General features: G+C 41.1%; 2 protein-coding genes across 6 annotated transcripts; both read right to left on the minus strand.

Moving 5' to 3' along the window:
• Positions 1-40364: 40364 nt before the first annotated feature.
• On the minus strand, positions 40365-80911 carry LOC136002616 (chondroitin sulfate proteoglycan 4-like). Of its 3 annotated transcripts, XM_065657866.1 has the most exons (11): positions 80688-80910; positions 70054-70217; positions 68681-69392; positions 65823-67729; positions 64512-64982; positions 63810-63986; positions 58165-58363; positions 54517-54648; positions 49823-49995; positions 46333-46516; positions 40365-45897 (listed from the first exon to the last, which is right to left on the minus strand). In XM_065657866.1, exons 1-11 carry the CDS (start codon positions 80770-80772, stop codon positions 43844-43846), a joined length of 6258 nt encoding a protein of 2085 aa, XP_065513938.1. In that variant the 5' UTR covers positions 80773-80910; the 3' UTR covers positions 40365-43843. The 3 variants fall into 3 exon arrangements, with proteins under 3 accessions (XP_065513938.1, XP_065513936.1, XP_065513937.1); XM_065657864.1 differs by having other exon boundaries at positions 65823-69392; positions 80688-80911; XM_065657865.1 differs by lacking the exons at positions 70054-70217; positions 80688-80910 and having other exon boundaries at positions 65823-69193; positions 69276-69364.
• A 31475-nt stretch (positions 80912-112386) lies between these two features.
• ESM1 (endothelial cell specific molecule 1) lies at positions 112387-120727 on the minus strand. 3 transcript variants are annotated; one of them, XM_065656830.1, is made up of 4 exons: positions 120412-120576; positions 116345-116500; positions 114159-114232; positions 112387-112972 (listed from the first exon to the last, which is right to left on the minus strand). In XM_065656830.1, exons 1-4 carry the CDS (start codon positions 120497-120499, stop codon positions 112961-112963), a joined length of 330 nt encoding a protein of 109 aa, XP_065512902.1. In that variant the 5' UTR covers positions 120500-120576; the 3' UTR covers positions 112387-112960. The 3 variants fall into 3 exon arrangements, with proteins under 3 accessions (XP_065512902.1, XP_065512903.1, XP_065512901.1); XM_065656831.1 differs by having other exon boundaries at positions 112387-114232; positions 120412-120727; XM_065656829.1 differs by lacking the exon at positions 116345-116500 and having other exon boundaries at positions 112387-114232; positions 120412-120712.
• Positions 120728-130554: the final 9827 nt, after the last annotated feature.

Below are 130554 nucleotides of genomic sequence, written 5' to 3' on the forward strand. Positions count from 1 at the left end.
AACATTTTTATTTTATTTATAAATAACCCAAGCCTTTTCCAACTCACTTCCTGGTAAAAAGGCGGCATTCAAGCCACAGAAATCCTTTGTGTCATGTGCAGTGCCCATTATTCTGGGAAACTTTGACTGATGCCTATTGTATACTGAATGCTTTGTTTCAAGCTTGCAGAGGTCGTTCTGGGATGCTTCTCCACAATGTTACTGAGGCTGTGTTTAACAAGCACTTAAACCCCAGGGCATGTATTTGTAGCAAAAATGAGAACATGTGGCTGTATGTCAAGTACTATTGAAAACTGCAGCCTGTACCCATGCTGAGGGGAGGGAATTTCTGCAATTATCAGCAGGAAACTTCTGGAAGCCTGAAATAATAAGAGGAATAATAGCAATCTAAGTATGATTTAGGAATGTAAATACTTTTCCATTCCAGTATTGGGTACCTGTAAATTGTTCCATTTCAGAGATTTTTTACAAGTTCCAGAAAGAAGACTATATACATTTCAGTGCTGCTGGCAAGCAGTAGTCAAATACCACTTACTCTGGTGTGATGCAAAATTCTGCCTGTTTACATAAATTGCAAGGTTATTATTATGAAAACCAAGCCAGTTAGCTTAAGAAAATCCCTGTTAACACCCCTTGTGACATTAATTTTATGCCCCTTAAGAACAACAGGAAATGCAGTGGTGTTTTCTAGAGACTGAGTTTTATACAGACTCACTGTGTGCATCAGCCACTTCAGTACAGTCCATGAAAATTTCTGATCATTCTAACATTCACTCAGCAGTCAGCTTGGGGGTCGTTGAGCCCTGCGTATGTATTTTTGCTCTGTCTTCAGAAAATGAGCTCACTGCGATGCACTCTAAGCAAAAGTTTTAAGTATCCTTTCCTTTCCACAAGTGTCTAGGAATCTCATTGTATAATTTGCTGGCATGCCCCCTTATTAGGTTCGGAAGTAAATATCAGATGACTATGCATGATAATTACTGTGCCTGCTGCTTTTTATTGAATCATTTTAACAGCGGGAATTGCATCATTTGTAAAAATAAGTCACTTTTCTCCCCTCTCAGAATTCTCATTAAAAGTTCAATGATTTAGAGTCCACTACCTTCACTTTTGTAATTTCTACAAACCCTGAATTTCATAATATGTTGCACAGGGAAACTGTAGGACTGTTTCTAGGTTGGCAACGGAAGCATTCATTTGTCACAGAATAGCAGTGTGATGCTGACATTAATTTCCAATAGCCAAGGTTGGACCCTTTTCGAGATGAAACAGAGGAATGATTGTAGCTGTAACCCCAGGAACTTCCATTGTGAGACGTGAAGCATGAAACTATCCTGATTCTGGCCTCAATTTCTTGAATAAAGTTACGTCTGGTTTAAATGATTTGGGATCATCTGGCTCCTGGGGATTTCACATCATGGAAAAACTGACAGCAGACTAATTTCTGCAAATACCTTTTTTCTTCCCTCCTAATCAAGTGTTCTTACATACAGTACTGCAAAGGTAATATGCAACGAAGAGTGCTCTTTGCCTTCTAGATAAGTACAAGGTTGCCAATAGTTGGATTCAGACTCCACCATCCTTGCCTCCCATTCCTGTTGCACATAGTAGCACTTGAGGTAGACAGGACCATTTGGGGCAAAACAACTTGCAAGAAGAGTAGTCAAACAAAGCAAAGTTTACCAAATCCCCTCAGGTAGCATGAGGCTGTGTAGAAGGTGAGAGCATCTACTTCATTAAGATTAGCAAGTTAAGGTCCTTTTCAATGTGAACTTGGTAATACATAAAGCAGGAAGTGATAAACAGAGATACAAACCTGCGGGATGAGGAATAACAAAGATAATGCCAAAGACCAAAAGTCTCCAGTCACTAATTGATGGGCCATTGAGAAACTCTGGGCACAGCTTTGGAGAGGGCCAATCTGTAGTTCGCAATGAATGAGAAGGGGAAAATGAGGAGGAACATGAGGATTTGAGATATGTGAGATGGTCCCATGGGACTACGCAGAATTTATTAAGGGATGTTTAGGGGAAGGGGATGGGGGAAGAACGCATTCGGGACTGGGCAGAGCCGGGTACTAAGGGGCTGGTCATGGGTAAAACTGGGCTGCCATGCTGCTCCTTTGAGCCCTGCTCCTGATCCCCACAGCCTCCCCAGCCTTCCAATTTAACCCTTTCCTAACTCTCCCTCTGCACAGTCTCGCTCTCTGTCCCGTGTGTGTGTGTGAGGGCTGCAGGACCAGGTGCCAGCTGCAGGGAGGACCAGCAGGAGGGGGTTTGGTGCCAGTACGGGAGCCACGGCAGCGGTGCAGCTGCCCCCGGTGGCACCGGACGCCCAGCGAGTGAGGGTCCCAGCGCCAGCTGGAGGGTGCACGTGTGCTTTGAACCCAGAGAGCATCGTCTGTCTGTGTGTCTGTGTCTGTGTGACTGTGTGCAGCTGAATTTTCGCTGCCGATACTTGGCCCTGCACTGGAGCCCACCGCAGGGGTGTCACGGTCAGGTGTAAGGCCTGACTGAGGTCCTTACCCTCTGCATTTGGAAATCAATCTGGAGAGTCCAGTCACATCAGCTTTGGCAAACCATCCGCCTCAGCATCTTGCCAATATGTCCAAGCTACTTGAGCCTGATTTCGTTCCATCTTGCCCTGCTTCATTGCTGTGGTTTTTGCTTTTACAGAGAGGTTTATGCACTGATCAGAACATTCTGCAGTGCAATAAGTAGATGCTCACATTTCTTCTTCTCATGGTGGTGTGGCTATTTGAAATGAAAAGCACTGAATGTTTTCCAACATGTTTCTTTGCTATTTAAATTTCACGACTGCAGAAATTAATATAATTATATATATATAATTAATATAATATAATTAATATAAGACATTGTTACGAAGTCTTGTGCTTTCCAAAAAGCATTCTGCAAGGATAGAGTATTGGATAACAAGCTGCAGTAAATTTACGTGTAGGGTGTTTAGTTTCCTCCTGGATGAACTTTATAGTCACTGTGTATTTTGGAGCATTACTAAAACATGCCTTATAAAGAGAGACTGTCAGAATGTAGTTTGATCTATTGTATTTAACTGTGTATTTTTTGCTTCTAGAACAGAGTTGTCTGTTACTTCGTAAAAAACATATTTTGCTTTGCAAGATCTACCCTCACACTTCATACGATGTCATATTGACCATCTTTCTAGTAAAACTGTATTTTTACTGACTGAATTTTTGTACTGATAGAGTAAGAATGAGTTACTGTGTTGGTTAACTGCTATAATCAGAATGAAATAAATGGTGCAGAAATACTGGTTACTAACATAATGTGTAGCCACTGCTTGCGTCCTAACTTTCCTTTTAATGTCATCCCAGAATACAGCTTCAAATTCGGATGCACTTCAGTTACAGAATTAATAGTCTTATTCTCTCTGAAGAACTACAGATCTGCCTTTCCAAGAAAATGCTTAAGATCTCAGAGGAAAAGCTTTAAGATTATAATGGAGAGAAGGATTGACTTCAAAAGGATTTTGTACAAATGTAGGAAAAGAACATTACCCATCCTCACCAAAATTCTGTGTGTGTTTCGTGCTAACTGTAAAATTGTTTTCCTGCAGTTTAAAGATTAATAAAATTCCCGATGAAGTCAGTCAATAAGCACCAGTGTGTTGAATCCAAAGAAGCAAAACTAAGTATTATTTCTTCCTGTCCATGTCAGCATATTTTACTTTTAAGACAAGCTGCTTAGGACCTTCATATTTGTTCGTAAAATTCCCCAAGGAAAACCCTTCCAAGGACACTTTCAGCTATTTAATTCAGAGGGAAACATCATGCATAGCTTAGAGCTGACGCACATTTCCCTGCTGGTTTCCTGCAAGCCTCTCAGTGCCTTCAGGGAGCATTCCTGTTACAGCATATTCTATCACCGGTCCATTAATCACACAGATAATAAGGAAAAAATCTAAACATAGCTATATCTATTTGTATGTGAAACTATGTGAAATATCTATCTGAAATGTGAATATATTATCACAAATTCCAAACACTCATTGAAGTGTTTACTACCCAGCAAGGTGCTCAAGTATACATCCAGTGAAAAGATTTTGCTAAACTGTGATTAACTGTTCAACTGAGACCTGGAAGACCTTCCCTGAAAAGTTTGTGGTACCAGTACGTTTGGGTGCTAGATCTGGCTGCCTCTAAACAGGTGCCTGTCGTCACTTCCAGATTTTCTGCCTTTTAAACCGAATTATTAGTGCGCTGCCAGTGCACTGCAGCATGTCGTGGTTGGAAGGACTCCAGCACCAGTTTAGCTTTAAGCATAACAAAGGCAGGAAGCAGGGAAATATAGGCACCAAACACTCCTAAGCCTGACGAAGCATGCTTCCACAGATGTGCTAGTGAACAGTGGGGGATTATTGCCAAAAACGCTCATAAGTGACCTTCAAGGGGAAAGTTAGTGTTACCTGTAACAGGACTTAAACCCCTCTCTTTTAATATATAAATCATTACCATTAATTTGACCAGTTACTTTTGTAGATGTGTTTCAAGGCTGCATCTGTATTTTGCGTCCAATCACTGAATTATTTCCCCCTCTGCATGCCTGGTATGTAGATGGAATCTCTTTCACTGTTTTTGCTGATTAGATAACAAAAACAGACTGTCATATAAAGCTAAAGGCTATTTGCAAGAGCTAGTTGAATCTTTCCAATGACGATTTCAACAGGATTTCATCAAAGATCCACTTTCATAAAATATTCACAAGCAATGTAATTCTTCAAAGGGATCTATCACATAAATATCCTAGAAAAAAACCCCATTAAACATTAGGAAAAAAAGTCTAATCCTTTTTTTCTTCTTTCCAGCTCAATTTCCTTCCTATTCCTGATATAAAATGTTTTTAAAATGTGCAACAACACAACTGTTTATTATTAAAAGTAAAAAAGCACACAAAGCAGTGCCTGAATTGAATTTGACAAAAAATAGTGCAAACTGTTCTCCCATATAGTTTGTCTTCTTTTCTCACTTCTTCATCTCTCAAAGGGAAGAATTAAAATATTCACAAGGTTTTGAAGCAAAAGCCTTTCTTCCTGTTTCACAAGAAATTCACACACAGAAGAATGCATCCTTGATTTTGGCCACCTCTGCTGTTCATTGCAACTCCTGAGCTCCCTACAGCACACACTAGGCTTTACATGCGGGAAACCCATACTTTTCCAAGAAAACCTGTAACCATAAGGTTATACCCAAGCCTCTGCCTGGAACCTTGCCTCAGTCTATTGGCTGATATTGAGCAAGCAATGAAGTCACATTTAGGTTTAAATAAGCTAAAATGTGCTAGCCAAACCTAATGCAGGTGCAAGGAAATCTCTGAAAGTGCATACCCTTGATTACTCCCAGTGAGTTTTCTCAATTCTGAGAGATGTTTTAGGCAAGATGTTGCAGTTTGCACTTTAAGGATGGATTGTACAGTTGCATTTGAAACTATGGCACCATCAGTAACTGTGCTTCATTACGCCAGTGTCCTCAATGGAATGAAAAACTTGAGACACACAACTTTTTACTGTTTGTAAAACACACGCAGGGCAGTCTGTGCGCTGCTCATTAGACATATATGACTGTAATAATGTATGCTAGACCCTCCGTTTCTTGAATCTTTATATGCTGTATCAAAGATGTTACATACATAACTTTGCAACTGAATGATGGACAATTTAGAGGTTAGTGAAACAACTGGTTTTTGGCTTAGACTCCTTTGAAGAATACTTAAAAGAAAATATTCTGCAAAATATGAGTGTATCATCAGTGTTAGATCATGGATCCATGATCCTCCCTGTCACCACTCTTTCCTGGAATAAAGGGTGTCACTGTGAAATCATGGTGCAGGATTGGTGTGTAACAGGCTGCTTCTGGCCAAATGAAATGTGTAATCCTACATTAGTGCATGGCTGAGGTGTCTGGGAACTTTAAGTTCGTGGCTAAACTTGATTTTTGAGAACTGAAAAAACTAAACTAATGTTTCAACCATTATAAATACACAACACAAGCTGATGGGGGGGAGTCCCTCCACTGGCATATCTTAGAAATGCCCTGGGAAATATGGGCAACCAAGCAAACAGCAGAGTTTTTGTGGGGTTTTTTTTTGGTATGGTGATCTTTTATGTAAGAAAATCCCTAACTTTTATGGCACATCTGCAGACCTATGGTTTTAGGCTGCCACTAGGTAAGACTCACTTCTCACTGTTGAGCTACAGCTCACTGTTGTCTGCCTTGTCCTGTCTGTAGAGCTGAATTGTCTGACTGGGAGATCAGGCAAGTGCCAGAACTAGGACAAGGGAAGCGACAGAAGCAGCCACCAGCCACATCACAGAGGAGGGGAGAGGGATTTCCCTTTTGACAAGGATGAGATGTTAAATCTGCTCACCCCATCTTGTGAAACCAAACCCTCCATCTGCTCTTTAGCAAAGCATCCAAGTATGTGCTTCAGTGCTTAACCTAAACACCCTGAGCTTGGGGAGATGTATCTGGTGTCCTCAGTTACAGTTTTCAAGGTGGCACATTTCTAAAAGATCTGGCCTTTTTGTCACAAAATGCTGACAAGGTTTTGTCACTTTTTAAAAAGACCTGGCTCCCATATAGGAACTCTGACTGGGAACATATGTTGGAGTCAAGCAGCTGGACTTAGGTTGTTTATAGGAATGTTTCAACATTTAAAAGGGTGGGTTCTCAGTCATTACTCAAGAGAAAGAATGTGTGGATTTTAGGCATTGTGATAGCACTTAGTTTAGCTCTGCGCTCACCACTGCTCATACATTATCTGCTCACCAGTGTCATCAGCTATCCAATGGACACTGCAGGACCCGAAAATTAACATTGTTTCTTTAAGCCTGATCTCCCTGATCCTAAAGTTAAGCTAACCCTTAACACCTCACGCATGAGAAGCTGTCCCAGAATTAGGTGTAGCCTGTCAGCCCTTGTTGGTACTAAATCTTCTAGCTTCCTGGACATTGCAGCAGAGTCTAGAAAAAACTTGATGCCTTGCTGTCCTGCAACATAACCGTCATCCCAAACTAATGCTAGCCATGAACGGTCCCCGTCCATCAGATGGCAAAACGCTGAAAAGAGAGCTGTCACTTTGTTGTGTCAAATGCAGACATACACTCAAGTTAATATGTTCTTTTCCTAGTTATAACCAATAAACAAGTCAAAAGAATGTTTCAAGTCAAATGTCTTCCATTTAGTTTTTATTGAATGCTGAAGCTGACAGAAAAACTTGGGTTATTTGAAAGACTATTAAAGGATTTCAAGTAGGCACTTGGTTAAAAAAGAAAGAAACGAACAACAAAAAAGTAACACAGGACAATGTATTCTAGCGAAGTATTTTTGTACGCAGTCTTTGCTGTCCCTCTCTGAGCAATGGCTTCTTTCTTGCAATTGCCCATATTTCCACAGGGTGAACTGAATGCGTGAACACGATGTTAGCTGAGTGATGAGGAGCTGTATTGTAGCTCTCCATGTGTCTTCACATTCAGAAGATCTAAACACTACATCTAAGCAATGATCTTTAGAAATCAACACTGCACTTAATTCATCCCTTGTATAATTCCATGGACTTCAGTGGAGTTACAGTAAACAGAAGCCAGCCCATCATCTTCTCAAAGAGATTATATCATCTGCCTTTGTAACAGCTTTAAAGATGTTTCCATTGCTTGCAGGTAGTGTTATGATCTGACTCAAATTCTGTAATTTATCAGAATACACTGCAAGCACCATTCAAAGCATGTTATTTATGTTATTTAATTTACCAAAGTTAATGGGTAGTGCTTGATGCCAGGGTGTAAATGCATGCCAGAGTGCTGTGCGAGGTCATGCTGACCTGGAAGCCTCTCCTTTGTGTACTTTCTTGGTGACCCACTTGAAGTCAAGGCTCATGTATGGGTGTGGGACCTAATGATGCCAGCAGGCAGTGGAGTGGAGCATCTGATTTAGCTCCTTCTGAAGGAAATCTGATAAACACATAAACTGCTTGGCAAACAAAGCCTGTACATGGTAAACAGAGAAACAAAATATCTTCAAATCAAATTGCTAACACAGACACTGTCTGGAAGACGTGTAAAAATATTGGATACCACTGTCCCTTTTTTCTTCTGAATTTTATGAGCAGATGGTTTCCTTGGAAACTGCTACAGTTACATTTCTAAAAGGAAAACTATGCAGCTTTCTGAAGTCCAGCCAGAAATACACCTCTGCCATAAACCACATGTGTAGGAGAGTCCCATGCTTTGGTTAAAGACTTGCAAAAGCTTTAATGTAAGAGGTCTTGGAGCATGACAACTCCAACCCTTCCTTCCTTGTCCACAGAAACCAGTGCTGTGGCATTCTTGTGAATGGAATAACCAACCCATTAGTGTGTGAAGCTTAGGTCAGACATAAGGAAAACCTACTTATGTCACAAGCCTATTGTACCTCCTTGTAAGCAGTAGCTCAGGTGGTACAGAAGGAAATGAAGAGAGATTCCCTGGGACAACTCTACGGTTGTGTGTGGTTTGGGCAACACTAGACTAACTGCTGTTACTGAAGATGATTCCTTACAAATACATGTGAAAAAATATAACCCTTATCTTCCAAACAGAAGCAAGCCACCATCTCTCACGAAAGCCTTGCAGACACACCTAGCCATGGCTGCTCCATGTATCCCCAGATATGTAAGGTTCCATAAAATCTAAAATTACCTCAGTGCCTTGCAGACACTTTTGGAAGATGACAAGAAATCAATGCATTCAGATGCAGGTGCAAACAAACTGTAAAGAGTGGTTGTTGCTTGTTGCCAGGTGGTGAACTGCCAAGTTTGACAGGTCTCATACTTGGGAGACATCTACCTCAAATGTCGTGCCACAGACTGCTCTGTTAACTGTGTAAAACACTCAAATACCCAGTTGCATCACAAAATGAGAGCTTTCAAAGAGCATCGTATGATATCAATTCCTCTGTCTAGGATTATCTTTGTTATTATGTTGTAAATATATTCTGGCTATGATTAGCATGAACCTCTCTTGTTGTAGCCCCTGGTTGTGAACAAAATGTTTCCCTGTGCACCAGCTAAAGCACACAATATAGGCCAAGTGTTTCAGAAGCGTATTCATTATTTCATACTGGGAATTGCCACAGTAAAATATTAAATACAGTCAAACTGAAATAATAGCTACTTTAAGGGCTCCATTGTGTCATCAATCAAACGCAGATGGCCCAATTAATATTATGCAAACTCATTGTTTTGCCTGGAGAATTTCTAGCAGCTAGGGTCACAACTGAAAATGCCTCCCAGGAAATAAAGGATAATCAGGGTAAAAAGGCTCAAAATCTCCCAAGGAAAAATTATAAATGTCAATTTAAAAAAGCCTGGCAAAGACAGCTCAGTTTGTATGATGTGCAAAATAAAAAGGAGGTCCAACACATTATGAATTGTATGTCAACTACACAGTTTAAAAATTGTGTAATACATAAATCAGATTTTTTTCCAGAATCTAATAAAAACATAAAATGAGACCTCCATTATGATATCTTCCTTAGCTGTTACCAAATTCTGTACGTGCTGCCTAACAAGCTTAACTGTTATAAAAGCATGGCATGAAAAGCAAACTAACTTCCTCCAGGGCAAGTTAAACAATAAATGATCATCTTGCCTAACTTTTGATGCCTACAATGAATATATCTTCAGGTGAACAAATAACTCCAGGCTCCTTTCTAGCACTACTGAAGAGAAACACATTTTAGATGCAATTCACCTTGGCCATTTTAGGAAATAGGTAAATTAAATCCTAAACTTGCCTCTTTCTACTCTGTCAGGTATTGCTACAGTGACAGATAGAGTTGTTGGCTCAAACCATGCATAAGGTGGGATAATTTCCATCAGTTATGAATAAGCTGTTGTCACCAGATTTTGAAAAGAATTATACTAAACCTTGAAAAATCAGGTCTTAAAAGACAAAGCATTAAGTATTCAGTGATGGATTTGCCTTCTCTTCCTTTTACCTAAAAAATATTCCTTAGCCCTCTTGACTTGATATCAGCAGGTGCTTATTTGCTCTGCTAGCTCTGAGATGGAGGAATTGTAGCCACTGGATGATCAGAGAAACTTAGTTCTCAATTCACACTTCCTTTGGGAACTGGAAGAACCCACTGAAACCATCCACCTGGACTTTCTATTAGGGCTAATGGTACCAGAACCTTCAATGTCATTCTTTAGACAGCTCTGCATTTTCTACATCTTTTTTAAAGGCCATGAAATCAAATTTTGGACTAGTATATTCTTACAATCACAGAACCATAGAATGGTTTGGGCTGGAAGAGACCTTAAAGATAATCTAGTTCCAACACCCCTGCCATGGGCAGAGACACCTTCCACTAGGCCAGATCGCTCAAAGCCCTATCCAACCTGGCCTTGAATACTTCCAGGGATGGGGCATCTACAGCTTCTCAGAGCAACTTCTGGTGTCTCACCACCCTTCCAGTAAAGAATTTCTTCCTAGTATCTAACCTAAATCTATCCTCTTTCAGTTTAAAATGGTTACCCCTTGTCCTACCAATTGCTTGACAACAGTGCATATCAATAATCTTTCCATGAAGTAAAAATAAGAAATAAGCCACCTTCTTGAGTACAGCATTATAAATACCAACCAGATCTGGTAATATCAAAAGAAAGTATTAGCATATGCTCCAGTAACCAGAAGGAGAAACTTGTCCCAGAGCGGCTGCCAGACCGCTTGACCTACTCACCAGTGAGTCCTGCTTGAGACTGATTAGTGATCCCACCCTCGCTGGCATATGCCCACCTGCCCCAGTTGCTGGCCCCATGGACACACAGGCCCGATGACAACTGGTCTGACTCCAGTTGCGAGTGCTCAGAACTTCACACACATGCATGCACAGAGTGAACTGGAATGACACCATGTGACTTTGGTGCTGTCACAAGCAATCATAAATAGCAAAATTTTGCACAGACTACTCAAAACTAGACACTAAGATGTCTAACCTCATTATATTAGTGAAATAACTGCAAATGAAGAACAGGTGACTGAGATGACCTTTTGTATGTGTTTAATTCCTGGGCAGATAGAGTGTTAGATGCATAATAAGGTGAATTACTTAAAATGAATAATTATTTGACTAGCTGTAGCTACAGCCTAGTGAATTTAACATAGTTTATGATTATCTTTGGAACTGGGCAATACTGCGTGCTACTCTGCCAAATGAATTAGTTACTCAAGCCTGCCACAAGAGATGTAAGAAATGGGGCTGTGCTGTCAGACAGTGGCAGCACCACTGGGCTGGCTGGCTGCCCGGTCCCCGCCTTCACTGTAAATCCACATTCTTCTGCCGCTGCTCAGCATAACAATAAAGCAAATCTGTTCACAGACAGTAACAATCCCTTTTGAGATTTGCATGCACAGATGTGATAAAACTACTAGAGAAAGAAGAGTAAAACTGGCTCAGAAGTCCCTTAGTTGCCTTTTTTAAGCAGAGCCAATTTCACTAGTGTGCGTAGAGGAAATAGAAATCTTATCCTCTATGAAAATACCTCAATAAAGCAGTCTATTTGTTGTGCCTGCATCTTACCCTGCAGCACTGGAATGGAAAGATTTATGGATGTGTAGACCTCAGTATCCCAAACAGACAAGCAAAGAAGTGTGATGGCCTTGCCCTTCACTTCCCTCTTCTGCAGCAAACATTCCCCTAACAACACGACACAACTGTTTTAGCATGTGCTCAGCTGCAAGACTAAGTGGCCCCCTGGTAACAGTAATTAAAACACCCAGCAATGCATACTGCAAAAACTAAACCCAAGAAAGTTATTGCCGTAAGGTCAGGCTGATGCCGATGTGTTGGGCTGGGCTGTATCTTTCTTTTGGGGATTCACCATTTAGATTCCAAGGTCCAGCAGAAGAGATTCTAATAAAACGTTTTAGTCTCTTTTTCACTCAGTTTTATGAACTGCTTTCTTGAAGGGTTTTGAGGTTCAGATATTCATCTTGGCTATATGCCACAGTGGGTGGATTCCCAGCTAAACTCTTCAGAGCTATTTTGATTCACGCTATTCCAAATAACCATAATGCTGCTCTTTAATTTTGATCTGTTGTCACAGACTTGCTTTTTCTTTGTCAAGGCTTATAGTGCCCTAGTACCATTCTTCTAATAAGAATAATCCTCTTTTGTTGTCCTGTCTAGTACTTCTGGCATTAGTAATATGCAAATACTGAGCTGGAGATTATTATACTGTACTTTTGCTGGCTGTTTTCCTGAGAAATATATTCTATTTATGGCACATGTTGACACAGCTGGTTCCAATTTTCCTTCTCATGCATAGCAATTTGGGGAAGCCTGCCATAGTGCTGTATGTAAAAACAACCATGCCAGTCTTTTGTTTCAGAGAGCACCCCAGCCTATGGGTCCTTTCTGCTGCCTGGGGAGGCAATCCTTGTGTTCACTTGCCAGATTGTCTTCAGCTTCCTCAGCAGATGTGTAGACCCATCACTGGGGTCGTGGCCAAGGAGAATACTGAGAGTGAGACAATGCTTCTCCAGCCTAAGGCCTTGTTCTCCACCCACTATTCTGGAATAGGAGTGTCCACACATGGACTTAATCAGGGGTAAGTCCCTATGCAGACAAGCCCTCACACTAAACACACCACTCTGGAGGATGCTGAGGCCTCTGACCACATCCTGGGTACTAAATGTTCACCATAGATTCCCTCAGCACTGTGCCTTTATGCTGCAATCTAAACCTGAACCTTCAATCTTAGCAAAGATCAAAGAGCACATACCCAGAGCTCTGCTATTAACTTAAAAACCTTTAATAATTATTATTAATGTGATGGCTGTCATACTTCACCTGCACATTTAGAAACTAATTCATCTTCACAGTATTATTGTAAAGAAGGCTATCAAATGTCTCACACTGAAAATGTTTTGCACCTATGTTTAATTTCTGCATGTGTATGTCAGGCAAACCATGTTTTATCTTTCTCCTTCTAGATGAGCTGACAAAACACTGATGGTTTTGTGAGTTGCATTTTTTTTTTTGTGGGAAGGCATGGGGTTTTACTGGGAAAAGAATAAATGTGATGACCCTCTGAATTCCCATGGGACTCTATGTTGAAAGCATACTTTTTTCTACTTTCACATTTTTTGGACAAAATTAAAGGCAAAGTTCCAAGTTCAATTCCAAGTTACTGCTGTATAAAACCAGAGTAGCTCCACCAAACCCATGGGTATTATGCTCTGAGATCAGAATTTGGATGGCAGGCTTTGTGGTCAGTGCTTGACCATAAAACTTTTTGACTTGAGTTTCATATTCTTCTCTCTCAGAATTCTCTTCAGGTGCATTTCAGGAGGCACTTAAGACAATACTGCATTTTTTTTAAAAAAATCTGTACTTTGGTTAGCGAGCAAATGTAAATGTAATCTTACAAGTAAAAAGTAGAATTAAGCTAAGGAAAGGAACCTGCAAATCTGAGTTACTTTAATTTGCTCTTTCACTGATACCCGGGGGGGCAGCACCAGGCCAGTCAGTGACAAGCAACAGAATGGCATGCCAAAGCTCGAGGAGCTGCGTGGCAGTGATGAACTGATCGAATGAAGTTCAGTTCAAAAATGGATAAAGTGAATTTTCATGCTTGCTTGGCAGGTTTTGCACTGGACAGGCTTTGGGTGGGACCCAAAATTTGAGGGCCCTTGAGCTGCGTCATCCCTCATGCCCCACAGGTCTCTTTGGTGTCATCCAGCTCCTCCCAGCTGCAATGTGGTGTCCACAGGCTGCCTGTGCAGGTGATAGCCCCACCATGGGGTTCTGTTTCAGGCCCTCTTTCTAGCACCAACACGGTCTCTGTCTCCAGCCCAGTGAGAGGCATGCCTCTCACAGCAGGTGAAGAGCTGACTCGGTACTCATAGCAGCAATTTTTATGTCATAATTGTCAATACGTCAATTTATGTCAATACTGCCTATTAACACCAACTTCTGAGTATTGATTTGGGCACCGAAAAAAGAAGAAAAATGGAGACTATAAACAAACACTCAGGAGAACACCTCTCCACATCCCTTCTTAGTCCCAGCTTCCCCCATGTGTGCCTAGGGTTGAAATTAGACAGCCCCTGTTTCTTTGGTTAGGCAAAGGTCACACAAAAGTTTGAGTGTAAGAGGGGGTATAATGGCTTCTCCTAGACTGGCCGGAGGTCCAGCACCTGTTTAAAGCGACCAGAGTCGAGAACACCATGTACAACATCAGTAACTCCATCTACAGCCCTGGTACCAGCTGTAGGAAAAGCAACAATTGATGTTGTGTCAGGGATAATAAAACACTCAGCCATACCAGTGTGCATTAATCATCCACTCTCTAGTCACAAGGATGCGGAAACAATGTCTTGTTTGTCTGTTCTTAAGCATTTGTGACAGTGAGAGTTGTAATCAGTAGCATCCTGCTCCTCTCCCAGGTGCTGGGAGAGGCAATGTGGTATTGGCTAAGGCCAAAAGCATCGCAAGGGCTGCAGCCGAGCTGCTGGTGCTCTGTGCACAGTCCTTGCAAAGTGCTCCCTGGATGCAGTGTTTGCCTCAGGATGAGCGTTGTACAACGACTGACACAGTGGAATGACCTGGATGTGTTGTTATTGTTTCACTTTTTTTCGTGTTCGCATAGCATAGGATAACTTTGAAACCCACTTATTTTTTTTAAACCTCACAAACAGGAAGTCGCCTGTAGCTTGATTTCTGCTGCTTTGGGAAAATCAGCATTTGGTTTTTCTAAATATTTGAGCCTTCAACAGCAGTCTGGAGTTTATTTATACATTTCTTTCACTGTTGCCCTCTCTCTCTCACACACACACTCCACCCAGATCCTATGAGGCTATCTTTAGACTTGCAGGCAGTTTGGATAGTTACTGGAAATCACCAGCTACTTTCCTTCTAATTTCAAGTCTCAAAAAAAAGTAAATTGAAATTTAGATTATCACAAGCTATTTTTTATATATATTGGTGCAGTCTGGAGGGTTGTAAATTTTCATAAAAGCTTGAGCTCTTTAACATCTAAGCTTTTTCTGGAAGTTTCACTGCTACCCCAGTCAGTTCGCTTTAGTAACCTCCTACGCAATAACATGTTGCCAATGGATAGGACAGAAGTCAATGAATCATGAGAAAAATTGGAGAATATCACTGATAGGGAAAATGTGATAACTCTATTGGACTTGCACCACCAGGTCCACACTGATGGTCCGCATTTAGGAATGGAGGAGTGCAGGGAAAGGAGCAGAGGTATCACACCTGTTATGGAATGTCCTGTCTCCATTCAGCACTCGCTTCTACTGTTGGATAACAAACATTATCAAAGGCTCAGAGCAAAGCAGATATTGAGTTTTGCAACTAGCCTGAGCTTAGGTTAACTTTTGCATGTTCATATGATTTAAGTTAATTTGAATTAAGTCTTTTATTCATCATATTTTCTAGCATAGATACTATATTTTAGCCCCAACATAGGCCCTTCTATTCACACATTCAACTATTGACATATACTTGGTGTATTTTCAGGGTGACGTAGGACTTAACAATTACATTTTATTTGGCTGTGCTAAAAGTTTACCTTTTAAAGACCACAGAGCATCTTGTCATGTGGTGCAAGCTAAGCTTCACTGATGTCTTTTCTAAATTATGGATGTCGTCATAGATTCTTGCTGCACTACCAGGCTCTACCCAGCTCACATCTCCCCTCTGGAAATAGCTAGCTTCCACATGCATTTTAATATGAGGTGTTGCTGTATGACCACATAGTTTTGATTAGTTTGCTGTGAGCTCTGTTTCCTTTACCATTTCTTTCTTCTCCCTTGGGAAATCTGCATTCATATGCAACATGTCACCTATCTAATTCTTGGGAACGAAGGCTGATGTCGTTACCATTTCCATCCTCATATCAAGCTGCCAGTTAACCTGTCCATGTCTCTTGTCCACATCTTATTTTTCTTTCAAAGAGACTGATGTGTTCTGTACGTCACTGCAGGCAGTGGGGTAAATCTTTTCCCTACACCTAGCACAGCTACAGTTCATGCACTTCTCTCCCAGGAGTGTGCTGTCAGGACAGCTCCACAGAGAAGGCCATGGACCCAACAAGTATGAAGCGAACTGTACCTCCAGGTAAGGTAAATGTGAAGCATCCTATATAGGGTGGTTTATTCTTATTGCTGAGAACAGACTCAGAAGAAACTGGCTGGGTGGTAAAGCTTGAATAAAATTTTTGAAAAGAAAAAAAAAAAAAGATAGATAAGTCCATCAGCCACTGCAGTTTGACTTGCAAGGGGAAAGAAGCAGTTCAGACCCTCATTAAGATGCAGTTTTAAGTGTATGTGCTTGTTACAGAAGCAGATCTGCATGCTCCAAGGCATGCCCCTTCAGTTGAGCCTGAGCCAGCTCCTTTCACAAACTCTTGGATTTCCTTCATGCTTTCTCATTCCTCTCAAGAGAAATACAACTGCCTCTTAGATGTAAGCATTTAGATAGAATGATGATAAATGCTATGTAAAAGCTGAAGACATACAGAGTATACGTGATGGGAAAAAATTAGTCGCTTGGTGATTAAAAGTTTCATAGTACTTTTTCAAGATCATAAGGGTGTTCTCTCTCCTTCTCTGGCCAAATTTCAAATTAGACAGCATGCTGTCAACTTTTATTTTTACTTTTACATTTACTTTTACTTTTACTTTTACTGGAAATATTTCCTTTCACTTCCTCTTCTCCCAAGCTGAACACTTCCAATACTTGCTCAGTCCCAACCCAGAGGTGGCTGCATGATGATAACTGCTCACGCAGGTATAACTCACAACTGAGTTATTATTCCTGCAAATGGTAACACAACTTCAATATAAATCATACCTTCTGCCATATTAGCTCTTTATGTATCTTTGTACATATTGTCCACCTCTTACAAAACTTCCTGCCCCAGTGGTTATTAGAATATTTTTTCGTGGTTCTTCTTGCCATGTCCCAAACCCAAAGTCAGCGTAGCACACTCACAAATAAAGGAAATTGTGATGTTAGAGACAGGTCAGTAGAAGGTGAAATGACTGAGTGTGAGATGCTGCAAAGCCGCTTGCCAGGGCTGAGCTGGAAATGCCCCAGCTGAGGCAGAGTAAGATGACCTGGAAGAAAAGCACCACGTTCTCACACTCTTGAGATCTGATTTTCCTGCTGCCCCCTCCAATGTGGTTTCCTCAGTATATAGATGTTTGAGTGCGAAGTTTATTGTACTGAGTGCCCATCCTACCCGTTAATTACGGCAAGGCCTAAGATAGCAGCTTAACCTTCTCCTAGCTCTTAATAAATGGCACCCACATTCCCAGGAATGTCCCAAGGTTTCATCAGCAAGGCCTGAGTCTTGCAGACTTAGTGACTTCTTTGAATAGTCACTGAGGCGGGGATTGTGACTTGGTTTTGTTGTTCAGATAATGTTTCAGTCTGAGAGATGCTGACCCTGTCAAAAGCTAATTATAGTTCTCTGAATTATAAAAAGGAAATAGAGTCAAAAGAAAAAAATGGTGGTATGTAGATGTTACTGATGGAACAGAATTCATTTCCCTCTACTGTGATAACATGGATACAAAAGAATCACAGTTTGGCAGACATCAGCCACAACATGCTTCCATTACTGTCTCCAGTTTTCATGTTTTTGTGCTTTTGCTTCCAGATGCTCAGAAATTTCTCAACAGTGACCTTTATCCATTGCTTTTTTGGTGTTTGCCATCTTTCCTGACATTTTTCTGCTGGTATTATTCTTCCTGTTTTCTCTTGAGGTTTTCTCTTATCTACTCATGGCTTCATATTATTTCCTCCCTGATCACCCCATGCTTATTTTAGCTGCTTTTTCCTTCCTCTTACTTTTTCTACCAATATCCTATGTACTCATATGTCTTCCTTGTTTTCCTCCACACTTTAGCCAGTTGTCCACTCAGAAATCTCTAATATTTGGACATTCTGATGTGAATGTGATTCATCAAAAACATCTAGAAACCAGAACAGTTTCACCCTCATAAACAGTACCCTCATCTGATTATGACAACCACAACATTTGTTACTGCTTTCTACCATATTTTTTTCCTTAAGGTAGAAAATCAGTTCCCTGGCTGGGTAGAGCACAAAGTCATGAAAACCTCCATGCCAGCACCTGGGAAGAAGTGAGGCATGAGGATGGAAAATCCATCGGGAGGGGTGGCGGTACCTCTCCAACTAGCTCTGAGCCTGCAGGGACAACTTATGCCAGTCTAAACTGACGGTGAAGCCAAGGGTTTGCTCAAGGCAACCTCTTTGTGCCTTGTCATTGTCAGTAGATATGTGAGGAAACTGAGCTCGGGCCCGGGACTCCAATTCTGAACTAAAACCTATGAGTATTCAATACACTATTTCCACTTTTGTCCAAGCTCCAGTCAAGGCTTTCTCCTGCCTGGAGCTACAGAAATGAGCTTCTCCTTCCCTAGCAACAAATCACACCAAACTTGCAGTGACGTTGCTGTAGATAGGCTAACAGTATAATGCATGCATTATCGTCTCTGTAGTTTCTGCTTTTCTTTTTCCTCTACCTCTCTGCATTATCTTCTGCCTGTTTTCTATATTTTCTTATTTACTGGTTGTGCACATCAGAAGCATAGAGGGATCAGAACAAAATAGACAGAAGTATGTGAAGTACAAACAAAGCGAATCAGAACATTATTAACTACTCTAGCAAGGTCTCTTGCAGTTGGTATGATTACTGCAAGTCAACTCACACTGACAGTAAAAAGGTGCACCTGCATTCGAGTTAAACTGTTCCCTTTCCTGTAGTTTAATTTCGCCTTGCAGAATTTCAGTGTTTTATGGCTGCTGGCCCATTTTACTGAGACTGCAAAAAGAGAAACCTCCATTAATTTCCACAGATTTTCCAAAAATAAAACCAAAAACGAAAACCAAAAACTCAACCAACCAAACAACAAAAAAAACCCCACAAAACCCTATATGGGCTTACTGTTTGCCTTTGAAATGCAGTGTGCAAAACTTTCTTATAATGTATGGGTTGCTCCTGGATACCCTTGTAGTGCAACAGAAAAAACATACGTGGTTCATTTTGCACAGCAAGCGACAGTGTACTCTTTATCTCAGCTACATCCAATAGGATTCAGCACTTGTCAGTGGTCTGTGGAGGTTCTTGTAAAATCCTATGGAATTTTATAGGAGGAATATAAAGTTTTATCAGGAGTGTTAAAACAGCCTAGTTAAAAGGATGTCACTGTCTATAAAAATTGATGAGAAACCGCAGGTGTCCCTCTGTTGTCCTCTTTAATCCCTTGCAGCTCTGCACCTTGCAGCCACACAGAAGTAGCTGAAAGAGACTAAAAGAGTGGGAAAGGAAACAGAATATATTCCTGTAAGCCAAAATTGTAACATTCTTCATCCATGGCAAATATTTATAATGCAAATTTAGCAAACTTTATAGTATTTTGTAGCTACCGTAGGCTGTACAGGGGCCTGTGTGTAATAATAAATCAATTTATAAATAATAAATTAAAAATAACCAACAATAATCCCTAAACTGCAGTTGCATCTCAGTAGTTCATGGTGTGACATCCAAAGGAGCTTTAGACCACCCAAGAGACCAGCAGGATTGTTAGCTTGTTTCAGAAAGGAAAGCAAACCAGAATTATGCTCGCATATCCTCAGTATTCAGCAATCAACAATCCAAAGCAAGACAAGCTTGAAAAAAAGGATCATCCTTAATCCACTGCTTTGTTAATGCACCTTGCCAGAGACAGAGTTCTTCATCTTAGAAAAAAAAAGACACAAAATTTTCAACCAGGAATTTCTGGAGTGTGCATGTGCGTGTGGAAATGTGTGCGTGCTTCTCAGGGGTCTTGAAATGATGAGTGAGATAGCAAACCCATATATATTATACATATCTTTACATATATATGAAATTTCTAAGGGGTCTGTGTTCCTTTGGAAGTAAAGAATGTAAAGGTCTGTGTGTTGAAACAGGCTGAAATACAGGGACTGGCTGGCTTCCCATTAGGAGAAGGGTCATGAGCTGGACAGGATTTCAAGTGCAATCCAGTGTTCGCAGCCTTGCAGTGATGTAAAATTGCTGATCAGTAATTGGGATTGCAAGTGGAAAACTTCAATTCCTGATGGTTTAATTCTAACCCAGGCAAGTTCTGAGTGCAGGAAAGTGCTGTTGCGTGAAAGTGGGTGTCTTTTTGCTTTCCTGTGTTTTGTGGCGTGAATCCAAATCACCATCAGGAATTCATTTATTCTGCTATAACCACTGTAAGACGCATCGCCTTTTGACTCAGCTCAATACTGAACAGGTACAAAGAACAGCCTGTGAAATGATTGCACTAGATTAGGCCTCAACTATGTTTTAAAAAATATTCAAGACACCTCCTTGCCAAAGACTATTCTTTAGTTCTTCTTTTGGTATGTGTAAAACTTTGAACTCTAGCGGTGGCCTGTCACGTGTGCTACCTCTAATGGAGGAGGCATAGTTGGTCTGTGTTGTTTTAATGAATGGCTTAAAGGCAGAGTTCAAGTGTTTAACTTTCTGGTCTTTATTTGTTTAAGCTGAACCTTCTGTAGTATTTTAATCTGTATGGCACATCTTCATACTGTGCAGGTAGATCGAAAAAGCTTTGGCATGTTTTCAGACAAAGCACTATGAAACCACCCCTTCTCAGGTGTTATTCAGTGCTTTTTAAAAGTCACTTATTCCCCTTCCCCAAAACTTTGATTTGAAGACACATCCACACAATTGGATGAATCTTTACAGAATGTGTTTGATATATATCAAAGTCTCTTCTTTACAGAAACTTTGCTTCAGAAATCATGGGAGTGATACAAACAAGTCTGAAGATTTTTAAATGTTGATGTGATGTTTAGCCACTATTTAAGCAGCTCACAATGAGTTCAAAGGAAAAGAAAACAGCCTGTGTGAAGTATTGCAATGTGTCCACTTTCAGCTGGCACCTGCATGCAACACTAGTGTTTTTTAATATATAGCATTTCATTTCTTACAAAAAAGGGTCATGCAAAATCACAGCACTCTGAAATATTTCAAGTGGGAAAAAGGACTTTTCTTACCATTCAGGAAAAAAAAAAAGTGGGATTAAATGAACTACCAGATTCTAAAGACTTTTCGAGTCACCACCTAGAAGTCATTTTGATTTTTGTAGGCCAGGATTTCTCTTTTCTCCTTCAGCCCTTCTGCTGGCCTATTTTCCAGTGGCCAGTTATAAACCCAAGAGAATCCTCCTTCTCCTACCTGACTGCTGCCTGATACATTTTTTGAGTTGGGTGGGTTTTCTTTCAACTTGAGGACTCCCAATGTTCAACATCACACTGTTAGATTTCCATTATTTTATAAGGGTCACTATTTTTATGCCTCTTGTTGCTGTCATTGGAAATGAATGATGAATAAATGGCAAGTAATTAACCAAGATACTAACCAAAACAACCATGCCAAAAGTTTCAGTAATGTTATTACCTAAGCAAATTCAAACAGCAAACATTTCTATGGCAGGAAGCTAGAGCTAAATAAATGTGCATGATAAATGAGAAAGCTTTTTTTCTTTTAGCATTCTGTATGGTAAATGTCTGGAGGAAATTGTCAGGAACGGTGATCTAATCAAATGAAATGACGTGCCCTGTCGGTTCCCTGACTCAGTTTCCTCACAGTAAGACAGGAATACTCTTTGTCTACTTTCACATCCTACAGGATCTCCCAGATTGTCCTGAGCATGATGGCACACTTGCAGCCTCTGCCCATGTGGCAAGATATGGCCATAGGCGTCAGCTAGCATTGACTTCTTTGAAGGACAGAGCCACAACACTTGCAAAGCACACAGCATCCTGACCCTGCAACATTTCCCACATCAGTAAGAACCACAGATTCAGAGGTACAAGAGGACAAGTGACCATACCAGAGGAAAGGGATATCCTGGAAGGGTTCTCATGCAAAAACCACTGGCGGGGTTGGCAGCTGCTCAGATGGCTGGGTTGCAGCCTGGGGCAGAGCCAGGCTCTGCTGCACCGCACAGGGTGTGCTGCTGGACCGGTCGGTGCTGGCCCGACCACACCCCCAACCTCACTGCATCCCCAACCTCACCGCATCCCCAGGCTTGCTTCCTCACATTGGTGAGGACAGTGGCACGGCCTCATAGCTGGGCATTCAACTGAGCCCTGGGTGGGAATCCCACCTGAACTGCTTGAGAGCTGCCAATGGCTCAGGAGACAGCTGTAGACCTTCCTTGTTCCAGCAGAAGGGCTTCCTATATTAGCTGCTCAGTACTAGAAATAGAAATAAATGTTTTTTCTTACTACATTAAAAAATAGCAGATGCTGGGTTCATCGGGTCATAAATAGAGCAAAACCTGGGAAGATGCACAGCTTAATGTGCAACGTGAACCAGATTTCCTTTCGGATTGTATCTCCTTTCCGTGGTCTGGGCTTTTAAGGTCATCTCCATCTGGGGCACTGGATAATTCAATTAGAAGATCCATTTTGACTCAAGACCTCATTTATCTTTTGGAGTTAGCATAATAATTCACAGCTTTGTGAGCCACAGTACAAGACAGTTGCTCTGCCCTCCACCTTGCTCATTGATCAGGCTGACAACAGCACATCTGTCTGCAAGATCTGGAGTTGGTCTTTGTTCCCCTGGCAGTCTGGCTGCAGGAGTGTGAGCAAAAGCCAAGCAACTGAAGCAGAAATAACACCAAGTAGGAAACAAGCCATTCCCATGCAATTGGAAATGCATGTGCAGAGAGCGACCATGCGTAGCCTGTAATTGTGTTTGTGAATAAATATTTCCATTACTGTTCTTAGTCTGAGTTTACTGCTGGCAGTGGTCCTGTGCTGAACAGTGGTGTCATTGAAGCTGAGCTTAGTATTCAAACTCAGTTGAAAAACAACAGCAATGCATGTTTTCTGCCAATTTTAATATGAGCTTAGCAGCTGACGTGGCATTTCTACACACACTACATTTTGGGAGTGGAGGGATTGTTTTGCAGAGCAAGTGAGGGAAGCGGTATTAGCCAGCAAGGCATCTCTATCAGCAAGCACGTTTTGACTACAGGGACTCCCCAACAGACAAAACACTTGAATTTATGGATTTGTGAGTTGTTGTGTCTCCATTATCTTGCCACAGCCAAGACTGCCTGCTTTGAGGAAGACTCAGAATTCAACAAGCATTTAGATAAATATAGTGCTATCTAATAAATAAGATCCTGAATGGACTCAGATGACTGAAAATATCAAATTGTATAGACCAGGACCGGAAAGAGGCAAATCAGAAGAGATATTATAGACTTTGATAAGATCATGGATACCATGAAGAGATTTGAGATTAGATTTGTTTTCTTTTCCAATATCTGAACAAAGTAATTTTAAGTTATGGAGTCTCACACCATAGGTACATATGTATGCAAAAAAACTACATATGTTTAAAAAGTAACTAAATAAAATCATGTCAGAAAAAGCCACCATAGGGTATTAATTAAAAAACCCACTTATTTGATTCTGAAAATCCTCAGACTGGTGAATATTAGGAGTATATTAACAGATACGTATGCATCCTCTCTTGATTTATATTTGGGTAGGTATCCAATATTGGCCACTAGCGGACACAGGATAATGGGGTAGATGGACCTTTGCACCATTATGGTGCTTGTTACATATCTACCTTCTCAAATTGCTGCTGGAATTATCCTGCTTTTCACAGACAGGTATATCATATGCACACTCGGTGTGGAACACAGCATCTTAATAAATTGGTGATAATGTGGAAGAAATGGGCAATATTTTTATGCAATCAGTGGGAACTTCACACTCTGATGTCTTAAAACTGTCACCCAAGTGAGAATTTTTTAAAACTTGCAATGTCTCTGCCATGTACAACACATTTTTCTATAAATGAATCTGCCTACACAGAGGGAAATAGGTCTAAACTAAGAGAGACCTTGTGAATCTTAGCAATAACATGACTTCAGGGGAATACTTACATTTGAATGGCACACTCGGTTTTGTCAATTTGTGTAATGCTTGAAATCAATATGTCACTTTGTCTTATAAAGGCTAAGTGCAGATAATGGATTAATTGGATTATTGGGCTATAATAAAAATGGTCCCAGGAGAGCACAGATGCACAAAGATGCAAGCAAGATTTGGGACTGCCCAGCAACAACTGAAAATGCTTTTACTTTTGATATGCATATCATGATCTGACTTTTTAAATCAGTGATTCAACAGCATATGGTTTACAGTGGAGTTTTGGAGGGATAATCACTATTGGTCGGTTATTTTCTTGAATGTCAAGGAAGATATATAACTTTTCCCAGTATCATTCAGTGCATTAATATCTCAGCCTTCCTGGATTAGCATCTTAGCTTTACTGGTGACAGTTACGTCACAATGAGCATTTTTTTCCTCATTTTAAGTAATTCGGACATTGTATCCTGAAGATGAAATTACAGAAGTAATTTTAAAGCATTTTCCAATGCTGTTTCCTGGTTTACTGTTTTTAATTTATGATCTGTGGGCTATTTCTATGTGATTCACAAGCAGAAACAGAAAAGCAAGCCAATTGCCAGCAGGCTTAAATTCTGTCTAAATGAACTGAGTGTTCATGAATTGCAGTAGAAAAGACCAGTGAGATCTGCAAATTAAAAAAAAAAATCAAATAGGATCAATTTGTGCCACTTCAGATAGAATTTTTTAACACTTGCTCTTCTCCAAAAGCAGTCCCTGTTTTATAAAAGGGACTAAGGAAGTGATTTGTCAATTTATGTAACTGCAGAGAAGCAGGAAAGGGTGCACTGTGCTTCTGCTAACCATTGCTCAATATAGGCAATGCATGTAGAAATTGATGCCTTCCCTATGTTTTAGTTGTTAATGCATAAAACAGCACAAATGTTCATGACCTAATGTCTGGACAAAGAACTTCCATGCTCTCTGACTTCTTTCTTTCTGTTTGGAGCTCATGGGGTTTTTTTTTGTTCACACTACCTCGAAGTATCATAACAAAGAGAAGAAGGAAGTAAATTTAGGCAGCCAATGTAAAGTAGAAGTTCTTTTTTCACACCTTCTGACATGTCATATGTAATGTGTAAGACTTCTTAAATGTGAAGGCAGTTGAATAATAATTTTAATTTTTAAAAAAGTATGAATAATTTATACGCATAGAAATTTCTACGTTGGTCAGATGAATTACTCATAACAAATAATGCATTCAGCTCCATTAAATAATTTTAAAACATTGAAATCTCTATTCCAGGCTGCCCAGATATCTCTTCTAAGATCATGATCACTCTGCGCTGTTGTGACCGTCTGCACTATGAGTTCTGAATATGTAAAACAGACTTTTAAAATTCTGTCATTTTTTAAGGACAGAATAGGTTAGTGTGGAATCAGGAACTGCCTGTTTATAAATCAGGCTCCTTCCACTGAGGTGAAATAATCTGAATTCCCCAGGAAGTGAGTAACTGTCTTAGGTTCTTCATTTTTAAATGTGGGTCCTCATTCATATCACCAGAACTGCTAGATCCTACTATAGACATACTTCGTCTTTCAGTTCAGTGGTGTGCAGCTAAAAGATCAAGCTTTCCTTGTTTCTTTAGGGGATCACCCTATCTGTTCTCTTCTACATGAACAAAATTACCCTGGGAAAAGTATTTATACTCTGCCTGACAGGTTAAGGAGCACTTTGCTGAGAAACTGAATTCAGTGTAGACAGCGGCACTTGTGATATGTGGCAACTTGTCAGGCCTTTATTTTGTCAGGAGACCAACCCCCAAAATTACGATGTTTCATCTAAAAATATAACAGAACTAAGCCACTAGATTGGTAAATAGTTCCTGTTTGCTGGCAAATGAGCCTTTTCAAACTTACCCAGCATTTTGTGTCAGATGCTAAGTGTCTGTGGTCATAATCTCAAATTCCTGTTTATTTTCAGTGAGTCAGCTGTTTTTTCTCTTTTCTTTTGCCATAAAAACAAGTAATTTCACAGGACTCAGTTTCTCCAGACATTGTGCTTCTAATGAGTAACAGGGCATAAGTCACTTCTTGTCTTCCTTGATGCTGAGGTCATGAAAACCACTCTGATCACTCATTTCTCTCCTGTTCCCTTCACAGTGAATGCCCTTTAGAGCACATCTGACTATGAATGGCTTACTTCACAAATATAAAAAGCGAAAAAGCCATTCCCTTCTTGCCTTGCAGAAGAATTCAGTGTCAAGGAAATCAGGAGGACAGATAGTACATAGAAACACAGGTATTTTTGAAAGTTTGGCTAGTACAACTCATTGAAGTAAGCTTTATATGGCTGTGAAGCGACTGGGATTACACATTCTTCTATCATTCTCTGTTAGTTTAAGCATTCTCTCTCTGTCTTTTGCTGGTGTGAACAGTTTTTTCTCTTTTTTGACAATGGACAGAACCCCGGCTTGATTTCATATGAGGAAATCTCCCCGAGGACTTTGCAGACCCACAGAAGATTGGGGCTATTGTTTGCTGGGACATGACGATGCCAGAACAGTGGAATATACAACTGTGAGCACCACAGGGCACTGCTGCTCCTGTGTTGTAACCTCCTCCACTGGAGTCTTGCGGTGCACAGGGGAAAAATCTCTCTTTTCAAAGAGGCTTAAGATTTTGGATCTTATGTACTTACTCAAACATAGGGTCCAAGAACTCAAACATTGCCAGAAAATCTGTGTGAAGTGGTCCTGTCTCATGCTATACCAGCTGTGCACAGAGGTTAGCATACAGGTCATGCTGCGCAGACCAGTGCTAATGAGATAAATAGAGATGTGGGATGTGCCTAGGCACCCGCACTCGATGCTGTTAGATCGTTAGAATCATCCTCAGCAAGGTTTTGGTCCAAGACAACAAACTGACTCCCAAAATTTCCTAGGCATGGTAATTTCCAGTTGTGGCCATCATGTTTGGGAAGGCAAGTGGGGTCAATAGGCTGTGGGTTCTCCTGAGAGGATTTGCCTCTGTGCCAGAGCAACATCTCTGTTATGCTTAATTTACCAGCATAGATGTAATCACCAAGATGAGCTCTTATCTCAATGATTTCTGTAATAGTGATCTTCAGGTTTTATGAGTACAATAGCTGGTATCTACAAATGGTACCGTGCCCCCTAAATTTGCTCCAGAGGATGCACTACACAGGAGGTTAGAACCCATCACTGTTACACCTTGCTGTCTGCAAGTGTCCTGACTTAACACTGGGTTCAATCCCACTAGTCCATCTTCCTTCTGAGGTTGACACAAATGATATGAGACCTTCTCTCTCCACCTGCACCTTCGAGTGGAACATCAGAACTGATAACTGCAGAGGTGGGACTTGGGAGCCCCAGCACACAGCTTTCTGGACAGCTAACACAGGAAAATGGAACTTGCCTTTGGAAAAGAAAAAAATCAAAGCACTGACGAGTACTTGTGCTTTTGGAATGAAATCCAAAACTCATTTTTCCTGGATGGGAAGAGAGAAAAAATGCAGTCAACAGCAGCTCAATCCAAAAAAATCAATAGGAGTTTTCTCGTTTATATTTTTATGAGCAGACTGCATATATGAAATGAACAATTGTTTTGAAAATTGGATGGATGTTTGCTGTTTTTTCAGATTTTGCTCTTCAGATACAATTGTAGCAAACACATTTAACTGCCTGTGTTCCGTCAGAATACAGCAAAGGGGCACAAGTCTCAGAAAAAGCAAACAGCATGTAGGCAGTCATCTTTACTCATTGCATTATTCACTTAAAGCAATAAGGGTCCTATAGAAATAAATAATTAATAAAATAGAAAAGGACTACCTTATTCTTTGTGCACTTCAAGAGTGCCTTGTTATTTAAGCACTTGTGCAATGATTTTTCCCGATGTTTTCCACCCTTGTTTTTTCCCTCTGTGTTTCCCTTCCATTCCTTAACCCTATATCAGACCATGGAAAAATAAAATTGTAAAGGAGAGGTGCCTGTGGAACAAAAGGGAAAAGAAAACACTGGGGGTGTGGAGGACAGAGGAAATCTGCAACAGTGGATTCAGCTGCAATTTAAGTGGAGTTCGTAGCTTCATCTTTCCAGACTGCCCAGCAAGAGGCCACATTGCCCAATTGGTCATGTTTTGATGAAAGAGAAACCCATGACTATTGCAGTCAGGAAATGTTGACATAATGGAGTTACTAAGAAAACCTGAATGTTAGTTTTTCTCCACATTAGACACATTGCAGGCAAGATCATAGAAGTGTTATTCTTTTGTCTTGAGAGGGTCTATGACAAGCAGGTAAAACGCCTTTTTTTTTTTTTTTGTCAGTGCATGAAATGAAACAGCATTTTCCACACACACATTGAGAAGAAACCTATTGAGCCTGTAGTGTGGTTATATCCTGTGAATAGAGAACCGGTTTATTTCAAGGAAGAGGGCATTGTCGAGAATTGACAGAAGGACAGATTCAGACACATGCAGGTATCATTCTCCTCCAGTTGCCATCATTATTACTTTTCTAATGCCCATGAAGAGATGTTAATCCTATATTCAAGACTTCTCTCTTAACATTGAAAAATCTGGACAATGAACTGTCTGAGACTACACCACACTTGGAAACAGAAAGCGTCATTACAGGAGGCAGCAGTAGCTGGATATATGGAAGACTGAACCAGTAAATTCAATTAAAGAGAGTTACCATTGTAGGTGGCGTGAACCAAAGAGGAGAAAGGCAGAGTAAGCTGTACAATCTGACCAAGACGAACAAAGCAAGGAGAGGGATGGAAAAAGGCATGAGCTGGTGTGGGACCTCCTACAGCTGTGGTGGTGCAGGTGGTTTCCTGCCTGTGTGGTGGGAAAGGAGGGGGTTGCTGCCACGCGGGCCGTGAGACCATCTGCCTGCTGCACGCCGGGGTGGTTTGCAGGAGAGACAGTGAGAACGCGAGTTGCGAAAGCAGCACAGCCAATCCCATACACCTGCCTTTGCACCCCAGCCCACTGCTGAGACTCCTCAGGGACCTTCGCTTTCAGACCGGTTTTTGTTCTCACTCACATGTTCCCCTCTTAGCAGCAATTCACTTCGCACGATCTCCCACTTTCCCAATAGAGGAATATGGCTGAATTCCGTCGCTTCATTCAAAATAAAGAGCTGCAAAATCCTCATAAAAACATGAAGGCATAAATCTTTATGTCAGTTCAGTGAAGATGATTATTGCTCAAGAAGTTTGGGGCAAACAGAAGATAATGCATAGGCATTTATTATGCTGTTTTTCTTTGATACCTTCATTTTTAGGCCCTAAAGATATGTTCAAATGGTCCCCCCAGTAAGGCACTTCACATAAAGACATTGACCAAACCAGTGCCAGTTAGGATCAGAAGCCAGGACTTCTGAAGTCTTGATCTTACTATCTTACTATTTTCTTCTTTTTGGAGCAAGTGATCACAGAGGAACCACAGATCATAAATGATGCAAAAAATGTGAAAATATTTGGGGCTTATATTGAACTGATACGTGAGGACTGTATGAGCAGAATTTGAGTTGTTTCCATTAACATTCCTGCATGCTGTTAAGCTGGAATTGATTCTAGAATACAAAACATCCCTTTTGCTTAAAAAGGACATTAGTACATCAGCTTTAACTGAAATAAGCATGAATGAAACATAAGCTTATAGTTTCCTGTGAAAACAAGTGACCATTTTCGGGTAAGGAAACTGGTAGGTTTCGTGATGGGGAGATGTCAGGCAGAACTAACCACAAGTACGTGTCAACTGTTATTCACTGTGAAGCTGAGATGGTAAAGTTAGTCTGTCTTTCACGTTTGAAAACTAAAGGTCACGTTCAAAGTATTTTCAAGTCATCAGTAAAATGAAGGCTCTTGCCTCTGCTATAACCCTCTAAACATACAAATACTCTGCTTTGAATATGTATGTCTAAATATACAGTTCTTGCTGTCACCAATGCAAACCAAGCATTTCAGGGTCCTGAAAAACATCCCATTTGGATTTGGTTATATTTGTAACTGAACTGCAAACAGGTTTCTAAGGGGATGGTATTATCACCTAATGACTCTAAAAAGTACAAAACTACTGACTTAGTGAATCAAATTTAAATTCTACTCAGAGAACAGGAAAAAAATCCACTACAAATCTGTTCTTGCTAAAAAAAAAGAAAAAAAAAGTGGTTAATTTGTGATTTAAAAGTTGAAAGAATTTTCTCAAGCCTGATCTTTTGCTGACATATCATGCTACATAATCATAATGTAAGATACTGCATATTTTTATCCTGGGAATGACTCATCCTCTTTACTTCTTAGGCTGTGATCTAACAGTGTCCTTCCCCCATTACTTCCTTTATTGCAATAGTTTGCACTGTTTTCAACAGTTTAAGTATCACAACTCAGAATAGCATAATTTTTAAAAGGTATCAACTTGCCTTTATTTGTATTTTTCTCATTTAATTTGACATTTATTTCCAGACTAAGAATCTAAGGACAGGCATACCGCAATCATCATGTGGGGCTTAGTACTAGAAATACAGCAATACAGTCTCACAACACTTTTATGACGGGGGGAGGGAGAGAGTGTCAGACAGAAACAAAAAACCACTACCAAACCAACCAGAAACCTTCCACACTTTAATGGTCTAAAAAATTAAATTGAGTCCATTCATTATGGAAAGGTTACTTAGACTGTATATGCCCCCAGGATTCTGGCCTCTTTACTAATTACTCTGGTAATTTCCAGCAATATGGACACCTGTTCTCTGGATACTCAGTTCAGACTACCATCCTTGTTTCATCAAGGACACTAAATAGCAGCTGTTTATCATAAGCCTTTTTAGGAATTTGAAACCGAAAAGAGAAATAAAGTGTGCTTTTCTCCATCTGCTGACAGCACGAGCTGCTTACATACTGTGAAAATGCAGGACAAAGCAGCTATAACATTTTCCTCCAGTGTTGCAGACATTTCCTTGCCTTACTCTTTAAGGTGAGATAAGAAGTTCATTTAGGAAGAAATGCCAGTGTCATTTCCTTTTGAAAAGGAACACTAATTTCTTCTGTTCAGAAATGGGGAAGCACCTGAAGCGGGTCCACCTGGGGCAGCAGCAGGAGAGCTGCTGTGCTCTTGGGGCATAGCACTGCGAGGATTGCCCTTGCTGGGCTTTGTGCAGGCAAAGGTTACTTGGCTCTTCCAATGTAAGTATTAGCTAACAAAAGCCTAAGCAAGTGTAAGGCAACCCTTCCCACCCTGCTCTTTCCTTCCAGCCCTTCAGCTTCCATCCCAAACCAAAGCCTCACTAGGCTTTGAGAAAAACATCTGCAATGACGCTGGTGGAGTAGACTGGGGCTAACATTTAAAATGTAAGGCATCTTCAGTTAGACCGCAAAATGCCTAGCAGAATAAGTATATAGTAGCCAAAATCAAAGAGGTAAAGAGCATACTACAGCTCTTTTATTATTTTAGGAGAACTCCAGGCACCAACCTGCCTGTCAGAGCAAAGCGTGAGATAGGCAAGAGCTGAATGAAAGACCACACTTTGATCCCACCACCGCAGAAGTCTGTATTCAGGCAAGCAGTACATTCAACCCCTGGAGTCAGAGACCGGAGAGTGTTGGGATGGGAGAAAGTAGAGGCCAGGGAAGAGAGACTGTGTGTCCTGTGCCTGGAAGGATGTGCTTGGCATCCAGATAGGCCAGCCCGTTCATTCCCCTTCGCCAAATAGATGAGGTGAGCAGGATCCCTTTGCTTGGCTGCTGGCCATTCTTTTATTACCTCATGTTTTCATCAGTACACTTCTGCTTGACAAGGTTTGATTCAATCCTCGAGTTCCCAAATTTCCAGACTTTGAGCCTGTTTAAGCCTGTGATTGTCTTTGAGTTGCAATACATGTTTAAGAAAGACCTACAGGCTTGATTTGAAGACTTCCAAAGAAACCCCAAATGCACAATGACATTCCCAAGTATGTTTTTGGAAGAGTTAAGCTGTTCATTCAGAAATGCTTCCTGTTATTTCTGAATTTCTTCACAGTCAGCATCGAAGTTAACTTTGCCTTTTTTTGTTACCTGTGTTACTTGTTACCTGTTAACCTTCTAGGCCACAGTCAAGCCTGATCTTGGTCATTCTTTTGTAAAGCAAAATAATTGCAGCTTACTGTTCTTCTCATAAAAGGGAGGGCGTTGATTTCCTGAAATATTCCTCCTCACCAAGTCACTTAGTTTTAAGTTCCTTTCCTGCTTCCACTGCTTTTCCAAACATGGACATTGGCAATGAAAAATCTGCTCCTTTTTGCTTCCATCAATGCAGTACCGAGAAAATACTTCTTCTTTAAGCCACCAGAGCCAAGGGTCATCTTCTTTGATCTAAATCATTGGATTGATGATCAGGCTGAACTGATTTTCTACTGTCATCTGTAGTCATTTGTAGTTCCTGTTTAATGTCACTGCTTTTTAGGATGAGGCAAATTTCCTTTTGACTTACAGTCTTTTCCCTCAGATATAGTTGTGTGTGAATGTGGTTGGAGGTTTTTCTGAAGCCCAGTCTCCCATTACAACTGAAGCTCAGAAAATAAAAAAGGGGGTCAAAAAGAAAACAAAAAAGCCCAATATCTAAGAGTACCACAAGGAAGAGAAAGTGTAGCAGGGTTGTAATAACATTTATCCTTGACAATCCCAGAACATGTTTCAAACCCTAATCCCTCATTCTTCAGCTGTCCACGCTAACATCATTTTACCAGATTGCTTCCATGTAACCATTTACACATTTAAGTCTTTCAATGTATTTCTTTGGATTCTCTGAATTGTTCTTCTTTCTATCCTGGTTTTCTAAGGGAACAAGCCCTGTGCAACTATGCCACCTGCCTGCCTGCCTCCCAACTCCAGCTTGGGTGCAACAGCCAGCTTCAGCCAATTTTGAAAGAGGTGTGAAGGTCTCAAAGATGCTAAGTTCTTCTGAGTTCATTGAAAATTGGCAGTCAAAAAGAGGAAAGAAGCCCAATTTAGTATCTCATGGTGAGTGAAAGACAGGCCCGAGTCAGTACCTTCTCTATTTGAAGATGCAGTAGCCATCTGGCCAGAGTGTAGGCACATTTTGGCTGGTTTGTCAGGACATGTGTAGCTCTGAATGAGACACAGAACATACTGAAGCTTTTCTGTGGAGGATATGTGAGAAGGAGCTGAAGGTGAACCTGAGGAAGGGCAGGACTAGGGCCTATAAAGCACAAATCCAAGGGAAGCTAGACTACATGCATCTTGGTGCTCCTCATCTTCCTGTGAGTCCTTTTAAAGAAATTACCACCTCGTTAATAAGGACAAGGAAAGGAGGACCACTGGTAACTTTTGGGCTCAGTGTGACATCATCAGTGATTTTAGTTAGATATTTTACAACAATAAAGAGTGCCAGCACAGCTGAGACACTAAGAAACTCCATGAGATCCCACAAAACTCAATGAAGAGCTGACTGCATTATAGTAATACACCTTTTGTGCTATCTTGTTCCAATGCATAATCATCACGTCACACCATCCTTACCATATGTAAAAGATGGCTGTGGGCTGTGCAAACTGCATGAAATATTTGAGCTGATAAAATTTTATACCAGTTTCCTATTAAAGATGGTTCTCATTTATGCTTGAAGAGGGGCCTTTCTTTGGGCTCAGCAATATTGTCCCTAACCTATTTGTATCTTATACACTTGCAGCTGTATTATTTTCATATTAATCCAGAACTAGGTTTTGAAATGCCTGAAACCTGATGGCAAATCACAAGGGATTTTGAAGTTGAACCCTGCACTCTCATATTATTATTCCTGCACTCTCAAAAGCAGCATTTAAAACAAGTTCAGGCAGTGTTCTATGAAGGCTGTGTCTTGCATTTTTAAAAACAAGCCAAAATACCTTCTTGTAAAGTGGTTCCAAAATAGCATGGGTTATAAAAAAAGAGTGTGATTTTGTGTTGTACATATCTGAGAAAGAGACTCTGCTGTGGTAGATTCACAGCTGCTGCCATCAGAGGTCTTTTATCCGATGTTAGAATAACAGAAGCTGGAGCAGCAACAGTGAAAAAACTTGTCAAGACGGAGCAGACATGGATGAATGTAACTCATAAAACTTGAAAACAGAGTAAGCATTGTTGCAAAATCAATGGGAAAATGTGTCAGTCGGGTAACTGCTGTGCGACAGCAAAATGTCAGAAAAATTACTTTGTCTGAGACTGTAGAGAAATACATGATATGATTTCTATGGGACTGTTTATCTGAAAACAGAAAACAAAAAAATAAAAAGCTGTAATACAATGGGGGAAAAAAACATCTAAGGACATCTAAGGGCAGTTCTCTGGAGAAGAAAATTTATGCAATGTCTTTGTCCGAGAGGATTTTAATGCTTAGACAACACTACGCTGGGAGTCAGTGGCCTTATATTTAAAAAAAAAAAAAAAATTGAAAGGCAGTGAGTTAGACACACAAACTCATGCAGGCAGTACAAAGGAGCATTAGATATCTGAAAAAGGTTTTTGCAGTACCTGGTGAAATGTGCCTGGAGCTGCCTGACCCATCCAGAGGGAAGGAACAAGGTCTGGATCACAAAAAGGAGGTTGGTTCTCAGCTGAAGGCTGCAGGACAAGGGCAGTACCCCTCAGCACAGTCTCACACCGCTCCTCCGTCAGTGACTCCAGTAATGGCTAAACCAGCTGAAGCTGTTTTCCCCAAAAGCCCGGAAGGTTCCCCTGTAGTGGAACATACCCTTCCCTTGCTCTTTGCACACACTGGTGGAAAGGACAGAGCACTGTCCTGATTCACCATAGTCTTGACTCCCTGAAGAGTGCCTTAAATGTCACCTTGCTGATTTCATATTTTTGCAGAGTACCTATGGCTCACAGCTTTGGGCTCTCTCCAGGGAGGCAAAGGGGCACAGATGTTTCAGTCAGATGGGAAGAATGTTTAAACCTGGATTTCCCCAATATCATATGAACGCCCTGATCACCATTCCTACCTGCCACCACCAACTCTTTACCAGAGTGCGTGGGGTTTGCAAATATAGTGGCAAGGAAACATGTCTATTTCATTAACCCAGACAAGATGTAAGTTAGAGCAAGGTGCCAAGACTTTGTCTACTCTTCAGCAATTGTATATATATGCTCAGTGGCAGATACAGGAGTATTAACAGATTTTGGGACATAATACAGCTGTCTAGCTTAACTGTCGCAGCTGCACTGGGGATTACCTTTGGCAGAATGACGGAAACTTCAGATAATTTGCTCCTCTGAACTGCCAGTCCTGACCTCCCTACCCCATTACTGAGGAGGGGTAAGTCCAAGACAAGCCTGAAGAATAGCCAGTCTAATTTCAACCTCTCCCAGGCAAACCAGACACCACTGGGACTCCAGCTACTGGGAGCACTGAAGGTTTTGTGAGTGTTGATGTATGTCACCCTATGTATTGGGGGGTGACTAAGCAGGTGCAGTGATACCCAGGTCCTTGTTGTGGTTTACCTTGGAGTGAAAGAGCTCATTAGACGTTCTTCTTTTATCAGTTGTCAGGGCCAACACACTGGATTTCACAGGTGAGGAACACCTTGGTGCCAACAGCGTTTGCTCCCATTACACCCCTGTGAGAAAATCCCCTGATCTAGGTTTGAAGGAGAAAACTGGCACACAGAAGTGACTTCCAACCGGTCAGGCTACAGATTGGCTATGTAACTTTCTGCATTTCCAAGACTTCTGTTATTTTCAAAGGATGTAGGAGTCCTGTGTCTGCTCTGAAAGCATGAGAGGCCATGCTGTTTTCTCTGTCTGGGGAATCTTCAAAGGCAGACCACTGAGACTTCGAGTCAGGCATCTCCTTCTCTCCAAATCGCATGCTTGTGTGGCAGCTATTAGTTACTTCTGTCATCCATTCTACAACAGCATGGGACAAAAAGTTGAGCTCAGTGGAGTACTTTGTAAATACAGGTATCTCCTAGTAGTAAACAACAAATTCCGTTCCTCTGTGGAAACTGTAATCAAGAAAATAAAAGAGCTTCCTGAGATATTTGCTAGATCCACCTTCGGTATTCCTTCAGCACGTGCTGTCAGTGTGACCAGTTGAATGATTCCCCCACACAGCAGCATCCAAAACACATTTCCAGCTACAGCTGCTCTTCACTTGCTGGAGAAAGGCAGTTGTAGTCTCAGTGGACTCTGCACAGGCCACACAAACAACCGGCTTCATCGTTTTTGCTGTCTTTCATGTATGACATCAATAGCTAAGAAAGAAACAGATCTGTGTGTCACACCATCAGCAGGGTACAAAGAAGGCAGGGCAAAATAGATTTTGCTACTTTTCTACTGGAAAACAGTTACCCATATGTAGAAGGGTTGGTTTGTTTTTTCCCAAAGCAACAGAAGTTGGAGAAGTTGCCAACAGCAGCCATATCTTGAAATACACTCAACAGCTCCAAGAGCTCTGGAGTGATAGTTACAGAGACTTTCAACCATCTGAAGTGCTAGAAACTTTCTGTTCCAAAGTCTATGTACTGGAACAGCTTCTGATCAAACTTTCCCATAAACTAAAGAAACACATATTGGTGACTTGTGACCACTGAGTATTAAACCATGTAGCAATCCCAGAACAGAAACAAGTAAATCTCATAGGCAGTCAGAACTGTTTGAATAAAATGACAACATCCACAACTGACAACGATGTAAACTGTCACTGCTGTAACGTGCAAAGCTGGGTTCAGGTATGTACATCCATCCTATATACAAGGTAGCTCTAATGCCTGGGAGGTGATGCACTGTTTGCAAATAAACTATTACAATTACTCCTAGCAGGGGCTCTGATTTATGTATGTGATTATATAGTCTTGTTCTGGATCTGTGGTAGGCCTACCATGTAATGCAAACGAAAGAATTTTTTTTTAATTTTTGTTTTTGAAGAAGTTAAAACTCTAAAGCAGAACATGGGTCCATCGAGGTTCCTTAGCAAAGTGCTGTCCTCTGCTCAGAGCGGCCCGCCTGAGAATCTCCCAGCAAGGTGGAAGTGGGGAACTGGTGAAACCAGAACAGAGCTCCACTACCCAGTGGCTCCTGAGGGCACCTCCTTCTGCAGCTGCACCCCTCCAGATGCAGGAGAGGAGCTCTCCCTGACAGCTGAAGCAGTGCAGAGAGGCCGAGCACAGTGAAGGCTCTTGCCCTTTCTCTGCCAAACAGCCTGGCACGGTGTGAAAAGCCTGGTATGGCGTGAAACAGCCCACCAAATAACTGAGGTCTGCGAGGCACAGCGTGTGCTGCAGCTGCGCTGGGTATCGGGGGTACAGGCAGCTGCTTCCCAAGCTGTGGGATCACTGAGAGGGACATCACGCTTTAGAAACTTGGAGACTTTCTGGGGAGTTCATGAAATGAGAATGGAGTATACAAGCGTAACTTGTGCATTCAGATTAGAGTAGGCCACAACTCAAATCAGTGGCGACCAACAGTGACCAGCCTGCTGGCTACTGAGCGGCATGCACAGAACTACTGGGCTTCTGAGGGCAGACCCCATACTCAGGACCAAGGACCATCAAAGAAACATCTCAGAGTCCTGGGAATTAGCACAACAGGGAAGATTAAATGAAACTACGTCCTACAACCAGGAGCAAGGTGACTTAGGGAGGGAAAATGGGCAACTTGTCTCACTGATGGTTATACTGCATAAAGGACCTTGGACAGACAATCCAGATTGACTAAAAGATGGTAAAAAGTAGCAGCTGTTTGTTCTTCTAGCTGATTGGTACCACTTCTGCTTACTTCTAAGACTGGTCTCATCTTAGTCCTAGATCTGCTCTTCAACGGTATTTTGTGGAGCCATGTGTGAAGAACAGTCACCAAGCTACTGTCATTTCTTTCAAGGGCTAAACTCAGGTCCATCTTAATCTGCATTAGTTAGCTCCGTGCTCAAAATCCAGACCTCCATTGCCTTACTTACAAATACCTTTCAGTGGCTGCAGATAACTGGATCTACCATTAATCATTAATTGCAATTGCAACCATTCAAAACCTGGGGCAAGTTCACCCTGTTTGTTTCTGCACTTTGACCAAGACGCTAGAACATTGCAGCTCTATTTTTAAGGCAGTACTTATGCTAACAGGCTTTAACATCTGAGTTACACCCTAGGCGACTCAGCTCAGCAAGCCTGAGGGATGGTTACGTAAGATTTCAGCGATCTGATCAGATGAATCCCCACAACTGGACATCTTGACAGCCAGCCACCTTTGTAAGTCAGCATTCAGAATGTTCATGCCATAGGAGATCTACTTCTACCGCATCTCCTGCCAGCTGCAGAAGGAAGCAGAAGAAAAAGCAAGCTGAGCTTCTAACTCTTGCCAACTCCTCGAAGCACAACTCTCCCCTCTAATGGGAGGAAAACTTGTCACCTTGATTCTTGCTCTTCTCCCTCTCTGGCAGTGAGGTGAGCTCCCCAAGCTGCGTGGTGGATCATAGCCTGCTTCCCAGAGGCACAGCCCAGCACCACCTCTGCCTTTCAAATAAGCCCACGGGTCTGCTTCCAAATGACCTCCCCTTGTTTTGAAAACTCCGCCCATCCCCAGAGAACTTGTCTCTGAGCCATCCTCCCACCTTCCTCTGCCACCTTAACCAGCCTCTTCCTCAGCACCTCCTGCTACCAAAGCAGCTTCCCTGGTGGCTTTGCCATGTCTCAAACCAACTTCCTATGTACCTCTCTCTTATGGATCCAGTTTCATTTAAATGTACTTGAGTATGCGTTTGCATATGAAATATGAACTTTTGATTCCTTGAATTATTTTTATTCTCTCAAGAATTTCCTCATCAATGTGCTTTCGTGCACCTTATATAAAAGTTGCTATGTGAGATAAAGTGGTACAGTGTTTTAGCTGGAGAAAATCACTGTGATCAATCACACACTATAAATTGCATGTATTTATGCTCGTCTATTGCCTGCGTTGTTGCAGGAAATTCTCACACTCAGTATCATCCCATACCAGTGCTCAATCTCCTCAATCCTCATTTTTCCTCAAACAAATTTATCAGACCTGACGCCCCTCTTACTGTAATTCCATACAAAGGTTTTGCAGCTAAAACCTGTCTGCAAACAACTTCATGTCCAAGTAGTGATTACCAGCATGTATAAAGCATTAGCACAAAAATAACCAAGCAGCAAGACTGGAAATGAGGAAGCGATCACGTAAAGCAAGCATTTCACCACACAGAGTCTCCCTACAAACAGATGTGAAACTATAGTTTTCACCAGTGGCAATGAAAGAACATTTTGTTCTGGGACTGCATTTGGGATATGCAAGGTCTGGCAGGAATCATTTAGCTTGAAGTGAGTGAAGATACATTAATAGAGTTTCCACTGAAAATGCCAGGACAATTACTTTCAGCCTGTTTAAAAATATTCACAGAATGTACTTCAACGTAACAAGGACTGACTTGAAGAAAACGGCGCAAGCGCGATGCAGGCCTGTGGCTCAGGACACGTAAGCAGATTCACTCCTCAGTTTGGCCTTGCAGGCAGTAACAGGCTACTGCCGCCAAAGTTGGAGCTGGCCCTTACTAATATTTTAATAAAAGGAAAACCACAAAATGCGTCTGACCACTTCTGTCCTGTTTTCTTCCCAAACCAACATTTTCTGAGTCACGCAAAGGGGATGTGGCAGGGGGGGCCACGACCCCAAGAAGCAGCGCCGCTGACACAGATTTCTGCACTCTGGACGCTGAGTCACAGCGCAGGGCAAGCTGCTCCCCAGGCCATCAGTGCTTCTCACATCTCAAGAAAAAAGTTCCTCATCTCAAGTTGCAGGAACAACTACTAACCAGCTAAGTTCTGACTAACGAAAAATCAAAATCAGGTCAACCAATCCATTTGGTGTCAGGCTGGAGTGAGTGTGTATTTTTGACTGAGAATAAAAGATAATCTGACAAACTTTAGAGATTAAAAAAGAGGTTTTTAATGACAAAACAGTGCTAATGTATTAACACTTAAGGATTTTATATGTTAAAATCTTCTAAGCTCATGCAGTGAAATGACAGAAAAACCTACTGAAACAATCCCAGTGCAGTCCTGTTTCAGCAAGTTCAAGTCAATGCATTTATTTTGATGTTACATGCATGCAACCGCTGAACACAGCCAGGCAGAAGTGTGATGAGATGTCTCTCCATTTCCAGCCAAGTGCATTATGTTAGAGGCACAATGCTGGGCACAGCACCACAGAGATCTCAGCACACGTGCAGCTTAACAAATAAACATCAGAGAACTTGGAAAAACATTGTTACTGGCAATGGGATCCTGTTGTGTTTCTGCACTGACTGCAGTACTCTCCAGGTCTTCAAAAAAAGCACAAAAATGTTAAGCATGTGGATTATAAACAAAACAATTTATTGATTTTATGTATGTTTTCAAGGCACTTTCATGCTGCAGTTTAGAATTCCATTTGGTAAGAATGGCACTCCTTCATAAACCCCATCTTTGCTAAATAAAACACACAACTTCAAGGTTAAGTGAAACAACAACAAATTCAAAGTAGATTCTGACCATAAACTATGTACATTCGTGGAATCACAAAAAGAATCCATAAGTACAAAACGTTTTTCCTGAGGACTTTCTAGGTTGCTATTTAGGAAGCCCAGGATGAGATTCATCCTCGTCAGTTTTTACCACCTCAATATCAGTTACAATATTACCTCTGCATTTCATATGAAACCCAGTAATCACTGACACAATATACTTATATCCATATAAAGTTCTCATCAAAACATTCCAGGCATTTTGGCACACTTGTCTCACAGTAGCACCGAGGGAGAAAACTGAATGCTGGCACACTTCACTGATGAATTTGGCATTTAGGTTGTTTTTATTAAAACAAACCAACCAACCCCAAAACCCCGAGATGCTTTAAAAATGGAGCCAAATGCTCAAAATACCATTCCATAGTGCCTGATCTCCTTGAACTTCCGTTGTTAGCCAAAAGCATTTTCGAAACAGAGAACAATAGTTCAGCCCACTAAGCTGAAGCCAAAAAAGCCAGCATAAATTCTATCATCTTTTCTGTATTTTTCATGTATGATTTCTTGCTCAGAGCATGCACATGCTGAAACTCAAGAATTCCCATTCAGTTGTGGAGTTCTAATTGCATTGCTGTTTTTTTGACTCAGTCACAATCACGTCATGGTCTCATTTTTTACCATTGCCAGCACTACAGCAACCCTACGCTCCAACTCCACTGCACACTGAGCACTGCAGATTTGGGCTTACTTGTCTTTACAAAGATACATTTAGCAAAATCTCATTAAGCACACATTTCACTTCCGTATTTCTGTTCAGCCTGTCATGGGTCCATGGTGTGAACTTCAGTCACCAGATCCCAGCAGCTTTCACCACTGCAATATTTTGGTACCATGTAGAGGCACATCACTTGGTCTCCCAGAAGGTATTGGAGTATCACACCTCTTTTGCTGTTGACAAGATCTCGGTTGTAGGGAAATGCGAGATGGGCTCCTTTAAGTGTCAGGAAAAGTGTTGGATTATAACTCCTCCTTGGAGTGAGGTCTTGGAGGAGGTGTAAAGTGATCAGGTTCCTGCTACCAGCTAGAAGGTATTAGAGGCAGGCTGTAGCAAATGCTCTGCTGACAGCTGGGATCTGGAGGATGCTGCAGTCTGCTTGGTGCTAGAAGAGGTCTCAGGATCGGGGACGGCAAGATACGTACAGTTGCACCTCAATAAAGATGCTGGGTTGTCCCTGCGATGGCTGGCAGCACCACTTATCTGGCTGAGAGTTCCTAAAAGCGGTCTGGAAGATTCTCTTTGGGAAAGCAGAAAAGGTCTACAACACATTTCTGCAGCAGACCAGCTGGGACACCTGAACACCCCAGCATTTTACACGGACCACACTGCTTGAATTCAAACCTTCTCACGGTGACATCAGGCAAAAAATGGTAACGACAGAAAAAACAAAAAAATGTGTATCAGGGTTTTTAGTTTTTTCACGTTAGTTTGAGCACATAAAGGCTTCATAGCTTTAATCTCTAGTGCCCAACTAACTTGACCAGGTGAAGATGTGGCTTGCATATTTTTCACTGACAGACTTTTCTCCTTGAAGTGGGCTCTGAAAAACACATTGCTTCACAATGCAGAAGAATCATGGCCGACCACAGCAGAGGTGGTGAAGATAAGAAAGACGGCCCCCACTGCTCCTGTGTTTAGTTCCCAGAACACAGCAGCAAGCAGAAACTTAACCTGGCCCTCCTCTTGGGTGAAAATTTCACATTATTGAAATATACAAAAGACAGAAACACAGCTAACCATCAGCCACAACAAAAAAATCATCCAAAACAAAGCAGTGTGAAATTAATAGCACCAAGGATGTTGAGGTCCATATACCCATTCTATAAAAGCAAAAACTGCAGTACCTAGGATAAAAATAAAACATTTTTCCAGTGTTAACTGATTGCAGTGCTAAGATTGCCTCCTGACACTGAGCACAGTGTTTTAACAGAGAAGCTACCTGGAAGCTGTAACAATGCAAAAGTAAAAAAAATAGATGAGAAGCTCAGTGGTTAGTAAGAGACTGGTTATCATCACAGCACCATTCCCTTGAAGTCTTTTCATTCTCTGGAGTCAACAAGAATTTTGTTGTTGTCCTCAGTGGAAGAAAGACTGGACCTTTGTAAATCACTATTGAGCTCGAATTTCTAAAAATACAAAAATATTCCCTTTGCAGAGAAATTATTGCACATTTTACCACCAGAGCAAAATTAGAGTAGGCATTACTTGTCATAGTGTGTGAGGCACATGTGTTCAGTGTTCCAGGAGATGAAGAGTAAACTGTGAAACTCCAGAAGGGAATACATACTTCCTTGCACGATTGTTTCTGTCAGTAGCTCCACAGCACATGACAGTACGCAGCAGAGGACTTGATTCTATGTACTGTCATCTGCTTGAATGCCCAGACTCCAGAGACAGTTGTGTTTGCTTCACCAAAGGCAGAATTTAGGCCAAGGACCAGGAAATTTTGGTATGCACTTCCAGACATAACCTAAGCCTAAAGATAATTCACCAGACAGGCCGACTGGCAGATGCACAGTTTTTACCATGTGGATTAGAGGTTATGGATGCATTTTACCAGTCTGCAGACATTAAAGGCTAGAGATTGGTATCAAATGAGGAAAAAGAAAAAATGAAAGAACAACCAACAACTCACAGTAAGGGTATTTTATCAGAATCCTTACATGCTATCACTACTGGACTACTGTTGCTGAGTTGAATTCTAGATTTCCAGTTCAGCGACCCAGATGAACACCTGTCAAAACAATCACAGCTTTGTTTCTTTAGTAGTGGCCTCTGAACTGCCTTCAAGGTCAAAATGACATTATTGAGATTAGCACCTTGGCAATTACTTACACAAACAGTTGGAAGTTCTTCAAGTAGAAGTGGTGGTTCAGGAAAGAATACAAGACCTTTAGAGCAAACTTTGTTCTTCAAAAAAAGTAATTATATTGAAAATATATAATCCATGACAGAACATTCTATTTTATTTCTGCCATGGGAAACTAAAAAAATATTGCATACACAGGGTGCACTCAAAATCTAGGCGGCCAAATTCTGCACTGAATTAAGTGAGAATTTTGCTGAAGTACCAATTGGAAATCTTATTTTATGGCCACTGTAATCAGTAAGGTTTTTATTATTATTATTTCACAGGTATCTGGATTTCATCTAACAAACCATGCATCATTTGACCTATAACAAATAAATGTAATAAAGAACAAATTACATGTCAACCATGTATACTCTCTTTTCCATACCGCATCAATTAGCATGACCAAAACCGGCCACAACTACACCCAGTATTGATTGCGCTTCAAAGTTGGGTTTGTTTTTCGACAATACTGGATCATTTCAGGATCAAGGTTTAACCAGCTGTTTTGCAGAGAGTGTTCTACAGTTGGAGAAACTACTGTAGGAAGCGGCTGTTCACGTCTTGCTGCCATGAATGTTGAGGCTGCACTTTTCTCAACCCCCTTTGGGAGAGGAGTCACTGTAACACCAGGTACAGTCAAGCTCCGTTCCAGACATCGATCTGGACTACTTAGGACTGCATCCGTTTGACTTCTGACAAGTGGTTTTGTCTTCTCTTTCTTCTGACACATCAGCCAAATGCACACAGAAATAACAGCAACAATAAGTAGCACAAACGCCAAGACCAGCGGGATAACGATGTACCAAGGGTTGCTGCTTTCAGCTGCTTGTTCTCTGGGACTCCTGGCATTAAACTGGTTGGTGGTCTTAGTCCCCACAGATCCACTTGTTCCCATTGCCAGATTTAGCAATGGACCTTCCTCATGTACATTTCCCCAGTGATTCTGCCTTGGCCACAACGTTGGTCCAGGGTTCTGCAGTGCTACTGTGGGCTCTGCTTTCTGAGAAGAGGCTGGTGCCTCGCCCTTTGAGGTAGTGTGAATCTTTAAAGTCGTCGTGCTGGTTATGGAAGGCACTTCAGCTGTAAAACCCTGCACAAGTGGAGGACCGTAAGGCACAATGGAGTACTGGAAACAGCCGACAGCAGGCTGTACTGCATCTGCCCTGAGTATAAATGTGAATGAGTCATTTAACAGATCAATGCCTGTCATATTCGTATCTATGTCTAGAAGCACAATACCATCATCAATGTCAGCCTGGGTGAATGTCTGAGTATCTTCAAACACTGCATCATTCACAAACCTTTTCTTTACAATCCTTCCATGAGATGGAGGCACTATCACCTCAAATCTAGGATCACTGTTTGTCAAATTAGCTAGCTCAGAGGCATCCAGGTCACTGCTTCTGAATTTATAAGCTGCTTGATTTGAAATCTGCATGTTGGATACAACTTGGACTAAGGGCTTCACTGTAATGTTCAGCACTTGTCCTGTTAGATTGCTTTCTGCAGTGAAAAGCATGAACTCCAGTACTTCTTTGGATGCAGTGAGATTTGTCAGGTGGTAAGATAGCTTTCCTGAGTACAAATCTGCCTGCTCAAATTTAGTAACCTGCTCATTTCCAATCATCAGTTGCCCATATTTGAGTGGCTGAGTTATTTCATACATTATGTTAGTGCTTCTTCCATTTGTGACAGCTGAAAGCTGCATGTTAGTAATAGTGACAGATGTCTGGCCCTGTGGAAGTTCAACATCAGTAAGATTGACCAGAACAAGAACAATTGGTATGACTTCAAGACTGAATAGTTTGTATAAAGGGCGATGTTTACCATCAGTCACGCTGAAATAAAACACCCCAGAAGATGAACTTCCATCCTGTACAAACCAAACTTTACCACTGTTGACATCAGCTTGTGTGAAATCCTTTACAGAGACACTGAGATTGCTTTTCATTGCTAAATAACCATTATTGGGGTTGCTAACAATGGTGTATTTGAGCTCAGCTGGGGCATTATCTAGGTCTTCAACTTTCAGATTCTCTGGCCCCAGCACTGACATATGTCCCTGCAGGACTTTCAGGTGCAGACTTTTAGTCTTCAGTTCTGGAGCTTGGTCATTCACTGGAACAACAGTGATATTAAACATCTCCTCTAAAACTTCACTATGGGGCTTTGTTGCAGACTTGCTCTTTAGGTTTAACCAAACAGCAAAAGTGAAATTGTCATTAAGTGATTCAGAATTATCATGTACATACACAATTCCAAATTTGTTCAGTATGTACTGGGAGAAGTTAGGTTTTTCTTTGGTAATGTTTCTTTCTCCAACAACAATCATGCCATGTTGGGGTAAAGATACAACTTGATACCAGACTTCATACATGGAGCGCTGTACCTCAGGTAGCTTAATCAATAGATTTGAAGCATCTAGATTTGTTTTACTGATTAATACTCTACCTCCTTCCTGGACTGTGGCACCTAGCAGAAAGGAAAAGATAATCTTAGAAACTGACTATTTTGTAGTTGCAATATTTCAGAAATTAGATATCAAACATCGATGATGCTCAGAAAAGTTTCTCCTTCATGTTATCCTTGATTTCCATATGATTACCACTGTTTTTAAAATACAATCACATATAAGAGACAAGATTTTATATTGATGCACACATTAGAATTAAAGAAATATCAATATTTCAAAGCTTCTGACAGTGTTTTCACCTGCCATTATAGCAAAATGGATAATACCCACTACAGCAGTAGGAAGGATCAAACATAAATAGTAAATTTCATTTTTAAAGATTCAGTGATGCAGATTTCCAGGCTACTATCTACACTACACTCTGTGACAAAAATATTCTGGTCATTTGTTACTCAGAGATCCAAAACAATTTGGAGCCCAAACGATACCTTTACCTGTATTTGCCAAAAGACGACTATTCTGATCATGCCTGGAAATTTCATAGGAAATGACAACATGGAACACCTGGAGGTCTAGAGCTGATGGTGGAGAGGAGACAGTAAATGTAAAGAAATCTTCTGCACTCCAGTCAGCTGACTCAGCATGTAGGTGCTCATACATGATCACACCTTCATCCACCTGTTTCAGGTAAAGAAAAGCCATAAGTATAAGGGGATAATAATTTTAAACACAAAAGTGTAAGGAGACAAAAGAAAATCTTAAGAACATTATTCAAGAGAGGCCTTTGTACCTCAGTCCATACACAGTGTATATGTAACTTGCATTGAAATTATCTTGCATTTCTCTTAAGATGGATTTTCTGTTGCCAGACAGGCTTACTTGAAGGTAGCTGAAATGCTACTAGGCACAAATGCTCAGTAAAGGCCTTATGTGAAGAACAGAGATACAAAACGTTGAGAAACTCATCTCAAACTAGCAATGGTAATGGTGAACAAGAGCTTGGCTGGACTGTATCTTTAGTGAATTGGACTATCATAGGTCTAGGATTTTTTCTTGATAAGGATACCAGCAGGGCTGGACTCATTGTCCTGAAAGAGTGTATTAAAGACTGAGGGCTTGAGAGGGACCTTGATGAGATGTTTTTTGGTGAATAGCAAAAGATACTTGGTAAGAGATTATGGAAACCAGAAGGAGGTGCAGTGACCACTGAATTATACTCTCGTTTATAACCAAAGAGCTGATGGGGTTGCATGGTGGAAAATTTCTACATCCCACCAAGAAGGGGATTCCTAAGAGACAGGAAGGAACCTGGCTTGTCCTACACCTGGCTTCACTGACCTTGCAGATCATCATACCCAAGAGAATCCTATCAGTCCCACTATGAGGATTTAAGCTTCAAAGTACTGCAAAATACTTAGGTAAATCTTCAGATGAACACATATTTTTACAATCACTTATCTCTTTAGGCCCCACAGCAAAAACCAGTATTTTCAGAGTAGGACTCTCATCAGGTGGAACTACACCTGAGCTTTAAGATCAATACAATGAAACTACAATAGGATTCCTAATAACCACAAGACTAGAACACTTACTAAATCTCATCTAGCAGGTTCAGCATCTGGTCTGCTTGATAATTTGCTGATTGACCTCAAGAGAAGACAGCTTTACCTACTAAATCCTTGGCAACTTCCCAGGCAACTACAGACCTGGTTTGCATGTCTTAGTTTATAACTGCAGGAGAGATCCCTATCTGAGATCATCCCAGTTCTAAGTTTACTATTTGTTACATACTCTACATAGTTTACAAACACCCCGGAAGAACTAATTAGCACATGTTCCCATCACACATGCTTCAAAGCTGTGAAAAAAGAAAACCAAAAAAAACCCCAGCTGCTATGATGGATTAAGCACTTTAGCACTACGGAATCTGAGCTGTGACTACAGAGAGCAATAATGTTGAATCTACTGCAACAGCTCCCACTGAGATTACTAGGGAAACTGGGCTTGCAGGGTCAGTTTTCTCAGCAGCCTCAAAACCATCCCATCTTATTGTATAAAAAATTCAGACTGATGTGATAAAATCCTATTAATACAGGCCCATGTCCAGGTTTATGCTTTGCCTATACTGATTTAATTGTTCATGGCTATTACAGTACAAAACAAACAAAATTTATAATAAAAGGATATATTGGTTCAGGATAACTTTCCAAAGGATTCCACTAGGACTTCAAGCTAGAGAAAGCAATTTCTTGTAACAAGAACAGGCACAATGTGTGTTCTTTAAATTCAATGGCATTTAGTATCAATCTTACTAGGGCTATCTTTCTTTTTTAAATTGCAAGCCCACGCTCCTATCTGGGCTAAGAAGATAATGGAATTGGTGAGGATTTCTGTGTTTACCTCTGTAACAACTTATAAATATAATGAAGAAATTGTGGCTTGCTGCAAGACGAAAATACAATGTTTGTTAATATCAATGTCATTTTCTCACTGATATTTAACTTCATGTGGCTACAACATGCTAGACGGTGAAAGTTTATTTAGGATCTCTTTTCTCTTGGTTGGAATGGTATCCTAACTGTTCTTGACCAGAATAAATAGCAAGTTGCTTAGGATACCTTATTCTACCTGCAATAAGTGACTTAGCTCTGCTTGTCTGAAGTGAAAATGGCCAATACAAATACCTCTGACTGAGAAGAAAAGCACAGACACTATTACAGTTCAAATTCTTACACAAGTTCAAATGAAAGTTAGCTATACATTAGTAAGAACTAAAGCTACAGAGAATAAGTGGCATGTTCTGACATGGTACTGTCTGATAAACACATGTAAAGATCATATCCATAGGCAAAAAGGGTAAAAAAACCAACCAACCAAACAAACTTCAAAACCTTAGCTGAAAGATTTTCCATCTGACATGCTTAACTGTTTCTAATGCTCATAAAAATCACACATTTTAGGAACAGAAGGGAACAGTGTCATTATCCAGTTCATCTCCCTCATAATGAAAGACAAAACTCAGCAACTATTGCAACATGACCAAAACATAATGGAACTTGAACACAGTTTTACGAGAAGCATTCTGTGTTCATCTTGATATATAAAGTTCAAGTGGAGATTCATTCCACCACATAACCTGACTAGGTTGTTTCAAAGCTGATGATAACTAATAAAAATGTCAACCTTTTTCCAGGTTTTATTGGTCAAGTTTCAATTCCTGGCCAATAGATTTTTTTGTTCCCTCATATATTAAATCAAACAGCCACTTTTAAAATCTGTAAATGTAGATTAAGACCAAATTATTTCTTCAATTTTTCCTCCGGCAAAGTCAGGAGATTGAGCTCCTTTTATCTTGCCCATTTAATTTTTCTGAGAACAACTTACTGCATGCAGAGCACACAGCTGTATTCAAATTCTGCACACAGACACAAGTCATTTCTTTTCAGTTGCAAAGGAATGTTTTCCATTAAGTTACATGAGCTGCCACATTTTAGTCATTCAAGTATGAGGCCCTGTATCACAGTTAAGATTCTTTAAACACTTAATATCACAGCCAATCAAGTCAATAAAAGTCCACTTGGGGACACTCATGAGGACTGCATACAGCTGAAATGAATCTGATACTTGGACTTTTCATAGAGCAAAAGGCTACTCCTTCTGCCAAAAACTAAAGGCTTCCAACCTTGGACTGCTGGTTAATGGCACCAGATCAGCTCTTCTTGAAAAATACTGTTACAAGCAAAACAGTGGAAACTGCCAAGACCCTGCTAGTATCCAAGCAGAGGGGAACAAAGGCTCCTCTTGCATTTATTACTAGATGCCAGATATTTAATGACACAGCAAACCTAGGTGACTGCACTGACAGGTCACATATGCCTGGTTACTTAACAGATATAAAGTTGATCAGACGACAAAAAAGCAACTGAGATGCCCTTTGAAGTAACAATCTACCTCTGAACTAGTTATTATAAAGTAAATGCTTACCATAGACTGTGTAAAACTGAGGATTTCCTGAGTAGTATTATCAGAATTTACTCTGATCAGCCTTCCAAGTTTTGGGGAAGTTACAATCACAAAAATTATAGTTCTGTTTCCTGTATTGGTCACATCATTGGTTACAGCTTTCAGATCATGTAGTGAAATAGGTTTCCTGGAACCTAAAAAATGTCAATTGTAAGCACCATAGATTTGCAACAGCAATTTTTCCCAAAAGGTATGTTTTGTTTGCACAACTCACCTTCTTATCTAGGTATTCTACTTAGAATTTTAATCACATTTTGTAAGTTCAGCAGGCTTACCCTTTTTCTAGTTACCTTCTTGTTACAACTCTTCCACAGCTTTTTCTATCAAAAATTCCATTAGTATGACGTACCTTTGTTTTACAGAAATGAAAAAAATGCAGTTCTCTTCAGCACATGTATTTGCTGAAGACTAGCTTCTTCTAAAACAACACAAAGTAGCGAGCAGAGCATGTATAAGAAGCCCCTGTCTAGAACTGAATTCAAACTCCAGCTGAAGACACCATTGTTAATGTTTTTGGAAATCACAGTTGCCCAGAGAAGGCAGGGTGATTTGGAGGGGAGAAGCCCTAACACAGCAAAGCTTCTAGTGAACACACAAACCAAACGTGATTATTACCAGAAGCTTGAACCACTCTTTGCTGATATGAAAGATGATTTTTGTTAAATGAAGAACATCACATGACAGAAATAAAGGCCTGAACTGAAATAATGTATTATTAAGATGGATGGAGACTGAGGAGCAACAAAATCCTTTTAATACATAGCACCACACCAACCAGTACCTTGTGGCTTAAATACTATAAAGATTATAATGAGCATTCTGGCATTTAGGCAAACCAAGACAATTTTTGACATAGCTGTAACAAAACCAAACCTAGTAATTTCCTAAAAGAGAAATGAAGTTTTATTTGGCTTCTTTTTGATCCACTGTTTCATGGTACACACTCAGCAAACTAAATCTCATGTTTAATGATACTTTTGGAGGAGCAATAGATTCCCATAATCCTATTCGCTCTGCCCCCACTTCTGCCTTCATTTTTACATTTTGTTCTTTCTTGAGCAATAAGCTTTTATAAGTATTAATACGTAACTTCAGATACTAGTAGTATATATCCTTGAAGTCTGAATTATCAATCATCTTCAATAACAGATAACATTTATACAGCAATAAAACAAAATAACATCTTCCTGCTATAACATTCAGAAGAAAAAATCTGGTAAGCAAACTGAAGAATGGGGATGTTTTGCAAGCCATTATTAACATCAGGATGCTGCCTGTTGACATGTAGTTCTGCCCTGGTTCAAACCACATCTACTTTGAAACAGAGTTGTTATAATGAAATGAGATCTTCCGGCTCTGTCTGTTTTCCCCTTTTTACTTTTCCATGCCTCTCTGCATCAATACAGCTACAAAAAGCAAAGCAGATCCTGACATCTACAAAAATTCTCCCACACTATATCTAATCAAGAAGTCTTCCTCTTCTTCCTCTCTTTTATTTTGCCTTTTTTCATGACAAGGAGACAGGGAAGCACAACCTTGTGTTGTGTGTACAGCAGACGTGGTCAGGAACGCACAACTGAGAGCATTAGTTAATCAGACCACATTTATCTGCACACATAGTTATTTCTTAATAACCTTCTACTCATGCAAATCAAGCCTCATTGCCTTAACAGAGTAGACAGAGTAGCTCAAACATGGTCACACTGTAGTGATGGAAGCTACCGCTCCAATTTTTCATAGCCATAGCAGGTTATTGCACCACCACCATCACAGTGCAGGGAGATGGGGACAGAAGATGCATGCCACAGGGCCCCTGTTTGTTGCTAATAGACACGATCTCACTCACTGCACAGCACAGGCTGAAATACAGCCTAGGGCCACAGACAATAAAGTCTCTCACGATTTCCTGTAAAATGGGATCCTCTTCTGAACATAACCTTCTCCTTCACCCACTTCCGTCCTGAGACCCAAGAACCTTTCCCAGCACCTGCAGTAGTTCTGCTTTGCTCTGATACCTCACCAGAGAGAGGAAGGTTAATTGCCAGTCAGCAGACTGGGTGAAGGTAACAGGAGGGAGAACACTGTCTGCTTGTTCCCAAACACGGGAGCACAGAGATTGCAAAACCAACCCCATCCAACACAGGGGAAAGGAACAGAGATGGGGAGGAAGACACATGGTGAAGCACTGGAACAGGCTCCCCAGGGAGGTGGTCACAGCCCCAAGCCTGACGGTGTTCAAGAAGAGACTGGACAACAGGGACAGGAGTGGGACTCAATGATCCTCGTGGGTCCCTTCCAACTCAGGACATTCTATGATTCTATGACAAAGATGGGTGATGAAGATTAGGGCCACGCTAATCTACACGAGTAGAACGCAACAGCATAAGGACATTATTTGTACTTAATAATTTTGGCATCCATTTTTACTTCCTGCCTTTAAGATTTGGAAAGTGATTTGGCATGAGCATTCCGCATATAATTGCTGAACAGTTACGTATCATCACATCTACTGGCGGCTTAGACAGATCTGCTTCCGAATACCTACAAGTCAGGCTGCCTCTCCTTCCCAAAGCACAACCAGCTCATTCCTTCTCTGAGCAATTGCTTCCCTGAAGAGAGCAAATGCTCATAATCTAGATATCTAGCACAGGTAAGAAAAAACTCATATCTAGTAGCCAAATTACTGAGCATGATGAATAAAACTAACTTCTGTTGAAGAGAAAAAAAACCCCATAAATTGTATAAACAAACCTGGTATATCCAACACAAAAGAAGACAGCAGTACTTGCTCTTATAAAATTGCAAAACGATACGCTTGAGAGAATAGTTTACACCCAGTCATGAAGATATGGCAAATTCTTCACAATATATTCAATTTTTATTTCCCTAGACAGATGATTCTTCAAGTTGTCTCAAAATTAACTTTTCCTGCTGTGCTATAACAGGACACTGGCCACTGGTTTTATGTGTATTAACCATTTGGCACCATCATTGTTGTAACAGTCATTTCATGATGAGCAAGTACAGCTGAAATCCATACAGCTCCAGAAAGTCTTTAAAAAGTATCACAAAGATAATAGGTGAAAAAGCTAGTAATACTTTTTAACACCAGAAAGGAATTTCACTAACCCAAAGTAAGTGAGAATTGAGGAAAAACTGTAGCTTTAGATGAGTACAGATTGCAGTGCTAAAAGAAATACTGTGTTTTGCAAACTGCAGAACCGACGGAGAGTCTAGAGCAAGGGTGTCAAACTCATTTTCACCAGCGGCCACATCAGCCTTGCGGTTGCCTTCAAAGGGCTGAATGTAATTTTAGACTCCATAAATGAAACTACTACATTTCCTGAGTGGTATTATCAGAATTTACTCTGATCAGCCTTCCAAGTTTTGGGGAAGTTACAGTCACAAAAATTATAGTCGTAACTACTCCTACATTTATACAGTCCTAAAATCACATTCGGCCTTTTGAAGGCAACTGTGAGGCTGATGTGGCTCCTGGTGAAAATCAGTTTGACACCCCTGGTCCAGAGACTTTGCCTTCTATGGAAGTATCAGACATACTTTTCTTTAAATTATCTTTGGTTTAAGATGAATTCCTGTAAATCCTTGTGCCTGAGGCAACCTTACACACCAAAATCGCATATTCATAAGCTTTGTAAGTGGATTTATCTGAATCCCATTTAAATCAATTGAATTAGAACATCATGCAGCTACAATCTCATTTTTTGTTGCCTGTGTTTACATGGCTTTTGTTGCAAGCCTTTGTTTACACAGCTTATATTCAGGAAGTTTAAGAAACTAAAGTGCTCCTCTTCCGTATCAACTTAACAAATCAAGGTACAGATTAATACCTATAGTGCTTTACCAATTCTCAATCTCTCTCTGACTTTACAGATCACGTTCAGAGCAAAAAGAATGTAGCACAAACAGAAGTGTGATGCAAGACATTGCTGAGAGAAGAATAACCTTCATTTCTCCTTTAATCCTGCAATTAATGTTAGATTACTAAATCAATAAGGGATTACTCTTGCCAATGCAAAGTGGTACATGGCTCTGGTCAGACCCTCTTAACACATGAACTGCTGCAGGAGCAGGATTTCATTAAAAAAAAATACTCAGCTGCTGATCCAACTACTTCCAAATGCACAATATGAATCAAAGTTTTTCAGTCTTTCTGATTCACCAGTGAGTCTGTGCTGTTCTCTGTAACTCAACTCAAACAAGAAAGAGAACTAGCTATCTGGCCAGCCTACACATGCTATTCAGTGTCCCATGGGCACAAGCTTCACTCTACTTCTACCAGGCAAAATCACAACCAGCTAAGACACCTCTAAATACAATATAATATCGAGCTGTTAAACAAATCTGAATGGAGAATGTTCAGCATCTAGGCAGGCAGTATTATTGTCACACTGTGGTTATATCTTTCACTGCCAAATTCCATTAGTCCAAGCACAGGCACATATTAAAAAGTTAAAGGCTACAAAACAATAAAGCAACATGTTGTTTGAGAAAACATAATAATTCTTTTAAAAATCAGATGGATCAATGTTCCCAGGAACAGTTATCTACAGTTTAGCCAGCTAGCTATCTGACAAATAACCGTACATTCTGCTTTCAAGTGGATGAAATCATGATAACCTTTAAAAACAGACCTGGAAAGACTCGAAGTCCTTTGTTCACTTCAAGGCTAATGACTAGCGTCTGAGCTGTGATGCTAAAAATCTGTCGAGGTGCAAAGTTCAAACCATCTGTTACCTGAAAGTTGAATCCTCCAGACATTGCTCCTGTAGAAAATTAAAATGTAAATTTATTCTTGTATTATTCTATTTGTCATCCAAAACATACAAACACACATCAGGCACTTTTTGCTCTTGGCTGCAGTGAAATATATCCAAAATCATTCTGAAGTGTTTTTTGATCAGTACCTTTGTATCTTAATTAAATAAATTAATAATGCAGAGAACACCTTTACAGTGAAGAGCTACTGGTTGTTGCTTACAATGAAGGCCAGACATCCCTTAGAGGCAAATTAGCAGAGTGCCCCCTTCCCTTCTTTATTCACTGACCCCAGCAGAGCTGAAACCAAGTTAAACTTAAGGATGCAATGACTCCCAGATTTCCTAATCCTTTTATATCTTAGGAGCGACTGAAGCACTTAAGCAGTCACGTTTTGACAAAGAGGAATTTGGGGAGAAAAACAACGAGAACATTCTCTTTCATTTTGATTTATTTAAAGAATTGAATCAACTCTCAGGTTTCCTTTGTCTCTTCGCTTTGTTTCAGCTTTGCTGAAGAGCCTATGTTGTCACAGCTTAAACTATTTCAAAGGTTATGTGTACTCATAATAAATGCACGTTTTTTTCTTTAATCTTAGGACCTGTATGTACTTTGGCACAAGTGATAGCAAAATGCTTCCAGGAGTCTGAGTGGATTCCTGTAAAAATACATCTCTTGGAACTGACTTATTGAGGTGTACGGAGCTTCCCAAATCTTGTTTTAAGGAAAGGCACACCAGATTGTTTAATTAGGTAGAAAGAATGAAAAATTGAAAACATTAACTGCTACAAATAGTTTCCATTGCTCTTCTACTTGCTTTGCCCAATTTAGCCATGAGATTTTGCTACATGAATTTATATCCTGAAAGTGCCATGTACTTTCACTTGAAGATCAACACTCCTTCCCGACTATAAATTAACATCAGAAGAATCAAAAGTGGGTTCTGAGATTATAGTTATCAACTACCCAAGGCAATGCTCTTATATCCAGCCAGGCACTGAAGCAGCTCGTGAAGATCAAGTCATATTGTTTTTATTTTAAAAGCTTTTATTCTCTGATGTTTTCTCTTGATAAAAAAGCAGAAGCAGTTGTGCATTTTAAAAAGGCATCAAGGCATCTGGTATTTGCCTCAGCTTGGGAAAAAAAGGCTTACTAAGCCTCACTTGCTTTTTTAGCTAATGCAGGTCAACTGCCCAATTGACACAGACATTTGTCAGTATCAGAGTCAAGAACAGAACTAAATCCTGAAGTGCTGTTTGGGTGGAGAGAGTATTATTTCATCACAATTCATTTTTAAAGGCACATTTGATCAGAGGTGACAAAAAGGACACCAGAAAGAAGATTGTAAAAACGACACTGAAAAGACACAGAACTGTTGGTTCAATTCGATACTGCCCTAAGGAAAACAGTGGCAGGGTTTAAGGGCAGACCCTGTACTGCTGAAGCAGGATGGGAGCACCATGGAGTGAAGAGAGGGTGGAACAGGGAAGGAATTCTCACACGTGAAGAGAAGCACAGAAAAGGAAAGGTATGTTCTGGTTCTGTGTTCCTGCTAGTGACAGAACAATTGGGGATTACAGAGGAAACAAACATAAAATTTAAGGGGAAAACATGAGAACAAAGAGGGAGATTTGCAACTCACAGCACAGAACAAGCAGCATAATGGAATTCACAAGTATGAGCAAAGATGAAGAGAAAATTGTATGAAGTCTAAGGTTAGAGGCATAAAAGCAAAGTAATGGTAGTACTTCATTTGGCAGTACAAAATACTCCGAGGATGGAGAGTCACTGCCATGTTAGAGATGTAAAATATCTGTGGTGCCATGAGGAGTAGCCAGGGAATGAAGAGCTGCCTCAGCCAAGAAGATGCTCCTCTTCCCCTTGGAAAGGGTTAGAGTGAACAGGAGTAGTAGATGCCAGGCTGTGGAGAAGATGAAGCGGGGGTACTTCCTAACAGGAGTCAAAGAAGCCAGCACACATTAGAAGATGGAAGAGGAGCAACAGAGCAGCTGAAGACGAAAGGGGTAAAAAGCTGAATGACAGCTACCAGGTAAGAAAAGGCCCCAGAACGAGGCTGGGAGAGAAGATGAGAGTAACAAGTACACTCCTAACAGTCCAAGATGAAGGAGGAAAGAAAAACATAGACTGAGAAAGGAGAAGCAGCAAAATGTCCAAAGTACTTTCTGAAACACTGGAGGCCATGAGGCTGAGTAGATGGCAGAGCCAGAGCAGCTGCAAGAGTTGACACATGACCGGGGCGATTTTACATTTCAAATTTATGATGCAACCCACACTCCTGCTCATTGGAAAATGGAATTTGCTGTTCTTTTTACTTTTAAATAATAAAGATTCACTTCCTAAGGCCACAGATGTGCATTTGCCCTTTCTGGAACACAGACTGGATTCATTTCCTCACACTGAGACTACCAACATCCTACCACCATAGGGGTTTTTACATGTCAAAGTCTCCCTTGGAACAAGTTAAACAGCTTGGCTCACTTTTGCCATGCTCTTGACCTTTAACTTCCTGACCAAATTATTTGAGCAGGATGCTTACAGTTCACCAGCAGCTGCTTGTAGAGCAATTTCAGCAACACATGCACATTTCAGCGCTCTGCACGACAGTGCATCGGAGTCAGAGCATTCAGTCTGCACCAAGCCTCATAAAGACACAGCACAGCTCTGGAGTGACTGCTGCACCCAAGGGAGCGCTGGAAGTAATTCCAGGCTGCCTCGAGGCTGCCAAGAGAGTGCTATACCTCTTCCATTTCCTTCCCTAAAACTGGTGTATGCCTTCTTTAGCACCCCCTTTCTTCTTTCAGCTGAGGTAACGTGATAGTAGAGCTGAAGAAGGAGAAAAGCAGCTATCACCCCATAAAAGTCTCACCTCGTCTGCTGGCTGGAACCCCACTGGGATCTTCATTCCTGCGGTTTCCCAGCACTGCCATTCAAGGATGAATGAAGCTGCCCTAACTTCTTTTTTTTATTGCCCACACATTCTCTCTGTAGCATCAGCACAAATAACCCAATCTCCAGCTCTGGCCACTGGCAGAAAAGAGTCAATGGTTAAAGCTGAATCCCTTCACAGCCTGAAACAGATGCTGATATCACCCAGATGACCCATAACTTCATTGCCCAGAGCTGCTCAGGAACATGACGACACTGTGGCAGGTTCTGCACCCTACCAACAGACAAAGGCTTCAGGAGATTCTCAATTACAAGGGTCAAAGAAATGGATTTCTTATCTCTGAAAGCTGCAAGGCAACATTCCCCTAAAGCAAACCTGCATTCAGAAAGATGGCTGCTACCTATTGAACCACTGGTACACCAAGGTTTCTTGACGAGCACACATTTAAGTAGTCATCAGACCCCTTCCTGTTTAGTTTATGAGATCATGTATCACATAACCAGTGCTATGAGATTTTTGTGACACTACAAGGAGATCTTAAAAGGATTACAAACACAAATGTACTGAATAGGAGCAGTACTTTGGTAACAGAGGTGGTATTTTTGAAACCACATACCATTGTGTACAAATACCAGCTGCCCTTCAATTATATGAGCCTGGGTAAAAGTAAGGATGCTCTTGCTTGGAGAAGACTTCAGAGCCAAGTGCCCATTGCTAGGTGGAGTAATGGAATATACCAGTTCTGATGGTGAGGAGTCCTTGTCTTCTGCACAGAGGTCATCAATAGTTATTTCTGTGACTGAACCCTCCCAGACCTAGAAAAGCAAAAATAAAAAAAAAAAAGTAATTATAAAGCAAATGCATAAAAAAGAAAATTGGGGCATGTGGGCGAAACCTTCAAAGAAAAACAATAAAGATATGTGCTGAGCAATGCCATCAGCTATGACGAGTTTCCTTACTGTCCGATCAAAGCTCTGATCATGGCCTGGAATAGTTAATGTTGGCAAACGGTTTTCAAAAAACAAGACCATGAAATAATACAAGCAAACACGCCCTACATCAGTTTGAGTTTTAGACAACTGCAGCACAAGTACTCTATTTGTCAGACTCCATCCAAACTCTTACAAACATAACAAAATTGTACTTTGATAACCGAGTCAAGGAGCTCCTTTCCAACACATACACATGAATATTAGTGTCGTGTACTTCATAGCAGGCAAGGCATTCAACATGCCCAACTTTCACCAGCAGAAAAGAAAAAAGAGAAACAGCACGCAGACAGCATAATCCCTAATACAAATTGAAAACTTCTTGTAGCTGCATTATTTCCTTCTACTAACACACACTAAAGGCCCTTTTTTAGTGCACCAAGCAATCCACAGATATGCTCAGTCCAGAGGCACATGAAGGAATCAACACCTCCAATAGCTGCTCAGCATTTTGCAAGGTCATGCTTGCAGACAAAATAGGTAACTGGCATTTGGAAAAACAGTCTAAAACCCATTACTTAATTTTAGTAAATCTAAGTGCCTTTTTTTTTAAGCTTAAGATATGTTCAAACTTTCAAGCAGAAAAGACTGATATCTGAGCTTCATCCATATCTCACTGGATAATTTATTGTTAGGAAACTATAAGCAACAGCCCATGTACTCTTCATCTTTCCTGTATTTATTTGGAATTACAAAAAAAAGTACAAAGAACAATACATACTTAGCTCAATACAAAACGAAATTCCTAAATATTCAATACATCAATACCAATTCTTTCCATGCAAAGTTCATCTAGTGTACAACCTTAAGAGCCTGAGCCGTTAAAAACTTCAGTGGGAGCTTCAAAACTCATACTGCATCGTCCCTTCCTGTCCTGTACTGTCTCAACAGACTTAACAAATACCTGGTAAGAACATCATACCAAATGGTTGAAGAAGAAACAGGATCTTTGACAAAGGGCATTTTACCTCTGCCGAAACCAAAAATCAGCAATCACAGATTTTTCCCTAAGTACTAATTTTACTTTTTAATAAAAGTCATGGAAGAAAACTTTTTAAAGGCACTTGGATTTTTGCCATGACATTTCAATAGAGGAAAGACTTCAGACTACATTGTGCCACAAAATATGTGCCATGGAAAGAGAGATACTAAAATGAAATTACATGTGTTTTCTAATTAGAAAAAAAGTTTGAAAAATAAGTTTGCGTTACATTTTATAATAGAAAATATCCTGCAAACAGGAAATAGCTGTTTTCTCCCTTGAAATATGTATCAAAGTTCAATAAAGGATGTTACCTGTGAAAACACAGGATGATAACTAATAATAGAGGCTGAGCGGCATCAAATAAGCACATCAGTGTCACTGGTTTTGTACTGAGACCCTTTAATTCATCTCAGTAGCACTTGATTCAGATTATCCTACAGAGAAAATAGAAGGTCACAGACAGAATATGCAAAAGAAAAAAAAAAAGACAGGACAATGCAAACATGTTACTACAAATGACTCATAAAGTGTCAAATAGTTTTGAAATTGTTTCTCTTACTAAAGGAAAAAATAAGCCTTTTTTTTTTTCTATAAAGCCAATGTTCATTTCTATTGTTCCAACACAGTAACACACAATACTTTTTTAAAGTACTGTACATGCTGAGTTACTCCATGACCTGCAAAATGATCCTTGAAGAGTGAAAGGAGATCCAAGAGCTGAAAAGGGCTGTAGAGGAGCAGACACTCAGAATAGGGTAAACAACTGTGTAAGTGGCTTATTTTCCACATCTGGAATCAAGCCCTCCTTGAAGAGTGCCATGAAAACTGTATCTGAACTTTCACAATGTAGCATTACAGTAATTTTCTATGTGCCTAACACATTACACAGACATGGTCAGAAAGAAGATTCATGACCCTGCCCACTGGGCAATAATCCATTCTGCTCTACTTACACCATTCAGCTTATCAGCATCTCCTTGCATGCCACATTTCCTACCAAACACTCCGTATTCACGGCCATTTTAACACTCTGGTTAGTGATTTAAAGGGGAAAAAAAAAAAAGGTGTTTGAATTTGGTTTTAAAAAATCTAATTCTAGGAAAATATTGCCCTCTTGTGGGAACAAGAGGATATGGTCATTTCACAGCATCACTACCCATAAATATATTTAAACACATACATAAACGCAGCAAATAATGCCAGGATAGTGATTTTCTTAAAAATATTCTATTTCCCTTCCTCATTCCCACCCCATTAAAAATGACTATAGAATCTATGGAAATTTCAGGAAATCATACGTAAAATGCTGTATTGTTTCTAAATAAACACACCCCTCGTGCACTTACAGTTCTAATGGAAACGCTTTAAATTAAATGCAAAGGTTATTAGCATACATTACAGAAGCTTACAGGAGAGTAGCATTTTCTGTATTTCATACATTATGTTAACGTAAATACTTCAGCACGTCATAAATTCGCAGCCAAAAAAAAAAATCCCTAAAACCTTCACTTACTTTCACTTCATAGAGAAAAATCAGAAACAACTCTCAAAATGTTTGGTTGTATGTCCTCCTGAAATTCCCCCGATGTTTTTTACAACCTTGATGGTGTTCATAACCTTGATAATAACAGACAAGATTGTTTGAAGACGGGATGTTCTAGATGCCTTGGAAGTGAGGGAGCTGAAGGAGTCATTCAGCATCTGTGCACATGCTCAACAGTGTCTTGCATTTGGCCAGAAGCCCCATGACAAAGGCCAAAATTAACTTTCATATATCCACGCCAGCATCACTGGCCGCATAATGCAGCTCTTCACAGAAGCTATTTCTCAGCAGCAGATGCCAAAAGCTAACCTATTTATTATTTGTTCAGCAGTTCTTTCTAACTCTTTATATTGAGACCTGCAAAATTTCTGAGTGCTGAACTTCAGTCAACTCAAATGGTCCTACTGGACCTCAGGTTTCACAGTATTGGTCCCTCATTTTATACTTTTGTACATTTTGTACATTTCCAACCTTTCAAAAGATATAAAAAAGATACTGCCTTTTAAAAAGCAACAGACAGTTTATTACTCAACATTCGCTACTAGCAATGTCCTTGGGGAGCATATACTGCTTGGCCAGAATATGGTGCCAGCAAGTATCAACCTACACAGGGAATGCCTGGTTCATCTCAATATTTAGCAGGACTAAGGAAAATTAATTTTCTCCCACCTACTTGGAATGTTCAAGTTTGTTTTGAAGAAGGATCATCTCAGTGTATTCCTCACAGTATATAACTTGACTGCTGGCTTTGTTTTAGTATGCACATGAATCCGACATTTGTGTGCATATTAGTACCCACTCCTGACAAAAATAAAGGTTATTTCTCAGCAATAACTTATGCATGACTAGCAAAGCTACAGACACAAAGGCAGCATCCTGGTTCTGGGTATGCAAACTGCCTCCCCAGCAGAGAGGACCAACTTTGACTACCTTAAGCTCTGTTATCATCGCTCTTCAGAAGCCTAGACTTACATATATTTTCAGAAAAATCTATATGCTGCACTGCAGTGGACTGCACAGCCTCTGTTCTGTTAACAGACTGCAGTTCAATGCCAGCAATGCACCAGAAGGGAAACACTGAAAAACTGACTGGACATATATCCCTCTTGTCTGTGACCAGACAAACATTACTGTGTGCTGTGCTGATGTCTGTAGAGTACCATTGTGATTACTTTAAGCAGGGAATTGTACCACCAGGGAAACTGTACCACACAAATGCTTGTGAAGTGAGTCTGCCCCTTTGCCAGCAATCTCTGCCCAGAGCAGAGTATCTTGTGTTGTGGCTATCTGCAGATTGGCACAGATTACCTGCTGTCACTGCGAAGCTGCACAATACTACCATTATTGCTCTTTAAAAATTATGTCTTTTCTTATATGAAAAGGCTAAATACAAAACAAAAGGTTATGATCATCTTTACAGTAATCCATTCTCCTTCTGCAGTACACAAATAAATATGTAAAATGAAATGCCTAGTTTAGCTGCCATCTATTTGTAAACTGTATCACATAGCACTGGGGATGATGTAGTCCCAAAACACTCTAACTTCTTTCAAACCTGTTCCTAAATATCTCCTCTGTCTTGGTGCCTCTCAGCTGGTTTACTGTGACCACAGGTTCATTAGCTGACCCATTCCCATTTTATTCTGCTTTTCAGAATCACCTAATTTGGTTTTACTCATCAGATCTCAGACTGGAAGCCTTTTGGCTTACATGGTCACAGTGTCCATAATAAATTTGTTCTGGTTACTGAGTGCTATTACAACACAAAAAATAATCAATCTTATAAATAAATAAATCTGGAAAAGCACTGAAACTGAAGTGATGGTAGTGACCTTTTTTGAAGATCAAAAGATTAAAAAGACATGTATGGTTATTAAGAGCAAAAGGTAGCATCAGTCAACAATTTTGTCATTTTCTTGAGGAACTGGGGCGGGGGGCAGATTTAGAAACAAGTAAGCATGTTCTTTTTTTAGCTCACAGTATCACACAGCAATAGCCTCAGTGTCTGCACTAATACTTTTACGGCCCCTAGCAGCCTAGATTTTCACAGATTGCATTGTATTATTCTTATCAGGAACTTTTAAAAACAGGAACATTCCTGTTTTGTGTCAGAAATACCCAACACATAACCAATTCTCCAATGAAGTGCCAGTGAGAATACTGCTCTCTTCTCTTGTCCCATCCCACTGGGGATCCAGAGAGCAGCAGGCAGCAGAACAGACCTCAACAGGTCTTACCCTGCGGTACCCTTAACAGCAAGAGGCACAGGGTGTGAAGGCTTAGCAAAGACAACAGTGAGATGTTTGCACCCTCATCATCACTAATTAATCACTCGTGGTACTTTTCTAAGCTATGCTGTTCGTTAACAGCCCTCAGGACAATTCAGCAAACAATACCAAAACACAACAATGATCCAGGTGCAAGCCATCCCACCTACAAGCCTGAGGTCAGTCCAAGAGACTTCATGTATCTTTAAGATTAAAAGAAAGCTCAGTCAGCCTTCTAGATAAACTTTATATTGCAACAGCAGAAAACATTCTTCCTGATGACTAGAATCTCCCCAAATACACATTACTCATGTGCTGCCTCCCTTTATTTACACTAATTTATTTTAAATCCCAGGACCACCATTTATTATATTGACTATCCCCCCAGATACAAATCTAGTACTCTGTTAATGAAGATGCACTAAATGGTAGCAGGTTAGAAATAACTTTAACATTTAAAAATGTTGACAAACATACCTGAAGAACTCTGTTAACTTTTATAACAGGAGCTTCATCATTTACTGCAGTAACTGTTACAAATACAGTTCGGGGCAAGCTTTGTTTCCACAATTCCGTGTTATTTACTATCACAGTAAAATTGTCCATCAGTTCCTCGCTGTCATCATGAACATAGTAGATTAACCCTTGTTCCACCTGAAAAATATAACAACCTGAAAAATTAAAGAGGCTAAAATAAAATAAATGCTACATTTAAAAAAAAATCAAGTCTAGTCATGCCCTTCTGCATTTACTGCCTCCACGTTTTATGACTTCTAAGACTTTATTTATGCTCACATCTGATCTGTACCCCTGTTTTTGTTCTGTTCATAACAGAAGATTTTACACCTCATCTGTCTATTCCTCTAGCCAGAATATCTTAACTTGCCAGTGCTGGCATTCCCCCTTCCCCTGAAGGGAAAATGGAAAATACAATCCCACTACATTTACCACAATGTTTCCTGGAGTCTATGAACTGAACATAGTATTAGTAGATGGTGACTTATGATACAGGTTTGCTTCTCAGAGCTAAAAGACCAAAAATTAGCTTACTATGCATATACCGGTTCTCTGTGATCAAAGACATGACACCACCAAATTGTCCCACTACAGGTAAAAAATAGCTTTTAGCAGTTCAAACAATTAATTGTGACTACAGCAAATCAGATTTAAATGCATTACCTGTTTTCTGGTAAATGTGGTTAACTTTATTCCAGGAACATGAGAGTTTTCAACATACCCATGCTTTGGCTGCTCAATTAAAATAAATTCACAGCTGAGTCCTGCAAAATGTCCACTACTAATTTTTAGATAGTCTTCCACCAGGGCTTTCGAGCCCCCTTCAATTACTGTGAAGTTCTGTACTTCCAGTGGAATCATTTTGGGGATGATGTCTACAGAGATCTCTATTCCACTCACTGTTCGGACACCATTGGTTACATCCAGAGAAAACTGATCATCTCGCTGGTCAGAAACTGTCTGCATGTACTGAACTTTGCCCTCATCAACATCTTGCTGTGTGAAGCTCAAAACTGGCCTTTGGTCAGCACCGAGACAACTTTCTTCTGAGGAAAACTTCCGAATATATCCGTGTACTGGAAGCTGTCTTACTGTGAATACCATCTCAGATGGAGGGCTGTTTTCATGAACGACCTTGAATTTAAAAATAGACCCCAAAATTACTTCAACAGAAATGGGAGAAATTCTATAATTATCTTCTGAATTTTTCACTTTTAACCCTGTCTACCTAATTAATTGGCATTCTTTATTTGGCTTACATAGTTTATCTGAAAACTCCTAATACAATAAAATACCTAAGTAGACATGTGTTAAACAAACATGGCACATAAGTGTTTTGTAACCCCACAAAAACTATGTTTTGTAAATTCTGAAAAGAAACACACTGCAGAATTAACTAGTAGCCTAAGAACTGTAGATCCGTGCCTGAAACAAGAATTTGGGCAGCACAGATGTGCTGCCTGAGCCCCCTCGCAGTGGTTATTGAAAGGCTACAAACAATGGGGAGGAAAGTATTAGACAAAGAGAAATGATCTCATGTCTGTGACTTTATGTTCTTAAAATTTTGGATGCAAACCTCAGACAGTGTTAACTGGGCAAACTCCAAACTGAATGAAAAAAAGCCCTTTCTTCCTTGGCATTTATGACCAGGTCAGCTAAGAATGATTCATGAAGTACAAACAATTGTCATAACTAAAGTGCAGCATCTCCTAATCTTAACTTTCTCAAGCACAAACATAATGGAGTCAAAGACTATGGGCAATTTTTTTCTTTAACATAACTCATTTTCCTTAATAGAAATGGAAACTTGCTACTGTTAGTCTCTCCAGAATTATGCATCCAGAATGTAGTCATGTTAGTGAAAACCAACAGGAGTTAAATAATACAGGGAGACTAAAGGTATTGCAATGGCTGAGAAAGCAGTGAAGAAAATTTGCTACAAGACAGAAGAAACAGACAATGCAGTTAACTTACCTGCAGTTTCCCTTTACTGATTTTAACTGGTTTTCCTTCTTCAACTAAGAGATTGTTTTTGTTCACAATCCTTGGTGGCCACTGATGACTTTCCAAATATATGCGAACATGCACTCCAGCATCTAAATGGACATCTCTAGCATGGATTGTAAAGTTAAATGTGTCAATAAGGTTGTTGCTGTCATCATGCCTGTAAGTCACATGCCCCTTTGTCAGATCAAGCTGAGTAAAGGAATCCACCAACAGATTATTTCGATATATTCTTCCGTATTTGGGGAAAGAGAATATCTCATATGTAATCTCATTATAATTTCTGATGTCTTGGTTTGTAATAGCACTTAGGTTAGCTGTCGTAACAGTTTCCTCTTTTCCTTTCTGAACCAATAAGCCCGTATTATTTGCCAAACTAACATAAGGATCAGTGGCATTAACTTCTACAAGCAAAGAGGTATAGTGTTTGCCATCTGTCACAAAGAGCACAAAACGCCCAAAATCTGCACCATGGTGTACGAACAGGACTTGCTTTTGCTCCAGGTCTGTTTGTTTGAACTGGTAGAGTCTGTGCAAAGTATCATTTGTTAGCACCAAATCCCCATTGGAAATGCCACGTCTAGTATATAGTAACTGTCCGTCATCAAAATCAGCATCAGGATCATGATAGCAAAGATCTGCCAACGTTAATAATCGCTGCCCATTTCTCACTACGTTAAATGTCTTATCAATTACACGTACTGGTTTCTCATCATTCTTCAGCTGGACAGAAATGTTGAATCTAATTTCTACTGACAAAGGTTCTACTTCTGGATCGAAGTCTGCCCACTTCCCTGACTCTTTACTGGAAGCTCTGACAAGAAAATCATCAAACACTGTCTCGGAATCGTCATGCACATACATAAGGCGTTTATCAGTTATATCTTTGTTAGTGAAAGTGGTGAGATTGTCATTACTCTCGAATGAACCTGAAAAATTAATGAGTTTTAACTTCCCATGCTTAGGAAACTGTATAACTTTATACTGGAAAGTTTTGTTATCTGGTGTATGCACAAACAATTTTGTGCTTGTTATTAACTCTCCTTCACCTTCAGTAACAGTAAGGCCATAGTTAGTCAAAATAATGTTTCTGAAATCTGATTTGATGTAAACTTCAAAGTTGTATAAATTTGATTCCAAGTACTTTGTAGAAATGATGAATCTAAATGAATCACGGTTGTCTTCATTGAATCTACTGATTAATTCATATGCCACTTTTTGATAGGTAATATCTTTCTGGCTAAAGACTGAATCTTTTTTCAAAGGCTGGTCATTAAGTAGTATTTGTCCATGCTTTGGTAGGGACAACAATTTAAAATGAAGCTCATCTTCAGGTATTTCTAGATCCACAATCACAGCAAAAAGATTACCTGAATTCAAGTACTTCTTTTTTGATTTTTCAATTTCTAGAGGCACATGTTTCAATAAACTGTACCTTAACCACTTCACTTTGATTGGAAATGTGTGCTCTTTACTGATTCTATTTCCTATGACAACTTTGAATTTAAATTGGTCAGTAACATTTTCCAGCTGAATTTCTTTAAAAGTGCTACAGTATCTCACACGGCTGCGCTGAACAGAGCGTTGAGAAAAAGAGCTGACGCTCTTCCATTCTCCCCTTGAATGCTGCCTTTGGATTTCCCCAAACTGGGGTGGCTCTGTGATCTCATACCGTATCTCCGGCTCCTGGAGGTTGGCATTTGTTTCAACTGCCAGATGCCTAGGTGTGATCAGAGCTGTAACACCTTGGAGTAGTTTTATTCCTGAGTTGTTGACAACTCTGTAATCCAAAGGAACTGCCATGACACGTAACACAACAGTGTTGCTCACTTTCTCACCATCACTCGCCCTCAGAACAATCCTTGAGTTCTTGACACCTGTGTGGACAAAGAAAATAGTGCCTTCTCTTAAGTCCTCATTAGAAAAAGTAGTAATAGCTTTCCCAGGATGCTTTGAATTTTCTAAAAATCCTGCATCTGCATTCAGATTTCCAAGCACTGAAAGACTGAGGCCCACAGGATCCGTATCCTTATCTAGAACTTTCATCAGCTCACTAGTTAAACGTTTCTTTGAGTTCTCTACGAGAAGAAGCAAGTTTCCCTTGGGAAGTGTGATCTCAGGAGCATCATTTACTGGAGTGACAGTAATGCTAAACACATGCTGCTCATTTCCTTTTAAGTATGGAGGCATAACCTTCTCACTGCTGGCAAAAATCGAGAAATTAAAATAATCAGAAGTATCCTCAGAGCCATCATGGACATAAAGAATCTTCCCTTGCCACACGTCCTGCAGAGTAAATGTATTTACCTCCTCCGCTGGCTCACCATCTAGTTTCAAGTCTCCATGAGAGGGTGGTTCCTTTATTTCAAAAAGAATTTGCGATTGATTAATACCTAATTTCTGAAAGTCTAAGCTGACTTTAATATGCTTAGGTTCAAGTAAAGCTTGTCCACCCTCTAGCACAATCAAGTTATTTAGAACTAAAAAGTAACTTTTGTCTTCCTTGCCCAGAGAGACAGCGCTTTCAGGGGAAATGGCAAATGTTGGGGCTGCTTTCACAGGAGGGTTCTTTACAGAGACCTCTAAAGAAAGATTTGTATTAAATGCACTCTCCATTTCACACCCAGCTGAAATGTCCTTTGTTACCAGAACATTCTTAAGTGATTTCTTTTCTGAATTGGCTTTCAGGTCTCTTAGGCAACCTTTGAAGGATCCTCCTCTGGCATACTTCCCAGTCACTGATGGTAGTTCTAACTTAATCACGTCTGATCGTGTGCTGTCATCTACACCACCTACAAAGAGAGACCCCTTCAGAAGTGGCATCTTACTGTGGGGAGGCAATGACTTTTTCATCGTTTCTTCATCCAATGTCAGCTGCAAATACTCTGCAGTAAATTTCAGTTCAACGTAGTGCCAACGACTATCATTGACTAATGTACGAGAGGAAAGCTGGGTTCTACTTTTGTGTTTTCCAGTGTAGGCTTTAATGAATCCATCTTCCATTTCCATTGCAACGAAATCTCCTGCTTGCCCAGAATGGTAAAGCAGCAAGCCATGCGCAGCTGAGGTTTGCAATGCATACTGCAAGATTCCCTCATCGTCAACATTCCACAATGGGAAAGAAACATAGGATCTGGAACTGAAGAAACTAATGGGTTCATCTTCACTTGCAAAGAATTCATCACTGCATCCCACCGAAACTTCATGGAGATTTTTAAAGCCAGGGGAAGGTCTCAGGGGCATCAGAATGTCTAGCTCATTGAATGACACATCATCAATACATCCTCGGAAATTTGGCAGTGCTCCAACAAGGTAGGGAACGTCAAGTTTACTAGTACCACCTACATAGAATCCATAATCAATATTTAATTCATAGAGAATGCCAGGCATTTTTGCACTAGTTCTACCATGTTTATCAATTACCAATGTGACGTTATCATGTTCATGATGTAGTTCAACCACATGCCAAGCTAAATCATTTAGCTGAGATCTTTGCTGAGAATGCAGCACTCGTTCCCCCACGCCAAGGTTAATTTTCACCTGCAAGAGACAGAATTTTAACTATCAAAATCCAAAGTGGCATTTTTCACAAGCATATATTAATATAGCATTAACAGATTAATTTTCAAAAATTTTCATATTAAGTACATAATTTACAAAATATAACTGCAAAATAAAATCCCACTATAATTTTGTGTAGGTTTACTTGCCATCACAAATATTACTTGAATAATTGCAGAAGAGGGAATGGACTCCTCTGTAGTTCTGCTAGGACCAACGACTCCTGATAACCCAAGTGACAATGATCTTTCAATTACTTACCTTGCAGAAAAACTATTATTTGGATCCAAACATTTTCTATGATGCTAACATCATAAACCTGAAATTTTGCCTTTACTGAACCTCATGCTTTGAACACAATGATCTTAAGATCTAGAGATCTCAAAGGCTTTTAGAGGCAAAATTTAATAGCTATCATTGTTTGGGTTGAACTAGATGATCTCCAGAGGTCCCTTCCAACCCTAACCATTCTGTGATTCTCTAAGAAATAAATACCATATTTTGAAATTATCAATCATAGTACGTAATTTTTCAATTTTTTAAACATAAACTTAGAGAATTGTTATAGATAACAGATTGAAGAAAAACACTAAACAATACGGGCTGCACATATATTTTAAGCTATAGTTATAAACCATACCTGTAAATTTCCTGAGCGTAGCTCAATTAAACAATAATCCTTCTTCCCAGCTGCAAGAAAAAGTAGTCCATATGGCTTGCTTGTTCGAAACCGCAACTGTAAGGATGTCTGAGAGGATGCTTCTGCCCTGTTCAACGCCACAAAGCTATCACCATAAAATGATACTGAAAGAAAGGAAAGCAAACACACAACAAAAAAATCACACATAAAAAACCTTTTTCTCTTATCTGCAGCTAAATATACATATAAACTTATATTAACTCTCTACATAATTATTTATGTATGAATGAAAATAGATCTCAGATATCCAATTCACCAGCTCAAGCAACTGGGTAAGAGACCAATGGCCACACCAGTATGGACAAAGAGTGAACATAGCCCAGTATTCTACCTCCAACAGCGATGACAGGGAATTGTAAGAACAGTGCTATCATATTTAAGACTTCAATACTTTTCCAATTATTTTTTTGTTTCAGGTGTTTTCCTGAGCTTCTCACAGTTGGTCTATTTTGTAACTGCCAAAGGATTTCCCTGTGAAGTACTCCTCTAATTTCTCTTTGGAAATATCTCCACCTACAACATGCTTTTACATGTCTGTCAGAGACATCCTCTGTCATCTCTGATGAGAAGTCCCACAGGCCTCCTGCTGAGTGACTTGTATGTTCTCATCCTTCTCCAGGCTGAAGTGTCCTCCTGTTTCATGAATGCAGCCTTCAGCCACCTCCACTGCCATGCTGACCAGTCACTCAGTTCTGTAGGGGCCTCCTGAGATCCTTCACTCTCTTCTCCCCTCCTCACTGCCTTGAGGAACAGCTACACCAGCAAATTTTCCCATTTGACTACTCCCTGCCTTTACCATCCCTGTTATTACTATACTGAACAGCACAGATCGTAAGACCAAATCCTCAAAAACTCTGCTGGTAACTTCCCTCCTACATGCACACACAAACCCAAACACACAAACAAACACAAAACAAAACAAACAAAAAACAAATATTTAACTGATGGTGTCCTTAAAGGGTTGTGTCCAAACACAGCTGAAAGCATCATAAACCCTGGCAGATGTAATGTGAAAATACACAAACACAAACAAACACAAACAAACAAACAACCTCCCCACACACATAATAATTTACTCCTTCTCCTATCTTTTAATCTATTACTTAATATACAAAGCCTGCATTCCTATCCAATAAAATTTGCCACCCTCCAGGCTTCCGGTACCCAGGGATTTTAAAGCTTGAGATTAGATATTACCCTTAGCAAGTAAACAATTTCATCTCTGATGATTTTTTAGGTGAACTCCTCTCGTTCCACATCCCCCCCTCAACCCTGCCACCACACTGCCCCCCGCCCCCATCAATAAAAAAAATGAACTGCAGTTTGGGAATCTTCCCAATTAGTAGTAAACACCATTTCATTTAGCTTCTCTGCAGTAGCCATGCCCAGAGTGCTTCTTTTATACTGATAACTTAATCAACTGGATGCACAGACCCTCCACAGGGTTTTTGTTCTTTATGTATTTAAGGATTTAGTAAAAGCTTTGATTCCTTCAGCTAGCTGATCCTTGACCTTTCTTTTTCAAGGCCTGTCTATTTTCACATAACATCTGCCAGGGTTTATGATGCTTTCAGCTGTGTTTGGACACAACCCTTTAAGGACACCATCAGTTAAATATTTGTTTTGCAGCTTTTAGCTTCATTCTGATATAACTTTCCCATTTTAACACAGTACTTTTTAAAATGAAGCATAACTGCAGACAGCTCTTGAGGTTTAATTGTTCTTGTCTCTACATTAGCTGTCCCTCTGCTGAATCTAACACACTCTGATGACTCTTACAAAGTGTGCCTTTAACTCAGACTCTGAACTGGACCCTCCACATTACAAAGTACCAAATCAAAGGTCTCATTAACAAGCTGTTTCATGAAACAATCACTAACAGTATCTAAAAAACTTCCTGTAGTCTACATAAAAATTCCAGGTGGCTTTCCCAAAAATAAGATTACAGCAATCTTACTGCATAAAAGAAGCTTTCATCAAGTAGCTCTAATATACCTTACAGGTCTTCCATAAAATCTATACAGTAAGAGAATCAATACCGTTTGTTGTATATAGAAATGTTATTGCACTGGGGTTAATAAAGACCTCGATTTGAAAGCAAGTATTGGAATAACAGAACTAGAGATGAACATAAGTGAGGACTAAACTTTACTAATTAAGCCAGGAAACAGTTTAAATGTTTATAATTTTTATATTATGGTAAATTCATATTATGGCAGTGGCTAGGAGTGTCACTGTTCTATCTCCCGTATAGATGCACTATAGGAGATTGTCCCAACCCTGTAGAGCTCTGGACCCAGTAACACATGTAAAGGAGAGGAGTCCTCTGACCTGTCTCAGAAAACAAGGCCCAAACATACCATCTTCCTCAGGCCACAGGGAGCATTACCTAATTGTCAGAAATAACCTGTCTTAATCAAAAGATTACTCCATTTCCTTCAGCCATTGTAGTAACATCAGAACATCCATACAATGTTATGGGTTTCACTCTGAGAACACAGACCCTTCTCCTCACCTTACCGAGACTCCAAGAAGCACCTATGTTCATTTTGCTACATGACATCTTAGCAGCCCTACAGAACTGGCAAGTATGAGACTTCATTATAATTTTATCAGTGAAGTTCCTCAGAAATTAACGAATGAAATCCAAAGCTTTCACGGATGTTAATGTCCCGAAAGTTTCACTATAACTGCAACACAGCCCCCAAATTTCACTGGTGAATTTTTGAACCAAAACTAACGACTGCTGATGGAACTTGAAAATAACTTTTAAAGACATCACATTTTCATTAGACTCAAGTATGTGGGGAAAAAACACTGGATTTTGAGGGAAGAAATTTAGCAGAAAGATAAACTTATACATGGAGTATAAATGCAATTTAGCATAACTAGAAATGAAGTTGCAGAATCAATATTTTGTAGTGTGCCACTGAGAAAGTTTGGTGTTTATACTATATATGAAAATCCAGGGCGGGGGGAGCGGAAAGAAACATGAGATAAAGAGACAGAATTCATCACTGAAGGTGGGGCAGAAAATTCAACACCAGCCCAGGCACGGATCCAGCACTAAACGAGACCTTGGGCCAAGACCACCTACACTGCCATGACGTGATTTCTGCTTTGGTACCCGCCAAACTAAAAAGTATGTTTTTAAAGTATAGGAATCAAGTTCCTCTAGAGCAGACATTTTCAGAATGATTTCTGGCTGAAACTGTTATGAGTGACCTCAAAATGAATCTGGTGCCACAGCTTTTTGGAAAAGGGGACATTTTGTCATGGACCATCTAATGTTAATTGTACCATTACAAAAAGTAAGTGGAGTGCAACCAACACTACCAGCCTTGAACCCTTCTTGCTACTGAAACAGATGAATTCACCATTATCACATAGGGAATTATTCCTTTGGAGTGCCAGGGCAGACAACCTATTCTCTGACAGCTCTGTGCCTCAAAGGGAAGAGATGGGTGGAAGCAGCTGAGAAAAAGAGCCAAATCTATGTCAGCTATAATGTCCCTTCATGGATATGGACATAGATACACTAAGGCCCAAAAAAGCAGATGTATAATCACCTGGAATGACAATTTAAAGACCTGTTCAACCTGAGTTACTGGCTAATTTGTGGTCCCCATCTCTCTTCCTTCTCCCTTAGATCCAACCCTCAACTTTGAATAGAAATACCACATCGGGGTAATTAAACCTTCATAATATTTCCATGTTAACAGATAACATATATATGGGAAACATAAGTTTTGAGAATTTTGTTTTAAGTAATTTTACTGAAGATTCCCGACCAGCTCTGTCCACATCTTTCCTAGAAGTAACCATGAGAAACCAGGCCAGGCACAGCAGCAAATGCCTTCATAATCACAGAGAAAAAGGTCCTTTACTGGTCATCTAGTGGTGGCATTAGGCTGCCATTTTATCCTTTTGTTCAGCTTTCATTCTCCAGTGTTAAAAACATCATCAAATTGAAGAAACAGCTACACATCGAATATTTTTTCTCTTGGTCTCTGTACTCAAAGCAATAAAAGCCCTGTCTCTTCCACACTGCCAAAACTAACAACCCCATAAGTGTATCTACAAGGAGCCAAACTCGAACTCACTGCACAGTTACCATAAGCTACGCACATCCAAACAACAACAAAATCAAGACTAAAGAGCTAACTGAAAGAAAGCATTTTTTTTCCTATTACTTCTGTCAGTATTTCTCATTTCAGACTAGCAATGCACAGGGATCATACAGAAGAACAGTCATCTTGGAATCACAATTCCACACTCACTTCTTTATTGGATGTAATTTAATACAGACACCATGTCTGCTCAACTCCTTTTGGTCTCCACTGTGGACAGGAAACAGCCAAAGCTCCAGTCATCTCAATCCTCACCTTCTTCCCAAAGAAAGTCATATGGAAAGGCTTTCTCTACTGTGCCTGAACCACTAACCCAGAAAGACTTTCATACTCATGTAATCCATAAAGGCTTTTACATTCAGGCCAGATGAAAAAAGGAAGAGCGGCATTTTACCAGAGCCTTTCCCTGTCCCTAATATCCACCCTTTTATAAGAAAAAAGTTAAATACATAATTTTATCTTCAAGCAGAAAAGAAAAATTATGTAGTTCCTATGTAAGAGAGTATCTGGACGATGTTTTTGTCTTCAAAATGTTGAAGAGGTATCAGTGCCAGGGCCCTTTAAAGATAATTTTTGGCCAGAAGACTACAGTGTAAGGAAAAAACATGCAGATAGCACTTAGAAGTATATGCAGATATCCCAAATTCTCCTGATGTAGACAAAAACCTTTAATAACCAACATATTGATCTTCTGTCTTCAACGCTACAACAAATGTCATAATGAGGCCACACAATTACTGCTGTTCAGACAAACCGTTCCCATGTAGCCTGCTAATTTGCAGTGAAAACAACTACATATGACTTGTTTTATGGGGTGAGGGGAGAAAGTCATGCAATCTATTACACTACTTAGTCATTAAAGATGAAATTGTAAAACTAAAAGATTAAGTCTAACACAGCCCGTGTATTTTCAGTCAGGATCCTCTCCAAACGCCACAACTGCCACACCAGGAGGTTTTGTTGGCTCGTCTGCCATCCGCTGCCAAGACAAGAGTCACTTCTGTGCCACACTGGCTTTTCAGCTAAGACCACAGTCCTTGCAGGGGTGTCACTAATAATCTGTATCAGTGAGCTCTACAGGCTGGCCGTATAAAAAGGAATTTAAAAGAAGTGGAGTCAGACAGAAATTGGATTCACTGGTTTTGAACCTGCTGTCTCACTGTCTACTGTTGTCCTGTGGTGCACTGGTACCTAAGAGGGAAGGTCCTAAGAGGGAAGGTCCTTATCTGCTAGATGTTTGATACACATCCCTACCAAGATACTCCAACTGTACAACGTCTCTTCAAGAAAATAAAGGTGCTTATCTTCCTGTGTGAAAAACGCAAAGTCAGAACACAGGTTAATTCAACCATCCTAACAGCACACTCAAAAGTGCAACACGAGCATACAACATCAGTTGTGACTGGTGATGTTACTGGCTTACTCATCTCTAGTGTACCTAGAAGCAATACCTGTTTTAGTTATTTGAATGAATAAGCTTCCCACTGTTCAGCTCAGATTTGCACCTCGAAAATTCATCCCCTATAGCTCATTCACAAACATGTAACAGGAACAGAAATCAGCTGGCACAGGTAGCTCAGATAAATATTAATCTTCCAGATGACAGTGGTTTTCTATCTGTCTGTTGACAAATTCAAGTATGTTTTTGACTGTCTGCTATTTTGGACATTCAAGTAGAAGCTCTGGCTAAGAGTATAGCCTGTTTCTTCTTGTGGCTGTTGAAAAACGTGTGACCTCTTTTGTGGAGCAGACGTTTTCACACTACTATTGGACTACTAAGCACATTCTGCGAGAACTCACTTCGGAGCAACCAAAGTGGTATAACTTCATCCCTCCTCTCCGCCTTTGTCCTTCCATTCTCTAAACAGAGCTGTTGTATTTTGTAACAATACATTTATTTTGTACTACTAAGTCTTTTAGGGTGCTCCAGTAAAAGGCGGAGAGGTTGTACAACCCAGAGATGAAGGCAGGTTTCCATATAGTAAAAATATTTCCAGGCTGTATAAAGGTACAGCTTGAAGCCTCACTAAGGGTCCCCATGTGCTAAATGCTAGGCAAACAATGAGAGACACCGTGAGTCTCAAATAGCTTCTGCTGTAACTAAGATGAAATATGCAGGTCCCAGCTTCTTTTCCCTAAACCACAGGAAAAACAGCACGCAACCTCCAACACAAATATAATAGGAAGACTCTCCCTTGGGACAGGATTTGAGTGATGGAAACAAGTGTTCAAAGCCTATTAATACCAAATATAAATAAGCTGTTGCGATATTAATAACTTTTTAAAGCCTTGTTTACTCTGATTGTACAGCACAAGTGGAGACAGATTAAAAAGGGAGAGAACATTAGTGGAAAAGTGCCAAATTCCAGGTATCCAGTGTAACAAGCTTTTAACAGCCCTGTGCAAGAAAAAAAAAAAAGCAGAATGAGAGGAATGAGAGATTAAAAAATACATTTGCAATTATTGCGTGGGCTCACATTCTGCACTACAAACATGCTTAGAGCTGTCCCACAGAACCAAACCATTCTTCTAGCTCAAGGGTGTCAAACTCATTCTCACCGGGGGCCACATCAGCCTCGCCATTGCCTTCAAAGGGCCAAATGTTACTTTTACATGGTCTTAAAATTCAGTCCTATGAAGGCAACCACGAGGCTGATGTGGCCTCCACTGAAAATGAGTTTCACACTCCCTGCTCCAGCTCCTTCCAGCTAACAGAGCTTTGCACTCAGGCCCAAGAGTTCAACTACTGCACCACCAGAGGAGCGGTCAGTCCTCTACAAACTGAATTCCCTAGTGTGTTCTACAAACATTGACTGTACGATTGCAAAAGGTTGTAGCTTTAGCATGTTCCAGGTTTGCTGTCAGGAACTTAGATGGAACCGTTTATCGGAACGACTGAGCCAAAGTGATTCTTTCATATGCTGCAAGCGTGCATTCTGAAATTTTGTGATTCATACATTTATTTCCCTCTCTAGTTGTGCTTCCTTCTTTCACCTTGAATCTGCCAGTAACACCTTTAGAAGCACTGTGACAATAGGAGAATCCTAACTTGAGAGTACATAAAAATATTTTGGACAAATGGATATTGGGTTCTAGCACTCACATACAGTTACTTTATAAGTGATTAATTTAAACAGCTTCTGAAAAAAATTTCCCCAAGTAGTATGAAAATGATGCTATGAAGATAGGATAAAAAGAATAATTAATTATATGAAGCTGTCCTAACTAAAAAATTATTTCAGGCAAAATACTTTGCATGGCTAATGTTTTGTGAAACTTTGGAAAGGTCTGTATATATAGCACATCAGTGATAAAAATCATTATTTTAAAAAATATAATGCAAATAGTAAAAGAAATTCCCACAGGTTTCATGGACTTGTCAGGAGCTGTATCTTCTAGAAATAAAGATGATCAGTTCTGATAATTCAAAGCTCAAGTAAAGCAGCAGTTAGCAAAATAAAATTTGACAGCAATTACTTTCTTCAACTAATTTCACATTTGCTATTTTGCTTCTGAATAGCAGTGAGGAATCAGACTGGTAGCTGATTTTTCTTATTTTTGATTGAAACCTGACCTCATTTTATAAAACCTTACAGTTTTTTTGACTGCCCATCAAAACTAAATTGAATGGGCTTTAAAGTTCTAACTGGAACTTCAGGAGCATGATGAAACGAAGAATGTCCTTACACAGGTGTAATCCGACGCTGATTATAGTCCTGTGTTTCACAATGAATCTCAGCGCCTCTCTCTTTTCCAGGTGGACTAAGAAGTGAACTCCCTTTCAGTCTCACTCAGCAGCAATTACTATTAATTACATGGGGAAAACAGCTTCAGAAAATATTAATATATCCTCAAAAATGACAATGCATGCATGGTTTCTTCATTTTCTCTTACAACCAGATGGCACCATATTTTGAATGTTCAACTCAGTACTTGCTACATCACAGATACGATCAAATGCAAATGGTGAGACTGAAAAGCACTTCCAGAATCACAGAATACCTTAGGTAATATGGTTTGCTTACAAATCTTACACTCTCCAAAACACAGTGCTGACACTTCAGAAAACAGGAGTTATTAATGAAGCTTTGCTACATGGACAAAGAGCAGAAATAATGCAGCAGAATGACAGAAAGAAGAACCAAAATAGGACGCTTCATAATGAAAGATACTGCTTCCATCTCTGTCCTTTTAATTAAACTGATAGCAGATGACATCAACAGCACATAAGGGGCACAGGAAAAATCCAAGTGGAAAAGGGAGTTCCAGATCCACTGGGAATGCCGTTGAAGGCTAATATAACCATCACTTAAAAGTGAATTCTCAAGGCTGATTCACACTTTCTCAGTGTAGAATTTACAGTGAGATTTTCTGTGTAAATCCAACACTGTAAAAGTGTTTATGCCTCTTACACTCACCTATGATGTACACACTGAGGAACACCCTTGTGTCGCATCTACAAATGCTTTTACACACCAGACAAGATGATGTTTAAAGGTCTCTTCCAACCCAAAACATTCCATGATTCTATGGTTTCCAGATAAAAGATGGTCCTGTAGTTAAAGCACTGAACATCAACTGAACAGAGCTGATGTTAATTATTCCTGGTTTCATCACAGAAATACACTGAAGAGTTGGGAAAACCACTTCATACCGGGTACAGTTACAGCTATAGCAGCAGCTGAAGTAAGATAAGACAGCTGGAATTTAACAAGCTCACCTGGCAGGGATGCCAGCCCACATGGCTCAGCAGAGCTCGGCTTGAACGCAGCTCAGCCAGAGCACCCTGCACTGCTGCACCTAGGTTAGCACAAGCAGCAGCAGGCTGTGTTGCTGATGTCCCTACCTTGCAGTTTGGAAATGTACCCTCTGGCTCTGGCTTTGCCTTGTGCTGCTTGCAGCGCTGGGGATAGAGGACACTATTACAACAGCGAGGCATGAAGCAGTTTGTCGACTTTGCATTTTCAAAGTAGTACTGTTCGGCCTAACATTACCCTGTCATAACATTTAAGACAAGATTACTGTCACTAGAGGAATTTCAGTGGCAATCAGATCCCCCGACATCCTTAATAGCTCTGAGACAATTCTTTGAGCAATAAAAAATGCCCCTTATCCTGCATGCAGGCTTTTTGTTCACAAAACCGCTGAGCGCCATGCATTAAAATTCTCTTGTGGAAAGACAAGAGAGGTGTATTTCATTTGTAATATCTGAAATTAATCCTGCAAGAAAAACTACCAATTCAGCCTTCATTAATCTCTCAAGAACTAAAAACTATTCTTTAAAGCTACAACTCAATATTAGGTGTTTGTTTATAACCAGTCTTCTCAGCTAGTGAAAACAGGCACCATACAATCACAGACACTGAAAAGACACTCAACATTTCTAAAAAAAGGGAGTTACAGCAAGTGGTTCGTGTCACATGGGACTGCAAAGAGTAAGAAAAAGCACACTTCCGCAACTGCCTGCTAGTCCCTTGTTTTTAAAGGTATTTAAATAATAAACTTGACTACTGGTCTTTCACGCTTTAAATATAATTTACTTGAAGATGTATCACAAGGAAAAGAAACTTCCAGTTTAAGTTTTTGGCTCTCCCAATGGTTTTGGTGACTGCCCAGGACATGCACCTGAACGTGCACCAGCATCAGGGAGAGCTGCAGGCCCTCGGCATGGCTGAAAAGCCAGACCTAAGACAGATGAATCTAGATGCCAAAAAAACCAAGATACTTGCAGCTGCCAGCTGATATTTAGCGTTGGGATTGCTACTCCACATGTATCCCAAAGCAGGGATACGAATCACAGGGAATATTCTTGCATGTGCCTTTAGTGCTTTCCTCAAGGCATACTAGAGATACAACTGTAAAAAATAAAGCGGGGGGGAGGAGTTCACCCACGTTGCTTGGATTTTGTTTGTTTTTATTAGAAAGTCTAAGGTAAGTCTCAGCATCTCCACTGTGGGAGGTGAAACGGGCACCAACACTGGCCCACACCTGGGCTGACAGGCTCGGCCTTCACCTCCGCGGCGGGGCCACGCACACCTCCCCACAGCCCCGCTGCCGCCCGGGAGCGCCAAGCACCAGCGCCCCAGCAGCCCCTCCGCCGCTCGGCGGCTCCCGCCCCAAGCCCCGAGCCTGCGGTTGCCGCCGGGCTTCGCTCGCCGGGGCCGCCAGCCCGGCGCCAGGCCCGCGGCGCTCGCTGCCGCGCCGGGGCACCGTCCGGGCAGGCTGCTCCCTTGCGCGGGGCCGTTTCAGCGCCCAGGCGAGCCCCACCGGAGCTGGGCAGCGGAACGCCCGGCTGGGCCAGGGGCGCCTCTGCCCACCGCCCGGGCTGCCGGTCAGTCTGCGCCGGGCCGCCCCTTCCCCCGCCCGGCGCAGGTGCGTTCCGGCCGCCCGGCCCGCAGGCCAGCGGCGCCTCCCGCCACTGCGGCGCCCCGCGGGCAGCCCTACCTGGGACAGCCGGCCGGCTGGCGGCCAGCAGCAGCGCCAGCAGCAGCAGGGCGGCGGGCACGCTGGCCCCCCGCCCGCCCGCCATGCCGCTGCTGCGGCGAGGCGGGAGCCGCGGCCCGACCAGCCACCACCAGCGGCGGGGCCGGGCGCGCAGCGCGGCCGTGGAGGAGGCAGGAGAGTGTCACCGCCCCCGCCCCGCTGGCGGCTCCCACAGGGACCCCGGCCCGGTGCTCCCCGCCCGCTGCCCGGCGCGGCCCCCTCGCTCCCTCCTCACAGCGCAGCTGCTCTTGCGTCCCGCCCCCCGCTCCTGAAACACCGGCCTGGGCTGGCAGGCGGGGCAGCGCGGGTCCCCAGGGCCCCGGGCCGGCCCTCGGGGCGGGCAGCAGCCGGCGGCGGGCGGCTCCGTGCGGGGCAGCGCAAGGCCCGAGAGACCCCGGGGCGCCAGGCCTGGTGCGGGGGCGCCGTCAGCCACGAGTGACGCCGTGCAGCCGGGCCGGGCCAGGCTGCTCAGAAAACTCCGTGCAGGGAGGCTCCAGAGCGACCCTGCACCCGCCGCCCGCAGGGCCTGGCTTGGCTCTGCTCAGCGCTGTAGTTTTGTGTTTGCGTCGGACGAGAACTGCCCCGGGGGTGTTCGTAGCCTTAGTCACCGTTCGCTCCTGGACACCCTCCCGGTGTCCCGCCCCTTGGCAGGAGGCTGCTCGGAGGTGTCCCCAAATTCTTACCCCATCCTGGCCAGAGCTGCCCCGTCCCTCATTCTGTTTGCATACTGTGCACGAATACATACATCGTACTTTTTTATGGAAGAAACGTGTAAAAGGCAGGCATTTGGAGCATGAAGTGAGATCATTATAACCTGTACAGGAGCTGAGGCAAAATTTCGCATTTCATACCTCATGGTTTGTATCCTGTGCTTCAAAGAAAGCACAAGGTTTCAGTTTTAAAAGGCATTTTAAAGAGCTTACTTGAACCACTCGTGTTTAAGCCACTTACCGTACTTAATTCAAATATGCAGACGTGCCTTCAGTTACATACCTCGTCCATGCCAGGAACAGCCTTGCAGTCATAAAATTTTCTCTGATGTTATCAGCTGGCAGGGTGCATTGCAATGTGTCTCAACAGGTCAGTTTTTTTTTTTTAACTTGTTACTCCCTTACACATAGGACTGGAATTTGTGACCTGAAATCTGACACTAAGAAAGCAGAGTAAGTAACCGAGATAATATTCCAAAACTGCAGAAAGAAGAAAAATGGTGATGGCATGAATCTCTTTTCTGGGTCAGCCGTCTGGTTCTTCTCTTCCTCTGAGATTTACAGTCATCGTTTAGTCTAGATCTTCCTCAGCAATTTGTGGCAAGCTTCACTGCCTTTACATTTTCAGAATAATGCACACGATGGGAGGAGGGATCTGTGCCCAGAGGGAAATCACAGGGAGTGATCTTCACCCAGATAGCGCTTAACAGCTTTGTTAAAGATCCCAAAAGCAAACGCCTAGTAAACTTCATTCTCTTCAGACTAGCACTCGAAGAAGATTTATGAAAACCTAGAGAAGCAGCTGTAAAAAAGCGTCAAAGATGTTAACAAGAAGGAAAAAAAAAGGATGTAACATGGAGCGATCAATAATATGACTGAGGCTGGAAAATCAGACCTCAGGTGCGCAGCATCAAAACTCTGTGCCGAGAAGGGAAAGTCTGGGGAAAAATGTTGCCTTTGCACCATCCATATTTTGCACGGATCTGACTTAATGTAGCCCCACATTGGGTTATTTGGCTTCTCTAACCTTCTGCAGGGAAATTTACTGTGAGAGGGTCCTTGGATATACCTCAAGAGGGACAGCCTCACTGGCATTGTACACTTTGGGAAGCAACATTCAAAAGCACATTAGGAAAAAGATAGCCCAACAAGACGTTTGAGTGAGAGACAGGAGATAGATAAATGCCCCGTACATATGGAGGTGTTTTGGGGCTGAATGCAGAGATAGTGGGACATGGAGTGCAAGAAAACCAGTATTGCCCATGGGGCTGGTGAGGCCAAGTGCAGGATGCTATGCAAGCAGGACGCATCTCTGAACTCAAAGCTTCAGCTGGCAATCTGGTCCAGAGAAGAGGAAAACAGATGAGTAATGTGGTTGGAGGACCCAGCCCTGAGCAATCTGCTGTAGGTGACCCTACTTTGTCTGGAGAGATTAGACTGGACAATCTCCAGACATGCTTTCCCACCTCAGCCATTCTGTGATGCTGTGACTGAGACAGAAATCTCCATGATCATTTAAAGCAAGTATTAAGAGACTTCTTAGAAGAGAAGGGCCACACCTTGAGAACAGCCTAAATGGTCTATTGGCTTCAACTACATTTTCTTAAGCGGTTCAGGATTTTCCAAGCCTGAGCCCTACTTGCTTTCAGCACGACATAGGATTCTTAAGAAATGTAAATCTGAATTTTTATTTGTTTCTGCAGTTCCCAAGGAGAAGGGCTTGGGTTTTTTTGTCATCTTTGACTGTTTTTACTTATGTATTGAAAACATGACACGGACTTGTTTCCTAAACAAAAATGCTGGTCATGCAGTCAGACAGACAGAAATCCGGTATGTAACATGTTCTGTTTTCATCCTCTGTAGGTTTATGTGTGCCAGCTGCATGTCCAGTAGTTGACCTCCATGATGAGTGAAAATTAAACAAATGATTCAGCTAGTTAACAGATTCTTTCCTGTTAATGATGGAGATCTGCTTGTTTGCGTCTGACAGTGTATCAGTCTATTACTTAAAGCAGAATGTTCTAACCACTAGAATACACCACGCATCAGTTTATTTTTACTGGATTTGGTTGGAGAAAGATTTCACTGAGAAGAAAGGTGTTTCATGTGGTACCAGAAACCACTTTAGAGATAAGTTTCTATTTGATTTTCAACCAGCAATACTCTTTGCAAATTGCTGCTGCAGCCAAGACTTCCTTAGGATTCCCATAGGCTTTCAACCAATTTAAAAAACAAAAACTCTCCACATGTGTTGAAACAACTTATATCAGATTTCTTTGGTTTTGGTTAAATTATGTTGAAATTACTATTGTGGATAAGTAACAAACACTCAGAAAACATGCCTGGATAATTCCGATGGGAAAGATTTAAGGCTGGCTGCAAGCAGTCAGGAGATGTCCTGTGTTAATAGCATAAAGATCTCCAGCTAAATAGAAGAAGTGAATAGTTTTTAGACGAAGCAGTAGTAACCCAACATTTATTGTATTAAAATGGCATTTTGTCTCTCAGTCTTAATTTTAATCTAACACTGTTTCAGATGGCTAATATTCAACTTGGACTTCCTGAGTGGAGGGGCACGGTAGTGGACTAAAGCATCTTAACATCTTAGGTACAAATAAGAAGTAACGGATGTATGCGTTGTAGTCTTCACAGAAAGCAAACGCAAACTGCAGTGGTCCATACAGATCCCCAGGGCGCCTGGCTGTCGTGACACTAGAGGGAGTCCTGAGGCTGCAAGAAAATCTGTTTCCTGTAACGATTTCATGAGTACGTGGTGCCTTATAAATGAACATGTTGAAACACATTCTGGAAAAAATGAAGGAGCCATTTAGTTCAGGTGGGATCAAATGCTCTTCAGGTTCTACATTTGAACTCTTCCAATTATTCATTTAGCAAGTCAAGTGAGTTTAAAAAAGCTGTTGTTTACAAGAACTTTATTTTTTTCAGTAAAGAGGATATTTAAGGTCAACATTCAAAATGGAGTAAAAGAATCTCTTGCACTGCTGGTTTTATAATTTAAATTACAAGGGCCCTGTTCTACAAAATCTGTGTTCTTCTTGTGAACCCTCTTTGAAGACTTAACAGTTTGACCACGTGGTTTTGAGTTTTCAAGTTGGACAACTGAATTTTTATGGAAGTCAGTCCACTTGGCAACACTCAGCACCTTGAAGATCAGACGACACATTTATCATAAAAATCAGTGTCCCAGAAGCACGTAGGTGAGCTAGGAGCTCAAGTTATTGTGGAATGCTGGTCCAATCATGTTCCTAAGCCACTGAAGCAATTTTGAAAATCCTGTTGTAGGTATCTGAAAGAGAAATTTGTGTGCACTCTGGACTGGCAGTCCACAGTAGCTCAGAATGATAGCTTATCCTGTGCCACTGGGACTGGGGATACAGCTTGCACTGTGGACGATTATAATGTGCAATCCTAAAGCAAGGCCAGGCTGTCTGCTCTGAACGAAGAAAGAGGATGGCATTGTTGTTCACTAAGGATCAAAATGCTTCCTTTCTTTTCCTTGGTAGCCCGTGCCTCAGACCAAAGCCTCTAAGCCTGCTTTGAGTATTCACCATACAAATCCTCTCTCTTACAAGGCATCACAGAGTGAGCACTCAGCTCTTGCTCCTCTCCTGATGTTGGATGAGCACTATCAGAGAGCTCCGAGATTGCATTCAGGAACAGGTCACCTAGGAAACTAAAATTTTATTCTTTTTCAGCGAGCGTGGCACAGCCTGAGGGACTCAGCACGGGAGGCTGCAGCTGCCACTGGGAGGAAGAAGTTTGGCTGTTGAAAGAGCCAGAGAAGAAACTGGTGGGATGACACTGGTAGGCAGTGGTGCCCTTTAGGTGTATACAGCAGTGGTGTGCCTTTCAGAAGAAGCTGCTAAGTGGTAGTCCACACTAGGTTGCCCACAAGGCCAGCACAAAGGAGATCCCCAGGGCAGTGATGTTACCAGGGCAAGAAGGCAATCCCCGCCATGTAGGCAGTCCAGATATTGCTTTTTCTCCCAGGAGCTATCCGTGGGCGGTGGGCTTAGGCATTCTCCTCCTTCTCTGTTTTTTTCTTCGGGGGTAGTAAGGCCCGTTACATCAGTTTGCAGCTGTTCACATCTACAGGCTGTGTGGTGAAAGACCTGATGTCCTCAGCTGCTGTGCTCATGCTCATGCCTGAATTCTCACGGCTGCTCAGTTACATTAATGCTCTTTCTGCTAATGCAATACAGTTTTACGAAAGGCATGCTATGAGCAAGCCTGAGTATATATTTTGAGGCTACCATGGTGTAGACTCTGCCTTATTCCTCATAGAATATCTGTTAGCAAACACATAATCCTCTACATTTGGTCTCTCCTAGTCACAGATCAATCTCTCATGATTTCTTAGCAACTGATTTCCTTAATTTATAGAATATAATTATGAGTATATTACTTTGCATAGTAAATGTTATTGAAATCAAACTATGATTATTAAAACAAATGTGGGGAGTGCACTGAATGATGCCATAGCCTTAGCTTGTATTATTGTTGCTTATTTCTTCAGTTTCAGTGTGTGGTGATGTGTTTCTTTATGCCAGGGCAGTCTGCGCTGTCACACTGCGCTTAAAAGAAATTCCCATTTGTGCCAAGTTCAGTGTTAAGTGTTGCAGTTTAGCATACTCTTTTCTGCAAATGTATATGCAAGTTTCAGGTCATTTCTTTCAAGGGAGCCAACTTAAAACTTCTAACTCCAGAAGTTTTCTGAGAGGTAATCTGTCAGAACTGAGAGTCTTGAGCCACGTCTTCATCCCTGTCTACCAAAGCAAAATGACTGTGAGTCAGCCGAAAGTCTAGTAAATTAAAAACAACAACAACAAAACAACAACAAAACACACACACATACCCAAAACCAAACCAAAACAAACCAAAACCAAACAGAAAACCAAACCGCAACTAGCAGAACTATGCAAGCACAGGAAGGAGACTAGAATTCAGCTTTTGTACAGGTCAAATGAGGCAGAGGAACTCAAAGGGATGATGCTAAAGAAATTGCTTTCATGCCCCTGGCTTCAGCGCACTGACAGAGAAAAGCAACTCCCCAGAGAGAGCTTCACTTCCAAGGCAGTGGCACACGGTCTCCCTCAAGACATTTGCAGAATTTAAGTTCTTAGGTTTTAATGAAAATCATCATCTCTTTCCATAACATGGCTGGTTTAGAGACCGTCTTGGAATCAGACACTGCAGCAACACATTTCCAAATAATATATGTCAAAATGCTGAATAAAATTAATGAAATAGAAAACTCATACTTTTGAGTTTTCTTTTTCTGGTGCATTTTACTTCAATGATTTACGCAGTTTAACTAATAAATTTTTTTTTGCTTCAGCAGGTTCTTTCATGCTGCTCCTGCTGATCAGTAACTTTGTGATTGTTCGTAACTCAGTCCCCTTTGGTTAGACACTTGTTCTCTAGGAAAATCATTTATATTCATCCCCACTGACCCGTTTTTCTCATTTGCCTGTGAAAATGGTTCAGATTCTTCCAGTAATGGTAATACCTCTTCCTTTCACCAAGTAAATCCTGGATTAGTGAGAACCGTCCTCAGCATCATTGTTATTACTCTGTTGGCGCATGTAGTGGTTTTCCATGTGCTGCCTTTAATATCACTAGAAGTGAGTGATATCTGTACAGCCCTCTTGCTCTCATACTCATATGGCTCTCATTCCTGCTGCTTATATGAAAAGGTGCAATTGTAAATGCATCTTGTATGGCTTTGATTTTGAGGTTGCTTACCAAATTGCAGCTGTAGTAAGTTCACACCATTGCTATGCAGAAAGCTGCCTCTTCCTGTAAATCAATACCCTCTGTTGGTAGTAGCTTTTACATCTGCATTGGATTTCTGTCTTGCATCAATCTTTCACAGGTGCTGCTGCACTTGCTAAATTACCTCTGGCTCATGCTAGCTATTTTCACAGGCTTCAAAATTTTTACCATTTTGCTCATACTAAAGCACTTGCATTACAAGTAATGGCAGCCTCTCTTTTTTTCTGTTGGCCATGGGTACAGAATAACGTTGTCTGCAGGTGCATAATGACATAGGATGGAAGAGACCACCTGAATCATGAAATTCCCCCTCCCAGCTACTTCAGACATTACCTCATCTAATAATCACTGTTATTCATTTCTTGAACTCTATCTTAAAAACACTCAAATGGCTTTGTCTCATCCCTGTACCTGATTTCTCCCTTTGCAAAACTGCCCCTGAACATGATTATTCTAACGGTTTGGAAACTTCTGATTTTCAGCTGAAGTTCTTTATGGGCAGCTGATCTCTTACTTGTGCCAACGTTGCTTTTTAATCTAAACAGTTACCAAACCCTTGGTGCTGAGCATTTTCATCAATGTATTTGTAGATGGTACTCTTTCTCACCGCAGCCCTGGCTGAACAAACATAGCTTGTCTATCTAGCTTCCTCTCACAAACTGGGTTCTCAATACCCTCACTGTTCTTTTCTGCGATCTCTTGCTCCCTTTTTGGTTTGAAACCATCTTCTGGAAACACCGGTGAGCAGAGTCGTGTGCAACCATCCAGACCTGGTAACAGAAAGGCTGAGTCTCATGCCTTCCCCTTTTTTCTCCAGAAGTTGTAGCTCTGCCTTAGTCCATGGACTAGATAGTCAAATCTAGGGGACATCTGTTTCCCTCAAACCTGGCAAAGGAGGGGACAACTACAACAGCCGGCACACAAGATGGTGTCATCATGCTGCTCTCCAGAGGCCCTAGCTGTCTCTCTTCACACTGTCTGATAGTGACATCTCAACGATGGCTCAGACTGATAGGAACTGCTGGACTAGCACCTGTGCTTTCCCAAGTCAGATGTGTGGAGCACAGCTGGTATTGGCATGGGCCTTGTGGTGCAGCAGGATTTACCACACCTCTCAAAGCAACTTGGAGCCTGTTTAGTACACAGTAGGTTATGTTCACTATCATGCCTCTTTATTCCTTAGAATTTGAACATTATTTATTTCATGCCCCTTTTAGAAGCTATAGTGCTTTGCTTTTCCCATATCTAAACAATTTGTCTCATTGCAGCTTTTTCTTGAGGATTCTCTGACAGTTCTCTTGTTACTTCATCATTATAATGTATTTGCCTGGGGTAACAAAAGAGCTGTGCTTCTCACTGCATTGGCAGTTTAGAAGTAAGCACAGTCCAATGGGGTAGGAAATAGGTCTGATGAATAATGAGGAAAGAGTGAAATAGGAGATTGACATGAGATGTGGTAAGCTGGGCTGCAAAAGGGACATTATGTAGAACTGTTTCTAGGTTTTGAATACTTTGGAGATATGTTTCTATAATGATTAACAGAGTTAATATTTTATATATTGTGTAGGTTTTGCCACAGAATTTGAATGAATGGGATTTGAAGCCTGAGCTGCTGGCTTGGCACTCAGGTGCCTGGGAGCAATGCATTGGCTGAGAGGACCTGGGAAAGTACAGGAGCAATTTTGAGCAAACGGAGGTACAAAGAGCATCAAAAAGAACATCAAATCTACTGTCCTTGATGAAACAGGTGCTACTGATTCACTGATGTATGGCCTTGAATGGAAAGGCAAATAATAGTATCAATGTAAGGGCCTACTAACAATAGCAAAAGTATTTGCATTGAGCTTGACAGGGATGGGATTTAATCCAAGAAGTCGATCTAGTACACACAGAAATATGGAGATATGGCAGGACTCGACATGACATGGTCACTGGTAAAAGTTGATTCCTAACAGCTATAATTTTTTCAGGCTATAATTTGGGGGGGGGAACAAGTCCTTACATAGCTTCAGTTTTTGCCACTCTGTGGCTAACGTCATCCAGCCAGGTTTCTTGATGTTTACCAGACAGGACAACTCCTCATACACAGAAAACCAAGATGGTTTTAATTTTTAATCCATTAATTCTCTTAAGAAGGAGGGTGTCAGTTTGAAAAGCTACCTCTTAACACTTCAGGCATGTCTAACTCATCCTGTCTGGCAGATCCCTCAGTGCCCTAATAAACTCGGTGTGAACACTTTGTTCTGGCGTGTGGTATTTCAACCCTGAGGTTACGTTTTGGAAGCAGCCTGGTTGTTGTATCCCACCCCACTGTCCAGATCAGCTTAACTGGAGCCAGTTCACTCTGTGCTGTTACTACCGAGGAATGTTTCAGTGGTTTGGGTGGCCCTGTGGGAGCTGGGAGAGAGACATACTGTGAAGCCAACACGAGCTACAGACTTCCCCGTCTGCAAATTGTGTCAACAATACCTACTTCACTTTATGGAGTGTCTTTGTTACTCCAGGTAGTATGCCTGTAGACATAGATACAGAAGGTGCTGGACTCTCAGCCCTTCCCCATGCTGTGTGTAAGCAGTCCATAAACCCAACCATTGCCCACCCACTGTCCGTGCACATAGTCCCACATCTCACTGCACATCTGCCCAGCCTTCTGCTCAGACAGGGGCTCCACTATCAGTAACGCTGCTGCTCTGTGTTTTTTTCCAAGTGTCTGATCACATAGTATTCCTGCGTATCATTTTTAGACTGTTCACTGATGAAAGCTTGTTTCCTTGCTATTGTTTAGCTAGGACAACTTGGTGCAGAAGCCATAGATGGCAACAAGATCATCTGAGAGATGTCAAGCTTCTCTTGTAGCAGCTCGTGTTCATGAAAGACTGCTTGTAAGAAAAGAAATACAATCTCAGGCCCTGACCAATCACAGGTGATGGCAGAGCGCATCTGCAATGTCTTTCAGAGCAAAATCTGTATAAAATATTGGAGATTTATTTTTTCCTTTCAGCTTTTAGCAATCTTTTCAGATCTAGGTAGTGCTGCTTCTTCTTCAGCTGGTGCTTTGGGGTTCTGCTGGGATGGGAATCACTTTTCTCTTCAGCAGTTTAAGAGTGACAGCTGTCGTCTGAGCAGGCTTTCCCTGTGCTTCCCCACTGTCCCCAAACTGGCAGTAGCACTATCACCACTAGTAAAACTTGTGCCCTTGGTTGAGAACAGGTTTCTAAACTTGCAGTGGCACTCTAAGCACTAGGTATAGTCGTCCTGGCCAGAGAAGTCTGGTGATATGGTGGTTGAAAAGAGCAGCTGGGCCTGGAGACCCACCTTCAGTGAACCGCTGCATCACACAAGTGCACCTGAGTTAGCACTGAGAGCAGAAATAGGGCCAGGTATGTGAGTGCCAGTATTACTTCCCAAACTGTATTCAGGCAGCCCCAGGCTGCTTTAAAGGTACGTCCACTTCCTGGGGCAGTTTCAAGGTGGAAATTATCCACAGCAGCATCACTGGAGTCAAGACCAGTCAGAGATGAGTTGCTTCAAAATAGAGGAAGCCTGGATAATGATGGTCAGTCTGACTTCCGTCAGGAATCAGGAAGACCTAGAAAGGATTATGGGGTGTAGAGAAAGAATAGAGAGAAAGAAATGTCGACAGACAAGGAAAAAATAATGTAAAGGAAAAAAGAGCAGAAGGGAAAGAGAAGCGAGCTTCTTCCTTGCATGTACCTGCAGGCAGTATGTAACTATCCGTATGTGTGTGGCTAGGAAAGAAGAAAGAATAAAGAAAGAGTAAGTATCCCAATGAATTAGGGAAGAGGCGTTTTTCCCCAAAGCCAGGGTAATCCAGAGAGTTTACAATTATTTCATAGGCAGACCCCCAAGCTTCCAGTTGCAGTTCTGTTCCCCTTCAAAAGAGTGGAGCTTCCCTCCCTTCTCTTTTAGGCTCACAAAGAATGCGATTTTCTGAGGCTCTAGATTTGTATTCTTTGCACAGAAGAACAATACTTTTTATTGTTACATACTCTGGCCATGCTTCTTCTGCAAATACTTTAGCTTTTAAGCACAGCATGTCTGGTTTATTTTGGCTTCCCTGCTCCTTTTACCCAGCATAAGAGGAAAATGGTCATGCATCTCCATTGCACTCTGCTCAGCTCTGTATTCACAGCACATCGATCTGTACAATTTTCTGGTGACAGTCGTGCTTCTTCTGGCAGGATTGGTCTTGTGCTGCCAGTGAGAACGCTTTGAGGTAGACATTGACCGAAACACCCTAAAACTACAAAAAGCTTTGCTGTCCCAGTATTGTCCCAATTTTCTCATTAGCAGTGGCAGAGGTCAGCCAAATCTAGTACGATTCCTATGATGAGATCTCAGGGCTAACTACTTGTGTGGGTGTTTCCTGAGGAACAGTCAGCCCGCAGAGAGACCCGCTCCCTCCTCACTCTTACTGATGGGGCACCTCCAAATCCAGTTGAACTCCAGTGTCTGAAAACCGCTGACAATGAGAGCAGCATCAGATCTGCCTGATGGTGTGTGGTTTATGGGTCTCTCTAATTTTTTCCAACCCACTCCTGACTCCACTTCAGAGCTATAAAATTGACGGTCATAAAATATAATGCTTGGTAGATCAAGCAAGACTTTTTGTAGTGCTTAAAGAGTGTAGAGGTTTGAAAGAAAGCAATCAGTTTCCTTCCTTTGTACAAATGCAGTTTTTCATATGGGAAAAACAGGATTAGTCATTTGATATCTGACATTTGAATAGTGGTATGTTGCAGATAGTAGTTTTTTCCTTAAATACGGTGTGGAGGGGTTTTTTTGTTTTACTAAGCTGCAGCTTTCAGCCGTGTGATCCAATGAAAATAATTAGAAGTATGAAAAGGACTCCCTATGGACTGTAGTGATCCAAGTCTCTTCCAGCACACAAGTACCTGCTTCTTTGAGCATCAGAATCCACATATTGTAAAAATGTCCTTAAGATCTGAGTTTGCTCACAGAGGTCATTTTAATCCTCTACCTGACAGTCAAACAGGGTCTTTGCCAGTATGGGCAACCTCAGAGCTGTATTTTGCAACTGCTCAGAATTCTCTGAAAGCAGTATGGCTTTAGAAATAGACTCACTGAGAGTATTGCTTTCCCTGGTGTATAATCTTTATAGGCTATTTCCCCATTTGTTTAACCATCCTCAAAAAGGAAGTAGGAACAAAGAGGGAAATTTACTTGTTCTTTCACTCTCCGCCTTTGATACTCTCCATGGAGGGCATGCCTGGCTGAGCTCTCCATTCTCCAGCAGAAAGAAGGATTTCCTTTGAGCTTCCAGTCCTTTTCCCCTAAAGCGTTAAGCATCCACCACCTCCTTGCAGTTCCAAGACAAACTGCTTCATGGCCGGCTGTTTTCAAAACCCAAGCAGCCTGTTCACCTGCCTAGAAAACTGAGTTAGGAGTTGTACACATTGTAACCAACGGGCTTACCATCTGGTCTTTGTCTAGAAACTTGGTACTTCCCAGTTGCTGCTGTTTCAGATGATCCAACTAAGCAATTACGTTATTTTGACTGTTTAACACCTCCCTCGTGTTAATTTTCCATGGAAAGACTTGCAGTAAAAGGTCAGCATTTGTCAAAGAAACCACAAAGTCGCCAATTATTTCTGTTTGTAAAATCAGAGAGTAACTGTGGAATCTCGCATACACTGGCTGGCGAACATAGGCACATGCCAGCACCGGTGTGACAGACACCACAGCAAATAAGGCAAAGAAAACTTTTGAAGTGTGAAAAGAGATGCTTTGGAGACCGTTGAGATTTATGAATAAATGTCTATTAATTAATCACTGAAATATGGACACTACAGTGATTTGCTTTTCCAAGGAGAACTTGTGAAGGCTTATACCAATCTAACCAGGCCCTAAGTCCAGATGAGACAGAAATGGTCTCATTTCTGCTTCAGTGAGTGCAGCAATGCTGATTTACACCATCTGAGCATCTGAGTTGGTGTTGCTGCAAGTTACCATGGTGAAAAAAGTATATTCCAGTGAGCTAAATGATAACTTAGCATAATGGGGTTTAATTCTTCTTTTTTTCTATTGGTACCATAACTTATTATAGAGCCTTCCCATAGAAAAAAAGATGATTCCTCACTTTCTATTCACCTCATTAACACTATAAGCAACAGCAAGGTAATATGAGAAAAATACATAAATACCAATACCATTTTTTATGAGTAACTTTTTACAAACTTGCATTTGTTGAGATGGGGACACAGCAAGTTGGTATGTTTATTTTTCTGCAAATATTCTGGTAAATTCCAAGGAATAATACCTACTGGTTCTGTCAAATGATCAAAATCTTAGAGTATTATATACCAGTCATTTTCCAGTGTGAATGTGATTCATTCCTGATTTTTCTGACAACTCATTCTGTCTTTCCCAGATGTACATTGGAAAATATATGCAGTCCTTGTCTAATTTGCAGGGCTGTTTTGGTCCCTAGGTAAAGTTCACTAGGTATTTTAGTAGTTCTTAGGAAGCATGCAAGGCATTCACATTATTCTTGCAACAGTGGAGAATAATGTTTAGATTAAAATTAGCTGTTACCTTTACATTAAAATTAGCTGTTACCTTTCCTTGTTATTATAACAATTTTCTGAAAACACTACGAACAGTCAAAGAAGCAGTTAGCTCTGAAGTATTTGTTTCTTAATCATATGCTTGTAGAACAGTGTGGATTATTTGATTTTTCAATTAAGGGACTAAACCAAAAGAAATTGGGGGGAAATATTTTGGGTGTGCCTTGGAAAAAAATGTGGTAAAAAAATGTGGAGAAATGAAATATTTTATTAGATCCATAAACCAAACATTTATTTCATTTTCAGCAGTGCTGAGAAGCAAGCACAGTGAAACAAAGTTTTATTGCTTATAGGCATGAGGATGATGACGCATATATCCTAAATAATAAGCAGATTAGTTTGCCCACTTTATCACAAAAGCACTGATTTCTTTGTGGGGGACAGCAGGGAGAAAAGGCATCTTTAAAACATTTCTAATTGCGTTTAGCTGAGCTTAATTTTAAGCATGTCTCTTAGCTTTGTTTTTTAGTCATAACAAATAATCAATTGAAAGAATACTTTTAAGAACTCATAAGCCAAAAATAACAATTCTGTCACTGACAGCACCTCCCCTTCCCATCCAGCTCTGGCAAGTATTTCCCTTCCTCCCTTTCTCCTCTTATCCAGCCATGTCCTCCAACAGGACCAGAGGCTGCGATCTGAAAGAATACAGGAAGGCAGATTCGGGGAGACGAGATAAAAGCATTTTAGGTATGGAGAGGACAGAGCTTGTTTTGTCTTGTTCCTTGTGTACTGTCTAAGCATCCTGGCTGCCTTAGGAGGAAAAGACACCTTGTCTGCCAACCAGCTTTAATGTCTTTTGAACTTAAATCCTTTTCCTAATCTGTTTTTTGGAAAGTTGGAATGCCAATTGACAGTCCTGAAGTGTCATTTCAAAAGAACATTTGCGATACTTTATTTGAAATCTTTTTAAAATTACATGGCTCGATAAATAAATTCTCTCCTTTTTATCATTCCGAAACCGTTTACAGAATCAACCTGAACTGTACCAATAGCTCCATCCAGCCCGAGCAGTGCCTTTTTTAACAAATCAAGTGTCTGCAGCCTGCTTTAGTGCTTCATCAGATCCAAATGTCATCTGCAACCTGCCAGCCACTGACTTACATCTTGATAAACAGTGTTTTTCAATCCATGTGAACTGGGTTTTGTTCTTGTTTATACGAAGTGGTATGGAGCAGCTCCTATTGTCCATTGTTCCTTTATGTACTTTCAGAAAATCTGTTTGTTTCTGGCAACCTTCTCTTCAAGGAATGTGATGCAGAGCGCAGATAAAAGCGCAAGCATCTGTTAAGATGATTGGCATTATCCTGACAACAGCGTAGAAATTGTCTGCTTGGGACAGCAGGCAGGCACAGACAAACAAAATTAACAGTGGCTTTCATTTGCAGTGGGTATAGTAAAGCACATGCTTTAATTCAAGGAGACTGTGCAAAGCTTGCTGCCTACTCCCTACGGTTCCTATATGTGACTGTCATGCACACACTGATTCATTTAGCAGGAGCTGACACTAACATAGGTGGTAAGCTCCAAAATACTTTTGAGGATAATAGGATGGCTAAAGGAAAAAAATAGAGCTCTTCAAATATTAGTTTGTTCTTGGGAGCTTTAGGGAATGTTTGCAATCCTAAAAGCTGATACTTGACACGCGTCAAGTGTTGAAGCTTCATTTCAGTCTTGAGTGATGGAGGAAAGTCTCCCCAGTCATCGCTGCTATTTCAGGCAACACTAAGAAAATTCTTGATGTTTCCTCAGCCAAGCTTTGACCTGATCTGACCCTGCTTAACTTTAAAATCTGACAAGCATGGTCTGGAATTCCTTTTCTTCCGTATGTGATTTTTATATTTCTCACTAAAATATATTTTTAATGATTAATAAGAAGCTTCGCTGCCGTCTGTTGAAACTCACCGCTGTGTTTCTGCAAACTTTTTTTTTTTCTCATTATTCCTGATTTGCTGGCTAGAGTCAACAAGGTAACCTTCCTGAAAGAGACCAGCTGTTACTGTTCCTTCCATTCCCTCCTCCCCTAGTGTTTTATTTTCAGTTTTGTAACGCAAAATGCAAGAAATCCTTTCAGATGCTTTCAACGAATACGAGTGTCAAACGCCTTAAATATCAGCAAGCGAAAATAGCTGTGGAGAGTCCCCAATAACCAGCACTTTCATAAAATGATCAGAGTGAGGTGACTGGCATGCACACCAGAGACTCACTCCCATCACTGACATTTCTCTGTGGGCTGCACAGAGATATCAGGTTGATACTTTGATAGATTGCAATCTGTTTTCAGCAGCTGACCCAGACATAACATCATCGTTTCCTGATTATATTGATATGTGTTTCTATTATTTGCTTATTTTGCGCCTTGAGAAACAATTCCTTTTTGTTGTTAAACTGTAAACAGCATTGCAAGGCCTCATATTAAATCATAATTATTTACCATGCTGTTCACGCACCTTTGTCCCTGGGGAATGTGGTGACGTGAATTTACAGGAAGATCGGGGTATTTCTCACCAACAGTTTCCTGTTATTGATATGCTTTTGTTTAGTTGTGATCTTTTTTTTTACCCTTTCAGGTTCTCAGGGGAAAAATAAACAGGCACATGACATTAATCACAGTCTTCGGGTATCATATTGGAGGCCTCACAAATACTTTCCGTGTGGAATTGTGAACGAGCTTTGGATCTTTTGAAAACACCAATGACAAGTTATTATTTATTAGTACTTACTCTCGTATTCTAATAAATGATTACAATAATTCTTTAAAATTAGTTCGTGATCACGTTCCTCTTTAGAAGCCAGAAGGGTTCGAAGTCAATTAAGACAACCTAGAGTGGTTTGCCTCTGTGTGTGTAAATTTGCATAATTCGGCTAAATTTCCATTTGAGAGAAAACATGGATCACATAGAGATACAGAGGTAATTCAAAAATTCAGACTCCTTTCAGAAAATACTAGAAAACATGGCCAGAAATGTTTTCTTCACGATGGTTTGCCAACTTCTTTTCTTTCTAACCAAATGAAGCCCATATTCTTTCTGCAAAAAGGTAGTGTATAAATTATATTCACTGGTGCTTCGAGAGCCACCAGTATAACTAGCAGGGTATAACCTATCTAACATGTAGATCTTAAATCTTTTTCACTGGTTTTGGCTATCCTACTTTTATTTCTGCCTCTCTGGACAAGTGATACACTCCTAGCCAGTGACCTTTGCATAATATCTTGATTTTGCAATAAGGAGCTACAGCAGAGCAACTAAGAAATTCAATATCAAACTAGAGTTTGGGAGGTTTAGAATTTTTTCTCCCAAGTCGTTATAGAAATATTGTGGTAGAACACAAAATGGTAGTGTGTCCCAGAAAACCACGCCAGGAAGACCACCAAGGGATAGATCTGTTGGCTGAAACAACCATTAAAGTAAGCTCACAAGTAATGTAGTAGCTATTCAGGATCACTACCAAATTCTCATGGTTTAATATTTTTGTTTCATGTACTCTTAAGTAGCAGCTTTCTGAGAAACGGTGTTGTAAGATTTAGAGCAAAATCTCAGATTCAAAGCTACATGTCCGTACCCTATTAGTGGTTGCAGATTTATTGTAATTGGCACTTGGTGTTCCACTTTGAATATGTGACACCATTATTTTCCTTCATTACTGCTGTTAGCATTTAGGACTACTAAGAATAGGCCAAAAAAGTAGTATGTGATATAATACGAATAAAAATCCATGTTATATGACTTCATACAGAGGTTTTTAATTACCTTCTTTTCTCCTTTTGGAGCATTTAACTTCTGGGTAACCTGTATATTTTATTTGAGTTCTTAAAATACACAACTGTTCTCTTTCTAGCAGGCTATGTAATCCAAAAGACTCTGAAAAAGTTCCATGATGGCCATGAACAGTCCTGCTCCCACTGGATTCCTGTGAATTTTTCCTCATCTGCTCAGCCAAGTGAGATCTGGCCACATTTCAGGTGAGGGAATTCTAAGAAATCTTAGGTTATTTGGTTGTTCTAGTTGTGACATTTCATCCTTTGAACTTCCAGACTTTGAAAGCAATTTTTTCATTCCATTACTGAATCAGATATATTTCCTCTCAACAGTATCAGCTTAAGATTTCACAACCTGAGCAAAATAGCTTTTTCTTTCTGGAAATGACACTGGGGAAAAAAACAAAAAAACAAAAAAAACCCCAAACCAAACCAAACCAACAAAAAAAAAAAAACCAAAAAACCACCACCACAACACCACCAACAACAAAAAGCTAAAAAACCAAATGTTTTATTAAGGATACCATAACAAAGCTTCCTATTTGTTTTTTCTCTCTAAGCATATTTATCTCTCAAACTATAAAAGCATGCATTCCCCCAAATCAAGTTCTTTCCATTCCAAGTGAAGCTCAAGAGTAACAGATGAAGTCTCCAGAATACCAGCAAGGTCACCTCCCACTCTCAGATATCACCCTTGAAGAGCTTTGTTTCTGGGTTCTCTCCCAGCATGTAGACCTCCAGATTAGAGTGTCCTAATTACCTTCTTTTCCAACATGCTGCTTTCTTAGCAGCACCTATTAGGATGTCAACTTCGCGTTCCGTACCCATGCACTGTGCCTTGGCTATGCCAGAGCAATTGTGTGGTCTGAACGAAACTGTGACTTCATATTTAATTCATACAGCTGACATACCCTTTCAGCCGCCATCAGAGCTGATTGACCTGGTGAAGGTGGACTCAGATAAAATGTTTTAGAAATGAATGAAATGCCTAATTCCCATGTCATATCCGCAGTTACTCACCCTCTGCATGCACAGAGTTTTAACACCGTTCTTCCTTCCTTGATAAGGGTTTAAGATAGGGATCTGGATCTTCTATTTAAGTGCCAGACAGGATGGGAGGAAGTCAGAACTACATTTCATCCGAGATGTTTCAGGTTCTTCATTCCTCCTGGTTTGGTATTTGAGATCAGGCATCAACAGAGAGAAAGGGAAAGGGTCTATTGTTGCCCTGAGTCCTTGAGCATTTTGTTGCTCTTGTTCCTCTGTGGCTCTTGCTCTCTGCTGACTACCTCAGGAACCATTTCCACCAAGACAGTACATGGATGCTTGTAGCCACTTTGTTTAGTTTCATGTTTGACCAACCAATTTCTTTAATATTTGCCACACTTAGGAGGACAAATGACCAATATAACAGAAAAAGGCTAAGTGTTCAGACGTCAATGTTAGATAAAAACCCTTATTCACGAACCCTGTCCTTTTTTCAGAAATACTCAAGTTCTGGAAAAACTGAACTCCCCTAAAAGCTCACAAATCTCTTCTGTTTCCACAGTTCAATATCATGTTGAAAAACACTAATTTCACCCAGCATGTACACTTATCTGTTAAATCAGCAGATATTTTACATATTCGTCTTCTTCCTTGAGGACAATTTCATAATGTTCTTATTATTTCCTACTGCTCAACTAACACTAAAAAGGCCTTGTTTTTCTTTCCACTGCATTTTAGCTTTGCATTATATTTAAGTGGTCAGGCAGTTGGACTGGATGATGGTTTTAGGTCCCTTCCCACTGAAATAATCTATTCTTCTCTTGCCTTCTCAACTACCTTTCACCAACTGCAGAGTAATGTATTTCCTTGATGAGTTTGAGCACTGTGTTATCCTCATTATATTGATTCACTGTTTCCAATCTCTATATAGCTATAAATGGTATTTTAACACAGGGTCCACAAGAATATTGTGGTATTTATCTCAGTTGAAAGCATGGGTAATATTCACCTGACCTAACTCAGACAACTGCTGTGTGGACACATAGCACCAATCTATTTTCCCTAGCTCCCCTGTATAATCTGTAGAGAAAGGTGAGTTCTTTGAATGAATTCCTCTTACACTCTAGAGGACATCAAGAGTAGGTCAGATGAGTGTGGACAGGTGAGTTGTTGCAACTGACCTGGGTTTAGGTGTGTAGGTTTAGCAAGAAAGCAAATGACACTGCAGCAACAGCTGCACTAGCACTTTAAACACAGAATTGTGGAAGTTGGTGGCTGGAGGGACACCTGGAGGGCTTGAGTCCAGCCTGCCCCTCCAAGCGAGACCTGACATCACTGGATCAGGTCAGCCATAGCTCTACGTAGCCCCATGTTACTCTGGGACTAACACACAATAACTGGCCACACCATTAAGTTCTCTTAGTCTAGTCTTGTGGCCTTTGCAGCATATCGCTGTTTAGTGTGGTAAGCCACACTAAGAAGCCTAAGAAGTACTGAATGTGCATCCCCTTCTTGCCTTGGCAGGTTTTCATCACTGCTGGGGTTTTTGGCATTGTTTGTCATGGGTGATTGGGCCATGGACTTCAAGCACACAGACATGCCCAGAAGGCAGTAGGCAGCGTGAATGGAGCGCTCTCTGCAAATTTTCACTGGGTTGGGCAACGAATGCTCTGAGGGCACAGCCACAGTCATAAGGAACTGGAGATACCTTCTGCCTTTCAGGTGCAGCGTGGAAGCAGCAGGTCAGCCTTGGGTGGACCTCTGCGCTGTCTTAGATTCCTAAACAAGATCTCAGCTTTGCAATAAAAAAGCATATTGTCTACCTAAGAGGGCAATTACATAGGTGGGATTTTAGATGTGCAAATGCCATGGGTGAAACATGCAGCCCTCTTATCTGCTGTTTTGTTTGCAAACAGAGAGCAGTGTCCCTTAGTATGTAAATCTGACTGGTTTGAAGGTAAACATAGGCTGAATCTGGACCTGAAAGCCAAGTGTAAATCCTAGAGTTACCATCTCACTGGGCAAGGCTCTCAAAGCTATTGGCAAGTGTTTCCTTGCATACAGCCCAGTCTCACTGAGGAACTGCTCAAATCCAACACAGAAAGAGAGAAGGCGTATATAAAATCGCTCTGCTCTGTTTAAGAATTCCAGTGGCAGGATCACAGGATCCCACAAAAGTCCCCTTGAGACCTGTCTGGCTTGAATGTTGGAATCCAGCATTTCCAAACAGCTTAATTTCAGGTGAGAAAGTGTCACATAGGTCTATTCGAGTCCAGGTCCTGAAGACATTTCAGCTGTGGTGATGTCCTCTGCTGACTTATTTAGATAATGAGAGCTGAGTCACAGCAATCAGGAGACTGACACAGAAACAGGAGTGTTTAGGTGCAAACACTGTCTCCTTTTATTCCAGAGGTGTTTACGTGTCCCGTGCCTGTGACATCCAGAGCACTCTCATTTCATGCACGGAAATTTCCAAGTACTTTTGAAGTTACACACTTGAGTAGAGCTTACAAATTTACTTATGTGCTTAAATTCAAATACACCAGTCAGAAAGCTGATCCCACTGGAGAACTGAGCTCCCAGCTATTGAGGTCTACCACAAAGAGTACATTTTTAAAACATAAAATCCCACTATCTTTTCTATTGCAAAATATTTATTTTTGCTTTTCCTAAGCTTTGTTTTTCTCCAACATTTTTCAGATATTGGTGCCAATGTAATTTTACAATTATTTTGGCTCAGAGTACAATATATTAAACTCTTCCTCTCCACACAAAACAAACAAATGAAAAGAGAAACAGAAAATCCTTTATCTGTTGTCCTTTTTTTTTTTCTTTCTCAAAAGTAAATAGCAACCCATTGTTATGATAACCACAAATCACTCATGAATGTTACCAACACCACTCTGGGAAAAATGAAGAACAATATAGATGCCACTAAAGAGTTCTTGGTTAAAAAAAAAAAAAAAACACAAAAAACCCAAACAAAAATCAAAAACCCAAGAAACTTATTATGTTATCATAGCAATAGGCACTGATTTTATCTAGAGGACTTAACTTTAAAGGACAAAATACCTATTTGCACTTACAGTGAATTATGGCATGATACAAATATCTATGTTTTTCATTATTTTTTTTCCTGTGGATTTCGCATAAAATTCAGCAAGCCGCAACTGAAAATACTGTTCAGCAGAGTCTAAATCTACGATGTTCCCAGAGCACTCTGTTGTCACTTTTAAGAAAAAGCAAACAAACAAACTAACAAACAAAAAAACTACAATACTTCTTCAAAATATCCAGGTTGCATCGATTGTAAATTCTTTATTTGATCCCAGCTGATTTCTTCCACTACACTTTCAACTCCCCTGTTTGCATCCACTAAAAATCCTATTCAGATAAGAGATTTAAATCAGCATGAGCTACGCAACACATTTTCAGTAAAGGTGCTGGAACACAAGTACACAAGTACAATCCCAGGAAAGTTTACACAGGTAGAGAAATTATTCCGTTCTTAAGAACAAGAAGGGAGCAGAGCACCAGTCTCTTTCCTTTGGAAATGGGGTTCTTCACCATTATGATTTGAACGATTTGCCAGTCCACAGTGGGCTGGTTGATCATGCCAGCGTTGGCTGTGAGCCAGAAGAAAATTGCCAACAAAAGCTTTAGTGGGTATGCAGTTATCCTGGAAAAAGCTTCTTCTGTCAGCAGAGCTTATCCCACTCTGAACTGATTTGAGCAACGCCAACAAAAGTATTCTCTTGCTCAAGTGAAGAGACGTTGCCAGTATTGCTAAAGTAGAAAGCCTTTTACATGCAGACAGCCCAAGCGTGCGGCTGCAGCATGTTCTGCCGGTGCTGCGCAGCTGCAGGGAGGTCGGGTGAGCCCTGGGGAGCACACATGGCCCAGCCAGTCCCCTAGACCCTGTTTTGTCTAAAGAGATGCTTTCAGACTGGCAGCGAGAGGAACAGATTTCAGAAGAACCCGCTCATCAGCTCCCTGCCAGGCTGCTTCCATGGCTCCTTCATCCCTTCACCCACACAGGCAGGAGCATTACTGGTTGTGTTCGTGTCACCCTGCGGAGGTGGCATCTCCAGCCCAGAAAGGGCCATGATTGAAGGTTCACACGGCCAGGTCTGGAGGGTAACCTCCGCACAGCCCACATAGCTCTGCCTGCCACAGGAGGGCTGTGGATGAGATGCAGGAGGGAGCCCCGACAGGGCTAGGTAGGAGCAGCACGCCTGCAGGAGGGAAGCGCAGCCGGGGAGAAGACCAAAGCACCAGCAGACCAGGCACACGGTGGAGAATGAAAGGAAAAAGGGAAATCAAGGTGGAAGAAAGGAATGTGACAGACAGGATCTGGCCAGGGCACAACCTTGTGAGCAAAGATAACCCACTTCTCCCCAGTAAGCATTGCTGGGTATAGCTTTTTGGTTTTCCCTTTCCTTTTGATTTATATGCTTACTTGTTTTCATTTCTCCCCAGGAGTTCAAGTGTGGGCATGAATTCAATGGCAATGCCTCTTCTCCTGAACTTGGAAATACTCTACAGGATTTGGGATTTACATTTCCAGCTTGCAAGATAATAAAGGCACCATCGGTTTCCCAAACTGATGGCTCATTTTAACAAACCAAGTAGTAAAAAAAATCTCAAGCATAAGGATATTTGCTGTTCAGTTAGTAATGAGTGTCTGAGTTTAAATGAGGTTTCTGGCTTTTTTGACATGTACTTAATTAGCAATAGACTATTTGTCAAATATAACTCTTCACTGAATCATTTATTTCAAACAAGAGGACAGCATCCTGTGGCTGATGAAAACATTTGAAAGTGCTAAGTGTACAGATCAGAAGGAAAAATATTTAACTTTCAAGAAGGAGTGATGGCAAGGGAAAGATTTTGGAGACGTTTTCAGTTGCTGCTTGGAAACTTGGCATCGTGGCCAAAGGACTCCTTGTACAAAAACCCACTTGCTCTTCTTACTGGAGAAGCACTGCAGAAACAGACATATTCATGAAGGAGAAAAAAACCTAAGGCATAGGCTTAGGTATTAAAAAGTGACAAATGATTTTCAACATCTCAAGGATCAGCAGGAGACCTGAGCTGGTTTCCAGCTCTCGCCCACCTGGTGGGTAAACCCAGCTATGTTACCTCAGTACTTCGGGTCTCACTTTCTTTCTCTTTAAACAGGAAAGGGAAATGTGGTTTAGAGATAAAGATGCAATCATTATACAAGATGTAAATATGTCTATTATTTTTGATTACAAGTGTAGGACGTAGTCATTGCACTATAGTGTTAAAAGTGTCACAGCTTCAAACACTGGCTCAATGTTTCTTCTATTTTTTTCCATTTTTTAATTGCTTGTTCCAGGTTGTGGAAGGAAACCTACCCTTACCAGGAAGAACTGGACAGAAATAGTATAAAGAAGTAAACATTTTAAATTTAATTCAATAAAATAATTTAAACCTGTGGTATGAGAGAAGGGATAGATAATCAGTTTTAGAACAAGGTGTCTTTCTGCCTTACTGAATTGGAGGAGAGTGAGACATGGTTTGTCTGAAAAAAATAACTTTCACCGCACTCTGGAAAAACATCTGTGTTGATAAAAATATGTAAAAGGTCTGTTTATAACCAGGATCAGAAAAAATGCAGACAAAATGAAACAAATTAACATAGTAGAGAGGCTGAATTTACTTTAGCACAGCAAGGGGCAAGAAGAAAATACCAAATAAGAGCTCAAAGAGCTGCTCTAGTACAGACAGCAGTAATAGATAACATGTCCATAGATGAGGATATACTGCTAGTGTGACTCTCCTTGTGTGTAACTCATGCTATAGAGTCATACAGGGAATATCAGGGATATTGAACCGTGATCATGAGTTACAGGTGTGACACATCACTATGCATGATAACTATAGCCCACATTTCAAGTACACGTATTTGCATATGTGCATGCTTAGCTGCTGGGGTGTAAATGCATGTGCTTTTCTCAGAGTGGCATGGGTTCACACAGTCCCGCACGGGACTGGGGCTTCTTTGTACTTCAGTCTGTGTAGGCTCACAGGAAGACATGGTCTTTGTCCCAAAGCATTTTAATGTCCACCTAGAAACAATGGCATGAAACAAAAAGAGGGAAACAGAGAGGGAAAGGGACAATGAGGTCTTGCCATTACGTGAGTCAACTCCATGTACAATTGAATTGACCTGAATCATCTGAAAGGCTCCTCGGGTAAATAGCTTCGCTGTCCTGGTATGTGTCCGGGCAGCTGTTGCTTTTACATGGCTTTGATGGTTTGTCTATTCAGTTTTTGTTCTGATCTGGAGGATATTGTTTGCATTGTAGGAGAAGTGGGCCTGGTTTTGAGGAGGGAAGCAGGACTTCCAGGTTTCCATGCCACTCCAATGAGTTTGGAAAATAAAATAAAACCTTGGACATGCAATGTTTTTACAGCATGTCTGAGGAATACAACAGGAACAGATATTGGAGTTATTATCTGTCCTTCTGGACTTTTCTGCCTCTACAGTCCCAGAAGGTTCAAAGATAGGCAGGGGCTATGGAGAGGATCTTCCTGTGATTTAGTTTATGTTCCCTGAGAAATCAATAAAATTTAATGGAAGATCTCAGTCAGTCAGCACAATTCATGTACACCCTCTCCCTTATATACAAATGTGCTTGTGTGAAAAAATGTTGGTTCCCAAAATATCTAAGTGAACAAAAACTTTTTCACGTGAGTCTTCCTGTAGAAACAGTTATGAAGATGCACAAGCCTCCTAGAAGCAAATGTCTGTCCAGAGCCGGAGGAAACATTCATGATTATTGTGCAAACTTGCTGAGCTGTGATAAATCAAACTGCAGCAGTAGCCATCTCAGGCTCAGACCTTCTCCATTAAAATTATAAGGCTCTAGGATACAGGGAAAAGTGCACACCCTGCACCGTAACCAAGTCTCCCTGTGCCAAATCGCAGCAACCAGAAGTCAAACTAATAGACATCCTTCTTATGAAGCCACCGGGTGTCCAGAGGTTTGCCTTGCTAGTGTTTTGAAAGCACTTCATGAAAGAGGATGACCCAACGTGTAGGTCGCTAAGCTGGTGCCTCCAACACCTGGCTGGAGCCCTTGCTTTGGCCTGGAGTACCAGTGCGGTCCTGCGCGGGACACTTGGCTTCCTCTTTCCTCCGTTTGCCCTCTGCAAGCTGTGCTGCCTTTCTGTCTGCAAGTGCAGCCAGGAGGAACGCACTAATGACTGTGAGATGCTCATGCAACAGTGGAGGAAGCCCCACAAGGTGGTGAGAGGTTTTTGTAACACACAGGGCTCCCTATTGTTGTTTTCAGAAGGAAAATTTTCCTACCTGCTCCGCGCAGATTCAGCTGAGTTCCTATAAAATTGCACCTGAGCGTTTTAGAGCACAGGAGCTACAGGTAGCTCATTTGCTGTTTCTCCATATCTGAGCGCTGCCAGTTGAACTCTAAGTGCTTCTGTCTCCTTCCTTATTAAGGGTGCTATTTATAGCTCCTCTGGCTGCGTTCCACCTGAAGGTCAGATTGTTTACATGGAGTGAGGATATATTGTGTTTTTCTAAACAGAGAGCACATTTTTCGATTCATAAAAAACCCCCTCTTCCCTGCACAACCTCCTTCTCACTCACAACAGAGGCCTGGCTGCAAATCCAAGGAGTTCCAGAGAGCAGAGATGGCTGAAAATTTGGGTAAGTACAGTAAGGATATTTACACACATGCAGGAAAGTAAAGAACATCCAAGTAACAAACACAAATAAATACAGATAAATGCAGGGGCATTTATCTCCATTGAATGTTTAACTTAGGTTTATGTTTGTATTTCTTGCAGCAACTCCTGCTCTGCTAGTAACCAGCATATGAAGTCCTGCGCAATTTCATACGCTCAGGCTGTGCTACTGTTCCCATTATTTATTTTTCAGTCACAGAAATTTTCCTTTTTTCTTTATTGGAAGCAGAATTGGGTCAAAAGTTTTGGGGATCTACAAACCCAAATGGAAAAGGAAAATGACAGATGCTGTAAAAGTAAAATGTCAGTTTACGTGGATATATTATGTATTATATCTCTGGTTTTTTCGACCAAATTCTCCATGTAATATAGAAGTTCTTTGTGTCCTGGTGGAACAGAAGAGTCCCTAAATATGACAGGATATGATTCTTTCCTTTCTCTGTTGTTTTTCAGTTCTTCAGCATCTCCTCACCTTAATATAACATGGCGGGGGGGAAATATCACAAAGATAAGAGCTACTCTGTCCATTCCAACATTTAAAGGTATAAATAAGGAAAATGAGCTATTTTAGGACTTCGATAATGCAGTAGCTTGCAGGATAGAAGTGCATGGAACAAGGCGGAAACTCTTCCACATGGAACCAGGTAGTTCACATTGACCAGCCAAGAGAGCTATTTTTGGCATTTTATTTTGATCCTAGGAAGCCAAGTGTCCTGAGAAAGAATTTTTATCCAGTGTATGCTAAGAGAGATGAGTGTGTGGCCAGTGAGCTGATTATAGGCTCAGATTTAATTGGAGAATTAAGGTCTTTAGCATTTCCTCTCCCATTAATTCCAGCCACTGCCATGTCACACAGTTGCAGCAGTACAGCCTGCCCCTCAAATGCAGCTTTTCAACAGCCTTTAAGTCTAGTTTTTCCATTACTGACTACTGCAGAGTTAAAAGCCTGATGAAAATAATTTAAAAATAAAATAAAATGAAGTAACTGGAGAGGGCTTTTGAGTACTCACCAGCCTGCGAATGCATCCAGGGAGCTGCACGGGGCGTCCTGCCCAGCTGAGCTCTGCCCAGACACATGGCAAGGGGGGAAATTATCAGGTGCAGACCCCACAGACAAATTTGCTGATGTGCCATGTGCATCTGGGCGGCTCATGTGGCTCACATCAGAGAAACGGTACCATGGGGCCAGGGATAAAGGCTGTATGGTGCTTCTTCCAGAATCACCTGAAAGAACAGAAAACCAAGGGTTTCCAAGAAGTTGCTTTGGACTAAAAGATGTGAGAAGCTGCAGGTGGACCACCAATCCATTAAGTGATTAGTCTGGGGTCTGCCCAACACTTTTGTTCTCAGCTGAACCTTTCCAGGCTATCCAGCAGCCACCCACACTGGTGGGTACTTCCCAGGACAGTTGGTTGTGCTTTGTTGGTTGTGATGGACCTGCTGACTGGAAAGAGATAACAGATCCCAGCGAGGCCCTGAGGAAAAGCCTGGCAGTTTGAATGGCTTTCAGGGAGCTGAGGTTCGTCATGAAGAGGGTATTGGGCTAGCAGAATATTCAATCTGACCTCATATGACCATTCTTCCTCCTTCTGTTATGCCCTTCACTGAGGTGAGCAGCAGCACTGGAAGGCAGCTCTACCTTACCAAGTGTTAGGATTGGGAAAAGCTACCATGTGCTTCCTATGGGAAGTCATCAGGTTCCTGTTGTCCCAGTATTTGCCCCTTTGAGTCAGCCGAGACTGATCTCACCTTCTGCTTTTGGTGTGTCCACCCTGGGGATCAATAGAAAATATCCTCCACACTATGTTCATCTATTTATCTGAGATAGAGCCAAACTAGCTATAGACTTAAACACCATCAGGACCTGGGAAAGATCTGGACCCAGGCATAGCCTGTGCTGCCTTGGTAATTATTTAATGTTGTGCCCAGGGCATTTGTGCATAGTTTTCCCCAAACATCATTTTATCGGCATGAAGATGGGTGGTGTGGTGGAAAGGTGCTCAGTTCGCCTGCCCCAGGCTGGCTGAGGCAGCCGGCCATTCTTGCTTGCCATGGTAGCAGCCAAATTTCAGCAGCTCCAGGAGGCTTTTTAAAGTAAGTAGGGAGGTGAGAGGATTAAGGGAGGGAAGCAGATGATTTCACTGTTCACCCTCCTGTGTTGTGTGTTCTGGTCTTGTACTTACTGTTGGACAGTGTCAATACTGCCAGTCCTGAGCTTTCAGTCTCAGTTGGGAGCCAAGTCCCAAGAAATCATGACATCAGTTTCAAAATCTTAAAGGGTTGGATTTGGTTTGCATTTTTGAACAACACCTTTTGGACTGGGCACGTGGCTGCCGATTTCTGAGTCGCTGGGTGCACACCTGCCATGAAGTGCCTTCCCTTGCAATGAGGTTTATTGTGGGGGAAATAAAACTTTTTCTCAAAAAACCTCTATTTTTTTTTTAAACGTCAGCTGAGGTTGCTAACTAATTCTGTGCGGACAGGCCCTAGGCTGCTAGCAAAGTATTCAGTAACCTGAGATTCGGAGTACAGTTTTAGGAGGTGATCACATTTCCTGTTCTGTAGATCAGCTAAACAGCTATAGAAAATTACAAATATTTCGATATATAAACTGGGGGGGTGGGAAACTTCTTTATAATACAGTGTTTCACCAGACCCCATTTTGGTTTTTTATTAAATGTCATCCTAGAATTTTAATGTGGGACTAGATACTGAGGGTTTCCCAGATGCAAAGAGCAGGACATAATGAAGAGCAGACTAGGACTTTCCTTGAGCACAGCTCTTTTCTTATGCCTGTAAAGCCTGACCATGTTCAAAGCTGAAAACTAGCAATGTAAATTTCCTAAATGTCTTTAGAAAACCAAGAACTCAACCACTGCCAAGAGAAACATGAGTTCCTGAAACTGGACAGTATTGCTTGGGTTTCCTTTGAAGGAAAAAAAAAAAAAAAAGCCAAATGCCTGAAATACGTAAGACGGAACTACACAGGAGTTAAAGGGAAGCTGCATAGGAAGCAAAGCAAAGCCCAAAATAAAAAGCGGGAATGGAAAACTAAAAATAACAAACAGGAAAGTGTGACACAGCTGCAAGGCCTCTGGTGCATTCTCCCTCAGCATTGTACCTATTTTTTTCAGGAACATGCTAATATTGTGTTTGAATTTCAATGGCATTCCAATCCATTATTTATTCTTCAAAAATAGATGTTTCTCTTGTGAGGAAGAAAGATATTTTCAAGTAATATTCATATGATTTCAGTTGTCCCAGTTTATCAAGTAACACTTTTATAGGCTCAGTATTTGCAGAGCAGAAAGATTTCATCATTTATGTCACCTCAGAAAAAATTAATCTGTGTCTTGTTAGAATGGTGGAGATCAGCTCATGCATAATCAACTGTTGCCCTTAATTTCAGCTGAATATTTGCTTGATACTCTGTTTCACTGAAAATAAGACAGGGTCTTATATTAATTTTTGCCCCAAAACTTATTATTTTTTTACATGTATAGCTGCCTGGACACTATTTAAATTGACTTTTTAAATGAACTGTAATGAGGGTTTATTTTTTGGAGTAGGGCTTGTATTTTGAGCATCCTCAAAAAACATGCTAGGGCTTATTTTCAGGGCAGGTCTTATTTTGGGGAAAACAGGGTAGCTTTTACAAGTGGAAAAGGACCTAACACATGAATCTGAGTGGCAGCTACTTTGGAAGCCCAGTGGATGGGAGGGGACTGGGGAGGATCAGGAGCATCATGTACTAACAAAGTTAAGGAAATCTCTGTCTTTTTCTTCATCCAAACACAGTTTTGTTAGTTTACACAGAGCATTTTGCCTGCCCTGCAAACCCTGCAGGTGGGCAGCATGGGGGACGGGGTCTGCTGGGGCTGGGGACAGACTCCAGGTGTGTGGCCACCACCCAGGCTCCCAGCACAGGCACAGGGGTCACGGGCAGCTGCTGCCTGAGGAGATGAGAAGGAATGCATCAGCATTTGGAGATCTTGCTGTATTAACACCGATTTAATTGCTATACTCACCATTCTGCAGAAATTAAGCCACTCGGCTGGGTTGTGCATGGGCTGTGACCACCCACAAGATAGACCGACAATTGATGATGCCTGAATAGTGCTGGTGCCTGTTTTGGGAGAGCAAGAAAGCCACAACACGCCACTTTGTCAGCCCAAGTTCCCTCTGACTGTCACAAACCCCAGTGGAAACCACATTACTTAACACTTAACACTATCAGCCCAACTCGTAAAATTCCTATTTTCAGCAGACACAACAAAAACAGGAAATATTTACCAACTTTGCAGGTGTCAGGAAGTACTTTCAAAACACTGCTATGACCTGAGAGTCCATTTAAATAGATAACAAACATGTACAGAGGTGATAATAAATATATTTTCATTTAAAATAGATACTTTGGAGTATTTGCTCTAATATGCATGTCCTGGCAGATCAGAGAGGCAAATTTGTATTTTAATCACACTGTGTTGATTAGGCAGTGGTATGTCTCACAATATTTGTGTGAATGTATTCACATAACGAAATTATACTTGAAAGTATGTTGAAGGTGTTTTGCACATTTGAAGCTGACAATACTTGTATTCATCAGAAGTTAGTCTACACTGGAAATATATTTGATATGTTGTTTGAATCATGGATGGAATACATCTGAAAATATTTCAGGCTTTTCTATTCTGTGTAGTTCATACATCAGTCTAAAACATATTATGACATATTGTTTGAACTGTAACAGTGTCTGTAACATCCTATAATATAGGCTGTAATAGAAACTATAATACTGCAGTACAGCATACTTCACAATATAAAATGAGGCAGTGCATGTATCACTAGCTTACTGTTTAGTAGCTGAGAAAATAATGTCTACCTACTAGAAATGAGGCCTATTTGCCAAACATGCTCATACTGGAAATAATATATGACCCCGCTAAAACCAAATCTAGAAACCAGATGGCAGGAACACTTTGTGTGACAAACCATCTGATGACTTTTAGCCCAGGAGAGGGTAACTTCAGGCTTGTGTGGAAAGGAAAGGTGGGCTGAGAAGAGGATGCCTGGAACGTGGAGTTGGATGAAGAAAGGAAAAGAGTCCAAAGGAAAATCCACTTGTGCAAAATAGGGGAGATGAGTTGGAGTGTGCAGTGGGGAGCCAGGAGAGATGTGGGAAAAAAGGTAGAAAGATGAAAGGGTGGAAAATAAAGAAGTGGCTGGTGAAGAGCCCTTGGTTCCATGAACATCACTTCATCATTTGCGTAATTCCTTCTACCAGTGTAGTTCCATTGCCACTAGTAGCAACAGGTACACATTTCAAAGGGTATTATAATTTCACCCTAGAACCTATTCTATGGGGAGCAATCTGTCACCAGAGCAGCTAAGGAAATGCAAAAGCATTTTATAAATTTGATTAAAAACTACAGAAAACATCCCATAAAAAGTTTGCAGGTGTCCCTCTCCTTCTTCTTCTTTCTCCTGACTTACTAGGTGTGGATCCACAGTTTACTCCTATATGGTAAATCAAACAGTGCCAAGGAGTCGCAGTCGTTGCCCCGGAGGTGCATGGTCCCTGGTATGGTGGTGGCCTGACCAGTGAGATGACTCCCAAACCCTTCCGGCACTGGGCTTGGCCAGGGACTGACTGTCCCCGTTAGGCAACCTGGATCCAGCCACCTTGTTTTGGAGATGAAGATGGTTGAATGGTATGGACACAAACCATTCTGGACATGGGCCACCACTCAGCTTGAGCAATGGAGAATGGTCCCCTGTAAATTCACTGAATAGATGCAGCCGTGGTGAAAGCATTCCGTGGATTTGGGAGCAAAACTGTGCCTAGTCTGCATGTACCATGGCTATGCCATCACCAGCAGTCTCACTCTTAGTGGATAGACACAATATACAACAATGCTTTCAGTTGTTATTTTATTGAACAATAATAATCATATACTTTAAAAAAAACAGCTTATTAGATTTACATTCAAGAACTTGTAAGTTCATTTATGACACTGTTGCAAAATAGTAATAAGGTATGCAAATATTTACTACATTCTTTAAATAATTATCTTCAGTCTGCTGAAGGACTGTGGCTTTGATCCTGCTCTCGCTGAAATCAAGAGAAAATTACTTTTGGTATCAGTAGATGAGAATCAATACACTTCCTTGTAAATAGTCCAAGATAATATTGCTCCCTCTCAGACCTAAACATTCAACACAGGTTAAAATGTGGTATATGCTAGTTTGAGATTTATGTTTTATATATCCCCAATTATTGTGGCAAGAGAGCCTGCACTGGCATACTGACATTTGGATGTCTATTGCTGTAATTGTCCTTTCGTGAGAGCAGCCTGCTTCCACCGACGCTGGCTTTGGATCCAGATTTGTACTCTTTAAAGGCTTTGGAGTTCCTGTTGTTCATAGTCTTTAAAGTATGTTTTCAGATCCTTCACCAAGCTTTGGCTGTGGTACTGTGTGCTCCTTCTTCCACTGAAGTCACTGTCAAAGCTCACATGGATTTCCAAGGAAATATTCGATTCAAACCACATTTCCAATGAGAGTGCTCTGCCTTACGAGGTGGTTCCTCAACTCATGCAATCCAGGTTCACACTGACACAGCCACATCGATTTCCGTTATCTGAGGATCTAATTGTTCCCAGACATATTAGCAAACCCGTCTCAGCGTGGATGTTTATGTTACGAGCATACCATCCAGTCTGGACTGAATTAGAGACTGCCAGTTCCTGCAACACTCTAACGCGGGCCAGTTATTCTCCTGGCTGAAATGGGGTTGCTTGCTCGTGCAAGTGAGGAGCGGAGGGCCGTGCACCACAGGGCTGCAGGCTGCGCCCACGCTGCCACTTGCTGAGGGTCCACGTGTCCCCTGCACTGGATAAGAGGAACTGCCCGTGAGCTGCAGCTGGGCCACGGCCAGCGGTGAAGATGGGAAGTGTGAAGGTCCATTTGCTGGGGTCCAGCACTGGACTCGCTCTTCCCTAAGAAATGCAGAGGTCGCCTTAATGGCATCAAAGGAGCTGCTTTATAGAAACATACATATTTAAATAATGCTAAGCAGCTTCTTTCATTTCAGGTCCCCATCTATAAATCTGTATAATTTATCAAGGTGCTGTTTCTCTGTACAGAATTTAAATTTAGAAATCCACCTCAATACAATATATGTCTGCAGTGTCTTGGCTAAGTTATTTACAACGTGTAAACTGAAATGCTGGGTGTTTTCTCACTGACAAAAGTCATATTTATCCCCAAGGAATTTTCACCAAAAACCAGAAAATGAGTAACGACTAACACTGGTTTATTTAATTCACACTGTTGTGCTCCCATGTTATTATTATTCTTGTGAGTCAGGGGCATTGCTTTCTATCCTGGGATTTGTTGATGTGCTTTTTTTTTCCCATTGGCTCCACACCAATAGTTTCACTCACCCAAACTGTCCACTGAGTTCGGTGAAAGCTTTCCTGGCCCCAGGCTGCAAGAGTCGGCCTCTGGCATTATTTAAATGAGGAGGGTTGAATTGTGTTGGTTTTTTAATATTACTATACATTCGGGAATTCACAATGCATTTCTCTGCTCAAATACTTATAAAAACAAATATCAAAAATCATATACACTGTACAGTCTATTTCTAAGTAAACATTTTTCTCATGAAAAACAGAATCACAATTGGCCTTGAGAGGTTACATTTTCATATGCTATGGATCTACTTTGTTCTTAAAGTGTGTGGTTGCATATTCAATAATCTGTGAGAAATGCATTCAGTTGAAAGTCTTACGAGTGTAAGTAAATATCAGCGAGGATTTAGCCATTTCATTACCGGTGCGCGAATAGCTTTCTCCTTAACGAATTCCTCTTTTACAGAATTGCCATCCCCTGATGCCATGTCATTCTCTGAAAAGATACAAAAATAAAACCAAATTTCATGAAAATGAGAGAATTAAAATATTCTCTTGCAGCAATGTCCTTGATTTTGGGAACACTTCAGAAAAACTTTAGTTGACAAATCTTGCAGGAATCTCCCTGAGTGCCTGCAATTACCTGGTCGCAAAACTTCTGCCAAATTATGGTATGTGCCAGATGTATTTACTTACAGTTTAAGCATAAGGCATGTGATTTGAGTTGTTCCCAGTTCTCACCGTAACACTCCAGTGTGACATGGGGACCAAGCAGCACATCCTCAGTAGCTACAGCAGTAAATTAAACATGCCTGGAGCTATTCTCTGACTGAGGCCAGCTGGTGCGGAGCAGCCTGGTGCATGTCACTAAGCTCTCTTACTCTCAAAAAAAAATATATATATCAGTTTGCCTACTGGAAACGGTCTCTGGCTGACACTGGTTCCTGCGCTGTGGTTGCGGTGGTCTGGCACAGCTCGCTGGGCTGCGACAGCACACGCTAACCACTGCCCTACTGTTGGACAGGGAAGGTGGTCAAATCGCAATACGCGGGAATAGGCTCTGGCACCGTTAAATTCACTGGGGTATATGTAGCCATAACATCTTTATAAAATATACAGGCCAGAAACTCAACAGTTTAAAATACAGAAGCACTCTCAGTTGTTGTAATTCGCTGAGGATGTGTCCTAGATGCTACAGCTGCTTCTAAAGACCACTATTAAATGAAACCCACACACAGTACTGCCCACAGTGTCCCTGGTCTGCTTCCAGTAGCAGATCTCTGAGGACAGAAATCAGTGTGAAATCTTTGCACACAGGTAAAAAAACAGCATTTCTCTCTACGGGGTCAGGACCTCATCCCGGCCAGGATCAGACAAGCTGCTAAACACAGAGGCAGCAGAAGGTTTGGAACCAAAGGCAAGGGTGGGAGAGGAAAGGGGAGTAGGAAACCTTACAAAAACAGGATACCTGGGATTTGGAATATAGGCAAAATTTAGAACAGAAAAACGAGACAGGTATATTTTTTCATGCTATTTCGGCACCCTTGGTAATAAACAAAATCTGGAAAGGCAAAAGAGTGTAATCACATAGAAAAATACAAAAAGACTGATCCATCTTGCAAAGTGTTTTTTTAAAGATCATTTGAAATGTGGTATAAGCATAAGCTAAAGAAGTTTTCTTCTGTCTAACTTTAAATGGCAAATGGGTGAAAGATAATGCATGTATTAAGGCAGGAAACTCTAAATAGCTTAATACAACAGGAGAAAATCAAAGTAAGGCACACAAAGTGCAGTTGGAGGATAAATAAAGTTCAAAGACTTTTCGATGAAATCCGAGAAAAGCTTTCAGTAGGTCTAGGATTATATCTCTTGTATTTATTTAAAATCTTTACATTTGTATTGATTTTGATTGAACACTGTTCAGTCAAATGTACCTCAGTATCATAAGGTGGAGAACAAAAGGGGAAGAAATTTTAATGCCATCTTTAAAAACATCAGTGATTCCTCCTTCCTGCCTCAAAAACAGTCCAGTTTCTCACATGCCTTTATTTTAATTCTGGAAAGATCTGTTACGGGATTCAGACATAATCTTAAAGGTAAGAACTTGTTCCAGAGATACTGTGATAAATAACTACAATAAAACATTTCATAATGCAGTTCACTAGCATCTGAAAAGGTGTAAAGCTCTGTCTTCATGGAAAAAAAATGTTATTCTTACCATATATTAGCTAACAGTAATAAATGGAACCTAGTGAAATCCTGTTCTACACAAAGCAGCTACCTGCATCTTATCTGAACTGACTAATGCAAATCCCAGCACAGCCTCCAACTGCACAGGTGGCGTTGGACTGCTAGTGCATGCAACAGCTGCAAAGTATTTCAGCCATGTTAGGATTTCAAAATGTTTTTACCATCTGTCACAGCCCACCTAATTCCTTGCCTTATGTTAAGGAAGCTGCCAATAAGAAAAAAAAATGTACCTCGTGTTGTTATCTGTTTGCACAGCTACCACTGAAGCACACATCACTCACACACAGTGTACACAGTGTGGTAGTAGAGCACGTACAAAGTGATTTCTGCTAAAAGCAATTGCCCCATGGAGTCTTACCTGTGTGTGAAACTATTTTTCGTCGATTTGGAGGCTTTGAAGCAGACAGTTGAAAAAATGGGAACTTCAGACACTTGCCAGTCACTCTGTCACAGATGCCAGAGGGACAGTTGCAGGTTTTCCTGCATTCCATTCCGTAGGTACCATAGGAACACTCTGAAAAAAGGTAACATAGCAAAGCATTCCTCAGTGGTGCAAGTCAGCTGCCAGCACTCTTAACACCTGGTCTGCTTATATCCTTAAAATCAGAAAACCTTTGGGTGAGGATCAGTTAAACCTTAACTACAGGATTTCAGCATGCCGACTGCTTGTTACAAGTGTTTTCCAGTTTTAACAATCCTGACCGCACAGAATTTACATGATTTTTTTTTCCTGTAGCTTACTGACAATGTGCAATCGGTAATCCTTCTCTGAAACACTCATGGTATTAAAAGGAAAATTAAAGGCAATATGAATACGCAAACATGTAATCATTGAGGATGTAGTTAAAGAATTAGCATTGGATTTAGAAAAGAAGACGACTTCAGAAAGTTTCTGAATTTACTGTTCGGGCATGTTATTACCCAACTTACATGACCCTCATGGTTTAGAGCTGCAATGTGCTGCCAGCACCGGGCTGCTCCTGGCTGAGGCCACTGCGTTTGGGCTCAGTGGAGGAGACTGTCCTGACCCTGAGGAGCTCTCCAGCAAGCGCACCCTCCGCCTGGACATGCTCCCGGCTCTTGGGGAAGAGCCTTCACCTCTGCGACAACTTCTCGGGCAGCAAAGGTCTGACTCCCCACGGCAGACAGCAAAGAACTCACCTCCATCTCCAGCATAAAGAGTGAGTATGCTCTAAAGGGACCACTGGCACCAAGGTGGCTGCCTGGTTGTACACTATCTGCTCACGTACTGCCCCGATTCACATGTCTCATCCCTGAGCAAGCTCGTAGAGGAGCACCAAAGGGCAGCTGTCAGAATGGGACCACTCGTTTTTCAAAAAAAGTAGTCAGGTGTAGGGGATTTGCCCAATCCCATAGCTGACACCCAGAGGGTTTAAACTGAGTCACAGCCCTTGCCTTCCTCTGCCTTGTTGTTGAACAGGGTACCTTCCCAGGACCATAGCTGAAGAGATGGAAACAAGGAAAATCCAACTCCAACATCCCCTTTCCAAACCCCCAGACAAGAGATTATCCCAAGAGAAGTTTGGGATGTCCCAGGAGAAATGTCTTTATGCTCAGGCTAATCTTGCCAACCCAGGGTGCATGTTCACCTTAAACAGCAAGTCCTGGAGAGTTTTCAGTTCATCTCCTAAGGGCAGATGAATGGCCATTCAGGGCTGGACCAAGGCTCCATCTAGGCCAGGCTCCCACAAAACACTTAAGAGAGAAGATGGCCATGGTAAGCACAAATGATACCTTCCTGCCTCCTATTGTCTCCCATTTTTAGCTCTGGGACCTCATAAGCCAGACATAGTTTCTGTGGATGTAACACCCCACAACAGGGTTATCCTCAGTTTGTTCAGTCTGCTCTTGACTCAGTGCAAACATTTAGTTTTGCCATACAGCCTGGGCTACATGAAAATAAGGCTAATGCCCCAAAATTAAAACAATGATTTACAATTAGCTGCATGCCCAGTGGGTGTTTTCTTTAAATGAAAAGCACCAGAAGATCAGCCAAATCTCTGCTAGGGACTGCACATTGAATCCCTCCAGCCTGGAGGACTTGACTGAGCTTCACCACACTCCCCTTCCCAAGCAAGGACACTCTTTAGTCCGCTGTTTGTCCACATAAAAGAAAATCAAAATCCTGCCAAAGCAGTACACTTTTTGTGTGCATGGTCCTGCCTGAGGGACAAGCAGAGAGCACACACAACATGGAGCACCAGCCTGCCTGCTGCAGGTGCTCAGCCCAGAGAGCTGGGATGCAAAGCTGTGCACAACAGCATGGAAACACGTCTGAGCCCAGAGCACTTGGCTCTGTGTGGGATAATCCTGGCATCAATGCTGCTCTTCAGATTTGATAAAACCAAGATCTGAGTCAGTTTTGCCGTTAGAAGGATTTGTTCAGCAGAAGCCTGCTCCTAAATAAATCACAAATAGCTCCTGGTGATCTAAGGGAAACAAGAGCAGGTTCTTTACTGTGACAGTTATGAAGGGCATTTACTAATAGAAGTGCAGAACATTGGTATTCCTTAGTTTTGACAATAATGACATTGCTATTTATTATAATATGATATGCTCTTATAATACTAAAAGTACTCAAAAAATTGCTCGGAAACACATAGTGTCCATGTTTTACCCATTTTAGAAATAAAAAATTAGAAACCGAGAGTTCAAGTCATTTTTCCACAAAGTAAATAAGTCACAGGCAACCAGGGAAAATTTACACATCCTACTCTGTGAATTATTACAAACATGGAAGTTATTAAAATTAGTGAGTGATCTGGTATCATAGCTATAAACGAATATATAATACTTGGCTCCTTACTTTGCCTGATAAGATTCACATATGTACAGAGAGAGATCATACTATCTCAGAGCTAAGATGAAAAAAGAAAAATAATTAGAAATTACACTTATAATATTTAGTGCAAATAAATATATGGGGAATATAAGCTTTAAATACCAATTTATAACTCTAAGTCACGATATGGCTGTATTGAAATTAATGAGCTTTTCCACTGACTCACTGGAAAAAAAAATACTTTGCATTTTCTACAGAGCTTCCAAGATTCAGCTACAGGGATTCAGATCTCATGTTCTCAATGTTTCTTTTTTCCCATTTGAAGTGTGCTATTGCAAAGAAATTCTTTGAGGAGAGTGAAAAGTATACAACCATTCAAAAGAACTGTTAAAAGAATTATAGGTGGTATCTTGCACCGCAGTAATTTTTAACAAACTGAAGATCAGTCAATTATCTCAGTAAAATACTTTTCTGGTGGGTGCACCAAAGATGTGACCTTTCTGTGTAAATTCTAATCTTTAGAAATAAAAGCAGTATTTTGGGTTTCACTCTCAAACATACACATGAATTTGTACTTAAATACCAATGTAAATAAGTGTGTGCTGTATGTGAGTCAGCCTGAATGAGTTTTGCAGCATCTGGTCCTAAGTCATTACTTTAACTGACGCTATTAATACTCCTGATATTTAACTGCCAAGATATCTCAATTTTTTAGGAAAGTTATTCAAAGACATATTTGTATCTACTTACTGAAGTGGCACACAAACACAGGAATACTCACTGCATTCATACTTTGCAAAGCCTTTTTAAAAAACTATTTATTTTAAAAACTTGCATCCTGCTTCTTAGAAATTTAATATCTCCTCTCCTTTTAAAGATTTTTCCTTTTTGAATAGAATGAGGATAGCTCTTAAATGAAAAATGCCATTACACTTTACGACTAAAGAAATCAGCATGCAGCATACCTGAAATAAACTGAGAGCAGCATCTGGCCGCTCATCTCACAGTCAGTTCTGTTATTCCCATCTTTCAGGCAGGAGGGTCTCTGTTTGCCTCCCCTGACCACATCCCCAGGGTAGCTGAGCACCTCCAAGGCAGGATTTAATTAAACACGACAATGTCCCCGGGCACTTGGGCGGTGCTGTTACCTCCGTCCCCCCCCGACCGCAGAGAGAGCAGCTGGTCCCCGGGCAGGCAGCCGGTGGTGCCCGCGGGAACCTCACCCCAGAGAGCGCGGCAGGGGCCGGGACCCCGCGGCAACGCTGGACTTGCAAGATTAAAGTCTTTGCAATTTATAGAAAGCCACCCACCAAATCAGCGGAAGGATCAGGACTAGTGCCTGGGTCTGCCAAGTCCCAATCAAAAATCTCAGCTCCGAGCACACCCCACCCGTATTTCCTTACACATGTCCCCATGTCTAAACAATAATCTCACACTAATAACGCTGTCCCACCTACATGTAACATCTTTCAATATCAGCAGGTATTTTTCACTTTCTTCTTCGCTAAGGGCTGAGCTGGAAAAATCACATTTTAAACCTCTCAAGCAGGAGGCAAGCTCTATATGTAGGCAGGTTGCTGTCAAATTGCCACAGTGGGTGCATGCAAAGTGAATATTGTTACCTTTGCAGATACCAAATTCATCACCAAAGTCATCCTCCTCAGTGTAAAACTGGCACTTCAGCCCAGGACCACACTTGACACCATCCATACCCGAGACCGTACGATAGCAAGTCTCCCCCAGAGCAGCTGCACACACTCTGCAACAGCCACAGTCATCCAGCACCGTTCGCTTACAGCGCAAGGTACTTTTGCATGCGTTACTGTCACAGGGCTCGGGACAATCTACTGCGTATTTCGCACTCCAAGCAGTTCCAGCATGCACGGGCATCAGGAGGAGTGTGAGAAACAAGAAGCCCTTCATGTCTTGCAGGGGTAAGTGCTCCGTCCCAAAGAGCAGGCTTTAATGCTCAGCCTGCTGGTGCCTTGTGCCGAGGGAAGCAGCGGTACAGAATCCAAAGTGGTAGCTGCACACATCAGCCTACAAGTTTATGAGCTTTATACAGTGTGTTGCCCACATGCTGCACCGTCGTCAGCTTCCTCAATCCGGCAGCGCTGCTCCTGCCAGCCTCCCTTGTTTCAGTTTATGAAATCCAGGATGAAGGTTGGATTAGCACTCTGCTGCCATCCAGGAATTGAAAAGCCTGAGCTGATGTAATCTGTTATGTTTAGTTGGTTGTTTTGCATGAGGACTAAAAACTCTCTCACATCCGTCTCAAATGCTCAAGGACGTCTGCCAAAAGGGAAAAAAAAAAAAAAACCCACATACAACCGAAAAAAAAAAAAAAAAGAAAAAGAAAAATCACTCCAAGCCCGAGTAGGTTGCATACCTTCCTGTAGGACAGGGATTGCTCTGACACGGGGCGCGCTGCTGGCAGGACAGCTCTGCCTCACTAACACAGCTCATGCAGCCAGAAGAAAATCGTATTGAATCATCTCACTGCTGAAATAATAATCTTTAAAAGAAAAAAATGTTTGCCTTCTCCTTTGAGAAGATGCGGACAGTTATGTTAAGGAATAAAGTGAGATCATGCCATTTAACAGCTGAGCTCAGATGTTTCAGTAGTGTTTTTCCTGCCTGCATCAAAATGGTACTTTTTAATCAGTATTTAGGTGGAGAAGAATTAAACATTTAACTCCAAGATTATTGCTAGAACTAAAACCAGGTCAGACAGAAACCCAGCGTTTTGTGGGATCTTCTGCAGGAAGTTGAGAATGATCAGTGAGCTGCCCTGACCTCACAACCGAAGGGGGAAATCCCCATCCATCACCACCACTGTCTGCACAGCCTTGACATGGATCCGGGGGAGCTGATTCTCCTCCCCTTTACACAACTTCTATCCTGATCAGACCCTATGGGATGCCCTGATGTTGCTCTTCAACGAAATCAGTGTAAATAAACAGAAAATAAGTCTTAACTTCCTTTGTCCCCCCTCTTAGACTTCATTCGTGCTGCCAGAGCCTTGACAAGAAACAGCAAACAACCAAAGATTTCAGTGAAACAGATGAGTCACCAGAGAGATTAAAATTTCTGCTCTAAAGAAAGACCTGCAGGAAAGGAAAAAAGGAATTAAGCTAGCCATAAATAAATCTCCAAATAGCAAAGTTGCTGCCACTGAAGTTAGTGTGAACTGAATCAATATAAACTTGTATGTGATCAACTTGCCATTTGGGAATCCTGTGTCTCAAGTGGGCTGAGGCCACTGCCTGGAGGCTGCCAAATAAAATGGAGGGCTATGCTGGAAATACAGGACAGCAGGAAAGCGTTTTTCTTCTTGAATGCAAATGTGAATTGATAGATCCCAAACAAAATGCTTAACTCTTCTCTCTTGTGAAGAAGATGAGAAAACCAACATACTGTATGTTGCATTTGGGTAGGTTGTTCATTCACTTCTGGTACACAGGGGTATAGGAACCTGGATAGCATAGCATAGCATAGCATAGCATAGCATAGCATAGCATAGCATAGCATAGCATAACGAGAGAAAAGAAGCCTAGAGACAGAGATGAGAGTGAGAGTGAGAGGAGAGGAGAGGAGAGGAGAGGAGAGGAGAGGAGAGGAGAGGAGAGGAGACGAGAGGAGAAAACCTAATATGTTTAACACATGTCAAAGGAAAACTACACTCAGGCAAATATTTGCAGGCATCCATTTTATACAGTATATAATTACTCGAAGTACAGTTCTTCTAATCACAGTTGCCAGCTGGCAGATGTTTACATGCACTAGCTCATGCCTGTTTCCACATGTAATCTTGGACCAATCAGTGAATTTAAAATGTAAAAATTAAAGCATTAGATTGAAGTCTCATATAAACCGGCAAACTACTATTGGTAGCCATGAGGTGACAGCAATTAGAAGTAGTAGACAATTTCATCTCCAAAATCCAATGCAACTATCCTCTGGGAAATGAAAGGGATACTTCAAACATGGAAGCGAAGATTGCAGCTAAAAACCAAGGAGAGACAAAAGTGCAAGGTTATCATGAGCAGATAAATTAGAAATGGATGTGCTACCCCTGATCCCATCACAACTGCAACATGGCAAAAGCCTGTTTTATAAAAAAAATATCTCCCCCATAGTTCACAGGTCAGCATAGTAATGTAAACCATTGCACATTTCTGCTGGCATTAGCATTCAACTAAAATTGACATTGATTTATATCAATAGGCTCTCTGTGAGAGACGAAGGCTAAGCTTGATCAGAGGACCAGGGAGCACAGCTAAGGGCCGTAACCACTTCAGTCCCCCAGCTAAATCTGTTTGCAGGGGTGAAGTAGCCCAAAAAAGCAGGTTGCACACTTAGTGCAAGAGACTTCACAGGTCTGCAGCAGTAAGGAGCAGGAAGGCTCTCCCTCAAATCCCTCCCGTAAGCCTTCCTTAAGTTGATTCACACCTGCCCTTAAATTCATACCTGCTTGGTCACTCAGAGGAGATGACAGAGGAGAGTGCAGACCCACCCACACATGCACTGAGGTGTTTATACCTGATAGAAAACACCAGCTAGTAAAATCCTGTTCTGTAAATATATTTAGGACATGCTTCTCGTATAAAACACCAAACAAGATCTGAAAGGGCTGCATTTCATGTTTGAGTTTGTCACAGGGAAAATGTCCTAGGGAGATGATAAATAAAAAAAAATTACACACAGATGTGGTGAGGAAAAGAAATCGTAAAATAAATCAGCACACTCCCCTAGCAACTAGCCAATATTATTTGGAATAAGATGGAAACTGTATTCTGTGCTTGGAGGTAGAAGCCAAAGTAAATTATTACAATGGATCAAAAAATACATGTAATGGAAGAAAACAACATGAACAGATAGATGTCTGGCTTATACATGAGTATCATAGAGGAAATAATGATACTATGGTCTTCCTCACTGTCCACTGATTGAGAAATAAATCCAATGTGACTCCCTCTGGTTTTAATATTCCTCTGTTGTTTTACCTGTTGAATCCATTAAGCTTTTCTTTCCAATGAACAGCTTGATCCTGTAAAGCCCTGAGCGAAGCTCTCCCTTGAAAACTGCTATCAACAGCAGAAAATTTGGCACCATTATTTAGCTTGTGGTATAAATATACTTTAAATTTGGAAGATTTTCTGGATCAGATCAGATCAGTGCTAATCATCTTTTTTCCAAATTTACAGTATAAGTTGTCTTTGTGCCAGTTTACATCATAATTACATCACCATAGATGATGTTTGGCATTCCTTCTAGAAGCAGAAAAAGGTTTCAACACTTAGGTTCAATGCTTTACAGGGAACTGAGCAATCACTGGTTTAGTATCAGTGAGCAGTGAACTGTGTTTCCAGCTGAATACTTCAGAGCACAATTTTTCTAGTTCTTTGCAACTGATCCACTTCTGAAGCAAAAGCAGCTTGTGTGAGGGTCTTGAGGGACTATTTATGCCCTCTGAAAATGTTGACCCCAACTGTTAAAGATGCCCATGAAATGACGTACCTCATGATACATGATTAAACCGTGCTGATAAACCAGAGCAGTCTATTCGTTAGGCAAATACTCCAAGGCTTTGCTCATTTTACTCTTTAGATAGAGTATCATTCATTTCAGTTCTTCTGAACTTAAGCATTCTGGCCACTGTCATTATCGAGTCTCTTGAACATGTGAAGTCAGGATAAGCAGGAAGCATTAATATCTCTTTAAACATAGGAAAAGGTTTAATGCAGGACCGTTGTTGCTCATTTCCAAGAGGCAGTCCCTAAACTAAAAATATGTTACCATACATTCCTGAATGATACAACCTTTTCCCAGGCTTCCTTTGCAAAATGCCACAAGCACAATGCTATACAAGAAGCAAAGATTCAAAGGGAAACACCAAAAGGAAACTGAGCTGCAAAGTCCAAAATGAAAAGCCAGAAATAGGAAGTAAAAGATAAGAATCAGGAAAGTGAGATAGCAGCAAGGGCTCCCTTTTGTATGATTTCTTTTCTTGTATCTTTTCAATGAATTGCTAATTACTCTTTGTTTCAAGTGTAACATGGCAACTCAACTTCACTCTGGTAAAAATAGATGTTTTGGGACATTTCCTACTTGCTGAAGGCAAGAGGTGTTTACATCCTTTCTCCAGGCAGACCAGGTGCTACACAGAAACTGGGTAGGGTGGCTACCTATGCACAGATGCCAGAGATACCATAGAAATGAATTGATATGGTGAGTTATCTGCAGAGAGCATCAGGAACCAGAGCCATAGCTTGTTTAGAGTGTAGCAAAAAGATACTTGCCCATAACTCCACATAGAAATATTCTCTCTTCTTCTCCCTGGTGACCAATGACAGAACCCCAGGCAATGTCAGGAAGATGTGCCAGGGGAGGTTTAGGTTGGACATTAGGAAAAGGTTCTTCACCCAGAGGGTGGTGGAGCACTGGAACAGGCTCCCCAGGGAGGTGTCACGGCCCCAAGCCTGACAGTGTTCAAGAAGAGACCGGACAACACCCTCAGACACATGGTGTGAACAGGGACAGGAGTGATCCTTGTGTGTCCCTTCCAACTTTGGACATTCTGTGATTCAACGTGGCATGTCCAGCCTGGGACCTGTAGCCAAACTGACTCCACATAACTTCTGCTCTGAGTTTCCTCCCTCAGACCTGTGGCCACCCAAATGGAGCTGGGCACCTGCCAGTTAGTCCTCGTGCCACAGTCCTGTTTCTTCATGAGTTATGGTTGTGTCCTGGCTCTGGCTGAAGGATCTCTGCACTGTGTCATCCCTGCACAGTGTGGCTATTCCCAGTCATTTTGCAACCACAGTGAAGATCTGCATAGCAGAAATCACTTGGCTTGCCCTCAATTTATTCACTAATAAAGTCAAATAATTCTGCTGTGCTTGGAGAACGTGTTCAGGAGACAAAAAAATCAGAGTGGTGGAAAAGCTCTACCACATGGCAATGGGGGTCAGTTTTCTCCAAGGCAGGCAAGTTGGGGTTTTTCACACACAATAAATAGGAGTTGATATAAGTGGGGAAAAATTATTTTAAAATAGGTTGTGATTCTGTTATGTTGAAGTCTTCTTTTTATACCTTCAAATCATCTGCATTTCCAGAGGAAGAGGGGAGTTTGAGTGCCCAAGATCTCCAAGATCTATATTATAGTGCTTTTTAAAAGTACAAGAAAGTCAGATACTTTTTCTGTACTTCGGAAAATTTACTTCTCTGAATACAGTCCTGAACTTGACTGATCACTCACAGCCTAAACCAATGCTCTGTCTTCACACTCAGTAGTTTTGTCAGCAGCTGTCTCCTTTGTGAGACTTCTTGGTCCTAGGAATCTAAATCATCTTGATTAAGCCATATGTCCACCTAGGGAAAAAAAGCCTTTCCATATAGAAGAAAATCTCCACTTTTTCATAGTTCTTGATTTTCAATAACTGATGGGGCGGGGGGAGGGAACAAAAAACAAACCCACAAACAAAACAAACAAACAAAGAACAACAAACAAACAAACAAAACCAAAACAACACATCTTTCAGGAATTATTTTGAAACATTCAGTTTCTTTATCAGTAAAAAAACCCAAGATGTGAATGACGGTTCTTCATGTGTTCTATTTAGGTGCTCGGGTGCATATATTCTGCCCATATGGTACAGAGCTTTAATGCTGAGATAATGTGAAAGATATGTTGTCTCCCACTCTTTGACATAATTAACTGATGAAGGAATACATACTGATTTCTCCATTGCCATACAGCCTATGCTTTCAATAGCTCTCTGCAGAACTACAATAAAACATATTAGACTGGAAAAAATATTTTCATTAGTTTGTTGTGACATATAAAATAACACAACAGCAAATAAAATGACAAATATTGTGAATTTCATCCTTTGCCTCCTAAATCCAAGCACTCTGACACTATCAGTCCCTGATAAGTAAGCCAAATTCCCGTTTGAGAAACGTTTGTTCTTGGTAGCTGTGCAGAATCCCAAAGTGCACTGTTTGGTTTTCAAATCCTAGGCATAAATTTTAGAATCAAATATTTTAGAATTGGTGGGGAGTATCCTTTTACTTGCAACTTAATCTGATCTTGATAGCTGCTCTTCAAGAAAAAATAAAGGTGACATCTCTACAGACACTTGGGGGAATAGAACCATATCTTAAGTATTAATGTGATTTCCATGTTTCTGTACTAAAACAAAGTTTTAGCTATGCTTTATATATAGTTTAGACTTGACTAAGTAGCAGTTTCCTGTAATAAATGACAAAGCTATTAAAAGCTCGGCTCTTATTGAAGAAATGAAATCATGAAATCTGTGGTCACATGTTTGAGATGTTGAGTTGTATGAGTTCAGGTTAGGTGTCCTCATGAGCCAATATCTCCATGTATTTTTTGCAATATAGCTAGGATAATAACCTTCTCATTGACAGAGAAAAAAACAATTTTAACTACTTCATTTAGATAAGCAAAATGATCAAATTGATATGAATCATCATTTTTCTTTAAGAAGACATCTCTCTTCCTTTTCATAAGCACTTATCTTTGAAGCATAAACACTTTCCAGAATAATTAGATGAAAAGCCTTAAGAGGACTTCAGCACCTCCAAGGTAATAAAACTTCAAGGAAAAGCCAGCCAAAGGCTGAGAGGAGTGAGGACACTGACAGGAACAGTTAAGAATTTTCCGCAGTGCTACACACACTTTCTTTCCTTAGGATGAGTGGCTGTTTTATCCTGGCTTCTCTCTCGTGCAATCTCTCCAGCTCACCCGTAGTTCTCATTATGCTGTTTTTCTTCACTGCTGACATTTCCACCTCTTTATTTAAATGTCCTCTCTCTCCCTCTGATTTATATGCAGCTTTATTCTTCACAAACTTACTTATGCCATGCGCAAAACACACCTTAAAAATAAGAGCTCGTCTTTATTAATGCCTCTAGTTCACAGTCCTCACACTCTGTCCATCTCGTACATCCAGACTGGGGCCTCTTTGAGACTTTGGGCTAACTGGTGCAGTCTTCTTCAAGGAGACATTTGACAGTTGTTCTTCAGGCGTTCCCATGCTATATGCAATTGGCATCTACTTCAGCGAACAGGTTTGGATCTGAACTGAATTAATATCTTGGCTTCCATGAAAAGAGACACCAGTCAAGGCTTCCTAGCACACTGCACTTGGAGGGACCTAACACAGGTCCATTTGTTTTCCCAGGGTGTTAACAGGATCTTCATCCATGCACATGCTTCCTGCATCCTTTGTCCTTTGCCTCATCAATCACATGGCTGTATTTTCAAATATTTGAATACTTCTTTTTCTTTCCCCTGTAGTACACATATAGTGGGTGAATGCTGACCCCAGTGACATAGATGCTTTGCCACTCATTTCAGTAAGGCCAGAATTTCACACAGTACTTTGGATGTGTTATGATCTTCTCTGCTGTAAAGAAACCAAAGCCAGGTCAGAGCTTTTTATCTGTGTTTTTTACTCAAAGTAAGGAATGTTTGCAAACAAGCTCTAATTAGAAAGCAGTGAGGGGTAACAGCTGCATATTGCCTGTGATAAGTTTGTGTTTCATTAAGCAATAAAACTGTCAGAAAGCTTAGAATTATAAGCCATGAACCTAAAAGCAGCCTAATCACTTCCAAATCTATTTTAGCTTGCATCTCATTATTTTCAACTTTCATAATGTATTGCTAGAAGAGGTCTTATAACTAAGCAGTGTTACGAATGCAGAACACATCCTTGTGTTCTTACTCAGAAATTAGATAATTTACACACATTTAAATCCATTCAGCATATTTGAGAGAATGAAACCAAATATGGTGAGTTGTATTGCTTTTTTATTTTCTTCATAGATCAACCTTAATTTTTTGGATCAAAAACTTGATGTTAATTTTCAGTCATTTAATCAAATGCCCAAAAGCTTAATCCTTTAAAAAAAAGTCTGAAAAATAATTGGCTAAATTATTCAAAGCTGCAGCTGTTTTCCCAAATTATTAATCTGGCAGACTGAATATGTGGTTTCTCCATAGTAACATATCCTTCATCTCTTTTGCTTTATCTTCTGAATTGTCATAGACTGACCATGGGTTATTTTAGATGTTTCCTGTCCCTGACAGAGAGCTGGGCGAGAATTGGGCAATAGTATCTTCAGTTCTGGCTTTAGTTTTTTAATTTTATAAAGCATTGGTAGTAAACAAATTAGTCTGCTTTCTACAACCAACATAAAGGGAAAGGATTTTTTTGTTTGTCTATTCCCTAAGGTAAGTGCCTGAACAGGACTTAACCACTGGCTGTGCCCATTGAAACCCACCCAGAGTCACCAGCAGTGTTTGGCCAGGCAGATGAATATTGCCCAGCATGGCTGAGCTGGAACCAGGCATCATGAGAAGGGAAAAACCCAACCTAATATAGCTAGCGGAATAACAAACTATTCTGAAATCAACTGTCTCAGATCAGAATATCAAAACTGGTAACCATTACTGTGACCCTGACTTCAGTGACTGGGCACAGGACAAAAAAAGGGGAGGGAAAGAGGCCTGGAAGAGAAACACTTTAAATATCTCATTAGAACTTTCTTTAGTTTTCTTAACCACTATCTGTGCTCCTACCCTGTGCAGATACTCTCAATATTTGTGCATAATAAGGCTGAGACCACTCAATAAGATCAACACCATTGTTCATAAGACAGAATACACGAACTGATTTTGTTTAACAACTCAAGGCTCTGATGTGCAGTCCCTGTCAAGTCTCACTGTGGCACTGCCTGGCTGATTGCTACTGCAGCAGACTCTTATTTCACAGCTCCACAAACTAACTCACAGGGCAGCAAGATAACTCCAGCCACTTGTTTCTGCTCCTCAGGGAGCACAAACACCACTCTCTGGCTACAGAGGTGGTACCTTCTGAAGTCAATGTACCTGGAATTACAAGCATCAGAGCCCCCTGTATCATGCTTTTCCGCACACTCATGTCCTCATGTCCTCATGTTTTAGTACGTGACATCCCCAAGAAAACCTGCAGCTAAAACCCACCCCTTTGAAATACTGCAGCAAGAAAGTGAACCACACAGCAGTATCAGCAGGTTTATCTTCTGTCTCCATGTGTGTGAGCTCATTAGTGCTGCAAGCATAGTTGCTGCCTCCACATTATTCTTTTCGTTATGATGCAGACTGCACATAGTAGGAATCTGGCTTGGAAGATGAGGCCTCTTACGGCGCCCAGTGAAAGCAAGCAGTTAAGTTTCTGCGCAGTGCGCCATCAGCATGCCCAAAGCTTCAGTTCAGAGAATAACTGTGTGCTCTGTCTGACCATTTGTTACTTGAACTGCGCTAAGACCGGTGCTAGAACAGGACTGCGGCTTTTGGCAGGGGATGTGTGTGCCCCAGAGTTTAATCAGCAAAAGCCACATCACTGTCAGTGCAGTCCTGTGCCATTTGAAAATGTCAGCTGTTTTGCACACACAATAGTCTACAGTTCCCCCTTCTTTTCATGCATCCACTTTTATCTGGTACCAAGGAGGCTGAAAGGATGTGTGATGTGGCTTTGGTTACAACAGCTTGAGATAGGGATGTCTGAAGAAACCTGGACGCTACATCCTGATAGATAATGATGGTTTCAAGATAAAAAAAACAACAATCATGCGCCACTTATTCATTTAAATGGAAAAGGTTAATTAGATACTCGTGACTAGTATTTTTTAACTATAGCAGTGATTAAGAATGATTAAAGTAACATTTAGGTTTTTCCATTTATTGATGTTGT

The sequence above is a fragment of the Caloenas nicobarica genome, chromosome Z, assembly GCF_036013445.1.
Source record: "Caloenas nicobarica isolate bCalNic1 chromosome Z, bCalNic1.hap1, whole genome shotgun sequence".
Taxonomy (NCBI): domain Eukaryota; kingdom Metazoa; phylum Chordata; class Aves; order Columbiformes; family Columbidae; genus Caloenas; species Caloenas nicobarica.

Coding starts and splice junctions, on each gene's coding strand:
- ESM1 (XM_065656831.1), bottom strand. CDS start 120,712: ATGAAGGGCTTCTTGTTTCTCACACTCCTCCTGATGCCCGTGCATGCT. Junction 116,501..120,411: donor TGAATTTGGTATCTGCAAAG/GTAACAATATTC, acceptor ACCTTTTTTCAG/AGTGTTCCTATGGTACCTAC. Junction 114,233..116,344: donor AAAAATAGTTTCACACACAG/GTAAGACTCCAT, acceptor GTATCTTTTCAG/AGAATGACATGGCATCAGGG.
- LOC136002616 (XM_065657864.1), bottom strand. CDS start 80,772: ATGGCGGGCGGGCGGGGGGCCAGCGTGCCCGCCGCCCTGCTGCTGCTG. Junction 70,218..80,687: donor CAGCCGGCCGGCTGTCCCAG/GTAGGGCTGCCC, acceptor CCTTTCTTTCAG/TATCATTTTATGGTGATAGC. Junction 54,649..58,164: donor GCTGGTATTTGTACACAATG/GTATGTGGTTTC, acceptor AATTTTCTACAG/GAGCAATGTCTGGAGGATTC.